Source organism: Mesoplodon mirus (genome assembly GCF_964341445.2).
Source record: "Mesoplodon mirus genome assembly, chromosome: 5".
Lineage (NCBI taxonomy): Eukaryota > Metazoa > Chordata > Mammalia > Artiodactyla > Ziphiidae > Mesoplodon > Mesoplodon mirus.
In genome coordinates, this window is record NC_138980.1 from 33835578 (window position 1) to 33947894 (window position 112317).

The following is a 112317-nucleotide window of genomic DNA, read 5'->3' on the forward strand; positions in this document are numbered from 1 at the left end:
GCACAGGCTCTGGACGCGCAGGCTCAGCGGCCATGGCTCACGGGCCCAGCTGCTCCGCGGCATGTGGGATCTTCCCGGACCGGGGTATGAATCCCTGTTCCCTGCATTGGCAGGCGGACTCTCAACCACTGCGCCACCAGGGAAGCCCTAATTTTAGCCACTTTTATGTGGGGTACAGAAATATCTCAGTGTGGTTTAAATTTACTTTTCCCTCATAACTGAGATACAGCAGCCTATTGGCCATTTGGATATCTTCTTTTTTTTTTTTTTTTTGGCAGTATGCGGGCCTCTCACTGCTGTGGCCTCCCCCATTGCAGAGCACAGGCTCCGGACGCGCAGGCCCAGCGGCCATGGCTCACGGGCCCAGCCGCTCCGCGGCACGTGGGATCTTCCCAGACTGGGGCACGAACCCGCGTCCCCTGCATCGGCAGGCGGACTCTCAACCACTGCGCCACCAGGGAAGCCCTGGATATCTTCTTTTGTGAAATGCATATTCACAGTCTTTTGCCATGTTTTAACTGGTTTGTCTTTTTCTTTGCGAATTGTAGGAATTTTTGTTTGGTTCTGCTTTATTTTCTGTTTAACTGTATTGTGGATATAAGTCCTTTGTTAGATATATGTATTGCTAATATCTTACTCCAGTTTGTGGCTTGCTTTTTTATTCTCTTTATGGTGGATCCCGGTGGGCAGGAACCAAGTGTATCTCATTCACTGGTAAGGCCTGGCACATAGTAGGCTGTCAATAAAGTTCGTTGAATGAAAGACTGTGTTGAAGTCCTAGTTCTGGGCCTCAGTTTTTCCACGTGGCCATGTTAATCGCTGTCCTGCCCATATCACAGGATTTTGCGAGATATGCAGGAGACTCAGGATCTGTTCGCCGCAGAGTCGGTTTTGGAGGTTCTCTGACACCGTCAGCTTTTAGAATCAGAAAGGGCGGAGCTGGATTCTTCTCCAGGAACCACCCTGGGAAGCTCCACGTGGGCGCCCCGCCCATAGCAGGCCCCGCCCACAGATGGGCCCGCCCACACATGTCACTTAACTGAGGGGCGGGCCAGGGAGGGAGAGCGTAGAGGGCGTGGTTACAACCGGAACGAGGAAGTAGGTGGAGTTCCGGAGGTCACTGACCTATGAGAGGGAAGAGCCCTGAGCTGGAGGGGGCGTGGCCGAGCGTCCCGGAGGCCGTTGTCTGCGTTTCCATTGGGCTGTCTGGCGTCGTCAGGGAAACGCGGCGTCTCGGGGTGAAGGGGCGGGGTTTATAGGGAGGCGGGGCCTCTGGGGGCGGGCCGCCCGGTCCGGGTTACCGCCGTCAGCTGACCGGCCACCATTTTGTCCGCCATTTGCAAGCGGCGCGGAGCCGGAGGGGAGGGGAGCGCGGCCTGCTGAGCGGGTCCGCTGCAGCCGCCGCCCCGCCAACCGCCGCCGACCTGGCCTGGGAGACCGCCCCGCCGCGGCGGCTGGCAGCGCAGCGCTCCGCGGGCGGCAGACGCGGCCCCCCGGGCCCCCTCAGGGCGCCTGGCCGCGGGCCTCCCGGGGTTCGGGCCCGGCGGCAGCCGCCGCGATGGCCCTCAAGATGGTCAAGGGCAGCATCGACCGCATGTTCGACAAGAATCTGCAGGACCTGGTGCGCGGCATCCGCAACCACAAGGAGGACGAGGTGAGCCCGGCGCGCCGGCCCGGGCCCGGTTCCGGACCCGGACCCTCGCGCCGACGCAGTCCGACCCCGGCCCTGACCCCGACCCCGGCTCTGCCCCTGATTCCGGCCCCCAGGCCGCCCCCGAGGCTCCGCTCCCGGCTCGAGCCCCGGCTGCCCGCGGCCTGGGCCTCCGCACGCCCGCTCTGTCTCCGAGCCTCAGTTTACTGCCTGGCGTTGGGGGCCCGCCTCCTCCTCCCCGAGGGTGGCCCGGAAGAGACTTCACAGCCCACCCCCGCCCCCCCAGCGGTGGATCTCCAATCTTGAGTGTGGTTCTCGGTCTCCTGTTCAAAAGAGAGGGCCCCCGGCCCCGCCCCAGGCCTCGGACTCCTGGTTGGGGAACCCGCCTCTCCGCGGGGGAACCCCTGGTGGGATAAACGCACGTCCAGGCCTTGCCTCGTGGGCCCGTGTCTCCCGGAAGGTGGGGCCGCGCCTCTTATGGGGTGGGGCAGCGGATGTCCTAGACCGAAATGAGGAAGCCGCTCAGGGGTCCTGGAATAGGGAAGCCGACATAAACTAGACATCCGAAAGTCGGGGAGAAAAGGTTTTCCAGAAGTAATGTTGTAATCGTGGGCACCATTTTCTTCCCTCCCGCCACCCCCCAACCTGTGACCTAGATTTAGGAGGATCGGGGACAGTTAGTGACCACCAGACCGCTGACTTCCATGGATGGACGCCCAAGCCTGCACTTACACAATGGGGTGTTGGAGAAGGTCCCCTTTTCCTGGCTGGAGAGTGAGGTTGCCCGATGGAGAGCAGCTGTTAGACATCGTGCAGGTCCCACTACCAGATTACACCCCGCCGGCCCTCACAGTGGCTCCCGGGAAAGCCCAGCAGTACCCGGAGTAAGGTGCAGAGAAGTTAAGGAATTTGCTGGGAGGCACCAAGGGCCCTGGGCTCTGTCCTTCAGCTGAGCCTGAGTTCCTTGCCTCTTTGTTGCACTTTCTCAGAATGGGTGTGACCTCGCTGAAATGTAATTAGGTTGTTTTGGTTCATTTCTGTCACCCCTTCTCTTTTCTGGCTACACTTGGGTTTTGCATCACGTTGGAAGTTATGGCCAGCTGCGTTGGTTGCAAGTGTAGGGAACTCTTGGTCTGATTTTCAGTTTCTCTTTGAGTTGAAAGAGTAGCTGGTTGGCCTGCATTTTATTTTATTTTATTTCAATTTTTAAAATATTTATTTTATTTATTTTTGGCTGCGTTGGGTCTTCGTTGCTGCGCACGGGCTTTCTCTAGTTGCGGCGAGCAGGGGCTACTCTTCGTTGTGGTGCACGGGCTTCTCATTGCGGTGGCTTCTCGTTTTGCGGAGCACGGGCTCTAGGCGTGCGGGCTTCAGTAGTTGTGGCACGCGGGCTCAGTAGTTGTGGCTCGTGGGCTTAGTTGCTCCGCGGCATGTGGGATCTTCCCGGACCAGGGATGGAACCCGTGTCCCCTGCATTGGCAGGCGGATTCTTAACCACTGACCCACCAGGGAAGCCCTGGCCTGCATTTTAGATACTAAGCATGGCTAAGAGAATTTGGAAGGTGTCTGCACCCTTAGATTTCTTTTTCTGTGCCGGTTGGCCTCCTGATTTTCCCGCCTTGGTTAGTGGATGTTACTGAGCAGTCTGTTCCAGGATTCTGAGGAGGGGCCGAGGGGTCTTACCAGTAGAGAGACGCACAATGCTGTTAGGGGGGTCTGCTTTTTACGGCGTGTGCCTGTCATTAGTACCCTGGACCGTGCTCTATTCATTTGGAATTGGTGGGGATTATGGCACTGTCCCCACAGGCTCGGAGCCCACTAAACGGGGTTTTGGTGGTGGAGGCGCTGGTGCTGGGAGTCCTCAAGGCAAGGTTCCATGCAAATACTGCCCTTAGCCTGTTGGCGATTCCCACAGACGCGGCATCGGGATTTGGAGGTTTCCTCATCAGAAGAGTTGTGATCTGGAGGGTCATTACTGGTGCCAGATGTTCTGGAGCACAGCAGGTGGCTGTGGGGTGACTCTTCTAGCTCCAAGATGAGTTCTTCCCTTCTACCCCGCCCCGCCCCACACATTCCAGGGAAGACTTCTGGCAGCAGTATAGTTTCCCATCAAGGTAACAGATTTTTTTTTTAAGGATTTACTTATTTACTTTTTATCTATTTATTTAATTTATTTTTGGCTGCATCGGGTCTTAGTTGAGGTGCGTGGGATTTTCGTTGTGGTGCATGGGCTTCTCTCTAGTTGTGGCGCATGGGCTCTGTAGTTGTGGCGTGCAGGTTCCAGAGTGCGTGGGCTCTGTGGTTTGTGGCACGTGGGCTCTAGTTGAGGCTCGTGGGCTTAGTTGCCCTGCGGCATGTGAGATCTTAGTTCCCCGGCCAGGGATCGAACCCGCGTTCCCTGCATTGTAAGGCAGATTTTTTACCACTGGACCACCAGGGAAGTCCCCAAAGTAATAGATTTTAGCTTAAAACTTCTGTGCGGCACCACAGAAGTGAGGCTTAGCAGTGACTTTAAAAGCCATGTGGAAAGGCAGCGTGGTTTAGTGTGTGACGTTTGGGAGACCCGCATCCTGGTTCTTGGGTCTCTTTGGGTGACCTGGGGAGAGCCCCCTGATGTTTTGAAGTGGGGGTGACAGCCACGTCTCCACCTTGCTGAGTGCCTATGAAGGTGCAGCAAGTAACAGAATGCAGGCTTCTGTGAGCCCCCAAAAGAAGAAACTAGAAAATCCGGATCACTGGTAGAGTAACTTGTTTTTTGAAACTTTTGTTTCAGCTTATGATAGTAAGTGTATGCAGGCCTGGGAGTTGGGTTACCATGGAAAATATATGTTTTCCAATGAGTCAAAGAAGTTTGAGAAACAGTGGGCTAATTCACCTGTTTCTTGGATGCTTGAGTTTGTTTCAGTCCCTAAGATACAGTACAGGTAATGTTGGCAGGTAGGTGGAAATTCACTTGCCAATGTCCTTGCTTCCAAAACTTGGGTATGACTAGGAAAAAACAAATGACTTTTTAACATTTCATTCTTATGAGTACTTTCCATGTTTTGGGGAAAGGTTTTTCTTTCAGTCTTTTAAATTATACCCGTAACTTTTTGTAATGAGCTTAGCGTTTATTAAGTCAAAAGGTAACATTCTTCTCCCCAGAAATCAATTTGAGAATTTTTTCTGTGCGTAGAAATTGAGGGAGGTTCTGTTTGTTAAGATTCTGTCCTGGTCTTGCCTGTTATCCTTCCTGAGTGCTGTCCACACACGCCAAGTGCTCCTGAGGGCTGAGCCCTCAGGAGTGTGGGTTCCACGTGGGGGCACTGCAGTTTATGTATCCTGCCCCCCAGTGGCGTTGAGGTGGGTTCCATGTTTTCTGTTCGGTGCCACAGCTTATTCCATCGGGTGACACTCAGCAGTATCAGCCAGGGTTTGGGTGGTGTCTGAGCGTTTTCTCTTGGGTCTAAAAACTTCCGACCCACTTAACCTGAAGTTTCTGAATTATTTTAAATTTATTTATTTACTTTTTTTTTTTTCCCGCTGTACGCGGGCCTCCCACCGCTGCGGCCTCTCCCGTTGCGGAGCACAGGCTCCGGATGCGCAGGCCCAGCGGCCATGGCCCACGGGCCCAGCCGCTCCGCGGCATGTGGGGTCTTCCCGGACCGGGGCACGAACCCGCGTCCCCTGCATCGGCAGGCGGACTCTCAACCACTGCACCACCAGGGAAGCCCTATTTATTTACTTTTTAAATATTTATTTATTTGGTTGCACTGGGTCTTAGTTGCAGCACACAGGCTCCTTACTTGTGGCATGCGAACTCTTAGTTGCAGCATGCATGTGGGATCTGACCAGGGATTGAACCCAGACGCCCTGCGTTGGGAGCACAGAGTCCTGTCTACCGCACCACCAGGGAAGTCCCCTGAACTTTGTTTTTATTTATTTGTTTTAAAATTTTTTAAATTTTGTTTATTTTTTTGGCTGTGTCGGGTGTTCGTCGTGGTGCATGGGCTCAGTGGTTACGGCGCGTGGGCTTAGTTGCCCCGTGGCATGTGGGATTTTAGTTCCCCGACCAGGGATCGAACCCGCATCCCCTGTGTTGGAAGGCGAATTCTCAACCACTGGACCACCAGGGAATTCCCGAAGTTTCTGAACTTTAAAAAATTCAGTTTTAATTGTGTATGGTCGGCTGTGTGTATCTGCAGGTTCTGTATTTGCCAATTGTGTATTGAAAGTATTTTTTAAAAAATTCCAGAAAGTTTCGGGACTTCCCCGGTGGTCCAGTGGTTAGGACTCCACGCTCCCAACGCAGGGGGCCTGGGTTCGATCCCTAGTCAGGGAACTAGGATTCCGCACGAAGCAACGAAGATCCCGCGTGTTGCAACGAACACCTGGCACAGCCAAATAAATAAGTAAGTAAATATTTTTTAAAGCATATATCATATATATGCTTTTACATACATTAAACACATTTTTTAAAAATTTCCAAAAAAAAAAATTCCAGGAAGTTTCAGAAAGCAAGACTTGAATTTGCTGAACACAGGCAACCAGTTACACAGCACTTGCATTGTATCAGGTACTGTAAGTCATCTAGAGATGAATTAAAGTGTACCGGAGGCTGTGTGCACGTTGTATGCAAGTCTGCACCATTTTATACAAGGGACTTGAGCGTCTGAGGATTTCGGTGTCTTCGGGGGCCCTGGAACCAATCCCCCACAGATAACAAGGGGTGACTGTAGAGAGATATTTTGAAATTGGGTATAATCTGGGATTAAGAGGGAACTGTGTGAAGTGCTGATATTCTAGTGCTTCTGACCTCAAGAAGGGCAATTTCCTGGGGTTCATCCTGGTGCCGAGGTGTGTGGGGCTCCTTGGGCTGTGCGGTGTGTGCGGGGCTGGCCCTTGCTCTGGGGACAGTGACTGAAGCACGTGTTATGTCTGGCATGGCTAAGCACTTGGTGCTTTTAAGCTATTTTTGTAAGATTCCTTTTATTTTAACAGCTTCTGAGAAGAGTGAAGATAGGATGTTTAGTAAATGGGTTGTTACCCTAAGTCAGGGTCTCTCCCCCTCGGCACTGCCCACATCAGGGCTGGGTCATTCCTCTGAGGGGGGCTGGCCTGGGCGCTCTGGGGTGTGGAGCAGCATCTCTGGTCCCGCCCATCTGATACCAGGCCATGCCCAGTCTTGACAACCACAATGTCCCCAGACGTGGCCCAGTGTCCCGTGGGGGTTGGGATTGCCCAGATGAGAACCCCTGACCCAAATTGATAAAGGAAAATTTCTCAGAATTCCATAATGCTGGGCCCTTCATCCAGGCGTCCCTTGTCCCCTGTGCTGTCATTGTGTTGTTGGACCCTGTGCTATTGTGAGATGAGATGGCCTTTGTCCCTGCTCCTGTCACAGAGCTCCTGGAACTTTTGTCGTTTCCTAAGCAACAGAGGTACTAGGGGCATCCTTGTTGGGATATTCGGTCGCTGCCCCTGGTTCCTGACACTGAGCTGCTGAATCCCTTGGGGTTTCCTGGGTGATCGGAGTGTCTTTTGTTCTAATGAGATGATCCGGGGTGGGCTCCTGGGTGGGACTGGTCACCAGAAAGACCAGGCCGTGGCTTGAAGCTTCACACCCGCTCGTCTGCCAATCCTTCGGAGAGGGGAGAGGGGCTGCAGGTGGAGTTAATGATGGATCATGCCTACGTGATGAAGCCTCCATAAAAATCTAAAGTGTGAGGCTCAGGGAGGTTCTCTGTTGGTGACAGCATCCATGTGCCACGAGGACAGAAGCTCTGCCTCCTGACCCTCTGGACCCCACCCTCGCTGCCTCTTCGTCCAGCTGTTTATCTGTATCCTTTGTCGTGCCTCTCACTGTGTGATAAACTGGAAAACACGAGTAAGTGCTTGAGTAAGTGCTTCCCTGCGGAGAAGCGGGTCACAGGAACTCTGGTTTACAGCTGGCGGGTGTGTGAGGTGGGGACAGACCTGTGGCTGAGCCCTCAGCCTGTGGGGTCTGCACTGACGCCAGGCAGAGAGGGTCAGATCCGAACTGAGTTTTGGGACACCCAGCTGGTGTCAGGGAGTCGGTCATTGTGCGGGAGGCCCACACTGGATGTCAGAGTGAAGGGAAACGGGGAGGTTTCCTAAACAGCCCACAGGGTGAGTCTCCTAGATTTGTGTGTTTTTTTCGAACTCTTGTTAGTTGTGAAGTGTATAATGCACATTTGTACAGCTTAAGTATCATGATAATTATGCTAAGTTCTCCGAGGGTAACTTCCTTGCCTTGCTTATAGTTTTGTCCCTTAAATGTCCCTGAACGTCTCGCTTACTTCTGCTTGCAGGCTGGTGTCAGTGGCCGCCTCTCTCTCTTGCTGCTGCGGGGAAGGGCCACGGTGGCTTGTTCGCTTTGGTCGCCGGCAGGGGTCTGCTGTGGTTGATTTATCCTTCGGACTGTTGCCGGACCTCTGGGTTGTTTCCCGCCTGGGACATTTGGTGAAGCGCCCTGCGTGGGAGGGCGGTCACCGCAGCAGCATGGGCAGGAGCAGCCTTGGCCTCCAGGGCATCGTCGCGCCCACTAGAAGCGCTCCTGTGGCTCCCGTTCCCAGCAGCAGCCACCGGGGCCTCGCCTGCCTTTACTCTTTCCTCGGCGTAGTGCCATCTGCAGCCTTCGTGACGCTGTCTGCCTGAGCCTCCGTGCCCGAGTCTGGGCGCTGGTGCCCGACAAGACCAGAACGGAGGATTCGTGGCGGCACCTTGGTCAGGCCGAGCCTCGGGACACAGCGAGGGGGGCGCGCCCGTCCTGCCTGTGCCCACTGCGGACCCAGGCACAGCCGGGGGGCCTGGGACTCGGCCACGGATCGGCTGTGGGGCTGCAGTCAAGCCTCAAGCTTCCCGACCTTCGACCCCCAGCCCGTCCCCCCAGCAGAGCTCCCAGCATAAGGCTCTCAGCTCTCCCTGACTTGGAGGAGTTATTCACAGGGCACAGTCCGGGCAGGGCGCAGTGGGTGGCCAGGCTGTGGGCGGTGGCAGTTGTGAGGACCAAGTCTGTAGTGGGCTGTGTCTGTGCGGGTCACCGGCCCCTGAGAATGGCCATTTGCATAACAATTCTAGGAGGTTGAAAGGCAGGAGGGGGGAATTCCCGGTGGTGCCGTGGTTAGGACTCCTCGTTTTCACTGCTGAGGGCATGGATTCAATCCCTGGTCGGGGAACTAAGATCCCACAAGCCGTGCGGTGTGGCCAAAAGTATTAAACAACAACAAAAAAAAACAAGGAAGGAATGGTGACCTAGGTAGGCTCGATGCTGGGGTGCCCCCTTGGCACCGTGGACTCGGGGGCCTGCTCATCCCCTGGGGAGCGGCTCTCCTGGGCGCTGGGGTGTGGAGCAGCCTCCCCGGCCCCACCCACTACCTGCCAGACCCTCCAGTCTGAGAACCAGGGACGTCCCAGGTGTGGCCCAGCGTCCCCTGGGGGCACGGCCGCAGAGCTGAGAGCCTTTGCACTGGGAGCTCTGCTGGGGGTGGGGGGTGGGATTCGAAGGTCGGGAAGCCTGAGACTTGACTGTGGCCCCATGGCCAAGTCCCGGGCCCCCTGGCTGTGCCCGGGTCCGCAGTGGGCACAGGCAGGACGGGCGCACCCCCCTCGCTGTCTCCCGAGGCTCGGCCCCCCCAGCGTGCCACCATGAATCCTCCGATCTGCTCTTGTTGGCACCAGCGCTTACTTGGGCGCGGAGGCTCAGGGTGAGTCCTGGCGTCACCATCGCCGTCCACTGCCGGGGGACCCCGGCGCTGAGGGTCTCCTCCTCCTCCACTGGAGTGACTCGGGCCCTGGAGGCCACTGCTGGGCCGGGTCTCCGGGCCGCTGTCGCCCTGCAGGGAGGAGGGTTGCCACTCCGGTGTAGACTAGTGCTGTGAGCATTTGCAGAACCAGAGGCGCAGGCCCGTCGGGTCACGTGTCGTCAAATAACGTCTTTCCATTCTGGTGGCACTGAAGTGGTTTTTCTCTGTGCGGCTTTATTGAGACAGTATGGTTTATATAGCTTAGCATCCACCTGCTTGAAGTGTGAAATTCAGTGAAGGTTTTAGTGTATTTACAAAAGCGCGCAGCCGTCAGCATGATCTACCTTTACATTTTCGTCACCCCACCAGAGATGCTGTGCCCACTCTACAGTCCCCATTTCCCCTCCTGCAGCCCCCGGCCCCCACCCATCTGCTTCTGTCTCTGCCGAGGTGCGGCTCCAGTCCGAGCCGAGGGCGACTGGGTGACGAGAAGGGCCATGATTGGCCGTCAGGAGCTGCTTGACGTGCCTGCGTGGGGTCCCGGGGGCTGAGCGCGGGGACGAGGGGCTTGTAGGGTGGACTGGGTGGCAGTGGTCTGGATGGGCTGTCTGGTCTCTGTCCGTTGCACTGCTCAGCACCGTGCCCTGGCTGTGTTCGTTGCTGGGATGGTGAAGGGTCCTGACCCCAGGGTGGGCCTCAGCTTGGGCTTCTGCAGGAGGCCTGGCTCTTCAGGCTGCAGAGGTGCCGGTGCCCATGCCCGGCCAGGTGAGCACAGGACAGTGCCCTCCTTGCGGGTCCTGCTTGCATCTCGTCAGGAGACGTTCTCTCGTCTCGACACTGACTCGCCTACGTCTCTGGGTTAAAATGTTAATATTTTCTTGTGGAAGCAGTGGTCGTAGGTGGCAGCTGGGTGGTTCTTGGCAAGGTGGATGGAATAACGGGGAGAGCCCTCCCTGGTCGTGTATCATAACGACTTCTGAAATGTTTCTGGTCTGACACTGGCATGCCCTGGAAATGCTGCTGTCGTTACACCCATCTCTGGCGGCGGCGGCGGCGGCGGCGGTCTCAACCCGTCCAAGCCCCCAAAGGTCTGAGCACTGCTGGCGCTGGTGCTCATGAGAGCAGGGTGCTGGGGCTCTGGGTCCTGAGCCAGGGCGTCTGCGAGCAGCTCTGGGTGGTGGCAGGACCGGCATGTCGGGACGATCCGGAGAGCACCTCTGGAAGACGGCAGGGGACGAGGCAGCAGAGATGATGTCGCCCACGTTGTGGACGGAGAATCCAGATGATGCAGTGTCCCTCAGCACTAAGAAGAAAGCCATCAAGCCACGGAAGACACGCAGGAACCCTAAACGCACATGACCGAGAGGAAGAAGCCAGTCTGTAAAGGCTACACACTGTGATTCCAACTCTGGGACATTCTAGAAAAGGCAGGACTCTGGAGCCAGGGGAAGGATCAATGGTGCGAGGATTGGGGGGAGGAGGGATGAATGGGCTGGGCACAGAGGGGTTTTAGGGCAGTGAAACTACGCTGTGTGACGCCGTAACGGTGGGTGCGGGTCAGTGTGTGTGTGTGCAAGCCCACAAACTAGTGAACCTCTGTCAGCTGTGGCTGCTGGGTGATAACGACGTGTCCGTGTAGGTTCATCGGTTGTAACACACGTCACACTGGTGGGGGATACTGCTAGTGGGGATGCTGTGCACACGTGGGGCGGGGGGTGGGAAACCTCTGCCTCCCAGTCAGCTTTGCTGTGAACCCGAATCTCTTAAAAAGATGTCTAAAAGAAAAGTCCAGGGCTTCCCTGGTGGTGCAGTGGTTGAGAGTCCGCCTGCCGATGCAGGGGACGTGGGTTCGCGCCCCGGTCCGGGGAGATCCCACATGCTGCGGAGCGGCTGGGCCCGTGAGCCATGGCCGCTGAGCCTGCGCGTCCGGAGCCTGTGCTCCGCAGGGGGAGAGGCCACAACAGTGAGAGGCCCGCGTACCGCCAAAAAAAAAAGAAAAGTCCAGGGTCCAGCTGTGTGGAGTTGCAGCCTGCCAGCACCTCAGGGTCAACGGCAGCTTCTCTGGGCCTCAGTCCTCGAAGTCTGACTCCACTCCTCTGGGAGGGCCTGGGGATCCTGGGGATTTTTAAGTGTCCCAGGGAACTCTGCTGAGCAGGCAGTATTGAAATGGCTGTTTTATTATGGCTGCCGGGTTCATATATGAGGGAAGGTTGTATCCTTTGTTCTCAGGTAAATTCTGAATCACACATCCGTTTCAGTACTGTTTGCTCTGTGGTGAAGTGTGACCCTGCTCAGAACAGGCCAAGGTGTTTGAAAATGTCGTCATGCTTGCATCTCCACCTTCTTTTTTTTGAAAACAGTGTCAGTGATACGTGTTAGCTATTTATACTTTAGATCTTAAAATATTTCTATTTCATGTTTTTGGTACAGACAGGCCTTATTTTTTTGCACTTCGCTTTGTTGTGCTTCGCAGATACTGCGTTTTTCACAAATGGAAGGTCTGTGGCGACCCTGCAGGGAGCACGCGTGTTGCTGCCATTTTTCCAACAGCATTTGCTCACTTCCTGTCTCTGTGTCACATTTTGGTAATTCTCACAAGTTTTCAGACTATCTCATTATTACGTGATGGTGATCTGTAGTCTGTGAAATCTGATGTTACTCTTGTGGTTGTTTTGGGATTCCATGAACCTCGCCCATGTAAGACGTGACATAATCGATTGTTGAAATGACAACAAAGCATTTAGAATATTATATAACTTAGTTGATAAAGGGTTTAAGGGCATTGACTCCAACTGTGAAGGAAGTTCTCCTGCGGGTAAAATGCCATCAAACAGTATCGGACGCCACGGAGAAATGTTCGTGAGAGGAAGAGGCCACCAATACGGCAGACTTCATTGTCTTATTTTAAGAAATGGCCACGGCCGCCCTGTCCACAGCATCGGGGCAGGACCCGCCACCAACAAAAAGATGATGACTCGCTAGGAATTCCCTGGCGGTCCAGTGGTTAGGACTACTTGGCGCCTTCACTGCTGAGGGTGCAGGTTCAATCCCTGGTCGGGGAACTCAGATCCTGCCCCCCGCGCCCCCCCCCAAAAAAAGATGGCTTGCTGAAGGCTCAGATGATGGTTAGCATTTTTTAGCAATAAAGTAATTTTAATTAAGGTGTGTATGTTGTTTTTTTTAGACATAACGCTACTGCACACCTGGCCGACTACAGAACAGTGTAAACGTAACTTTTATGTGTGACTGTGATATTCACTGTACTGAGGTGGTCTGGAACCCTCCCTACAGTGTCTCTGAGGTCTGCTTGTATAATTTCCTGGATCTAGATCATGACTGTATACCTTGGCCATTTTTTTTTTCTTTTTTTGTGAAAAGGAGAGTAAATAGTTCTTTGTTAACAATGCTGTGTGTAAATAGACTGCAAAGACTAATCATTCTCTCCCACGTTCCTTACTTTAACTTCATGTGTGTAACTGTGTTTTAGATAACTATTTAAATACTCCCAAGGGAATATGAAGCATTATTTTATTTATTTATTTATTTAAACATCTTTGTTGAAGTATAATTGCTTTACAGTGGTGTGTTAGTTTCTGCCGTACAGCAAAGTGAATCAGCTATATGTGCACGTATATCCCCATATCCCCTCGCTCTTGCGTCTCCCTCCCACCCTCCCTATCCCACCCCTCTAGGTGGTCACAAAGCACCGAGCTGATCTCCCTGTGCTATGCGGCTGCTTCCCACTAGCTAGCTATTTTACATTTGGTAGTGTATATATGTCCATGCCACTCTCTCACTTCATCCCAGCTTACCCTTCCCCCTCCCCATGTCCTCCAGTCCATTCTCTACGTCTGCGTCTTTATTCCTGTCCTGGCCCTAGGTTCATGAGAACCATTTTTATTTTTAGAGTCCAAATATATGTGTTAGCATACGGTATTTGTTTTTCTCTTTCTGACTTACTTCACTCTGTATGACAGACTCTAGGTCCATCCACCTCACTACAAATAACTCAATTTCGTTTCTTTTTATGGCTGAGTAATATTCCATTGTATATATGTGCCACATCTTCTTTATCCATTCATCTGTCGATGGACACTTAGGTTGTTTCCATCTCCTGGCTATTGTAAATAGAGCTGCAATGAACATTGTGTGGTACATGACTCTTTGAATTATGGTTTTTTCAGGGTATATGCCCAGTAGTGGGATTGCTGGGTCATGTGGTAGTTCTGTTTTTAGTTTTTTAAGGAACCTCCACACTGTTCTCTGTAGTGGCTGTATCAATTTACATTCCCACCAACAGTGTAAGAGGATTCCCTTTTCTCCACACCCTGTCCAGCATTTACTGTTTGTAGATTTTTTGATGATGGCCGTTTTGACTGGTGTGAGGTGGTACCTAATTGTAGTTTTGATTTGCATTTCTCTAATGATTAGTGGTGTTGAGCATCTTTTCATGTGTTTGTTGGCAATCTGTATATCTTCTTTGGAGAAATGTCTGTTTAGGTATTCTGCCCATTTTTTGGACTGGGTTTTTTTTTTTTTATATTGAGCTGCATTAGCTGCATGTATATTTTGGAGATTAATCCTTTGTCAGATGCTTCATTTGCAAATATTTTCTCCCATTCTGAGGGTTGTCTTTTTGTCTTGTTTATGGTTTCCTTTGCTGCGCAAAAGATTTTAAGTTTCATTAGGTCCCATTTGTTTATTTTTGGTTTTATTTCCATTTTTCTAGGAGGTGGGTCTAAAAGGATCTTGCTGTGATTTATGTCATAGAGTGTTCTGCCTGTGTTTTCCTCTAAGAGTTTTAGAGTGTCTGGCCTTACATTTAGGTCCTTAATCCATTTTGAGTTTATTTTTCTGTATGGTGTTAGGAAGTGTTCTAATTTCATTTTTTTACATGTAGCTGTCCAGTTTTCCCAGCACCACTTATTGAAGAGGCTGTCTTTTCTCCATTGTATACTCTTGCCTCCTTTATCAAAGATAAGGTGACCATATGTGTGTGGGTTTATCTCTGGGCTTTCTATCCTGTTCCATTGATCTATATTTCTGTTTTTGTGCCATTACCATACTGTCTTGATTACTGTAGCTTTGGAGTATAGTCTGAAGTCAGGGAGCCTTATTCCTCCAGCTCCATTTTTCTTTCTCAAGATTGTTTTGGCTATTTGTGGTCTTCTCTGTTTCCATACAAATTGTGCAGTTTTTTGTTCTAGTTCTGTGAAAAGTGCCATTGGTAGTTTGATAAGGATTGGACTGAATCTGTAGATTGCTTTGGGTGGTACAGTCATTTTCGCAGTGTTGATTCTTCCAATCCAAGAACATGGTATATCTCTCCATCTGTTTGTATCATCTTTAATTTCTTTCATCAGTGTTTCATAGTTTTCTGCATACAGGTCTTTTGTCTCCTTAGGTAGGTTTATTCCTAGGTATTTTATTCTTTTTGTTGCATTGGTAAATGGGAGTATTTCCTTAATTTCTCTTTCAGATTTTTCATTATTAGTATATAGGAATGCAAGAGATTTCTGTGCATTAATTTTGTATCCTGCTACTCTACCAAATTCATTGATTAGCTCTAGTAGTTTTCTGGTAGCATCTTTAGGATTCTCTATGTATAGTATCATGTCATCTGTAAACAGTGACAGTTTTACTTCGTCTTTTCCAATTTGGATTCCTTTTATTTCTTTTTCTTCTCTGCTGTGGCTAAAACTTCCAAAACTATGTTGAATAATAGTGGTGAGAGTGGGCAACCTTGTCTTGTTCCTGATCTTAGGGGAAATGGTTTCAGTTTTCCACCATTGGGAATGATGTTGGTTGTGGGTTTGTCATATATGGCCTTTATTATGTTGAGGTAGTTTCCCTCTGTGCCTACTTTCTGGAGAATTTTTATCATAAATAGGTGTTGAATTTTGTCAAAAGCTTTTTCTGCATCTATTGAGATTATCATATGGTTTTTATCCTTCAATTTGTTCATATGGTGTCTCACAGTGATTGATTTGGGTATATTGAAGAATCCTTGCATTCCTGGCATAAACCCCACTTGATCATGGTGTATGGTCCTTTTAATGTGCTGTTGGATTCTGTTTGGTAGTATTTTGTTGAGGATTTTTGCATCTGTGCTCATCAGTGATATTGGCCTGTGGTATTCTTTTTTTTTTTTTAATTTTTTTTTTAAACCCACATTTATTTATTTATTTTTGGCTGTGTTGGTTCTTCATTTCTGTGCGAGGGCTTTCTCTAGTTGTGGCAAGCGGGGGGTCACTCTTCATCGCGGTGCGTGGGCCTCTCACTATTGAGGCCTCTTTTGTTGCTGGAGCACAGGCTCCAGACGCGCAGGCTCAGTAGCTGTGGCTCACGGGCCCAGTTGCTCCGCGGCATGTGGGATCTTCCCAGACCAGGGCTCGAACCCGTATCCCCTGCATTAGCAGGCAGATTCTCAACCACTGCGCCACCAGGGAAGCCCCGGCCTGTAGTATTCTTTTGTGACATCTTTGTCTGGTTTTGGTATCAGGGTGATGGTGGCCTCGTAGAATGAGTTTGGGAGTGTTCCTCCCTCTGCTATATTTTGGAAGAGTTTGAGAAGAATAGGTATTAGCTCTTCTCTAAATGTTTGATAGAATTCTCCTGTGGAGCCATCTGGTCCTGGGCTTTTGTTTGTTGGAAGATTTTTAATCACAGTTTCAATTTCACTGCTTGTGATTGGTCTGTTTGTATTTTCTGTTTCTTCCTGGTTCAGTCTCAGAAGGCTGTGCTTTTCTAAGAATTTGTCCATTTCTTCCAGGTTGTCCATTTTATTGGCATATAGTTGCTTGTAGTAATCTCTAAGATCCTTTGTATTTCTGCAGTGTCAGTTGTTACTTCTTTTTCATTTCTAATTCTGTTGATTTGAGTCTTCTCCCTTTTTTTTTTGATGAGTGTGGCTAATGGTTTATCAATTTTGTTTATCTTCTCAGAGCCAGCTTTTAATTTTGTTGACCTTTGCTATTGTTTCATTTATTTCTTTTTCATTGATTTCTGATCTGATCTTTATTATTTCTTTCCTTCTGCTAACTTTCGGTTTTGTTTGTTCTTCTTTCTCTAATTGCTTTAGGTGTAAGGTTAGGTTGTTTATTTGAGATTTTTCTTGTTTCTTGAGGTAGGATTGTATTGGTATAAACTTCCCTCTTAGAACTGCTTTGGCTGCGTCCCATAGGTTTTGGGTCATCATGTTTTCATTGTCATTTGTTCTGAGATATTTTTTGATTTCTTCAGTGATCTCTTGGTTATTTAGCAGTGTATTGTTTAGCCTCCATGTGTTTGTGTTTTTTACAGTTTTTTTCCTGTAATTGATATCTAGTCTCATAACATTGTGGTTGGAGAAGATACTTGATATGATTTCAATTTTCTTAAATTTACCAAGGCTTGATTTGTGACCCAAGATATGGTCTATCCTGGAGAATGTTCCATGAGCACTTGAGAAGAAAGTGTATTCTGTTGTTATTGGATGGAATGTCCTATAAATATCAATTGAGTCCATCTTGTTTAATGTGTCATCTAAAGCTTGTGTTACCTTATTTATTTTCATTTTGGATTATCTGTCCATTGGTGAAAGTGAGGTGTTAAAATCCCCTACTATGGGGCTTCCCTGGTGGCGCAGTGGTTGGGAGTCCGCCTGCCGATGCAGGGGATGCGGGTTCGTGCCCCGGTCCGGGAGGATCCCACATGCTGCGGAGCGGCTGGGCCCGTGGGCCATGGCCGCTGAGCCTGTGCGTCCGGAGCCTATGCTCCGCAACGGGAGAGGCCACGGCGGGGCGAGGCCCGTGTACCACAAAAAAAAAAAAAAAAAAATCCCCTACTATTATTGTGTTACTGTCGATTTCCCCTTTTATGGCTGTTAGCATTTGCCTTATGTATTGAAGTGCTCCTATGTTGAGTGCATAAATATTTACAGTTGTATTTTCTTGGATTAATCCCTTGATCATTACGTAGTATCCTTCCTTGTTTCTTGTAATAGTCTTTGTTTTAAAGTCTATTTTGTCTGATATGAGAATTGCTACTCCAGCTTTCTTTTGATTTCCGTTTGCATAGAATATCTTTTTCCATCCCCTCACTTTCAGTCTGTATGTGTCCCTAGGTCTGAAGTGGGTCTCTTGTAGACAGCATATATATGGGTCTTGTGTTTGTATCCATTCAGCCAGTCTGTGTCTTTTGGTTGGAGCATTTAATCCATTTACATTTAAGATAATTTTTTAAAATTAATTAATTAATTAATTAATTTTTGGCTGCATTGGGTCTTTGTTGCTGAGTGCAGGCTTTCTCTAGTTGCAGCAAGCAGAGACTATTCTTCGTTGCGGTGTGCGGGCTTCTCATTGCGGTGGGTTCTCTTGTGGAGCACGGGCTGTAGGTGTGCGGACTTCAGTAGTTGTGACACGTGGGCTCAGTAGTTGTGGCTCGTGGTTTCTAGAGCGCAGACTCAGTAGTTGTAGCACACAGGCTTAGTCCCTCTGGGGCATGTGGCATCTTCCCGGATCAGGGCTCGAACCCCTGTCCCCTGCATTGGCAAGCAGATTCTTAACCACTGCGCCACCAGGGAAGCCCTAAGGTAATTATTGATATGTATGTTCGTATTACCATTTTCTGAATTGTTTTGGGTTTGTTATTGTAGATCTTTTCCTTTTCTTGTGTTTCCTGCCTAGAGAAGTTCCTTTAGCATTTGTTGTAAAGCTGGTTTGGTGGTGCTGAATTCTCTTAACTTTTGCTTATCTGTAAGGGTTTTAATTTCTCCATCAAATCTGAATGAGATCCTTGATGGGTAGAATAACCTAGGTTGTAGGTTTTTCCCTTTCATCACTTTAAATATGTCCTGCCATTCCCTTCTGGCTTGCAGAGTTTCCGCTGAAAAATCAGTTGTTAACCTTATGGGCATTCCCTTGCATGTTGTTTGTTGCTTTTCCCTTGCTGCTTTCAATATTTTTTCTTTGTATTTAATCTTTGATACTTTGATTAACGTGTCTCTCAGCATGTTTCTCTTTGGGGTTATCCTGTATGGTACTACTCTCTGTGCTTCCTGGACTTGATTGACTATTTCCTTTCCCATGTTAGGGAAGTTTTTGACTATAATCTCTTCAAATATTTTCTCAGATCCTTTCTTTTTCTCTTTTCTTCTGGGACCCCTGTAATTTGAATGTTGGTGCTTTAATGTTGTCCCAGAGTTCTCTGAGACTGTCTTCAATTCTTTTCATTCTTTTTTCTTTGTTCTGCTCCCTGGCAGTTATTTCCACCATTTTATCTTCTGGCTCACTTATCTGTTTTTCTGCCTCAGTTATTCTGTTATTGACTCATTCTAGAGTATTTTTAATTTCAGTAATTGTGTTGTTCATCACTGTTTGTTTGCTCTTTAGTTCTTCTAGATCCTTGTTAAATGTTTCTCGTATTTTCTCCATTCTGTTTCTGAGATTTTGGATCATCTTTACTATCATTACTCTGAATTCTTTTTCAGGTAGGTTGCCTGTTTTGTCTTTATTTATTTGGCCTTGTAGGTTTTTACCTTGCTACTTCGTCTGAAACAAATTTTTTTGTCTTTTCTTTTTTTTTTTTTTTTTTTTGATGGTTGGTGCTGTATTCCTGTCTTACTAATTGTCCTGAGATGTCCAGCACTGGAGTTTGCAGGTAGTTGTATAAAGCTGGGTCTTGGTGCTGAGATGAGGACCTCCGGGAGGCCTCGCTCTGATTGATATTGAATATCTGATTGATATTCCTCAGAGGTCTGAGGTTTTCTGTTAGTCCAGCAGTTTGGACTTGGAGCTCCCACCAAAGGAGCTCCGGCCCGACCTCCCACCTGGGAACCAAGATCCCGCAAGCTTTGTGGCACAGTAAGAAGAATTTAAAAGAAGAAGAAGAAAAAAAAAAAGCAGTACAATATCAAAGAATAAAAAACAAAATAAAATTAGAGAGATAAAATATATATTAGGAAAAATAAAGCTATAATGGAAACAGCCGGTCGCTGGGGGTTCCTCCCGTCCCGTTAGGTGTCTGTGATCCCCCACCGGTGCCTGGTAGGTGCTCTAGTTGTGAGGAGGTGTGAATTCCACATCCTCCTAGTATGCCTTCTTGACTCCACCCTCCTGAAACATTATTTTAATATTTTACAACCCGTTCCTCCCTTTTCCTGCCTGTAGGAACCATGAGCCTGTGCACCTGTCTTATAGCTAAAAACTAGTGTTGAGGCTGGGTCTTCCTGCAGGTCAGCCACTTCCTGTGGACTCATTTGTTGCCCCCGTGGGTGCTCTGAGGTACAGGGATGTTACTCTGCCTTCATTCCTGAGGGGTGTTCTTGGATGGAGAGCCCTGGGTCTGGGGTCCTCCCACCTCTCTCAGCCTCCTGCTCCCCTGTAGCAGCACACCCTTTTCCTCTGGCTCCTCTGAAGAATTTCCCCTTATATTCAGTTTTCAGCAGTTTGCCTGTGATATGTCTGGGTGTGATTTTCTTTTATATTTCCTGTTTTGGGGGGGCGATGCTGGGCTTCTTGAAACTGTAAATTTATGTCTTTCACCAAATTTGGGGAAGTTTGAGCTGTTAGGTTTTCACATATTTTCTCTGTCCTTCCTCTCCTGGGACCCCAGTTGTACACACGCTACACCTTTGGTGTACCACAGCCTTGCCTGACTTTCCTCCCTTCAGACTGGGTGGGCCCTGTTGTTCCCCTTTCTTCTCAGCTCCAGCTCCCCGCCCAGTCCACGCAGTGCCTGTTCTACCTCAGAAATTGTTTTTCATTTCTAGGGTTTCCATCTGGTTGTTTTGTGTCACTTTCCTTTCTCTGCTGAGATTTCCTCCCTTTCAATTCATTAGGAGCATATTTTCTTTTTGGTCATGAGAGGATGGTTACAGTTGCTGTGTTGAAATCTCAGCAAATGAATGCGTTCATCATCACCATGGTCACCTCAGGGCCGGTCTTCATTGGCTGTCTTTTTTTCCTTGGGTATAGGTTATGTTTTCCTGTTTCTTTTTTTATTATTATTTTAATTAACTAATTAATTTTTGGCTGTGTTGGGTCTTTGTTGCTGCACGCAGGCTTTTCTCTGGTTGTGGCGAGCGGGGGCTACTCTTCATTGTGGTACATGACCTTTTCATTGCAGTGGCTTCTCTCGTTGCGGAGCACGGGCTCTAGGTGTGCGGGCTTCAGTCGTTATGGCTCGTGGGCTCTAGAGCGCAGGCTCAGTAGTTGTGGTGCACAGGCTTAGTCGCTCTGCGGCATGTGGGATCTTCCTGGACCAGGGCTCGAATCCGTGTCCCGTGCATTGGCAGGCGGACTCTTAACCACTGCACCACCAGGGAAGTCCTTCCTGTTTCTAATTTGAATAATTTTGGCTTGTGACCCGGACATTGTGGCTGGTATGTTGTAGACACTGGATTCTGTTGTATTCTCAGTGGAGTGTTGGTTTTGCAGAGAGGGGATGTGTTTTAGGGGGCAGTGAGCTTGTCTGGGCTGGAAGTTCGGCTCAGCCTGTCCTGCAGTGGGCAAGAGGCCACTGGAGTGCTGGGCTGTGTGCAGCGTGCGGTGGGTGTAGAGTTCACATGAGGATGTGCCACCCCCACCCCATTCCCCCCTCACTTCCCAGCAGCTGCGTTTGCCCAGGCTGTTCCCTGCTCTGCGTGGCTCTCAGGATCAAAGCCGGGGCAGGACCAGTGGTCTCGCCTGTCCTGCGCTTCCTGGACATTTGTCTCCAAACAGTGCTGGTGGGAGGCATGGTCTGACGGTAGCTGTGCAGACATTACCGGAAGTGGACTCTGCCTGGCTTCCTGAAAGCTGAGGGGTCATTGGGCCACCTAGAAAATAGATTTGTGCAGAGAGTGCACTGTGTTGGCCGTTCACCAGCGGACGGACATCTGGGCGTTGAGGGGCCAGCGTGTGTGTATGCGTGTGCGTGCACCAGTTTGCACCTGGGACCTGCAGACCATTTCCCGCAGCGCTGGGCCTGTTCTCCCACGCTTGGGATCATCTCTCTGTTCTTTCCCTTTTGAATCATTAACAGCACATTCAGGGTGCACAAAGGGGTTATCGTGCACTGGGATGGGAACTGAGGCGCCTGGGGGATTAGTAACTGGAAGCCCGTTGGAAGGATCTGGTGACCCATGTTCCAATGTCCAACTCTTGGTCATGGAATATTCATCAGACGCTCGCTGAGAACGCTCTCAGGGTGGTGCCTTCCCTGGGAGCGTGTGCTGGGCCTACGAGTGGTCTGGGGTGATGTGGGAGGAGGGTGCAGCCACTTGGGCGAGGTCGCTGAGCTTGCCAGCCTGGCAGGTTTAGGCGATGCCACTGTTGGTGGGTGATGGGAGCATGGGGCACCACACTCCTCCCAGCCCTGAGTGACGACCGCCTCTGAGCAGGGCTGGGCTCTCCTGGGACTGCCAATGGGACTTCTGTGCGGCTCTGGGGGTGCAGCCTTGCGCCCCATGGAGCACATTCCTCGCTCTGGACCGCGTGTGTCGGTACTGATCTTCTGATCAGTGTTTTAGTACAAGTGCTGGGGTAGTGAGGAAACTGAAGAGAATCGAAAAGGTGTCCACACAGGTGCCTGTGTACACACGTCCATGGCAGTGTGCGTCACGGGAGCCAGAAAGTGGGAAGGATCCAAGCCAAGCCCTTGCGCTGCTTGGTGGGTGGACACGCATGATGGCAGTGCAGCCGAGCACTGACACGCTGCAGCATCTGTCACAGGGAGGCCGGGGGGGCGTGCACACAGACCCCTTCAGACAGGCCCTGAGAAGCCTGCAGGAGAGACTGCCCAGAGAAGGGCCTCAGCGAAGGGGGATCCCGAGGGGAGCCTGCGGTGCCCCTGCCAGTGTGGCTGATCCTGGGAGGAGCCGGGGGTCCCGGGGGCTGGAGGTGTTCACCCTCCCACCCCTGGCGGCTCTCACCTGCGCCCACGCCATCTGGCCTGCCTAGGCCTTAGGCGCCTCGACGCTCTTCTTTGGCGGCCAGCCCCAGAGCAAACGAGAGGCCTGCGAGGGGCCCTCCCAGGGGACCCATGGGTGCTCCTGCCCACAGTGGGCAGCGCTGCACATGGGTAGTGAGCACCGGCCCTGCAGGAGCTGGAAGGCACCAGCGCGCTCACCTGGATGGGGGCACAGAGGGGGGTCAAACCAATGGAGTTATGTGAAGCTCTGTGACAGGTGGCTGGGGGGAGGCCCCGGCGTGGCCTGTCACCTGCTGGGCCCCAGCTCCGTGATGTGCAGTATGGGGAAGGAGGATGGCTGCCCGGGCCAGTAATGAACCCGGGCCGTATGGAGGTGGACGAGAGGGGCCCAACAGGCACGGTTCCTGGGGCGGCCAGGCCCTTCTTGCTGTGGGTGCCAGTGGGGCCCCCCGCATGGGTGGCCACGCTGGGCAGGGCTTCCGGGCTCCCCGGTCACAGCAGTGTGGGACCGAGGTGGACCTGCCGCCCCCGGCCACGTGGGCTGAGGGACGGGCCTTTGGCACTGGGACGTGGGATCTCTTCTGGGCTTGCACTTTCTCTCGTTCACAGCTGGTTAAAGGGCTAAACTGGAGGACTAAGAACTTTGCCGTGTCTTAATGCTCTGTGTTGGAATGGTTATTCTTTTTTTTCTAAGTTTTAAAACTTTTCATCGTAGAAAATGTCAGATATACACACGAGTAGGAGAAGCAGAATTCCCACAGCTCAGTGTGCCTGCTTCAGGCTAGATCAGCCCAGGCCACTCCTGTTCCCTCGCGGCCCCCTGCCCCTTGGGAGGAGAGTTTTGGGGGATCCCAGGCAGCTTATCGCACTGACAGGGCTTTTCAGGATAACAGCCTTGTTATCATTCACATACTATTCAGCTCACCCCTTTAATATGTGTAATTCAGTGGTTTTTAGTATACTCACAGAGTTCTGTTGAATTCCAGAGCATTCCATCACCCTCCCTCTCCCCCTCCCCCAGCCCCTGACAACCAGGACTCCTCTGCCTCTCTGGAGTTGCCTGTTCTGGACGTTTCATCTAAATGGGATTGCACACTGTGTGACCTCTTGTGTCTGGCTTCTTTAGGTTTTAGCCAGACACTTGCAACTTTGCAGTTTTTTTTTCCTTTTAGGCAAAATATATCTCTCAGTGCATTGATGAAATCAAGCAAGAGCTGAAGCAAGACAACATTGCGGTGAAAGCAAATGCGGTCTGCAAGCTGACCTACGTGAGTGCCGGGCCGCTCGCTCTGTCAGGCCGGGTCTGGCTCCACCATCCCCCTGCTGTCTGTCCATCCATCCCACCACCACAGATGGACACCATCCGCTCCAGGCGCCAGCCTGGGGGCACACGGCGGGCTGACTTGGGGTGGAGGGCGAGGCATGCGTGATGATCACGTGGCACAGGGCAAGCTGGGGCCCCATCCAGTGGGCCTTTCCCACGTGGAGGGGCGGGAGCGCCCCTGCTTTCACGACTCCCCTGTGGGCTGGACCCCGAAGCCTGGTGGGTGGAGCCCTGCAGTCCCTGGTCGGGGTGTGAGCCTGGGCCAGGCACCCCATGCTGGCCTCCCCTGGTCAGAGAAGGGAGATGAACGGCCTGCCTGGTTACCGGTCCTTGTGGGGAATTTTAACCCATGTAACACTGGTATTTCAACTGCAGGTGTTTATTTATCAGGGGCATTATTTTAGTGTGTTATTAACCTGTGGCTTTGGTTTTAAACCTGAAGACTCACCTGTCAGGAGAAGAATGAATCTCCCCAGAGTGTGGGGCTGGGGAGCTGGGGCAGGTTCGTGAGAATCGGCCTCTTTCTTCCGCAGCTGCAGATGCTAGGATATGACATCAGCTGGGCCGCCTTCAACATCATAGAAGTGATGAGCGCCTCCAAGTTCACATTCAAGGTGAAGGGAACCAGCTCGCTCTGGGGCCTGAGCCCTGTCGTGGGGTCCTGGGGGAGGAGGGCGTCCATCCTGTGACGCAGGCCATGCTGGGAGGGGACACAGTGACAGACACCAGCGACCCATTCCCATCACCACTCCTGTCCAGTTAGGTCTTAGCACTATTTGCATCGCGTTTTTCTTCCCACTTTACGTTGTGTCAGTGAAATTTGGGTTTGTAGGGTTGGTTATCTGTTTCGTAACACAAATTAAAGTAAATTTGTGACCTCAAAAAAATAAGCAGACACTGATCGTCTCCCCCAGAGGCCACCACTTGTCACTTGTCCCGGTGTTTCTTAGGACCCTCAGCGTTTTTTCTTGGCGTCTCAGCGATCCTACTCGTGCGCAGTTTGAGACATTGCTTTCTTCTTACTTGATATCATAACAAATAAGCATGTCTCCTGCTTTAGTAAATGTTCTGAAAAGCGGTTTTCAGTGCCCACAGCCCATTTGGGGGTGTCCCGTGGTTTTCCTGGCTTGGCTCAGTTTTCCTTGGGAACACACACCATGCGGCGGCTGAGGCTGTGTCCTGCCGACGGGTCACTGCCGAGGGCAGGTTCCCGTCCTCCTGAAGGACACAGTTGTCCTGCCTGCCGGTTACTCTTGGTGAAGAAACGAGATGCCGTATTTGCCAAAATTGGGCCAGTGCTCTGCACATGTGCTGAAGTATCACATGCACGTGCAGGTACGACTTTAGGTTACACTCAGCCCGAGTTTAGGCGCTTGTGATGACTTACTCCATCAGGCCGTAACAGCAGCTCCCGCTGCCAAGAAGCCAGTGAGGATGCACACGTTAGTGACAGGACGTGCTTGGCAACCCCTGAAAGACACTGTGCTCCAGAGACCATACGCCTGGGACAGGGCGAGGGGTGCCCTCCTCCTGGTTTGTGACGGGCCGGCCAGGGCTGCTTAGCGTGAAGCTCAGGAGGGCTGGGTGCTTCCCTGAGGGCACCCGGTCCCCTTGTCACCCCTGACGCTTCCATTTGTTCCACTCACAGCGAATCGGCTACCTCGCTGCTTCCCAGTGCTTTCACGAAGGGACCGACGTCATCATGCTGACCACCAACCAGATCCGCAAGGTAGGCCCCTCCTGCGGGAGCAGGTTAGCGGGCAGATGGACAGCCTTCTGCGATCCTCGGAAATGGGAAAAGGGACAGCGGGGCACGCGGGGCTTTCCTCTCTTGTATTCCCCCCTTGGCGACAGGGGCTGCCCCCTCGGTCACTCCTTTTTTCAGCCCCTTTCCCCTCTTTTGGGGGCACCTGCTGAGGGCTCGCCCCTCCCAGCGTGGGGGCCTTTGTGCCCACTGGGTCTTGTGAGTCGGACCGGGTGCGTCTCTCGGCCCCGTGTGGTATTCTGTGCTCTGCAGGGAGCACTGAGTAGTCAGCTCCTCCTTGGCCTCAGGACTTTGAGTATCTCTTGTCTCCCGCCTCACTGCAAGCGGTCAGAGGGGGTGTCCCACCCCAGATCCCGCATCGGACCCTGTGGCCCAGGGCTCTCAGACGGCCAGTGCCAGGGCCGGGGCGGAGCTGTTGTGGTCGCCCCGCAGGTGGCTGGTGTCGGGGCTCCAAGCGGGCGCTGCAGGGCAGGCAGGCTGTTGGCAGTCATCTGAGGGCCCCTCCGCTAACCTGCTGGCTGACGCCCCGGGGCAGCTCCAGAGGCGCCTGCTGCTCTTGTCGGGCTCTTTGTGAATCACGCTGAGTTGGAGAGACTGTGCCATGAGGCCCTGTCTGCTCAGCCTGGGCTGGAGTGATCTTTTTTTCTTTCCCTGCATGGGGGAATCTTAGTTCCCCGACCAGGGATTGAACCTGCGCCCCCTGCAGTGGAAGTGTGGAGTCCTAACCACTGGACCACCAGGGAAGTCCCTGGAGTGAATTTTAAAAGCCTGTGTTTTCGTATTGTTATCACAGTCTGGAAGGTTAACTCTTCTTTTTTTTCAGTGACTTTTTTTTCATTTATTTGGCTGCGTTGGGTCTTCGTTGCTTCAGGCTTTCTCTAGTTGTGGCGAGCGGGGGCTACTCTTTGTTGAAGTGCGCATGCTTCTCATTGCAGTGGCTTCTCTTGTTGCAGAGCATAGGCTCTAGGCGGGCGAGCTCAGTAGTTGTGGCACATGGGCTTAGTTGTTCCGCAGCACGTGGGATCTTCACGGACCAGGGCTCAAACCCGTGTCCCCTGCATTGGAAGGCGGATTCGTTTTTTTTTAATTAATTAATTTATTTATTTTTGGCTGCGTTGGGTCTTCGTTGCTGCGTGCAGGCTTTCTCTAGTTGCGGCGAGCAGGGGCTACTCTTCGTTGCAGTACGTGGGCTTCTCATGGCGGTGGTTTCTCTTGTTGCGGAGCACGGGCTCTACGTGTGCGGGCTTCAGTAGTTGTGGCACATGGGCTCAGTAGTTGTGCCTCGCAGGCCCTAGAGTGCAGGCTCAGTTGTGGCACACGGGCTTAGTTGCTCCGCGGCATGTGGGATCTTCCCGGACCGGGGCTCGAACCCGTGTCCCCTGCATCGGCAGGCGGATTCTTAACCACTGCACCACCTGGAAAGTCCCTGGAAGGTTAACTCTTAAAACGTCTCTCTTGGGGCTTGCATGGTGGCGCAGTGGTTGAGAGTCCGCCTGCCGATGCAGGGGACACGGGTTCGTGCCCCGGTCTGGGAGGATCCCACATGCCGCGGAGCGGCTGGGCCCGTGAGCCATGGCCGCTGAGCCTGCGCGTCGGAGCCTGTGCTCCGCAACAGGAGAGGCCACAGCAGTGAGAGGCCCAGGTGCCGCAAAAAAAAAAAAGTCTCTCAGTGTATCTTCTACCACATGTGTGAAGTTTGGGGAGGTTCCTCTATGTAAACAGAGTCCTCTCTTTGTGCCGACATGGGGCTTCCGCGTCGGTTTTAGTGGGGGCACAGGCGAGTGACGTCAGAGGCTAGGGCTGATGTGCGCTTCCTGTGGCTGCTTTTCCTGCTCCCCTGAGGGGTGGAGCTCTGGTGGAAGCTTCTCTCTGCTTTGGGGAGGGGCCCAGAGGAGTCACCCCTGGCTGTAGTAGGGGAGACACCCCAATGGAAGCAGAGGTTCTCGGGTTCCACCCTGGGGGGCCCCAGCTCTGTGCCTTTGGGCGGTTGGAGCCATCTGGCTGCACCATTTCCTCGGCCCTTGGGTTCTCCCATAGGGAAGCCGTGGGTGGCAGTGGCTCTGCCCCACTGCACCCCTGGAGCGAGGGGCGGACCTGAGACAGCCCTCCCCTTAGAGCCGTCCTGGCTCTTGCTCGGTGACAGAGCTTGGAGCTGGCTGCTTCTTGTGAGTCCTCGTCCAAGCCCGTCTCCAGACCCAGAGCAGGGCTGGCGGGCACAGCTGGGACCCAGCGAGGCGCAGTGGGCGCCTGCCTCTAACCCTCTCCCTCCCTTTCCAGGACCTGAGCAGCCCCAGCCAGTACGACACTGGCGTTGCGCTGACTGGCCTGTCCTGTTTTGTTACCCCAGATCTTGCCAGAGACTTGGCCAACGACATCATGACACTGGTGAGTCTGGGAGCGTGCCCGCCCCCCTCGGCTTTTGCTCCCTGACATGCCTGGAAAACCGAGGTTGTAATGTCATGTTGAGGGCACTTGGGTGGGCAGAAACGGCCTGGGTCCCCAGGATGAGCTGGGACACCGAGTCACCATCTCCCCTTCCATCACCTGGTGGGGCCCGGCATTCACACCTCACCTCCTCTGAAATGGTCCTGCTGGGGAGGGGCGGGGGGGTCTGGCTGGGGACGATGGCCTGTCGTGAGCGCATGACCCATCACCTGTGTTCTGAGGCATGGGTGGTGATGGCAGTGGTCTTGGCAGGCAGCGTGGTCAGGTGGTTCTCCGGCCAGGAAACTTTTTATTTTCATCTGAGCAAATCTGTTGTCTGGGGCCCAGTCCATCCAAAAGGCAGAAACCCCAGCCAGCCTTGATCTCCAAGGTGGGCAAGAACTTTGTTCTGAAATGTGGACGCGCTCTTAGAAATCACAATCCTCGACTCCAATAAAAATTAATTTAAAAAATAAAAACAAAACTGGAATTGACCCTAAAAAAAAAAAAAGGAAAGAAATCACGGCCCTCAGAGGGTTGCCTGCTGCACACCAGATTCTCCATGATTGGGAGGCTTTCCCCCTCCGACCACGATAAAGCAGCATGGAAGGGTGGCATGTTCCTCCCAGGAGGGTTCTGTCCGTACGTGGCCCGTTCTCTGTGCAGACGGTCAGGCCTTGGCTCGCGGTCTGGAAGGCTTTGGGTACACGCAGCTTCTAGATCCTGGGCCAGCACAGCACGGCCCAGGCTGCATCCAGTCACCGCCTGTTATAAATGGTTTGTCCACACACGGCCCCGCCCCTTCGTCCACACGGTGTCCCTGGGCTTCCCAGCAGCAAGGGCAGAGTCAGACGGAGACTCTGGCCTGCAAAGCCGAGTATTGATCTTCAGGGCCTCTTCAGGAAGTGTGAGGAGCTCTCTAGGTGAAAGTGGTCACGAGCCCACAGCGGGGCGGTAGTGAGCTGTCACAATGAGTTTCGGTGCCGGGTCACGGGGGTGGGGGTGACTTCCTCAGGGCCAGGCTGCCTCGGGCCCTGACAGGTGAGGAGTGTGCCCACTTACAGACGAGAGGCCCTCCTAGCCGGAGCACAGTCCCGAAGAAGGACAGGAGCTCCAGGGGTGCAGTGCAGAGGTGTGGAGGGGGCTGAGGCCCGGGCAAGGGGCCCTGCTCTGGGGACAGGTCTTGGTGGCCCGAAGAGTCCGAGGCCAGTGTTGACACGTGGAGGCTCTCTCCAGCGTGACCTTCCATTTGGGGCCCCCCTCCCTCATTCTGTCAGTGCGCCCCAGTAAATCCAGGAGGCCGGTCTCAGCCTCCAGAGGGCAAGCTGGGATCATGGACTCAGGGAGGCAGGTTTCAATTCAGTCCAAGACACTGTTGTGTAATCCCTGGGCTGGGGGGGCAGTGGAGTAAACGTGCAGGCCGGGCTCAAAGGCCAGAGGCCAGATGAGCTGGAGAGAGGGTTATCCTCCAGGTGATGGAGGCGAGACGCGGGCAGGTGTGGGAGGGGAGGCGGGGTGGGGGGAGCAGGGGGTGCAGGAAGGACCGGGGAGGGGTTGGCGCAGTGGTGTCAGCAGGGAGACTGACACCCTCTGCCCCTGCAGATGTCGCACACCAAGCCGTACATCCGGAAGAAGGCTGTGCTGATCATGTACAAGGTGTTCCTGAAGTACCCCGAGTCTCTGCGCCCCGCCTTTCCTCGCCTGAAGGAGAAGCTGGAGGACCCTGATCCCGGTTTGTTGACTTGAGTTAAGAAGGGCCCCATGTGGGGCCGTGATGCTCCACCAGCATCTGTGAAGGCTTGGTGGAGGGGGGTACTAGGTCCCGGGACCCCGTCCTAGCCCTCCCCCATAGGGCACCTTCTTACTTCCTGGCACCACGAGATGCCAGGTTCACTTTCTACTTTCCCGCCAGTCCTGGAATCTGCCGTTTCTTCAAACAGCTCTAGTTTTGTTAGCTGGTGTGGGATTTAGAAACCAAGACCACTGGGTGTGCTTATTTCTGCCAGCTGTCATTGCCTCCAGGCCGCAGCAGACACCACACTCGCTCACTGGGGAGGCCTCTCTGTCTGCATGTTCGCTGTCTCGTGTTTATTCTGCTGCCTTGATTGGCAGTCCCACACCACAGGGTTCACTCCTGCCTCTGCCTGTCCTTTTCTGTAACTCCATCCGGGGAGACCCTGGGCCATGCAGATGTAAAACAGCTTCTCCAAATCTTTGCTTGTCTCGGGAGAATCTGCTGTGCATTGCAGAGGATCACGGGGTGTGGAGTGTCGTGGTTAGGGTCAGGGGCCGAGGGGCAGGGGAGGCGGGCTGGGGGCATGAGCGGGGGCAGCCCTGGGGGGAGGCGGACAGAGCACCTGGAGTGACTTTGATCCTGCTGGGGACACGCCCCGAGGGTCCGGCCTGCTCTGGAGGACGCCCCCTTGCTGATGGCGTCCCTCACTTCACAGGGGTCCAGTCGGCGGCAGTCAACGTCATCTGTGAGCTGGCCAGACGTAACCCCAAGAACTACCTTTCCCTCGCTCCGCTCTTCTTCAAGCTCATGACCTCCTCCACCAACAACTGGGTCCTCATTAAGATTATCAAACTGGCAAGTGTCGCCCCTGGGGTGTCCTGGGCATGCCAGCCAGCAGAGCCCCGGGCTGCCGTCCCATCCCTGCTTCGGGTGACCACTGGCCTCTCTTGTCCCCTAGTTTGGTGCTCTGACCCCCTTGGAGCCAAGGTTGGGTAAGAAGCTGATTGAGCCTCTCACCAACCTGATCCACAGGTAGGGCTTGGGGCGGGCGTGGGAGGGGTGCCCCAAGGAGGGGCGGGCGGAGGGGCACCCAGGCCTGAGGGCCTGCCGCCGCCAGGAGCTGCGTCTCTGTGCTCTCCCTTCCTCGGTCTGCAGACAGCACAGTCAGGACAGGGTGGAGAGGGAATTCCCTGGTGGGTCAGTGGTTAGGACTCCGAGTTCTCACTGCCGAGGTCCCGGGTTCAATCCCTGCTTGGGGAACTAAAGTCTCACAAGCGTGCAGCGCCGCCAGAAGTAGACAGACAGATAGATAGGCAATGGGGATATATTTTAAAAACAAAAAAAGGATGGAGAAAGCTGTCCCAGCCAGGCTCTGGTTCACAAGTAGACCTCAGCAGTCTAGTTGAAGAGCCCTGGGTGAGTGTGTCACCGCCCAGTTCTGGAATGTTCTAGGAGCTTCTACGTGACTTCAGGTGCCTGTGGTTGAATCGTGGGGGCCAAGCTTCAGGTGCCAGGAGATTCTGCTCCTGGGGTCCCGTGGGAAGTGGCCAAGGGCTTGGGATGTTGCTGATTTTAAACAAATCACCAGTCACCGGGTTTATAGTAGCTTGTGGTTTTCAGAGCATTGATAAGAAGCCATCAGTCCTATGACCGTTCATGTGGACTGCCTCTGGTGGCCCGTGCTCTCGGGTTTGGGGGATTTGGGCTTGAGAACATAACTGTGAGAATATCAGAGTGGAGTGGACGTGCCTGGTGCCCACCCTGGTCGTCCTGGGCTGTGCTCACTGTGGCCCTGGACGCCCCCGAGGGATGACATGGGGCACGACTCCGTGTTCTTCCTGCCTGCGCGTGGCCAGGCCTACTCCCTGTCCCAGTGGAGCCGGCCGGCAGGGTCTGGGCTGGAGGAGAGAGGCTTTTGGGGAACTTGGCTTCTCTTCATGGGGGTTGCAGAATAAGAAGGTTATCCGTGCGTGGGCTGCAGTGGCGGGAGCATTTCAGGCCGCTTTTGAGGGCTACAAGGGGTGCTTCTGTCCCTTGGAGGAACCTGATGGCCTCACTGCCCAGGGTGGGGTGTCACTGGCATGGCCTTCAGACCCGAGGCTTCCTGGGCTCCGCGTTTCCTTGGAGGTGGTGCCCCCAGGGGTCTTGGTGGGGTGAGCGGGAGGCAGGCGGCCCTGTCTTCCCAGCTCCTATGTTTCTTTCTCTAGCACGTCTGCCATGTCCCTTCTGTACGAGTGTGTCAACACCGTCATTGCAGGTGAGCACCGGGGTGACCCGTTCTGGAGCAGGGAGCTGTCGCCAGCGGGGGAGCTGGTCCCCGGGCCTCACCAGAACCTTGAGGTTCCCGGCTGGGAAGCTGTTTAGCCTGGCCTGTCTGCAGCTCCTTTGGAAGTGTCAGCTTGGACACGGTTGCAGCCAGAGTCATTGCCAACCTCGGGCTCCAGTGTTAAACACTGCACCCTGGCATCTGCCACACCTACCAGCAAGACCGCTTTTCATGAGCATTTTAAAGCAAATCTCAGGCCGCTTCCCCTGTGGCGTCTTTAGCATAGGACCTACAACCAGGAGAATTCTCGAGAGGGAATCGGCACTTGCTCCCCAAAGGGTCTCGTGGAGTCCGTTAGTTGCAATCAGACCACCTGGTGACTTGTCCCTGCCACCCAGTTTCCTGTAGATAGGCAGAGGGAGTTGGTGGCCCAAGGGTTCAGCTTCTTGCTGTCTGCCTGTGCCTGCCTTAAACTGTCGGATGCTCCTCACAGCCCGTGGGCAGCCTTAAGTTCAGTGAAGCCCAGGAAACTGGCCTGGGGTCTATGCTCGTGACTGCTGTGTGGGCTGTGAGTGTCACTGAGGGTCAGCGACAGTGAAAGGGAGAGAAAGGGCAAGTGTGGGACTTGGGAGCAGGGCAGGCTGGCCAGAGAGTGGTCCCTGAGTCTGGAAAGGTCTATGAGGAGGACCGAGGTATGGCAGGATTGCAGATGGCCCTGGTGATGGGCAGAGGGAATGGGGATGCAGACGGGAGGTAGGCCTGGTCCATCGTGCGTCGCGGGGCCAGCGGGTCTCAGCTGAGGGCTGACCCATGGACCTGCCCTGGACAAGGACCCCTGGTGCCCGGGGTCTGTGGTCTGCTCTCTTGGTCGCAGAGACCCAGCCTGGGGTTCTCACTGGGGCCGGTCACGCGGGGCCCTCACCCCAGTCATCTGTTTCAGTGCTCATCTCGCTGTCGTCTGGCATGCCCAACCATAGTGCCAGCATCCAGGTATGCCATGGGACCAGGGGCTCCCCTCCTAGGCCCCAGGGACACCGACTCTGCCATTGGTTTAGAAGATGTGACCAGTGGCATCTCCCCTCTTTACAGCTCTGTGTTCAGAAACTGAGGATATTAATAGAAGACTCCGATCAGAACTGTGAGTTGCTCCCTCTGCAGGCCCTGCGCCCTAGACTTCCGCTAGTGAGGGCTCGTCCCTGCCCGAGAGGAGAGCGGGCCTGGCATGGCTGGCAGATTCCTCCCTGGGTACGGCCCCCTCGTCTGCATGGCGGGTTCCTTCCAGCCGGCATCTCGGTGTCGCTTGGCCGTGTCCACTGGAAAGGTCTTTAAGCTCTGGGCCCTGTGCCCACATCCACGGGGACCTGGGACCCGGTTGCAGGGGGGAGCCGGGGAGGCCGGCAGAAGTGCAGTTGAGACATAAAGGGCGAGCTCAGCCCCGGGGGGAGCAGGCTGGGCATGGAGGAGAGTCCCCGCGGGCATGCTGCAGGCCCCCCTGGTGGTTAATCAGATGGGGTGGTGCGTGGGGCTCCTGACGAGCGAGGGGGAGCCACTGTCCGTCTTGCTCGTGTGCCAACTCGTGCACTTCCTTCAGCCAACGTGTGCTGTCGAGGGTTCCAGCCAGTCACACACTCCTGCTGCCAGGACCACGGTGGAGAGGGCTTCTGAGGGCCTGGTCATGTGGGCTGCTCATTTTTTGTTTTTCTTTTTTGTTTTTCTTTTTTCTTTTTTTTTTTTGTCTGTGCCTTGTGGCTGCTGGGATCCTAGTTCCCCAACCAGACCAGGGATTGATCCTGGGCCCTTACAGTGGAAGTGCGGAATCCCAACCACTGGACAGCCAGGGAATTAATTCCCTGGCTGCTCATTTTGAATCCAGGTCTGTTTGTTTTGAGCAGGAGTCATCGAACTTTTCCTGGAAAGGGCTAGATAGTAATTCTCGTCAGCTTTGCAGGCTGTGTGGTCTCTGCCACTGTAGTGTAGAAGCCTGCTGGTGGGTGTAGACCACAGGCCTGTCGTGTGCCAGTAACGCTGCCCTAGAGATGGGCCGTGGCCCAGTCTAGATGACGGTGCGTTGGGCTGCTTGAGGTGGGCAACGAGGTGGGCCTGGTGCCTGTGAGACGTGGGCCGATGGGGCCCAGGTGGTTTGGGGTGGGGCTGCAGGCCTGGCCTCACTCTCAGAACCTCGTCCACGTCTGAGAGCACTGCGCTGTGTCTGCAGTGAAGTACCTGGGGCTCCTGGCCATGTCCAAGATCCTGAGGACGCACCCCAAGTCCGTGCAGGCGCACAAGGATCTTGTCCTGCAGTGCCTGGACGACAAGGACGAGTCCATCCGACTGCGGGCCCTCGACCTCCTGTATGGCATGGTGCGTGCCCACCCTGCCACCTGGCCTCCCTGCCTGCCCACCCGGCCCCTCCCTCACCAGCCGCCGCCCCCCCAGGTGTCCAAGAAGAACCTGATGGAGATCGTCAAGAAGCTGATGACCCACGTGGACAAGGCTGAGGGCACGACCTACCGCGACGAGCTGCTCACCAAGATCATTGACATCTGCAGCCAGTCCAACTACCAGCACATCACCAACTTCGAGTGGTGCGGCCCGCAGCCCAGCGTGTGGGCGGGTGGGCGGGCAGGCAGGGGCGCTGCCCTCACGGGCTCTGTCCCGCAGGTACATCAGCATACTGGTGGAGCTGACCCGGCTGGAGGGCACCCGCCATGGCCACCTCATCGCCGCCCAGATGCTGGATGTGGCCATCCGCGTGAAGGCCATCCGCCGTTTTGCCGTGTCACAGATGTCCGCGCTGCTTGACAGCGCCCACCTGGTGGCCAGCAGCACCCAGCGCAGCGGCATCTGCGAGGTGCTCTACGCGGCCGCCTGGATCTGCGGGGAGTTCTCCGAGTGAGTGGGGGCCAGGGGCCTCCTGCTCCCCAGGGGAAGCGGGTGTGCCCGCCAGACCCCAGCCCTGGCAGCCGCTCCGCCCACCCGCCTACCTCCTCTCTCCCGCCCTCATTGGGCAACAGCTGCTCTCGCGGTGAATGTCTCCCGTCACGGGGAGCGGTGAGAGGTCTGCCAGCCGCTGGCCCAGCCTTCCTCCCCTCCTCACCGCTGCAGCCACAGGTCATCCATTGCCAAATTCAGGCCGTTGATAGTTTTTTCCTTTCCTTTTTCTCGACTGCTTTGTGCGGCTGCTCTGACTGTTAGGCCATTGCTGTGGTTTCTCCCTTCACATCCCCTCCCTCAGCACCTGGCATCGGGCGGGGACTTGCAGGGCTGGCACCAGCCCTGGCACACAGACCCACTGGGGCGGCTGCTCACCGGCCCTCCCTATCCTCAGGCACCTACAGGAGCCCCAGCAGACCCTGGAGGCCATGCTGCGGCCCAAAGTCACCACCCTGCCGGGCCACATCCAGGCCGTGTACGTGCAGAACGTGGTCAAGCTGTACGCAGCCATCCTGCAGCAGAAGGAGCAGGCCGCGGACGCGCAGGCGGCCCAGGAGGTCACGCAGCTCCTGGTGGAGCGGCTACCCCAGTTTGTGCAGAGCGCGGACCTGGAAGCCCAGGAGCGGGTGAGCGCCACACGTCAGCACGTCCTCGGGGTCGGGTCAGCTACGGGAGAGCAGCTTGGGCAGGGTGGGTGGGCAGATCTGGAGCCACCATGCTGGGGAGGCCCTGGGTTGGGGGGGTGGGAGACTGAGCGAACGGGAGACCGTGTGAGGGTATGTGGTCAGCCCGAGAGGGAAGCATCAGAGGTGACTGTGGTCCTGGAGGATGCTGGCCAGGAAGGTGGAGGAGAGCTGGTCGGAGGAGAGCTTGGCATGGCGTCTGGGCATCGGTGGCCTAGGAGCCCACCTCTTGGCTCTGGTGATGTGGGGCTCTCAGCTACCCAGACCCCACACTGGCGCTCAGTGGGCCCTGGCGGCCTCTGCGGTCATGGGCGGGTGTGTGCCGTGCGCCCATCTGCTGGCTGAGGGTCAGCGGCGCTCTTGGGGGCCGTGTGAAGGTGCCCTGGTGGCCGGCGCTGCTGCTCACGGGGGCGGTTGCCTTGTGGGGTGGTGCTCAATCCACCCCCAACCCCTTGTCTCGCCCAGGAGCCCGTTTGTGTCCTCGTGAAGGAGACAGCAGCTGGGCTGGCCTCCTGGCTGGCCTGGTCAGCGGCTCCTCGCAGCGTGTTCTGCAAGTCCTCAGCAGGGATCTGGCTGGGCGTCTGCACTGTTTGAGCGATGCCCTGCGGGGGCTGAGTGGCCTTCAGGGCCAGGCCTCCGTAACTCCTTCCTGACTCATCCATGGTCCCCCCCAGGCATCCTGCATCTTGCAGCTGGTCAAGCACGTCCAGAAGCTTCAGGCCAGGGATGTGCCGGTGGCAGAAGAAGTGAGTGCCCTCTTTGCTGGGGAGCTGAACCCGGTGGCTCCCAAGGCACAGAAGAAGGTTCCGGTACCCGAAGGGTGAGCCTTGTGGTCCGTCAGAGGACACAGACACAGGGTGGCATGAGGGCCTACGGAAGCAGAACCACAGCCTGGACCTGCTGTCCAGACGGGCGAGGTGGAGGGGGCTGGGAGGAAGGCCCCCTGAGACCCCAGCCCCCTGTGGGCGGGACAGACCCTTCTCACACAGACTGTAGGCACGGCACTCACTAGTCCTCCTGGGGCCCTGCTGTCCCCACCCCTGGTGCCACCCTTGGGAAGCAGGTTGGCTGGTAGTTGTCACCCACAAACCTTGCGGGCAGCGTGAGAATGTTGGGGGGGGCTGCCCAGGCTCCAGGGTCCCTGGTCTGCCTTGCCCGCTGTGACCTCGGGCCACTGCCCAGCCTTCATATCCTTGTCTCCAAGGGGATGGCAGCGTCCAGGGCCAGGCATGCAGGCCGGAGCCACCGTGTGATCTCACTGTGTCCTGCAGCCTGGACCTGGACGCCTGGATCAATGAGCCGCTCTCGGACAGTGAGTCTGAGGATGAGAAGCCCAAGGCCATCTTCCATGACGAGGAGCCACGGCACGCCAAGCAGCGGCCGCCCGAGGCGGACGAACAGGAACTGGCCCGGGTGAGGCGGGGCGGGCCGGGGCCACGCATGGTCAGGTCTGGGCTTGGGTCCACTGTCTGGTGGGCAGCACTGAGCCCACCTTCGACTTTGGGTGGGGTTCTTGTTGAGACCAGGAGTGGCCTCTTGAGCTGGGAGCTCCCTAGGGAGACCGTGGGGCCTGAGCACGCTCAGGCCCTGGGGTGCCCGGCATGCCGTGCCCACCTGCTGCCTGCACTCCTGGATGCGGGGCCTCAGGGTGTCCTGCAGACTGGAGAAGCAAGGCGTGCTGCGTCCCCCGCTCCCCCGCCTGCCTTCCTCGCCCAGCCTGCCCCCAACCCCAGGCCCTACCCTGGAGCACGCGGCCTCTCCGACCCCCACCCGTGCAGCTCCTGGGTTGTCCCTCCTGCCGCCTGCCTGTCTCCCACTTGCTCTTTCCCACCGCTAGCCTCCGTCTCCTGGTGGTCAAAGGCCAACAGTGAAAGTGGCGAGGGGTCCCGCCCCACCCCGGGTCTGGCGCGTGAAGGTGGCCCCCACCTGGGAGGATGCGAGGGTGAGGGCTCCGCGTACCCGCTGACGTGCACGCTGCATCCTGTCCCCTCAGCGCCGCGAGGCCCGGAAGCAGGAGCAGGCCAACAACCCATTCTACATCAAGAGTTCCCCGTCTCCCCAAAAGGTGAGGCCTGCCTGCTCGTCCTTGAGACACGCTCCCACGGGGCCCGTCCGCTCTCTGTCCACGGCCTGTGCGGGGCTGTCAGCAGGTCCACGGGCAGGACCGTGAGGGGCTCCCGACACCAACACTTGGGGAGTGAGTCCTGCATGGGCGAGGTCAGGCTCCTTTGCCTTGGTGGGAGGGGAGGGGGCGTGAGGGGACCTGGGGTCCTGCCTGGAGCCACCTCCTTCATCTATACCCTCCCCCCTGCAGACCAGTTGTCTGTGTTGGGCTCCCCTGGGGACATGTGGCTCCACGGGGTGGGTGCTGCGCGGTTTCCCTGCTCCTGAGATTTCTGCGTCACCCCTCTGAGGGGTTGCAGGGTGTCCCCCGCCAGCACCTGTGTGTCGGGCTTGCTGATTCCAGCCGTCCTGGGGGCGGGAAGCGCTATGTCACCATGGTTCCAAGCCTGCACTGTTTTTCCGACTTGGAAAGAGAAAGGATTCAGGTGCAAAAAATGGAGGTCTTGCACCCCATCCTGTACTCATCCCCACTGGCAGCCCACCCCCGTCTTTGTGACCCCTTGCTCTGGGGCGTCGGCGCATCACGCTGGGCCCGCCGCCCTGCCCAGTGATGGGGCCTCGGTGTCTCCTCTCTAGCGGTACCAGGACGCGCCAGGTGTGGACCACATTCCCGTGGTGCAGATTGACCTCTCGGTGCCCTTGAAGGTGCCAGGCAAGTGTGTGCCCGGTGGCACGGGTGACGGGGACCTCAGGCCAGGTGCAGGCGCTGCCTCGGGCCTGCGCTCCAGCCTTGCACCCCGTGCTGCATCCTCGTCCCAGCAGGCACGGGTGCACGCCACGGCTCCCAGGTTCAGCCCCATACCCCTCACCGCCCTGGGGCCCCCCTCTGCGTCTCGGTACCCAGAGGGCATTGCCCAGCATCCCCTTCCCCCAGGCATGGGTCTCGGGGCTGTGGGTGAATCAGGTGGCAGCAGGGTGCTGGCTGGGTGGGATGTGTCCACGGCTCTGGGCTGAGTGCCGCATGTGCACCTGTCAGCAGGGATGCCCATGTCAGACCAGTACGTGAAGCTGGAGGAAGAACGGCGCCACCGGCAGAGGCTGGAGAAGGACAAGAGAAAGAGGAAGAAGAGGGAGCGGGAGAGGCGGGGTGCCCGGCGCCACGCCTCACTGCACACCGAGAGCGACGAGGACATCACCCCCGCCCAGCGTGTGGACATCGTCACCGAGGAGATGCCCGAGGTCAGCTGCGGGCCTGCGTGTCGGGCGGGCGCCCTTCCCCGAGGTGGGCTCCACCCTCGCGTGGGCCTGCCCATCGCTGCTGCCTCTATGGCACGGGGCAGCCTCGGCCAGCTGTGCCCTGTGCACCGTGAGCAGGTGGCCCCTGCACTCCTGCCCTATTACCTGTGCTGAGTTCGCTGCCCGCACCGAGAGCCAGGCTCCAGATCAGACTCCCTCGTGGGTGTGGACCTGGTGGCCTGTTTCTGAGAAGGGAGGTGGGGGCCCTGTGGACCTGTAAGGCTTGGTGGGGTTGGGGGCCGGACGGGTTGATGTGGATGGATGCAGGGCTCCTCTCCCCCCTCAGAACGCCCTGCCCAGCGACGAGGACGACAAAGACCCCAACGACCCCTACAGGGCCCTGGACATCGACTTGGACAAGTGAGTGCTGGGACTGAGACCTGGGCAGCTGCCCCGCGGGGCTGGACGCGGCCTGGGCTCTCCATGGCCTGGTCCCTCCCTCTGTTCTCTGGTTACTGCACAGAGGGGGAGCGGCCTTGTCACGGGCCCCGCCTCCTGTGACCACCCCCAGGCCCCTAGCCGACAGTGAGAAGCTGCCCGTCCAGAAACACAGAGACGCTGAGACCTCCAAGTCCCCGGAGAGACAGGATGTCACTGTCGTGGAAAAGAAAAGCAAGAAGCCCAAGAGGAAGGAGAAGAAGCACAAGGAGAAAGAGCGAGAGAAGAAGAAGAAGGAGGCGGAGAAGGTGAGAGCCAGGCAGCGTGTGTCACGTTGGGCGGGGTGGGCCTGGGCTGCCAGCCACCCCTCTTCCATTGCGCGCGTGACACGCGTGTGGAGGGGGCTCCTACACAACCGTCATGCATGGCTCGTGGGCCTTGCCGCGGAGCAGCGTGATTCCGCCTGGCCACGTGGTCCTGGTGGGCGCTCGTTTCCGTGGCGGTAGCGCTGGACGTGCCCCCAGCTCCCTGCACACTCGGGCCCTGCGGGGCCGCAGTGGCCTGTGCCTGGCGGAGCCACTGTGCTCTCTCAGGGCTGCTGGCTCTGGCCAAAGGCGTGTGTTCCTGTGGTTTCAGGGTGCGGACTTAGACTTCTGGTTGTCCACCACGCCACCTACTGCCACCCCAGCCCCGGTAAGAGCCTGCTAGTGACCTGTGCCGGCCCCGAGTGCCCCTCGGCAGACACCTATGCTTTTCAGCCTTGGAGACATCAGGCCGCCACCTTGGTGCCCTGCCCTGGCGGTGGAGGAGGTGGGGGACCCTCAGGCAGAAGCTTGGTCTGGGCTGGCTCGGTTCTGTGCCTGAGGTCTCGCCCAGGCAGTGGTTGTGTGGCCGGCCCTCAGCGCAGAGTCCAGGCCCCCAGAGCCAGGCAGTGCTCCTGAGTGACCGCTTTGTGTTAGTGGCTGGGGCCTGGTGGCTCTGGGGTCTCCAGCCGTGACCCCGGTCAGTGCCAGCCGGCCACAGGCCGGGCCTCCTTTCCCCTCTGCTGGCCACTGGCGCTTACTGGGGGCCACACGTCTGTCTGCGTGCTGGCGACACGCCTGGCATGCGGAGGGAGGTTCGTCACTGCGGGGTGTCCCGGACCAGGGCAGGGCAGGGCTGAGGGCACCGGCCACGCCATCCTGGGCGCCAGCTGCCTTTAGAGCCTGCCACCCGGCTCCCTGCAGGAGGAACCCGGCGTGAATGCCGCTGTCACTGCCCCTAAGGAGGAGCCCAGGGGAGAGGAGCAGGACGCCGGCGAGGATGTGGAGCAGGACCTCGAGAAGGTGTGGGACGCGCTATGCAGGATCCGGGCTGGGGGAGGTGCTAGCCCGCCACCAGGTCCCACCGAAGGGGCTGCTGGGGCCTCCTCACAGCGGCCTCCTGTCGCTGTGCATATGGGTTTCTGCTTCCACATGGCTCTGTGGGGCTGTGACTCGCACAGGAGCATGGGCTTGACCTGAGCCCTGTTCTGTCTCAGAAGCCTTCCGAGCAGAAGAAGAAGAAACACAAGAAGGACAAGGGGGAGCGCTCCAAAGACAAGAAGAAACCCAAGAAGAGGGCGCCTCCGAGGGAAGGGGAGGCCGAGCCCGTGCAGAACGGCGCGCTCTGTGAGGAGCCGCTCCCGGTGAGGGTGCTTCCCTAGCACGTTGGGAGCGGGCCGTGGGCGTTGCACCCTCCCTGCGGTCCTCGCAGCCCTGCCAGTGTCAGGAGCCCCGGGGTGTAGATTCGTGTTGTCCAGGACCCGCGGTTGCTCCTAGTGTTTCCCGCCGGCGCACCTGGCAGCTCCCGACGTCAGCCCCAGGTCCTCACCGCCCAAAGCTGAAACGTTTCTCTTTTGTTCCAGCCCATGTCTAGCTACTCTCTCCTGGCTGAAAATTCTTACATCAAGATGGTGAGCCATGTGGGGGTTACGGGCGGTGGGGCTGGGCGGGCTCAGGGCTCTTGTCTCTGGATGTGCAGGGTGTGCAGCGGAGCCGGGCGGCCGGCGAGGCCTGCTCACGGTGGGTCGGGAACAGCTGACGGTCATGGACAGAGCTGGAACTCCGGTGCTCGTGCGAGGGCTCAGGACGTTCCCTTCTTCACACGTTCATGCAATGGGACAGCGGGTGGTGCCCACACTCTCCCAGGCCCTCGTCTAGACCCACGGGGGTCCCTGGTGGGCTCCCCTGCCCCGCCGACCCTGGGCCTTACTGTGCAGACATACGACGTGCAGGGCAGCCTGCAGAAGGACAGCCGGGTCACGGTGTCCGTGGTCCTGGAGAACCAGAGCAGCAGCTTCCTCAGGAACATGGAGCTCAACGTGCTGGACTCACTCAACGCCCGGCTGGCCCGGCCAGACGGCTCCTCGGTCCATGACGCTGTCCCCGTGCCTTTCCAGCTGCCCCCTGGTGAGTGGCCCCCGGGGCGCCCAGGAGCCCCCGGATCCTGTCATCTGGTGCCCCCTCAGGGCTGAGCCTGGCTTCCCTGACCAGGGCAGGCAGCACTGAGGACAGACCCAGGCCAGGCTTGCGTCCCTGCCACCTGCCCAGGTGGCTGCACCCCCATCCGCCACCCCAGGCTGTGCCCCGTGCTGCTTCTCAGGTCCGTTTCTCGCCCTCTCCAGGCATCTCCAACGAAGCCCAGTTTGTGTTCACCATTCAGAGCATCGTCACCGCGCAGAAGCTCAAAGGGACCCTGTCTTTCATTGCCAAGGTACCTGATGGGGGAGGGGGGGCACCCTGAGGGTCAGGCGCGTGCCCTGCCCCCGCCCACCCTGCGCCCCTGCTCCTGCAGAATGATGAAGGTTCCACCCATGAGAAGCTGGACTTTAAGCTGCACTTCACCTGCACCTCGTACTTGGTCACCACGCCATGCTACAGGTGCGCCACCCTCCCGCCCACCCCTGGCTCCCCACTTCTGTGCCATGGGAAGCTCTCCATGCGGTCACCTTGGCAACGTCCTCTGACCTGAGACGAGGATGTGCACGGAGTGTTGGGTGACCAGCTCGTGGTTGGTGCAGAACGCCCAGCGCGTCTGCCGGGCCGGCCAGCTCGGGCGCCTGACTCTCAGCACAGGCCTGGCGGCCCTAACGCTGGACGTCCAAGCCCAGAGTGCAGGCAGGGCTGGCCCTCCTGAGGCCCCTCTTCGTGGCCCTCTCCCCGTGTCCTCACGTGCTCATCCATCCCAGCACATCTGCATCCTCATTTCATGTTCCCACAGGAACCCTGGTCACGTTAGATTAGGGCCCTGTTTCCAAGTGAAGTCGTGTCCTGGGGACACAGTTCAGCTCTTGACTTCCTACCAGCCCTTGGGGCACCCTGAGCTATAGGCCCACAAAGGACGTGCCCCACCCCCTGGGCTGGGGTCTCTGCCTGCCCTGCTGCAGGGGAGCCCCCTGTTGTCCCCCACCCTGTTCTGTGTCCTTCCCACAGTGATGCATTTGCCAAGTTGTTGGAGTCCGGGGACCTGAGCATGAGTTCAGTCAAGGTCGATGGCATTAGTATGTCCTTCCAGAACCTTCTGGCAAAGATCTGTTTTCACCATCATTTTTCTGGTAAGACTGGACGTGCTGACAGATGGCTTGGCCCTCTTCCCATACCTGTGACTGTCCCCTGCTGCCAGGGGCTGGCCCGGCCTCACCCCCAGGCCCTCTGTTGCAGTTGTGGAACGGGTGGACTCCTGCGCCTCCATGTACAGCCGTTCCATCCAGGGCCACCACGTCTGCCTCCTGGTGAAGAAGGTGAGTCCCATGGGAGGGCCCCAGCCAGGCCTGTCCACCCCTCACCGCTGTGCCTCCTTGAGCTGTGTTTGTGAGGGGTGTCGGCCTTTCCTTTTCTCCGTCTGACCTTGGCATCAGGGCACTAGTGCATTCCCTCCTCTCGCATTTCCCGGAAGAGATTGCGTGTAGTCAGTATTCCTTCTTGCATGTTATGTATAATTCGCCAGGGAAATCGTTTGGGTCTGGGGGTTTCTTTTTTGAAGGGTTTTTTATCTACGAGTTCAGTTTCTTTCTTTGATAGTTGCAAGACTTCTTGCTTTCTCTGTTTTTTATTGGGTGATTTTTGGTAGTTCGTAGTTTTCAAAGAATTGGTCTGTTTCATCCAAGTTATGGAACAGATAGTGTGTCAAGTTGTCCAGTTCTCTTTGTGTGCTTTTAGTGTCTGAGGGATCAGTGGGGATTATTTTTCATTCTTGATGTTGGTAATTGGTGTCTTCTCTCATTTTTCTTGGTTATCCTGGCCAGAAGTCTTACTTATCCATTTTGTTGATCTTTTGAAAGATCAATTTGATAACCAATCTTTTTAAAAAGTTAGGGACTTTCCTGGCAGTGCAGTGGTTAGGACTCCGTGCTTCCACTGCCGGGGGTCCGAGTTTGATCCCTGGCATGGTGCGGCCAAAAAAAAAAGTTAATGTTTCTTTAAAACAATAAATTTTATTGAGTTCTGCTGCATATCTCCTTACTTCTGCCTGCCTTGGGTTTACTTTGCTCGTTTGTGGTTTCTTAAGGTGAAAACTTAGACCAAGACCTGTCTCCTCTTCTTCTTTTTTTTTTTTTTTTAATATTTGTTTGTTCGTTTATTTACCTACTTATTTTTGACTCGAGCCAGGTCTTTAGTTGCCGCATGCGGACTTATTAGTTGTGGCATGTGGACTCTTAGTTGCAGCATGTAACTCTTTAGTTGTGGCATGTGGGATCTAGTTCCCCGACCAGGGATCGAACCCGGGCCCCCTGCATTGGGAGCGCAGAGTCTTACCCACTGCACCACCAGGGAAGTCTGAGACCTGTCTCTTCTAATAAAGTTTTTAGTGTTATAAATTTTCCTCTAAGTACTGTTTTGGATGAACTGCACACATTTTTATGATTCATTTTCATTTCTATACAGTTGAAAATACTTTCTATCACTGCTTCCTCTCTGACCCATGGATTACATAGAAGTATGTTAACTTCCAAGCGTTTAGAAAGTTTCCTGTTGCTTTTTGGTTACTGATTTCTAGTTTGACTTTTCAGGCCTTTGAAATGTGCTGAGGCTTGTGCTCTGGCCCAGGATGTGGTTATTCTGGGTGGATACTCCATAGGTGCCTGGAAGCATGTTATACCTGTCACCTAGATCTTGCTGGTTGATGGCGTTTTCCTTTTCTTCTGGATCCTTGCAGATTTTCTTCTGGCCCTTGATGAGTGAGCAAGGAGTATGAGGCCAGTGGTGGTCAGTTGGTCTGCTCCCCCAGTTCGTCAGGCTTTACTCCATGTGTGGGAGCCCTGTTGTTGGCTGTGTGGACTGTTAGAATTGTGGGATCTTGGGGCTTCCCTGGTGGCGCAGTGGTTGAGAGTCCGCCTGCCGATGCAGGGGATACAGGTTCGTGCCCCAGTCCGGGAAGATCCCACATGCTGCGGAGCAGCTGGGCCCGTGAGCCATGGCCGCTGAGCCTGCGCGTCCAGAGCCTGTGCTCTGCAACGGGAGAGGCCACAGCAGTGAGAGGCCCGCGTACCGCAAAAAAAAAAATTGTGGGATCTTGGCAAGGGACCCTCATCAGTGGGTGTGCTCCTCTCTGTCCTGGGCTGTGTTCTTTTCTCTGAAGGCTACCTTGTCTGGTATCAGTACAGGCACTCCTGCTCTCATTTGATGGGTGCTTACGTGGTATGTCTTTTGCTATGAACCTGCCTTTATCCTGTTTGGATAAGAATTCCTTGTGAATGCTGTAGCGTTTGGGTCACGTGTCCTTATTCATCCTGTCAATCTGTGTCTTTCAGTTGTTGTGTTCAGACCGTTTGTGCTTAAAGTATTACTGATATATTTGGGTTTGTCCCACATTTTGTTTTTTCCCTGTGTTTATTGTTCCTCTTCTTCCCACTCCCACTTTCTGTGGCATATGTGAGCATTACAGTATCCCGTGTTTATATGTTGGCTGTGTTATTATTGACGGTTTCCGTGTATCTGCTTGGGGGGCTTGAGGGATTACATTACACACTTGGTGTGCACAGTCTACTTGGAACTCAGGCGGAACATAAAAAGTTCACACCGTCTCGGTCCCTTGACCCTCCCTTCGCACGGGCAGTTGTCTTAGGTTTTGCCTTTGCAGACGTTGAAGACACCTTACGCCACGTTACAGCTTTACAGATTTCAGAGAACTCGGGGTGCAGGTGGGGGCGGGAGGGGGTGAGATTGCCTCTTGTGCTCGCCCATGTGTCTACCATTTCTGTCGCTTTCATTCCTCACGTTCCACCCTCTGGCTCATTTCCCTCTGTCTGAAGAACTTCTTTTTAGATCACGTCTATTGGATGTGTATTCTCTTAGTTTTCCTTCATCTGATTATTCTTTATTTCAGTATTCCTCAAGGCTGTTTTTGCTGGGTATGAAATACTGGCTTTGTCAGTCTTTTCACTCAGTACCTCAAAAATAGGCCATTTCCCCCTTTTTTTTTTCATTTTTTAAAATTAATTTTTATTGGAGTATAGTTGCTTTACAATGTTGTGTCAGTTTCTATTGTACAGAAAAGAGAATCAGCTATACGTATACATATATCCCCTCCCTTTTGGACTTCCTTCCCATTCAAGTCACCACAGTGCATTCCACCTGTTTTTTGTTTTTTTTTTAAAGAAACTAAATTGTTTTATTATTTTTTTTATTAGTTTCTGCTTTATAACAAAGTGAATCAGTCATACATATACATCTGTTCCCACATCCCTTCCCTCATGCATCTCCCCATTTCCCCCTTTTTAAAAAGAAAAAAAATGAAAATATATACTTATTTGGCTGTGCCAGGTCTTAGTTGCGGCATGCAGGATCTTTTTAGTTGCAGCATGAGGGATCTTTGGTTGCGGCATGCAGGATCTAGTTCCCTGACCGGGGATCGAACCCGGGCCCCCTGCATTGGGAGCACAGAGTCTTAGCCACTGGACCACTAGGGAAGGCCCTAGGCCATTTCCTTTTGGTGTCTGTGGTTTCTGACAAGGAACATTTTCCTTTTACTAGGGGATGCATCGTTTTCCTCTGGCTATTGTAGGTTTTTCTTTGTCTTCAGTTTTCAGCAGTTTGTGATGTGTCTGGGTATTGACTTCCTTGGGTTTATGTTAACTGTGTGGAGTCTGCCGAACTTGCTGAATCTGTGCGTTTATGTCTTTTGCACAACTTGGAAGTTTTCAGCTATGATTTAAATACCTCTTCAGCACTGCATTCTTTGTCCCCTCCTTCCGGGACCCCTGTGATGTGAATCTCAGACCTTTTGTTACTCTGCGCACCCCACTCCACCTCCGACTCCTTTCCACTCTCTGTTCAGCTTGGATTATTTCCATTAATCTCTTGTCGGGGTCATTGACTCTTCTGTCATGTCCATTCTGCTGTTGAGCCCATCCAGTGAGCTTTTCATCTTGGCTGTTGTATTCAGGTCTAGAAGTTCCACTGGGTTGATCTTGACTCTTCCATTCCTTTGCTGAGATGTTGTGTTTTCTTGTGTGCTTCAGGAGTGTACGTGGTTGGTGATGGGAGGTTCTCGTAGTAGCTACTTCAAAGCCTGTTAGGTGATTCCAACATCCACCTCTTGTCGATGAGTGTTGGTTGATTGTCTTTTCCATGTGAGCTGAGATTTCCCCGGTCTTGCGGTGCCGAGTGATTTTGGACTGTATCCTGGACACTTTGAATAGGAGGAGACCCTGGGCCTTCCTTACACCCTGTGGAGAGCGTTGACACACGTTCCAGCTGCAGGACGTCTAGTCCCATGCCCTCCGGTTTTCACGGCCTTCCTCTCTGCAGGGCTGGCATTGCTGCCTCTGCCGCGCTCTGCCAGAGCGTCCATCCTGGGCCCCTGGGAGACAGAAGGGCACGGTGCACCTGCTCCGTCTTGCCTGGAGCCCCTCCTTTTGATTATGAAAGCACTCGGGCATACGAGAGCATTTGCAAAAGTTGGAGGTGCATGGGAGTCGCAGGGAGGCGTCTCAAGGCGCTGGCCGTTGTTCCCCCGTTGCAGGGTGAGAAGTCGGTGTCGGTGGACGGGAAGTGCAGCGATTCAACGCTGCTGAGCAACGTGCTGGAGGAGATGAAGGAAACGCTGGCCAAATGCTGAGCGCGCCGCCCGCCATGGGGAGGGCTCGCAGGGAGGGTGGCCAAGTGCCGGGTTTCTCCTCTGTCGCAAGGACTGGGTGCAGCCGGGAGATAACCCAGTCCACCGTCATCCACTGTGTAGACACTGAGGTTTATGTTGCGTTGATTTATCCTGTCATCTTTTTTACTTTGCCCTCACTGCTCTCTCTGGCGAGAAGCCCCCTTCCACTCCCCAGGCCAGCAGGGGCTTCTGTAGCCGGAGCGGACTGTGCACGTGGCCACAGGAGCTGCCCGAGGGTGAGGGTGACCGCCATCCAGGCCGGTTCCTGGTGGGGACCAGACGCGATGGCGCGTTCCGCTTCTGTCAAGCCATCCAAGTCCCATGAGTCCCCAGATGCCCTGCCCACTGGCACCTGGGGGGTGAAGAACAGGCCAGCTACTCAGGCGACATTCCTGTTCATCCCTGACGCCAAGGGTCACGTCCTCCCTGCAGGACACATGGTGGGAGAGGGTCGTGCAGGCTCTCGTCCATCACATCCCGTTCATCCCACCACCGTGTTCGTGTGTCCGCCGAGCGGGGGGTGCCCAGCGGGGATCCCGGACCTCACTGGCTTCCGTGCCCAGTCGGGTGTTGGGGTGAGTGGTGGAGAGCTGCGATTCTGGCCCCTCCGCTCATCACTGGACGCTCTGCAGGTCTGTGCCTGCACGTGCTCAAGGGCCTAGTCCTGGGCTCCGCAGCCCTGATGGCGAAGCATGTGTGTCCAGGGGCGGCTGGGCCCCTGAAATGCACCTCAGGGGCAGGGAGGGGGGACCCCAGCCCACCCCCGTGAGACTGAACTTTCCTCAGAAATGATAGTCCTCGATGACGTTTTAACTTTTCCTTTTGATGAAAACTGTCACTTTAGCATGTAGAGTAACCTATTACAGAATCCTGTGCAGTGATTCTAGAATCTCGAAATGTATGATGTGTTATATAAGAATTTATTTGCTATCGACATTCCCATATAAAGGAGAGACATATCACGCTGCTGTAATGATTCTGTGTCAAGATGATCCAATAAACTTGCAAAACAGACATTCACCTGTTGGGTCTCTGGCCCATGACAGTGTATGCCCCCCAGCCACGGAATTCTGACCCACTGTGGGGGTCAGTACACAGCCCCTGAAATGCTCGTGGTCCGAGGGGGCCTACAGGGCACCCTCATGGAGGTTGCAGTGTGCAGGGGAGCCCTTGCCCTCCTGCTATGCACCCCTCGGCCCCTCGGGAGGGGACGTGGTCCTCACGTCATCCAGGCCCCTGGGCTCCGGTGGTAACGAGGAGCCACCTGACCCCCCCACACGGGATTCTGAGGCGTCCACCAATCTCCCTCCCTTTACTAGGGAACCCCATTCGTAAGGGGTGTGCGGGGTGAGCAGAAACATTACTAAAGTTAGGTAAACGCTTGTACACACACGCACACACACCCCCTCATTTCTAATCTTTGAAGCGCCCAGTGAGAAAGGGGCAGAGTTAGGAGTCCAGACACATGTGTACAGACCCCAGAGTCCCAGGAATCAGCAGGAGCAGATGCTGGAAGGAAGGCCCTGTTGCTGTTTTGCGGTGTTTTTGTTTCGTTTTTTCTTTTTTTTAATTTTATATTTTATTTTTGGCTGTGTTGGGTCTTTGTTGCTGGGTTCAGGTTTTCTTTAGTTGTGGTGCGCAGGCTTCTCATTGCAGTGGCTTCTCTTGTTGCGGAGCACAGGCTCTAGGAACGTGGGCTTCAGTAGTTGTGGCACGCAGGCTCAGTAGTTGTGGCTTGCGGGGTCTAGAGCGCAGGCTCGGTAGTAGTTGTGGTACACGGGCTTAGTTGCTCCATGGCATGTGGGATCTTCCCGGACCAGTGCTCAAACCCATGTCCCCTGCATTGGCAGGCGGATTCTTAACCACTGTGCCACCAGGGAAATCCCCTGCTGCTGTTTTAATTCTCAGCGTTGCAGATGGCTTCACTGACGCCATGTGTACAGAGGACTGTGTCAGCAGAGCCCAATCAACTCCAACCTGAATCCAAAACGTGGGCAGGTGCGGAGCCCCGCACAGAAGCCCCCTCCGGCAGCGGGTGGGGAGAGAGGCCTCGGGTGGCCCCCGGGTGGTCATTGGCCTGGCCCGCCCTGCTCCAGCTCGTGGACCCGCACAGGTCCCGGGGCGTTGGAGCATCCCTCTGGAGTTTCCCTCTCGCCGTTCCCCTGATCTCAACATCGCTGGGCAGGCAGAGGCCAGTGTTCTGTCAGTGAACCCTTGGAAGGAAGGTGCCACGCCAGGCAGGGGACCCCTTAGCTGGGGGAAGGGATTGGCGGCTGACCAGGCTGGGAAGGGCCAGCCCAGGAGCCAGACAACTGCCGGGCTCACCAGGGCATCCGTAGGCACAGAGGCACCTCCTGTCTGCTGGATGGATGTTGAGCCCTGGGTCACAGTTTGGGTCTGTCCCCTCATGACCCATGTTGGGTGTTTTCTCAAAACCAAGAAGCCAAGCGGTGGGCACAACAGCAGTTCCCGTGCCTCAGCTGAGATGCAGCCGATGTGGTAGGAGCCCCAAGATGCACCGATGCTGGCCCTGGCTTTCACCAAACAGCCTCCTTTCGTGTCATCGGAAGAACCACTTGCCCTGAAGGCTGGTTGCCATGCGCGCCTGGGAAGCCCCACAGCCCCGCCCTGTAGGCCAAGGTCGCACCTCGCCTGGGGCTCCAGACACCTGAAGCTTGGTGACATCAAGCTGCGATGAGACGTGGGTGCCCCAGTCCTCCTTCCCCTCCCTCCCGCACCTTGCTCTCCTTGGTGGGGTTTGCTGGGGGCCTGGGCCCCTCGTCTCAGCTGGGCATGTGACAGGGCTGCAGACAGACCCTCAAGCTGAACTCAGAGGCCTTGCCTGTTCTCACAGCAGTGGGGTCATGCCCTACACTCCCATGACTAGGGCTGCAAAGGCAGCAGTGGGAGGGGGCATGGGGTTCTGATCTCTGGCTTAGGCACAACTCCTGCCCCTGGAGTCCACCCATGTCCCTGCAGCCTCCCCCAACTGGGTCACTCGAAAGGCTGGAATGGTTCTGTGTGTCCAGGCGAGGGGCAGGAGGAGCTCATGTTTATTCATGGAGTGATGGCATGGGCGGGGTTGCAGAGGTGATGTCCACATGTCCCAGGTGCAGAGAGGGAGCCCTGCCCGGCTGTGCCCACCCCATCCAACACCCCTGCCCTCCCCCACTGACCGGGACAACCCCACGCCACACATCCCCGCTCCAGGAGGACGGGCCTGCGGGGCGGGGGGGCTTACCTTGTGTTGGTGTTCTCTCTGAAAGACACAACGGGGCCCCAGTTAGCTCTGAGCTTTGGGGCTGAGGCTGTGCCTGTGGCCCTGAGGCGCCTCCACTGGGGCACGCCTCCACCAGGCGGCGCCCTCCCCAGCTCCGACCACAGCCTGCCACCAGCCTGGGGCAGGGGTAGGACCAGACTCTGGGGACCCCTTAACCGGGATGTGCCCCTCGTGCCAGCCGAGCTCAGAGACCCTGGGAGGTAGAGGCTGGGCCCGCCACACTGGGGGCAGGTGCTGCCTTCTGTGGCTGCCCCCGCGCATACTCACCCATGAGGACGTACACGCACACTGCCTTTGGGGAGGGGGAACTACTTACTTGCTCCAGTTATTTCTACAACGACAGAAGGACTGGAGTCGGGGCCAAGCGGCCTTGGTCAGGGTCTCCTCCCCGAGCCCAGCTGCCCTGACTCACATGTGCTGGAGGAGGCCCTGCACCGCTGTCTCCCACTCTGCCGATGACCTGCGGGGACACGGGGTGTGAGGGGGCGCGGCCCACATTCAGGGGCCAGGTGGGGGGCTTCCATCCCCTGCCCGGGTGATGAGAGGACCCTCCAGGGAGAGCCTCGGACCCCAGGGGCAGGGGGCCACCCGCGTCTGAGCCCTACTCGCAGTTGTAGCCAAAGCAGGCGACGTGTGAGTTCGCGCAGTTGGTGCAGGAGATGGTCTCGTACTGGAAGATGCCTGTAACACACCAGAGGCGGCCGCACCCTCCCCTCACCCTCAGTCTCTGGGGCCCCAAGCTGCCGCCACTGCCACCACACCCCATAACCCGGACAGACAGAGGCTCACTCACCGCAGTGTCGCTGACAGTCGATGCAGCCTGTGGGGGGACGAGAGCACAGCCGGCGCCTTCTTAGCAGGCCTGGCCTGTCGCCCGCTCTCTCCCCCTCCCAGGCTGCCCAAGGCTCAGGGCCTGTCCGTTGGCCACTTAGGTGGGCCCCAGCCTGGGATGGGGCAAAGCATAGGGGAGGGCGGCCGCAAGACTCTGAGGCCTCCAGGGACCCGTTGGGGGGAGGTAGCAGGGACGGGTGGGATTTATCCTTCAAGGCCTCCTGTTGGTGCCCACTGGATGAAAAGGGCCCCCCTCAGGGTGTGGCCCTTCTCCCCCCGTTTCTGCCCTTTCTGAGTTCTGACACTTGGCTGCACCAGGCCAGACGCCCTATTCACATTACTCCAGCCTCACCACGACCTGGCCGGGACCCCAGGCCTGGAAGGAGACTGAAATACTCGCGTGGCCCTGGGTTCTCAGACCCTGGACAGCAGCACCCTCCCTCCCCACCAGCCCTCGCTTGCTCACTTTCGATGATGTCATTCTGGATGAGGTGCACCTGCTCCCGGAAGATAGCTCGCAGCTCGTTGGGAAAATACCCTGATGGCGGGAAGGCAAGAGGGGGGAGGTCACGCACAGTTGGCGGGCGGACCTGAGGTGTCCTGGGGCGGGTGGGCTCTGCCTTAGTTCCCCATGCGCGGCGGTCGCCCCCTTACCAGGGAAATACAGCTTTCCCTGGTACAGATGATCCATCCTCTGGTACACGACGTTCGCCACTTGGTTCAGCTTCTCCAGGGCTGGGGACGGCAGGAGGAGGCGAGTGAGCGGGCCGGGGCCTGGCTGGGCCGGGGGTGCTCCCGGGCGGGGCTCCGCACTCACTGATCTCCGCGGGGATGGTCAGGTGCAGCTCCTTCATTGTGTCCTGGCTCCAGTCAGTGAGCAGCGAGCCCGACACGGGGATGTCGCCCACCCATCAGGACTTGAGGTTCACGTGATGGCGGTAGAAGAACTTCTCCGAGAAGTTGTCGTGGCAGTGCAAGCAGCCGCGGGCCAGCGCCGCTGTCAAGGCCAGGCACAGCAGCAGAGCCATGGCCCGCCGCCCGCCGCCCGCCAACCGACGGCGCATCCCGCGCCACGCCCCTCCGCCGCGCACCAACCAACGGTGTCTCCTGCCACGCCCCCAGCCGGGCACCAGCCAACGACGCCCTCTCGGGCCCGGGCCGCGCCCCCACCCCGCCCCGGCGTAGGCCCCGCCCCCGCAACGGACAACTGAGGGCGCCGGCTCATTTTTCAGGCCCCTCCCACGAGCCTCCACTCCTGGGGAGATTCCACCTCTCTGTTGGCCCCGCCCGCGACCTCGCTCCACGCATGCGCCATCGGCCGGCGCAAGCTCCTCCTTCCAGGCTGGCCTCTGTTCGAGGCCCCGCCCCGCTCTACGAGCAAGCTCCGCCCGCAGGCCTCCCCGGAAACTGGGGGAGGCCCCGGCCCGGAGCGGAAGTATATCCGGCCGGGGGGCGGGGTGGTCGTGCGCGGAGTTTTTCTGGCCTGGCGGCGAGGCTACGCTGGCTAGCGGCCCGGTTCAGGGGCGAGCTTGGCCCGACTCTTCTGGCGGCAGGCGGCAGGTGGGTACTCAGAGAGGCGACCGCGGGCGTTGGGGAGACCGAGCCCCTCAGGAGAGGAGACCGCGGGCGGCGGGGAGACCGGGCCCCTCAAAGGGGGTGAACGGTAGTGGAGGGGAGGGGAGCCGGTGGCGGCCCTTGGTGGAATTAGGGGTTACATGTGTCACTTTGGGGTCACCCCCTGGCCGTGTCAGTAACCAGGACCCCACCTCCTGGTGTGAATGGAAAGTCCACAGGATTTTACGGCTCCCAGCATACGGGGACCCCGCCCTCTGAAAGCAGGCTTCTTGGTCCGCAGAACCCCTGAGCAGTGGGAGGTGTTTGCGTGTCAGCACTGCCCACTGGCTGACTCCACCGCTCCGTCTGTGCACTGGCTGTAGGGCTTGCGTTTGCTTTAAAGGCCCATGTATTTTACAAAATGTCACTGAGGAGGGAAGGGGGTGTGTGATCGGGGTGATTCTCTTTGTGACAGAGAGTCACAAAGCAGAAAATAAATTGCCAGTGATGCTCCCACCCAGAGAGCCACTCACTGCTCATTTTGGGGTAAGAGTCTTCCAATCTTTATTCATATGTGCCTTCTGCTCCTTGCATCTTTTTTTTTTTTTTTTACCTTTTATAGAGGCTCAACTGACATGCAATGAACTGCACACATTCACAGCATACACTTGGATAAATTTTGGTATGTGATGCGCGAGCACTTTGCATATTTCACCCCCACTGCCTGTCCGCACTTTCGTGATTTTGGACTTGCTTCTGTTACACGTGGCCCCCGCCGGCGGCTTCTTTGTTCTTCCCTCCCCGCACATAAAGTTCAGGGGCTTTTATTAGCCCATTTTACAGACTCAGCGCGGAGTGATGCCAAGAATCCTGGCCCTGGCCAGTGTCAGGACAGGGCGCTGCAGCCTCCCAAAGCCCTGAGCACCCGTCCACCCACCTCCCCCCACGCCAAGTTCATGGTAGCCTGTCAGTGTCTGTTGTACTGATTATGGAGTGGAGCAAGTGGAAGTCCTGGCTGCCCCGCCCCTGCCTGCACCCTGGGGTGCCCTGTTTCTCCCCTCCCTTCCGGAGGCGCCCTTTGTTTGTTCACCTCAAACCTCAACCTTTACTGATCCAGAGCCTCTCCCCTCCCCGGGGTCCGAATCCAGCGCTCACCTCAGACAGCACCCATCCCATTGCTCTTGTCCTCTGATAGGTGAGTTTTCCCCTTTTAAACCGCCCCGGGGCTGGGCTGTCCAGTGCAGCAGCCAGGCTAGTGAGCACCTGAAACGTGGCTGGTCCAAAATGGGATGCGCCATTCGTGTAAGATATGCACCAGTTTACGGAGACTCTGTGTGTTAAGGCGGGGGTGGGGCGGGGAGTGTGTGCAAATTATTTCCTTAATATTTTCTATGTTTGTTAGGTGTTGAAGTGATGTTTTGGTGCTCTTGGGTTAAATAGTATATATTATCAATATTGAAGTCACTTTTTTCATTTTTTACTTTTCAGTGTGGCTACCAAAAGGTTAAAAATTACATACGTGGTGTACATTATATTTTAATGTGTTCCATGGCATTTATTCTTTTTTTTTTTTTTAACTTTTGTCTGCGTTGGCGCGGGCTTTCTCTAGTTGTGGCGAGTGGGGGCTACTCTTTGTTGCGGTGCACGGGCTTCTCATTGTGGTGACTTCTCGTTGTGGAGCACGGGCTCTAGGCGCGCAGGCTTCGATAGTTGTGGCGCACGGGCTCAGTAGTTGTGGCTCGCGGACTCTAGAGTGCAGGCTCAGTAGTTGTGGCGCACAGGCTTAGTTGCTCCGCGGCATGTGGGATCTTCCCAGACCAGGGCTCGAACCCGTGTGCCCCTCATTGGCAGGCGGATTCTTAACCACTGCGCCACCAGGGAAGTCCCCTGGGTTCACTCTTGGTGTTGTATGCTCTCTGGGTTTGGACAATGTGTACTGACATGTACCCATCATCTTATCACACGGAGTAGTTTTGCTTCCCTAAAACCCCCCTGTGCCCCCCGTTCATGTGTCCCTTAGCCCCCACCCCCACTGCCTTCCACAACCACTGGTCCTTTTCTGCTCTGCCCTTTCCACAGCGTCACAGAGTTGGAATCGCAGTGTCGCCTTCTCAGACAGGCTTCGTTCACTTGGTGGTGGGTGTTTATGGTTCCTCATGTCTCTTCGTGGCTTGAAAGTTTGCTTTTTATTTGGACCTCCCTAAAGGAGAAGAGTAACTCTATCATCTTGAAAATCTGGACCGTGGCGTTCGCACACCAGGTGCCCCGAATAGCTGTGACAAGCTGAGTTCTAAGATCACCTCTGTCTCTCAGCAAAAGCATAAGTGGTTATTTTAGTCCCTGAGGGGGTTCTTGGAAGTGCTGTTTCAGTTCCAGAACTCTAGATGATTCGTATTCCTAAGAAGGTTAAGCTAGTCTGTTTCATGTGTGATGACACTCCCAAGCCAGCCAGAGTTCATGGAAAAGTCAGCCATTAACCATCATTCCGGGAGCTGCTCTCTCATCTCCAGGGCTTCTCGAAATGGAGGTTGAACAAAAATTCCCCAGGCAGCCGGCTTGGAACTCGGGTTTTTACTCTGGGAACTTTTGGACATGCCCCAGCTGGTGAGCCCTGCTCTTGACTTCCTGGAACTGCGAGGTTCAGATTGCTGCAGCAGAAGAGGCGAATCTGACTTCAGAAACCGAGTTCTGGGAAGGAGATGGTCATTCCTGCGCTCCTGAGTCCCAAATAAGACATCCAGGGCCGGGTCACTCTCTGGGGGGGCCGTGCCGGGCGCCGTGGGGTGTGGAGCAGCCTCCCTGACCTCCACCCACTCGGTGCCAGGAGCATCCCCAGTCGTGACAACCACAGACGTCCCCCGTGGCCCCTGGGGGCAGGGTTGCCTCATTCGAGACCCACGGCTGCGGCTGAGCGTGGCAGGAGCTCTTGCCGGCGCCTGGAGAGAGTGCGGTCCTTGGTGGACGCCCTCCCCACAGACAGGGTCAGCGCACAGGCAAGTCCAGATCCCGAGGACCCTGATGCCGAGAGGAAGTTTGGGCAGCCAGCGAAGGGGAGCTCGCGGTGGACGGGAGATCGGGCTGCGGTTTCTTGTCCGTTACCCTTTCTGACACACAGGACTCGGGTCAGTTAAACACGCGGTGACGGCTCTTGCAGCCTCGGACCGGGTCCTCAGAAGGAAGAGGTGTGGCTCCTACACAGACACACTGCCCACGACCTCCCCCCGCGTTTCTCTCCTTTCTGTCCCCACCCCCACCCCCCGTGACACCGTTCTATTGAACAGAAAATCACATTTGCCCCCATGGGGAACTGAGACTGAGGAAGGAGGTTCGGAGGAGAATCGTGGCGCTGGGCTGTGTGCACCCGGTAGCCCCTCTCCGTCTGGGTGGAGTGAAGGCCGTGGACGTGGGGACAGCTGGGTTTAGATCCCAGGCCAGCTCTTATCTGCTGTGGGCTCAGGGCTCTCAGAGGCCCCAGGGAGGGTCCTTCCTGCTTCTATCCCGGCTTCTGGTGCGGCCGGCCATCCTGGTCATTCCTTGGCTTGTAGGGCTTGTAGATGCATCACCCGATCTCTGCTTCCATCACATGGCTGTCTCCCGGTGTCTGTGTCCAGATCTCCCTCTTTTTATAAGGACAACAGTCATTGGCCAAGGGCCCACCGTCCTCCAGTGTGACCTCATCTTAAGTTAATTACGTATGCAACGACCCCACTTCCAAACAGGGTCCCTTCACAGGTTTGGGGGCTTAAGACTTCAACATGTCTTTTGGGGCCGGGGAATGTGATTTAGCCCATAAAGGGGGATAGGAAGCGACTGCTGTGGGCACGGGGCTTCTTTGTGGGGTGATGAGAATGTTCTGGAATTAGATAGTGGTGATGGTTGCATGCTCCATGATTTTTCTAAAAGCCATTGAATTGTATACTTTTAAAGGGTGGAGTTTATAGCTGTGTGAATTATATCTCAATTGGCTTTTGTAAAAAAAAAAAAAAAGGGGGGGGGATTATCAGGAGGGCTGGAATATACAGAACCTGCTAAAGCACCTGGCTTTCATGTGTGTCCTGCAGGATGGCGGGCAGCCTCCCCACCCAGGCTGCAGTCGCAGCATTTAAATACAAACATTTAGTTGATGGAAGACAGCTCTGGAGCGCAGCCATCTTTTAACAGGACAGATCCTGGGCCGTGAGCATCTTCCAGCCAGACACTTAGCCTTCCAGGCCAGGGACCAGGGCTTACACGCCAACCGAAAACGTGCGGGACCTCCGAGCTTGGGGCCTGTCCCCATGGCAGCGGTGGCCGGGCAGGATGTGGAAGCACCGGAAGGAAGTGGCCGCCGGGCCAAGGTGCGGCAGTTGCTTACAGGAACTGTTTCATTTTGTTCTTAGAAGAAAACAGGGGTGCGTGTGTGCTGGGGAGGGGAGCTTTGTCATCTTAACTTTTGTCACTCTCAGAGTTTGAGTGCCACACGCATCTCGTCTGCAGGAAGAACCAGGGGAGCCCTTAGCGCTGAATTCCGAGAAGCCTGTCCTGGCTCCCCCCAGCCCTGCCGTCCTTGGAGGTGTTCTGAGAAGGACCAAGACAAAGCAGCCCCAGAGACGGTACCTGGGACGGCGGGGCGGTGGTGGGCAGCAACTCCCGGGCGCCCTGGCCTGCGGCAACGCTTCTCGAGGAAAAGGCACCTTCTGGTGACCGGCCACCCCGCGGCCGCGGGAGCATGTGTTTCTGATAGAAAGCTCTTTGCTTTTGATGGGACCTTTGCCCATCCAGGAAGTTTTTCAGAAAATCATTGCTTCCACTTAGAAAAAAACCCTCCCATTTTCTGAGGAGACAGAAGGGCAGGCAGGAACCTTACAAGCCCCTTCCGCTGCCCCGCCCTGTCTTCCAGAACTGTCCTGGCATGGGTCAGCCCACGCCGGCATGATGGGCTGTGGATAGAGCCGCAGGGTCACCCCCGCCCACTCCCCGAGGCCCTCCTCTCCACCCCGCAGCCGCACCTGTCTGAGAGGTCACGCGTCGCCAGGTGACATAGTGGGGAGTTAGACTCCCAAACCCGTCCGCAGAGAGGCCCCAGAATCAATAGAAGGCAGCAACGGGACACTAGGGGGCTGCGTTTTTCTTGACGCTGTGGTTTCCATGAGGGTTAGAAGGCTGGCTGCAGGGTGGATGAGGAACCTGGGCAGGTAGGTGCACAGAAGCAGCTGCCAGGGCTCGGCGGCTGGTCTGGCCCAGCTCTCCGCCCCCCACCCCACCCCAGCTGGATGACAGGTAGCACCCCGCCTCGTCTTCTCATGACCAAAGTGGGGCTGCGCTCAGCCTGGGCCGAAGGGTGTTTGGAGGCTGAAATCAGTCTGTGCCGCTGGCAGGTGGTGGGCATGGGGCAGGACGGCTTGAGTCACTGGTGGGTCCGCACAGGGTCACTGTCCCTTGACCTGCAGCCGAGTGGCCTGAGAGTGGCTGGTTTGCAGATTAATCACCTGGGCAGGTTCATGGCCCCCTGGGAAGTTTGCAGCCACAGGTGGGGCCGCAAGGTCCCCACGCGACGCGTCCAGCGCCCATGCCCTCGTGTAGAGGGGTCCCGGCTGCCCGGCGCAGGGGACACGGTCAGTCTCTGCAACAGAGGGTTGGGGCAGGTGGCCTCTTTTAATCAGTGCCTCCTGCGGGGTCTGAGGTCCTCCACTTCGGGAGAGAGGTGGGCAGGTGGGGCGTTTGTGGCTGCACCCTGTACTCAGCTGCATTCCCTTCTCAGAGGCACCACCTTCCTGCAGCATCCCTGCCCGCACCCCCAAAACCAGGGAGAGTCGGAGCCGGAAGCACCCAGCCGGCCTGCAGGCGTTGTGGAGGCGCCTGGTGCGGGAGCAGCCCCAGCGCAGAGGGCACTTGGCCCTGGGTTTGGGATGAGACGGGCAGAAGCTCGAATAGCGGAGGAGTGGGGCTGTGGAGGCAGGTGGCGGGCAGAGGAGCCACGCCTTCACCCCCACGGTCCAGGGTGCGGAGTCGACTCCTCCGGCTGCCAGCTGCGTGGCTTAGCACTGATTTACTAATCATTAACTAGTGGTACTGAGTCACCATCTTCTAACCCAGTGGTTCTCACCTAGGGTGGTCCTGCCCCCAGGGGACACTAGGCCATGTCTGGGGACATCTGTGGTCTTCAGGACTGGGGGGAGCTCCTGGCATCGAGGGGGTGGGGGCAGGGAGGCTGCTCCACCCCCCACAGCGCTCGGGACGGCCCTGATGTCAGCAGTGCTAGGTCTGGGCCTCAGTCTTCCCATCTGTAAAGTGGGGGTTCTGTTTTGTTCTGAGGGTTACTGTGATTGCCTCACTGGGTGTAAACCAAGGTGACAGGAAGTGATGATGGCTTTGGGGAAGGAAGCGAAGGCACTTCTGGTCTGTGGACGAGGCACGGGGCCTTCTTGCTCCAGAGCACAGGCGGTCTCCAGCTGCGTTACACAGCGAGTGTTCACTCTGTGACACATCAGTGACTGCACCTTTTATCCCATGTAGTTTTCCGTGCTTGTGTTGTTACCTTTCACAGTAAACAGATTTTACAGGTAGTGCTGACCTCGGTTTGAGCTGAGAGGGAAACTGCTTTAGTTCTTTATGGTGCCTGGGGTAGCGGCTCAGCCCACACTTGCTCTGCTTGTCCCCCGTGCCCTGCTTTAAAAATGGCAGTTGGGCTTCCCTGGTGGCGCAGTGGTTGAGAGTCCGCCTGCCGATGCAGGGGACACAGGTTCGTGCCCCGGTCCGGGAAGATCCCGCATGCCGCGGAGCGGCTGGGCGCGTGAGCCATGGCCGCTGAGCCTGCGCATCCGGAGCCTGTGCTCCGCAGCGGGAGAGGCCACAACAGTGAGAGGCCCGTGTACCGCAAAAAAAAAAAAAAAAAAAAAAAAAAATGGCAGCTTTTACTGACTGTCATTCACATACTGGACTTTCTGCCTGTTTCCCGTGTACATTCCAGCGTTTTCAGTACATTCACAACGTTTGCAGCCACCATCTCCAGATGTTCCAGAACATTCCATCACCTCAGAAGAAGGCCCATCGTCAACAGCAGTCACTCCCCATCCCCTGCCCCAGCCCCTGACAACGAGGAACCCACTCTCTGTGTCTGTGGATCTGCCTGTTCCGGATGTTTCCCATCAATGGAATCACACACTGTGTGTCCTTCTGTGTCTGGCTTCTCTCACTGAGCATCGTGTCCTCAGGGTCCATCCACATGGTAGCGAGTGTCAGGGCTTCACCCCTTTTCACGACTGAGTGATGTTCCCGTGTGTGGATCAGTGCACCCGTTGCTGGGCATTTGGGTGTCTCTACCTTTTGGCTGTTGTGAATCATGCTGCTGGGCACATGCACAGGTTTTTGTGTGGACATGTGTTGTCACTTCTCTTGGCTGGGCACCTAGGAGAGAATCATTGGGTGAGATTTAACCGTGTTTTGGTAACTGCCAGGCTGTTTTCAACAGCGGTGGCCCCATTTTACGTTCCCACCAGCAGTGCAGGAGGGTTCCGACTGGTCCACGTCCTCACCAGCCCTGTTGATTGTCCTTTTTGATTATGGCCGTCCTCGTGGGGGGAGGTGGGTCCCTCCGCTCTTCATTGGAGCTCCTCCTGTCCATGTGGCTCCATCCCCGGATGCTCAGCTCCTGTGTTTTGCACAGTTCATGCTGCCTTGAGTTGACCGTCCCACACCCGTAGTGTCTAGCGGGGCCCAGAAGTGTGAGCAGGCTTTGCCTGCCAGCGGGGAGAACAGAAGATCCCAGGCCCACATGTAACCAGATCCAGTTACATCAACTGCAAGTTATTTTGCCCAGCGCTCATTAGGATTATCTGCGCAGTCTCTGTCTGAGTTTCCTAAGACTGCTGTAATAAGTCACCACAGACTTTGTAGCCCAAAACCACACAGATTTATTATCTCACGGTTCTGGAGGTCAGGAGTCTGACTCGGGCCTCACGGGGCTAAATCCAGGCCTGGGCAGGGCTGGTCCTTCCAGAGGCTCCAGGGGAGCATCAGTTCCTGCCTTTTCCAGCTTCTAGAGGCGCCACATCTCTGGCTCACAGCCCCTTCTGCATCCAGCAGCGCAGCATCTCCCGTCTCTCTCTGCCTCTGACCCTCCCGCCTCCCTCTTATAAGGACCCTGTGATGACACTGGACCCCCCAGGGAATCCAGGGTCATAGCCGTCTCAGGGGCCTCAACTTAATTCTGTCTGCAAAGTTCCCTCTGCCGTTTGAGGTGACACGTCCTCGGGGCCCAGGACCAGGATGGGGGTGTCTCTGGGGCCCTTATCCTGCTGACCACGCCCTCTCCCCTAACCAGGGCAGGGAGGCCTCCTCCATGCTTTCACATTGGATTCTTTTTGAGCCCTCTGTGAGCAGGCCTGTGGACACGCTGAGGACACAGGAGGAGGTAGGGTCAGGGTCACTCCTGCCCTGAGGGGAGAGACACTGGGGTCTCCTCTGCCCCCTTCCATCGGGCCCCACCCTCCCCACCCCTGGGCTCCAGAAGGATCTGCTCTCAAGGCTCAGCTCGAGCACCATCTCCCTTTAGGCCAGAGCAATGTTTTTCTTTGTAAATTCTCATAACTTAGAGTCTGCATCCTCCTGGCTCTGCTGCCCTGAGGGCAGGACCGCCCTGGCTAGAACGCTGGTTTGAGCCCTAGACATCATCTATCCAGCCTCTGGAATTAACCCAGAGGCTCACGTTCTAGAGGCAGCTGCTGAAGGCCAGGCCAGGAGCCCTGGGCTTGCAGGGGTTTCCAGACCTCCGAGCTGTGGAAGGGCTGAGCCTACCGGAGACGCTGGCCTACAAGACGTGGTGGGTCGTGCCTCAGCTCTTACTAACCATCTGCTGAGGTCCTACCAGTCCCAGTCGCTCCACCTGGACCCGTGGACACGGGTCCTCCAAGGCTGGGGTGACCAGACCTGCCGGCCTCAGGCCTGCCCACCTGGAACGGCTTCTCTGTCACTGAGGCTGTCCTGGTGGTGTTGACGTTCTCTCTGCAGGGCCGCCCTGGGTCTGGGGGGTGACAGGGTCCCTGCTCAAGGACACATGAGGCCCAGCTCAGATGTGGGACATCCAGAACTTTCTGATAATGAAGGAGGGCTGTTCGAAGCCCCTCAGTTTCTGGCAGTTTGCCACATAGTGTGGTAGTCTGGAGGGCAGGCCACCAGACAAGGCTGCTGGTCCCAGGGCCTAGAAACCAACTGCCAAGGGATTTATTAAAACGTTACAGAGAAGTGGTCATTCATCACACAGGGGTGCACGGGTGCGTGCGGTGCAGCCTGGCCTGGGCAGTGCAGAGGCTCTGCTTCCGCTTCCCCTCCACGCCGACTTCCCCTTCTGCGGCTGCTCCTGGGTGAGCGCCCGGGACACCCCTGTGCCGGCCAGGTCCACACTCCTGGGAGAGCGCATCTCCCGGGCCGGAGATGGAGAGCCAGGGGCAGCGGGCCAGCGCTGTCATCGTAGCAGCAATGGGGACGGGGATGGCGCCGTGCCCAGTCCGGAGCGTGATCCCGACCTGGGCTCCCTGGGCTCGATTTCATCCTTTGCTGCCCTCCGAGGTGAGGTGTGTAACAGAGGAGACGGCGCAGAGCAAAGACACGGGAGGAGCTGGAGGGGGACCGGGCATCGCGGCAGGGTCATGGCAGCTGCAGCCCCTTTGTCGGGGCCTCGTCCCCCAAAACGGGCGGCGTCAGTCATGAGACCAGACAGCTCATAGAGGCATCTTTACTTAGTGCACTGGGGTGCATAGTGTCCCCCCAAATTCATATCTACCCCTTGGAAATGGAGTCTGTGCAGATGTCACAATGGAGAGATGAGGTCGCGATGGGTCTCGGCGGCCCCTAATCCAGTGACCAGGTTGGGACTCGGGACACAGGGAAGATCAGAGAGGCAGCAGGGATGTACCCCCTCCCAGTCCCGGAGGCCAGAAGCCCCAGCTCGGTGTGGGCAGGGCCGGTTCGCCCTGGGGCTCTGAGGGGGCACCTGTCCCAGGCCTCTCTCCCGACTCTAATGGTGCTGGCAGTCCTTGGTGTCCCCTAGCCTGTAGACACATAACACCATCTCTGCGTCCGTTACCACATGGTCTTTCCCTGGGTGTCTGTCTTCTCTTATAGGGATACTCATCATTGGATTTGGGGCCCACGGGGATAATCCGGGAAGAGGGCATCCCAAGATCCTTAACCCAATCACATCTGCGAAGACTGCAAAGTCTCTTCTTCCAAATAAGGTCCATTCGCCAGTCCCAGGGCTGTGGACATCTCTTCGTGGAGATGAAGAGACCACCTCACCTGCGGGGGCCGCCCTCAGCCAGCGTGTGGGAGTTAGCAGCTCTCTCCGGTTTACTGAAAGCCTCCGGGCGCGGAGAGGGTGATGCAGGGCCGGCTCAGTGTCTTCTGCTTGGAGGCAGGGGGATGGATGTGCCTGGGGCCGTGCTGTGCGCCCTTTTGGTGAAACTCAAAACCAGAAGTCCCGGGAGTGTCCCCAGTCTGCCCGCCGGTGCTTCCAGAACAGGGTTCTGAGAAGGGTGACAGTGCTTCCTCTTTGTGTGTTCCAGGTCTGGGGGAGCCCCGGGGGCCCGGTGACCTTCCCATCTTGAGCATCCCGCCCGGCCCTCCCTGTGGAGGCCTCGCGGGGGGCGTCCTGAGCGCGCGGCGGAGATGTCCAACCCCTTCCTGAAGCAGGTCTTCAACAAGGACAAGACCTTCCGGCCCAAGCGCAAGTTCGAGCCGGGCACCCAGCGCTTCGAGCTGCACAAGAAGGCACAGGCGTCGCTGAACGCGGGGCTAGACCTGAAGCTGGCCGTGCAGCTGCCCGCTGGCGAGGAGCTCAACGACTGGGTGGCCGTGCACGTGGTCGACTTCTTCAACCGCGTCAACCTCATCTACGGCACCATCAGTGATGGCTGCACCGAGCGCTCCTGCCCCGTCATGTCAGGCGGCCCCAAGTATGAGTACCGCTGGCAGGACGAGCACAGGTTCCGGCGGCCCACGGCGCTGTCGGCCCCCCGGTACATGGACCTGCTCATGGACTGGATCGAGGTGCAGATCAACAACGAGGACGTCTTCCCCACCAACGTCGGTGAGTCTCTGCGCTTTCATGTTCTGTTCTGTTCTTTCTTTTTTTCTTTTAATTTTATTTTTCTTTATTTATTTTTGGCTGCGTTGGGTCTTCGTTGCTGCGCGCGGGCTCCCTCTAGTAGTGGCGAGCGGGGGCTACTCTTCGTTGTGGTGCACAGGCTTCTCATTGCGGTGGCTTCTCTTGCGGAGCACAGGCTCTAGGCATGTGGGCTCAGTAGTTGTGGCTCTTGGGCTCTAGAGCGTAGGCTCAGCAGTTGCGGCGCACGGGCTTAGCTGCTCCGCAGCATGTGGGATCTTCCCAGACCAGCGCTCGAACCCATGTCCCCTGCACTGGCAGGCGGATTCTTTTTTTTTTTTTTTTTTTTTTTTTGCGTTACGCGGGCCTCTCACTGTTGTGGCCTCTCCCCCTGCGGAGCGCAGGCTCCGGACACACAGGCTCAGCGGCCATGGCTCATGGGCCCAGCCGCTCCGCGGCATGTGGGATCTTCCCGGACCAGGGCACGAACCCGTGTCCCCTGCATCGGCAGGCGGACTCTCAACCACTGCGCCACCAGGGAAGCCCTGGCAGGCGGATTCTTAACCACTGCGCCACCAGGGAAGTCCTTATGTTCCTTTCATAACAGCTTTATCAGGATGGAATCCACACCCCATAAAACCCACCCACTTAAAGTGCACAGTGTGGTGTCATTTTAGGATAGTTACAGCTTCGTGAAGCTATCAGTTCTATCTAAACCCATCACCCTGGGACTTCCCTGGTGGTCCAGTGGTTAAGACTCCGCCTCGCAATGCAGGGGGTGCAGGTTCCATCCCTGGTCGGGGAACTAAGCTCCCACATGCTGCATAGTGTGGCCAAAAATTTTAAAAATAATAATAATAAAAGAAATAAATAAACCCATCACCCTAAAAGAAGCCCGTCCCCGTCAGCAGTCACTCCCCACCCCCTCCCCAGCCCCTGACAACCAGGAATCCACTCTGTCTCTGGATTTGCCTGTTTTGGACGTTTCCCATCAGTGGAATCACCCCACTGTGGGTCCTTCTGTGTCTGGCTTCTCTCACTGAGCATCGTGTTCTCAGGGTCCATCCACGTGGTACCGAGTATCAGGGCTTCCCTCCTTTGCATGGCTGAGTGATGCTCCCGTGTGTGGGGGGACTACATTTTGCTTCAAGTTAAGGATCTTGAGATGGAGAGATTATTCTGGATTATCTGGGTGAGCCCTAAATGTCATCACAAGCGTCCTAACAAGAGGGAGACGGAGGGAGACTAGACACCCAGGAGGGCAGAAGACAGTGGAGCGACGGGAGGAGGAAGGGATTGTGAGCCCAGAAAAGGCAGGAACGGGTTCTCCCTGGAGCCCCCGGAGGGCCCATCCCCACCCCATCCCCGCCCACACCTGCACTTCGGCCCGGGGCACCATGTGGACTCTGGCCTCAGGAGCTGTGAGAGAACCCATGTAAGTTGTTCTGAGCCACCGAGCAGGTGGTAACTTGTCCTGGCAGCCCCAGGCGATGGTAGATGTCGTTCTCACGTTCACCGGGGCGACACGGTTTCCTGGCAAACTACTGGCCAGTACGCAGGCCTCGGGCCCAGCTCTTGGCCGCTGGCGTGCTCTGTGCCTCGTTAAGTTTCTCGCCTGCCGTCGGTACACTGAACCAGGCTGACCCTGGTGGGGTTTTCAGGGACTCATCTGGGAAAAGGCTATCCCAGAATCATCACTTTCCCAAAATAGAGATTCCTGGGCAGCCCTCTATCAGGTTGCCAGGTCCACATCTACTCCCTGTCATCCTGAGTCCATGCCTTGCTGGGACCCCCTGAGGCCTCCCCAGCTACTGAGCCGTCCACATCCTAGAACTCAGACCCTGAGTGTCTCTAGTCAGTGCCTCGCCCACAGAAGCAAATTCTAGTAATCCTACCAAAGAGGAAAGCACGAGAAGGGCGAGAGAAATGACCTTGGCAGATGGCACTCAGCTGCCCAGCAGGGGTCAGAGACCTCTGCCACACGGCCACAGTGAGTTCTGCGGCTGCTGGCGCCTTCCTCGGGCCACCTGGCCCAGGCCACACCTTCCAGCCCTGTCCACGGACCCCGGGGCCAGCTTCACCCCTCGCCTTGGTTCGACCCCCCAGCCAGGCATGCAGACTGGAATGCTTCTCTTTGCTCATCTGTGGTGCTGCTCAGAGCCTGCCGTACTCCTCAGGGTGAAATTTGTGGGCGGGCAAAGAAAGGGTGGGTCCAAAGTTCATCCTACCTCCCGTGCTGGCTTCCCTGGTAGCGCAGTGGTTGAGAGTCCACCTGCCAATGCAGGGGACATGGGTTCATGCCCCGGTCCGGGAAGATCCCACTGAGCATCCACTTAGGCCCCAAAGCCACCCTGTCCATGCTCTTGAGTTTAGACCTAGGTTCTTTCCCATAAAAGAAAAGTTCTTTCACAGGCTTTTCCCGTAAAGGGTCAGACAGTAAATCTTTCCGGTCTCCCTCTAGATGGTGTGTCTCAGCTACACGGATCTGCTGTGTAGTCTGAAAGCTGTCATGGACGATATATAAACAGACAAGGGTGCATAAGGAGTGGGCCTGCATTCCAATAAAACTTTATTTACAGAAGTGGGTGGTGGGCCGGATTTGTGACCCCCGTGTGAGGGCATCGTGGCAGGTGTGGGCAATGCAGTCCCAGGATCTTCTGTTTCTAGGCCCTTCTCCTACGGGGGTGCCACTCCCCCTCCACCCAGGATGGCCCAGGGTGACCTCGGTGACTCCTGGCATCCCTCTCCCAGGAGAGAGGGCAGGGCAGGGCCTTAGCCTCGTTGGGCGCAGGACCCCGTGTGGCTGGTGCCAGCCACACCCTGTGCCCGCCTTCCTCTGCCTGCCACGGGCTCTGCACTCCCTCTGACTTCCTGACACTGTTAGGGGGACTTCCCTTGTGGGGATCCCCAGGCCCTGGAGACCACTGTCCCACCAAGTGGCTTTCACAGGTCTTCAAGACGGCGTGTGCTCCTGAGATGCCCTGTGAACGTGGGCGTCTCTCGAGAGTGGAGCATTCCTTTTGTTTAGCCTTTTTTTCTCTGGTCGGATGGAGGGAGAAAACCCAGAGGCCTCATTGATGCTGAACGAACCTTCCGCAGAGGTAGATCCCTGGAGCCGCTGGGCCCTGTCTACCTGTAACAGATGTTCACAGGCGCTTCCGGCCGATGGAATACCAGTCCCATCAGCTGTCACACCCACCAGGACACGCAGGAGGGAGCAGGACGGGAGCTGGGAAGGCGCACGTTCGCGGGAGCGTCTTTCCCGTTTGCCTCGTGCCTCCACAGGCCTGGGAGCTTTCCCTGGTGTGAGCCACCGCATGGGCTCGTCTTCCACCTCCCACTTGGGCTGGGCTGTTCCCCGTCTCACCGCAGACGCCATCCCGTGATGCCGCCCTGCGCACGGATCTCCGGCACTTGCCTGCACGTCTTTGGGGCCTTTGCTTTCCAACCACAGGGCTGTGAAGCACAGCACCGTCCAGCAGCTGACCACTCCATCTTCCGGAAGCGCGTGCCTCGTGCGCCGTGGCTTTCCTCGCGCTTGGTGGCACTTGGTGCTCCTCCCCCTGGGCTGCCAGCTCGGGAGCCCCTCTCTGGAAGGACTGGGGCCGGTCCACCCTGGTCCTGGGCAGCCCCCTGGTAGTGCTGGTCAGGTGGAGCGAATGCGTGGCATCTGCCCTGTGGGGCAAAGAGGACACAAGGTGGCAGCGGGCGAGCATGTGGGGGGCGCAGACTAGCGCCGGGGAGAGCTGAGTCTGCCAGCCCCACAGTACGCGTGTGTCACCGCGATTTAGAAAACAAAGGGGCCTCCTGGTGGCAGAGTGGCTGAGACACCACACTCCCAGTGCAGGGGGCCCGGGTTCGATCCCTGGCCAGGGAACTAAGATTCCACTTGCCGCAGCTAAGCCCACATGCTGCGACTACTGAGCCCAGCGCTCTACAGCCAGTGCGCCACAGCAAAGACCCAGCGTGGCCAAAATAAATAAATAATAAATACACTTAAAAAAACAGAAATAAAACGTATTAAATTCAGTAATTGGACAAGAAAGTGCAATATAGTGTATGCATGCAATTAAGTTAGGATATGTACATTCAAGTTTAAGTGATGTCATGAAACATACACTGGAGAGAGAGAAGTGTATTAAGTGAAAAATGTCAAAGGCCAAAACACAGGTTTTTATGGGTTGCCAGCCAGACCGGGGTGGGGTGGGGTGGGACACACCCAGCGGGTGCTGGGCCTCGGGGGCTGCAGTCCTGGCGCTCTTATCTGCCGGTGCCCCACCCCGCCCTGCCCCCAGGCACTGTTAGGGAGCCAAGAAGTGGGCTTCCCAGGCCCGGTGTCCCGCAGAGAGGGGTTCGCGCCTACAGCTGGGGACACGTCCTAGCTGAGCTGCCCCTGCCGCCTCTGCAGGCACGCCGTTCCCCAAGAACTTCCTGCAGGTGGTGAAGAAGATCCTGTCGCGGCTCTTCCGCGTGTTCGTGCACGTCTACATCCACCACTTCGACCGCATAGCTCAGCTGGGCTCAGAGGCGCACGTCAACACCTGCTATAAGCACTTCTACTACTTCGTCACGGAGTTTGGCCTCATCGACACCAAGGAGCTGGAGCCGCTGGTGAGCGGGTCGGGGCGTCGTGGGGAGGCGAGTGCCCCCTGTCCTGGGGCTGCATGCCCATCTGGACGCGGGCGGGCGGGTCACTGCCTGCAGCTGCCCCCGCTTCCCTGTGGAAGAAACAGATGGGCCTCTGGGTGCCTGTCCCCACCTACACCTCCTCCACCCACCCCGTCCCCTGCCTGCGGAGAACAAGGATTTTTTTGGTTTTAATTGAGGTAAAATTTGCATAACGTAAAATTAGCCATCGTGAAGTCAATGATTCAGTGGTGTTTAGCACATTCACAGGGTTGGGCAACCACCACCTTTATCCAGTTCCAGAACCTTCCTTCCATCACCCCAAAAGAAGCCCCGTCCCCATTGGCAGTCACCCCCATCATCTTCCCCAGCCCCTGCAACCACTAACCCACTCTATTTATTTCTTTTTTTAAAAAATTTATTTTATTTATTTATTTATTTTTGGCTGTGTTGGGTCTTCGTTGCTGCACGCGGGCTCTTTCTAGTTGCAGCGAGCGGGGGCTACTCTTCTTGTGGTGCACAGGCTTCTCACTGTGGTGGCTTCTCTTGTTGTGGAGCACAGGCTCTAGGCACACGGGCTTCAGTAGTTACAACATGCGGGCTGAGTAGTTGTGGCGCACGGGCTTAGTTGCTCCGCGGCATGTGGGATCTTCCCAGCCCAGGGCTCGAACCCGTGTCCCCTGCATTGTCAGGTGGGTTATTAACCACTGTGCCACCAGGGAAGCCCCAGCCCCTATTCTTTTACAACTTTTAAAAATCTCTGAAAACACCTTCACAGAACTTTCTCATTTTTGTATATTCCCTTGCAGGCTCTGCCTATCAGTAAACATTTTTCCAGAGTTAAAGTTACAGTACGCATGCTTAGTGGGGTTGGGGTTTTCCTCTGGGGTAGTGGAATATTCTGGAACTAGAGGTGGGGTTGTGCACCCTTGTGGAAGTGAATGCCTCTTTACCACAGTTCCTTTTATGTGAATCTCACCAAATACTAAAAATCATCGTGTGCAGTTTTGTGATCAGCTCACTTTTATTTGGTTAACTCAGTGCCCTAATTGCATGGTCATTTGTCCCACACTGGTGCTTAGAGTTAGCTCTTTCTGGACACAGGGACTGTGGGGCCCTTCACAGAAAGAGTCTGCGCCCCAGCCTGAGGCGCGCTGCCGTCTGCTCTGTATTTCGTAAGATTGGCTTTAAGTGAGGCCTGAGGGCCCCCATGAGACTGCGTCCCCCGATTTCCTGTGTGATTTCCTGATGTCCTGCTTGTTCTTAACAGAAAGAAATGACCGCACGGATGTGCCACTGAGAGCCCCTCGGCCCCGTTGTCACTGAGTCCGCGCCCGGGGGACAGTCCTCCTTGAGGGCCACGTCTCCAGAACAGGGACCGGTATTTTCTAGCCCAGGAAATTCTGTGCTGTCTGGACTGCGTCCTCTCTCCGACCCCAAGGTGGCAGCACCCGTGGGTCTGAGCCTCCCTGAGCCCCAGTTTCCTCGGCCAGCGCGGGGGAGATAGATAGAACTTGAACTCCGTGATTCCATGTGTTGTGAGCAACCGGGAAGACCCACTTCGTTTGCAAACCGCTTGCACCTGCCCGGAGGCTGACCCCACTCGGGTCCGTCTCCTGCACCAGCCCGCCTGCTCGGCCATGGGTGGCCAGGCCCCCATCAGCGAGGCTGAGACCCCGCAGTGCCCCCAGCTGCGTCCCAGGCCTGGTTCCGAGTGGTACGAGTGCTCGGCTTGCGTCCTCCCCGCGTCCTCCCCCCCAGCCACTTCCATCCCGCGGTTCCTCCAGGACCCTTAGGCTCCTGTGCTGGCTTCCCGAGCCCACCCCCACATCCCAGGTGTCCTGGGGCCCCTTTGTGTCGCATAAAAGATTGAATTCGTCTAGTTGCATTTACGACCACCATGAGATGTTACCAGAAGAAAAAAGTTTTTTACCTACAAGGAGTGATCCCCCTCCCCTCTAGAAAAATGTCCCCTTTCCGTCGTGAATAGCAGTACGATTCTGCCAGGGAACGCCTCTCCCCTGGTTTGGGACCTTTGAGTTTCGCCGAATGTTTAGCCAGACTTAGCCTTGCTTCACACGCCTGCCAACTTCATATCGAAACCCTTTGTCAGCGTGGCCCTCCGTGGCTCTGGGACCAAATCCCAGCACCGTCTCCCCGAAGAAGCTTGGGGGCCCCGCCCGCTCGCGCCCCACCCGCACACAGCATCCTCACGTGGCCTTTCGCTGTGGCGGTCCTGCCCGCCTGGACCATACCGGCTCTGAGTACCCCTGGGTGTCTGGGACGCTCGCAGGGAGACGGGGCCGCCACCCGACACCAACACCCAACAAGTGCAATTAACACGACCTGGGCCTCGGTCCTTCCAGAAGTTGCCGGGGTCCGGGTCCCGGAGTCCTGGAAAGACTGCAGGAAACTGCCTGGTCACGTGTAGCTCCTCTTAAATGCAGAACCACAACCAAATGCCATAACCACTGTGCCACTCAGGTCACCAGCCAGGCTGGAAAGGTGGCAGGGCTGGAGGGGGGGGCTCCCCTGCCCACCCTCTCGTGCCCGTGGGTGTTCCCACAGGACCATCAGAATAAATCATGTGTCTCCTTACCTGCACCTGCTGGTTGTCATTTCTGTCTTCCTGGTGGGAGGGCCTGGCACTGGGACACGTCCCCAAGTAGCAAAGAAGTCTTAGATGTCACAGCAGTTTGTGGCCACCCCCAGAGTGTCCCAAGTAGATAAACAGATGCACAGAATATCAGTGGGATTAGAATTTCACAGGGTGCGGGGCGGGGCTGATGAGGACCAGTGTCTGGAAAACAGGTTGAGAAGGCGCCCACACCCTCCCCCGTTTCTGCTTTGTCTCACGTTGCTTTCGGCACTCAGCAAACATGATTTTAACTGTTGCCTCTTTGCTATGTAAAGAAGGTTCCAGAAAACTTTGAACCAAGTGGGAACAGAGGGGTGTTTTCTGTCTCAGCCCCATCCTAACTATCCTGTGACCTTGACACATGAGTTTACCCCAAAAATCTCTCATATGTGAGGAATGGGAACAGGTTACTTACTCTCAGGGGTCATGGGGCTGACAGGATGGTCTTTTGTCAGGCGGGTTGGGGCCTGTGCTCCAGACCTTCCTGCCCCTAGAGGGCGTGCCGTCTCCATCGGACAGACAGAGTGACTTGTGGGAACTCCCCATCACTTGTAAATACCTTCTAAAGAAGCTGCTGTTTCCTTACCTCTTGATTTTGCAAATGCACCACAGAGGTTTCCAGGACCATTTTAAAGTTTGGGGAGCTGTGATTTGGAACAACAGACCCCGAAGCCATCCACATCCCGGTCCCAGGACCTGTGGATGTGTCACCTCACGGGGCAGAGGGGACTTTGCAGGTGGGATTAAGTTGAGGCCCCTGAGATGGGGGTGACCCTAGATTCCCGGGGGGGCCCAGCGTCATCTCAGGGTCCTTATAAGAGGGAGGCGGGAGGGTCAGAGGCAGAGAGAGACGGGAGATGCTGCGCTGCTGGCCGTGAGGATGCAGGAGGGGCGCAAGCCAGGGATGCGGCGCCTCTAGAAGCTGGAAAGGGCGGTAACCGATGCTGCCCTGGAGCCTCCGGAAGGACCGGCCCTGCCCTCACCTGGATTTAGCCCCGTGAGACCCGTTTTGGACTTGTGACCTCCAGTACTTTAAGGGAATAAATTCATATTATTTAAGCCACTGAGTTTGTGGTGACTTGTTAGAGCCAGGAAACTCACACACCCTTTAGAAGGAAAAATTTCGCACACAGAATGCCTGGGACCCGCTGACTTGGGCTGCCTGGAATGCGAAAATTAGCCAGGCCAGCTTCTGAGCAACGCCTCCCTCCACGGGCCTGAGAATCACTTGTCTTAACAGGACAGTTCACCCCAAAACTTGTCCAACCAGGAGAGGTAGTGGGGGGCAGGAACTGGTGTCTGGAAGTCTGGTCAGCCGGGGCAGTGGTAGAAGAAACCAGCTGTGTCGCTTGTACAAGACCGGCTGGCCTGGTTCCTTCCCGGTCAGCATGGGAGAGGCTGCCACTTAGACTTGGCTGTGGATTCGTATCATCCCAATGGAGGTGACAAAGAAGGCAACCTCTGGTGTACCCGGAAGGGATGGTCTTCCAGGAAGTGGAGAACTGCTTAGTAGGGCCATCTTGGAAAGTCAGGAGCCCCGTGCTACTGGAAACTTCCACACTAGGGCAGGCACTGTCCTAGTGTCCCATGCTGTCCAGTGTGGCAGCCACTAGCCACAGGTGGCTGTTTCACTTCTAATTCAAGATCAACTAAAAGGAAAATGGGGACCTCCCTGCTGGTCCAGTGGCTAAAACTCCACGCTCCCAATGCAGGGGGCCCGGGTTCGATCCCTGGTCAGGGAACTAGATCCCACATGCATGTTGCAACTAAGACCCAGCGCAGCCAAATAAATAAAAATTTTAAATTAAAAAATAAAAGGAAAATGTCTCAGCTCCTCCGTCGCACTAAGCCCTTGTCGGTGGTGTCTCCGTAGCCACCCATTTCTGCCACGTCAGTTGGCACTGCTTCTAGAAGCAGTTCCTGAGTCAGAACGAAGGTCAGGTAGAGATGATTTGAATCCTTTCCAGTTCATAAAACTCGATAGTGAAATCCGGAATTTGATCATTGGTTCTCACCTGGACCACCAAACGGAGAGGCCATGTGGGGTCATGGAGGACAGATGGAGGATTTGAAAAAGCCCAGATAGACTTGTCCTTCTGTTGAGAACCAAATGAAGCCCCTCTGGGTTGTTGCCATTATTTTATAGCTATGATAAATATTCCTCTAGCTGAATCTTTATAAACATCCTTAATTTTTTTTTTTCTCAATTTTTTGGCCACCCCGAGCAGCATGCGGTATCTTAGTTCCCTGACCAGGGATCGAACCCATGCCCCTTGCAATGGTAACACAGAGCCTTAACCCCTGGACCACCAGGGAAGTCCTTAAACATCCTTAACTATTGACATAGTCAATATTGCTGTTGGTGTCAGAGGGAATTACATTGTAGGGTATTTTTGTATGTGTTGTGCAGTACCCTGCAGATAGGGGAAACCAATTTACACCCCCATCGAGGTGTCTGGTGGTTCCCATTTCCTGCATCCTTCTCCCAACACTGGGACTTAGGCCTTGAGTCATTTATCAATTCGAGGTGGAATATCCTCATTGTAGTAATTCATTATTTTGTTTGTTTAATTTTTTTATTTTATATTGGAGCATGGTTGATTAACAATGTTGTGTTAGTTTCAAGTGTACGGCAAAGTGATTCAGTTATACATATACATGTATCTATTCTTTTTCAAATTCTTTTCCCATTTAGGTTGTTACATAATATTTAGCAGAGTTCCCTGTGCTATACACTATGTCCTGATAGGTTATTCATTTTAAATATAGCAGTGTGTACATGTCAATCCCAAACTGCCTAGTAGTAATTCGTTGTTGACCAGAGATATTGCCAATTCATATCCCTTGTCCATTTTTCCATTGGGAAGTGGTCTTTTATTGGTTTCTGAAAACATTTTACATATGGACTTATTGTTTTTTACATACTTGTTTATAAAAGCTTTCCTATATATAATTTGTCATATATGTTACACAAATTTATCCTGGTTTCTTATTTGTCCTTAACGTTATTTATGATACTTTTGACATACTTTTCCCTTATTCTTTTTTTTTAATTTTTATTGGAGTATAGTCGATTTACAATGTTGTGCTATTTTCTGCTGTACAGCAAAGTGAATCAGTTATACATACACATATATCCACTTTTCCTTTATTCTTTTTTTTTCTTTTTTTTCCTTTTTTTCTTTTTTCCTTTTTTTCTCTTTTTTTTTCTTTTTTCTTTTTTTTTTTTCTTTTTCTCTTTTTTCCTTTTTTTTTTTCCTTTTTTTTTTTTTTCCCTTTATTCTTGAACTTTCATACTTTTGGTCAGCCTTTTCCCTGATGGTTTCTACCCCTGGTGATGAGCTTATAAACTTGAGCTGGGGAAGGCCTTTATATGAATATTCACCTCTGTTTTCTTCTCGTTCTCCATGTTTCTTTTTTTTTAATATTAAATACCAGGTAAACTAAAGAGTTTAATTTCCATGTATGGTGAAAGGAAAGGCTCTAGAGAAATTTTTACTTTTATTTTTTAAAATTTTATTTATTTAATATTTAGGTGCTCCAGTGTTCGACGCATTTTTATTTATTTATTTATTTATTTATTGGCCGCACCCCGCAGCATGCAGGATCCTAGTTCCCCAACCAGGGATTGAACCCGTGCCTCCTGCAATGGAAGTACGGATTCCTAACCATTAGACCACCAGGGAAGCCCAAATTTTTTATTTTTTAAATAATAAGTGAATCCCCTGTTCCAACACCATATGACTTTCCCACCTCAGAAAAGTTACTTATCTACACAGGGGTCCATTTCTGGCTCTTCCAGGAATTTGCCTATTCCACCTCCAGTTTTAATGTACCTTATGAAGTTAGAGTAATTTTAATATCTGGCAATATGAGTTTCTCATTTTCTAAAATATATTTTCTTTGGACTTCCCTGGTGGTCCAGTGGTTAGGACTCCGCACTTCCACTGCAGGGGGTGCGGGTTCTATCTCTGGTCAGGGAACAAAGATCCTGCAAGCCGCGTGGTGTGGCCAAAGAAAATAATAATAGTAAAAATAAACAAATAGGGACTTCCCTGGTGACACAGTGGTTGAGACTCCGTGCTCCCAATGCAGGGGGCCCGGGTTTGATTCCTGGTCAGGGAACTAGATCCCACATGCGGCGGAGCAACTAAGAGTTTGCATGCCGCAACTAAGGAGCCCACGAACTGCAACTAAGGAGCCCACCTGGTGCAATCAAATGAATAAATATTTTTTAATAAAAAAAATAAAAATAAACAAATAGGGCTTCCCTGGTGGCCCAGTGGTTAAAAATCCACCTGCCAATGCAGGGGACATGGGTTTGAGCCCTGGTCTGGGAAGATCCCACATGCCGCGGAGCAACTAAGCCCGTACGCCACAACTACTGAAGCCCGCCCACCTAGAGCCCATGCTCCGCAACAAGAGAAGCCACCGCAATGAGAGGCCCGTGGACCACAACAAAGACCCAACACAGCCAAAAATAAATAAAATAAATAAATAAATAAACAAACGAAAGTATATTTTCCTGACTCTTCCGAAGATAAATTCCAGATGAACTTTAGAATTACTTTAAGTTCCAAAAAGAAATTGCCTCTGGGACTTTGGTGAAAATAGGAATCATGCCAAATACTGTGGGCCCAGGTGCTCACTGCAGCACACAGATTGGTGTCAGTAGCCTCATGCATCTCTCCAAGGGTCCCTTTGCCATTCCCAGCATGTAACAGTACAGCACTTGCGTTCCCCTTTCATATGATTTTAAAAATTGATATATGTCACACTCTATAAAATTCACCATTTTAAAGTGCACAATTCAGTGGATATTACTATATCCAGAGAGCTGTGCAACCATCACCATCTAATTCCAGAACATTCCATCCCCCCAAAAAAGGATACCCCGTCCCCATCAACAGTCACTCCTTCTCCCCCTCGCTAGCCCCTGACAACCACTAACCACTATCTCTCTGTCTCTGTGGATTTGCCTGTTCTGGACGTTTCCTATCTGCCCATATCTTTTAAAGTTAATTCTTAGTTATCTTTGGTCGTTACTGTGAATGAGATGTTTTCCCACCATACTTTCTTAATGTTTATATCTGGAATATGTAGGAAATCTCTTGATTTTGGAATTGATTTCATAACTGGTTAGTTTTCTGAATTTGAAGTTGACTTTCCTTCTTTTACTAGGCAGGGAGTCACATTGCAGGTGATGTTAATTGAATATGTTCATCTTTTTTGGCCAGAATCAGTAGATACTTTTTCATAAGTGATGACAATCGGCAAAATTAAGTTGTCTATGTGTATGTACATATGGCTCATATATATACATATGGCTAACCACTAGTAAGATATAAAACAACATGCATCCTTTGAGATTACCTGAAGGGACAAACAGGAACAACAGCAAAAAGATAGAAAATACAGAAAACAGCAAGGTTGAATATTTTAAAGCATCACTCGAGATTAGCTCATGAAAAACCAAGGCAGCAGTCATGGACAGAGCTTGGCTAAATAAATGGAGTCCATGCCTGGTTTTGTAAATAAAGTTTTATTAACACCCGGCCCTACCCATTCACCTGCACATCACCTACAGCACAAGGGGAGCAGCTGCGACCCAGAAGCTGAAAACAGCCACTCTCAGGCCTTCATGGAAAAAGTTTGCAAACCCCTGTCATCGAGGTTGCTTCTCCTGGTAAAATATGAGAACTACATATAAGAGTAAAACCACAGGGCTTCCCTGGTGGCGCAGTGGTTGAGAATCTGCCTGCCAATGCAGGGGACACAGGTTTGAGCCCTGACCCGGGAGTATCCCACATGCTGCGGAGCAACTAAGCCCATGAGCGACAACTACTGAGCCTGTGTTCTACAGCCTGCGAGCCAGAACTACTGAGCCTATGTAGCCATAGCTACTGAAGCCTGTGCACCTAGAGTCTGTGCTCTGCAACAGGAGAGGCCACCGCAATGAGAAGCCTGCGCACCGCAACAAAGAGTGGCCCCTGCTCACCACAACTAGAGAAAGCCCGCGTGCAGTAACGAAGACCCAACCCAGCCAAAAAATAATAAATAAATAAATAAACAAATAAATTTATTAAAAAAAAAAGAGTAAAACCACAATCTTAACACTTTCTTCTTTTCACACAGACCTAGACAGTGGTGATGGTTGCACAACTCCGCATATGCTAACCCAGGAGCTGTGCACTTACCATGGGAGAATCTCAGGACATGTGACTTCTATCCCAATAAAGCTGTTATATAAAAGGCACAGCGTGGGGCTTCCCTGGTGGCACAGTGGTTGAGAGTCCGCCTGCCGATGCAGGGGACACGGGTTTGTGCCCCGGTCCGGGAAGATCCCACATGCCACGGAGCAGCTGGGCCTGTGAGCCATGGTCTCTGGGCCTGCGTGTCTGGAGCCTGTGCTCCGCAACGGGAGAGGCCACAACAGTGAGAGGCCCATGTACCGCAAAAAAAAAAAAAAGGCACAGCACGGTTCAGAGTAGATCAGGCCGAGTTATATCCAGGCAAAGACAACCATGAGAAAGCAGGGGTTGCAGTATTAATGCATACAAGAAAGAGTATACTTATTTTGATCAAGTTTCCTGATTAATAGCTCTATAGGGAAAATACATTAGTCAGAAAACTATATGTACTGAAATATGTTAAATGAAATAGAAATTCAAGGAAAACTTTTTAAAAATTATACAAATGAAGTTATTTACAAAAGAGAAATAGACCCACAGACATAGAAAACAAAGTTATGGTTACCAAAGGGGAAAGGGGGGGGAGGGATAAATTAGGAGTATGGGATTAACATATACACACCACTATACATAAAATAGGTAAACAACAAGGACCTACTGTATAGTACAGGGAACTAGGGATTCCCTGCTGGTCCAGTGGTTAGGACTCGGTGCTTTCACTGCCGGGCCCGGGGTTCAATCCCTGGTCGGGGAACTAAGATCACACAAGTCATGCGGCGCAGCCAAAATAAAAAAATAAAAAGGGAACTATACTCAATATTTTGTAATAACCTATAAGGGAAAAGAATCAAAAAGAACATATATGTATATGTAACTGAATCACTTTGCAGTACAACTGAAATTAACACAACATTGTAAATCAACTATATAGTTCAATTTTAAAAAAAAGAAATTCAAGGAAAACATGGCAAAATGATTTAAAGTTACTTCTCTTGCCAGCTAAGAAAATGTATTAATATACTGATATATCAATATATAAATTTATTGATAGATTGATTATAAAATGATATATAAATTTATAACATTACTTATATCATATAACTGATTTACAAGTTAATATATTTAACTGAATATTTAATATATTCAATATAATTAAAAGTAAAATAATATTTTCTATACATGCTATTTATTAAAGTTTTTTTGCTGGCTATTTTTAAAATTTCTCAACCAACAACTAGAGAGCCTCTGTTTTTCCAGACTATCATCAAAGCATTTGTGAAAACTGATTTTCTTTTTCAATTGATGATCTACTCGACTATATGAAAAATATCAAATTCCAAAAAACATGAAATAATACCCAAAACTGTACAGGCTATTGCCTCTAATTAGAACGCAGTTGTTGTGTGCAGGTCTCAGCCTCTTGATAACCAGTGTTGTGGCTGGACCGGCCCCTGTGGCTCTTATTATGATTGCAGGACAACCTGCAATAAGCATCAGGAAACTTTGGAAAAAAAAAAAAAGTTTATTACCTACAGGACCTGGGAATTACAGGGCACACCTGGGTAAGAGAAACATTATGTAGCAACCTAAATGGGAAAAGAATTTGAGAAAGAATAGATACATGCGTATGTATAACTGAATCACTTTGCTGGACACCTGAAACTATCACAACATTGTTAACCAAGTATACTCCAATATAAAATAAAAAGTTTAAAAAAAGAGAGAGAGAGAGAGCTTAGGGGTCTGCTTGTGGTTTTATTGGGGTTGAGGGTGAGGGCCTAGGTTTCATGGGCTCACTCTTTATTGGTGCCTTTAAAACATACGAGCAGGAATTCAGAGCATGGGAAGAGAAAAAACAAGCAGCCCAAATGGTCAGTTATGGAAATCAACCAAGATCTCTAACTCAGTGAGGGGTGGTCGCCTGGGTCTTGACTTCATCCCGTGGCTGGCAAGGTGTTTATTCGAGATGCCATCTTTTTTGTTTGTTTGTTTTTGTTTATTTATTTGTGTACGGCAGCGTTGGGTCTTTGTTTTTGCTGCGCATGGGCTTTCACCAGTTGCAGCGAGCGGGGGCCACTCTTCGTTGCGGCACGCTGGCTTAGTTGCTCTGCGGCATGTAGAATCCTCCCGGACCAGGACTCAAACCCGTGTCCCCTGCATTGGCAGGTGGACTCCCAACCACTGCGCCACCAGGGAAGTCCGAGATGCCATCTTTGAAGTAGGCGTGTCAGCAATCTAAGTCAGGCGCCTGCATTATGAAAAAGAAAACAAAAAATCAACTGTCAGGGCTTACACTACACCACTAAAACTAGAAATTAATAGCCAAAGATTAAGTAACTCTCAGCCACCGGAAACATACTAAGCCTTCTCCAGAATGGATACCTCTGCATGGGGGGAACAGCCCAGATTTTTTTTTTTTAAACAATGTTTTGGGGTTTTTCATAATTTATTTATTTATTTTCGGTTGCGTTGGGTCTTCGTTGCTGCACGCGGGCTTTCTCTAGTTGCGGCGAGAGGGGGCTACTCTTCGTTGTGGTATGTGGGCTTCTCATTGTGGTGTCTTCCTTGTTGCGGAGCACCAGCTCTAGGCATGCGGGCTTCAGTAGTTGCGGCTCGTGGGCTCAGTAGTTGTGGCACACGGGCTCAGTTACGCCGCGGCATGTGGGATCTTCCCGGACCAGGGATGGAACCCGTGTCCCCTGTGCTGGCAGGTGGATTCTTTTTTTTTTTTTTTTAATTTATTAATTTGTTTTTATTTTTGACTGTATTGGGTCTTTGTTGCTGCTCATGGGCTTTCTCTAGTTGAGGCAAGCGGGGGCTACTCTTCGTTGCGGTATGCGGGCTTCTCACTGTCTTGGCTTCTCTTGTTACAGAGCACAGTCTCTAGAGCGCAGGCTCAGTTGCTCTGCGGCACGTGGGATCTTCTCGGGCCAGGGCTCGAACCCATGTCCCCTGCATTGGCAAGCGGATTCTTTTTTTTTTTTTTAATTGTTTTTTTTTAATGACTGTATAGTATATATGTGCATATGGCTGCATATGAAAGCACAAACTTTATTTTTAAATTCCCTGATTGTGTCTCCATATGTGTGTGTGTTTGCTTTGACCAGTGGATCTTGAAGCCTCTTCTGTTAGACTTCTAAGGTAGTTCCTATAGCCACGCCCATTTTCTGGCATATTCTTCTCTCTGAAGTTTCCTGAGGCTCCAGAGAAGAATGAAACAGAACTCTTCTCCCTGCTTTACAAAGGGAGAGTTTACATCCAACTTTCTTCCCTGTCTCTGAGTGCTCTCAAGGCTCCCGAGAAACCTGTATTTCCTATTTTTTTTTTTTTTTTTTTGCGGTACGCGGGCCTCTCACTGCTGTGGCCTCTCCCGTTGCGGAGCACAGGCTCCGGACGCGCAGGCTCAGAGGCCATGGCTCACGGGCCCAGCCGCTCCGCGGCATGTGGGATCTTCCCGGACCGGGGCACGAACCTGTGTCCCCTGCATCGGCAGGCGGACTCTCAACCACTGCGCCACCAGGGAAGCCCTGGCAGGCGGATTCTTAACCACTGCACCACAAGGGAAGCCCAAGAGCTCACATTTTAAGGGGAGAGTCCTGACTGTAGGGTCAGACAAACCTAACAAGAAATGTAAGCTCTAGGGCTTCCCTGGTGGCGCAGTGGTTGAGAGTCCGCCTGCCGATTCAGGGGACACGGGTTTGTGCCCCGGTCCGGGAAGATCTCACATGCCGCGGAGCAGCTGGGCCTGTGAGCCATGGCTGCTGAGCCTGCGCGTCCGGAGCCTGTGCTCCGCAACGGGAGAGGCCGCAACGGTGTGAGGCCCACGTACCGCAAAAAAAAAAAAAGAAAAGAAAGAAATGTAAGCTCTGTAAACATCAGCTTCCATGAGTAAAGTGGAGATTGCATATATGTGTCTTTAAGAGAAGCTGTTAGTTATATAGTAATGGAGTAGCTGTATTAGTCAGCTAGTGCTGTATAACAAAACACCACAAACAAAACTTTAGACAACACACATTTGCAGTCCACAGTTCCCATGGGCCAGGAGTCCAGGCCCTGCCCTGCCCTGCTTGGGCTGCAGTTATGGTGTCAGCAAGGCTGGGGTCTCACCCAGAGACCCAACTGGGGACCGATCCTATTCGAAGCTCTCGTGGTTGTTGGCAGAGTTCAGCTCCCTGCAGTTGCAGGACAGAGGGCCTTAGGTTCTCGCAGGCTGTCAACCAGAGGCCTCCCTCAGCCCCCTGCCACGTGGGTCACCCCAACATGGCCACGTGCTTCATCAGAGCCAGCAAGAGGAGTGGGCCAGACGGGCATTAGGACCTGATGTGACCACTGCCTCACTCATTGGTGCCGTCCACACTCAGGGGAGGGGATGGCACCAGGGCGTGACCACCAGGAGGCGGGTCGCAGCGGCCACGTGAGAGCCTCCAGCTCTTTCTCATTAAGTGGACGTGAACCCCACCACTGAACTACTGGGGTCACTCCATCACGTGACAGGAACACAGATCGGTGGCTCTTTGATGGCATGAAGGCAGTTGCAGTTGTTCTCTCCTCTAGAGACATTTCTGACGTCTCCTCCTCCTCCCACCTGGGGAGTCTCTCTGGACCAGGGTCTATCCCCTTCGGTGCTGCTGGCATCGGGGCTGGTTATTCTCGGGGGTGGGGGGTGTCCTAGGCACTGGGGGGTGTGGAGCAGCTTCCCTGGCCCCACCCACTGGATGCCAGGAGCCCCCCAGTGTGATAGCCACAGCCATCCCCAGACATGACCCAGTGTCGCCTGGGGGCAGGACCCCGCAGGTGCAAAGGCTCCAGGGCACACACCTGGCTACCCACTGGGTAGCGTCTGGGGGTCCTGTCTACCTCACACCCTCACCCGCACCGCCTCTGAGCTATGTCCTCTCTTGCGTACACTGAAAGGTCTTGTGAGTGACAGCAGGTGTTTTCTCAAATGCCTGTTTCCCGTCGTGGATGTTTTCTGAAAGTGCGGGCTTCAGTGCCCAGCTCCTGACCTGTGGCGGATGCACGCTGTCTTCCTTCTCTTTGTCCACTGAGACCCTTTCCTTCCTTCCATCACGGCCAGGAAACGTGGAGTGTGCGGATGTTTGCTCTGCATCCAACCTCAGTTAACAGGCCGGCAGGGTCCTCTCGATGCCCACCTGGCGCTGTCACTGCACAGTTGCCAGCCGCCACTGGGCTGTGCAGGGTCTCTGTTGTTGATAAGCATCTTTGTGAGCCGTCACTGACGTGCTCCGCAGTCCATCTGTTTACAGTGGACAATTCAGGGCTTACAGTCCATTCACAGGTCGTCCAGCCGTCACCCCTATGCAGTTCCAGAACATCCTCACCACTGTAAAAGAAGCCCATTAGCCCCAGCCCCCCAATTCCCTGCTTTCTGTCTGTGTAGATTTGCCTGTTCTGGACGTTTCATATACCAGCAGCTGCCCTCCAGCCACCGTGCTGAGGGCCTCGCATCCCTGGACAAGAATTCTGCCCCAGGAAGGCCAGCTGGGAAATGGATGAGGGGAGAGGCTGGTCCCCACACCCGCCAGGCCATCAGGGTCCCCTTCACTGCCCGCCCTGGGGGCCCGTCTGAGCGTCTAGCCGATGTGGAGGGTCGACCTGCATTTCCCGCTGGGGACACTTGACCCCTTCAGCACTTTGCTGGAGAGTAGAGATGGAATCAGGTGGTCCCTGCTAAGCCCCGCAGCCCAGGAACCCCAGCCAAGTTGCTGGAAACTTCTCCCTCTGGCCAGGCACTGGGCTCTGGTCCTGACCTCTGGTCCCCCAAGGTCCCTGGTTGGTCATGGCACAGGGAGACAGCCTTGAGACGCCTGGCATCTGCTGGCCCTGCTGTCCTTCCACTGCCATCTGGCCCATTTCCTGCTTTCTGTGAGCCCATCTCCCTGCCTGTTTCTCCAGCTCAGCTCGGGGGCCACCATGAGTTCCTCCGGGAACTCTGTCAAGTGAACGTACTCGTCCGTCAGTCCAGGCCCCCAAAACCACCCGGGAGCCATGCCAGTCTGTCACGGCAGTACGCTCAGTCCTTAGGGTTAGCCCAGGGTGAGGGCATGTTGGTTTCTTGTGGCTGCTAGGATGAATCACCAAAACTCAGTGACTTAAAACCACATGTGTTTGGGATTTCCCTGGCGGTCCCGTGGTTAAGACTCCGCGCTTCCACTGCAGGGGACGCAGGTTCGATCCCTGGTCCGGGAACTAAATTCCTAGAAGCTTCCAGGCGCGGCCAAGAAAAAAAAACAATACCACACACCTTTATCATCTCACAGTCCTGGAGGTCAAAATCCAGGCGTGGGCAGGGCTGGCTCCTCCAGAGGCTCCAGTGGAGCATCGGTTCCCGCCTTTTCCAGCTTCTAGAGGTGCCTCATCCCTGGCTCGTGGCCCCTTCTTTCATCCTCACAGCCAGCAGCGCAGCATGCTGGCCCCCTGGATACAGACAGCCCACCCCAGTGGTACCTCCGTAAACCCCAAAGAATCCTGGACACGTGGGTGAGCTTCCCCCTGGCTGGGGGTCCCAGGAGAGTGTGGAGAACATGGACAGCTGACCGGGAGGGCCTCGGGGGGCTGGGTGCCTATGACCTCCCCTCTGCAGACCAAAGCCAGCCTTCGGAGGACATAGCATGCCTGGAAGCAGTAAAGGCTGCTTCCAGAACAGCTGGAGGCCGTGGCACTTCTGGGACATGTCCAGCTTCTCACCTTGGAGGGCCATGCTGCACCTGCTGGTCATCTTTTATGGGTCAATGGGCAGGGGCGACAAAAACGTTTAGAAATTACTTAACACTAGCGGTGTGCTTTCTTTATTATTTTACTTTATTTTGAACAAGTTTTAGACTTACAGAAAAGTTGCGAAAATTGTACTCTGAGGTCCTGGATGCCCTCCACCCAGTTTCCCCTAAAGCTAACAACTTACATCACCAGGGAACAAGGATCAAAGCAGGACACCCCAGGTTAGCGGTGTCCAGGGTGCTAGGGTCAGGGGTGAGGGAGGGACAGGAAAGAGGGCCACCAGGGGGGAGCTGAGTCCACATCCCAAAGCCTGACATGGACCAGGGATCCTGCCCAGCTAAATGTACCCCTCCTCCCCAGATCTCTGGGCCCACTCACCCCTCCAGATTCCAGCCCTGTTCTTTGAGACCAGCCTTGGCAGAAACCCAGGCTGCAGGCATCTCCAGGCCCCATAGGCCACCCCTGGGGGCACTCCAGTCTTGGGACACAGAGGGTGCAGGTGAATGGTTTTTTGGAGGGGTCACTTCTGCTGATCTGCACCCTGGATCAGCCAATGTCACTTCTTACTCCTGATTTGTCTTTCATTGGCATGGGCCACCTAACAGCAGAGAGTAGGGTCCGTCCAGAGTGGAGGGACATCGTGGCTGTGGCCATTGCCCCCCAGGGTCCACAGGAAACAGACCCTCACTACCAACCTCCTTTGCTTTCCCCTGTTGGAACTGAGGGCGGGTGGGTATAGTGCCGGGGCATTGAGACCTGAGGACAGGGGAACCAACCTCCCAGACCTACAGGTAGAGAAGGGGTCCTTGTAAGGGATGTTTCCTAGCCCTTGAGGAGGAGGGCTGGGCGCAGGGGCCCAGGCCTGAGGACAAACCTGGCCCCCCAGCTGCAGTATGGTCTTCTTGGGGACGCGATCTCCCTAAAGCCGTACGGCCAGGGTCATCCTGCGGTGGCGGAGGCGGGGCAATGGCGCTGCATGGTGTCCAGGTGCAAACTGGCACTGCATAAATGCAGGGGGCCCCTTGGGGGAGCTGCGGGCTCTGGATGCACTGTGTACTGTCCCCGTGCCCTTGCTATGCGCACCTGAGGAAACTGAGGCTCAGGGAGACCCGCGGACCCCTAACCCCGCGCCGTGTTCTTTTCTCAGAACCCGTAGGCAAGCCCAACGCGGTGAGATGAGCGCGATCCCTTTAAAGGGGCGCGGCACTCCTAGCGCGACCTCGACAACAACAATCCCATTGGCCGGTGGGCAGGCCGCGGCCACGCCCCTCTCGTTCAGTCCCTAGAATTCTATTGGCCCAGCGCCAGGGCCCGGCCTCCCGCTCCAGGGGAGCCCGGGCCCAGTGCCGGGTTCAGTGACGCAAACGCGTTGCCCGGCAACCGGTCCCGTAGCGGGCAGAGGGGCCCCGCGCCAGAGCCAGAGCGCAGGCGCTGCCGCCCGGGTCCCCAGGGCATCCAGTCCTGCAGTCCACGGCGCCCCCCCGCCGCCGCCCCAGGCCGACGGCCATCCCAGGGCAGCCGGCGATGGGCCCCCCGGGAGTCCCCGCGACTGGAATGAGGAGGAGGCGCCCCGGGGAGGGCATGCCTGGCGGGGGTCACGGCGTGGGAACGGGCCGGGCGCCGCTGGCGTCTCGCTGCAGAGGGCGGGGAGGGTTCAAAGGCGCCGGTCACACGCCAGGCAGCAGATCGGCTCGAGCATTTAGCAGCACAAGCAAATCCGACCCCGGGGGAGGACATTCCTGGAGCCTGGTCCCTGCGCCAGCTCCGTGGTCAGGCAGAACCCCCCTCCTCCGGCCACAGCGGCCTCTGGGGCCTTTGGCAGGTCAGCAGACACCGGGCCCAGGAGTCCAGGCTGCAAGGCCCACTGAACACATCGCCCCTGTCCTCAGCCCCATCAGGGGCCCTGGCCGGGAAGCCGGGGTCGGTTGGCCTCCTCCGGACCTGGCTGGACTTGCCTCATTTTGCTCATCTGCTAAACGGGGACTCTGGGATGCCGCGGATGTTGGTGCCTGTATGAACCTCCTAGGGCCGCTGTAACAAGTTGCCACAGATATAGGGGCTCAAAATGAAATTTAATCTCTGACAGTCCTGGAGGTCAGGAGTCTGACTCGGGTCTCACAGGGCTGAATCCAGGTGTGGGCAGGGCTGGTCCTTCCAGAGGCTCCAGGGGAGCATCGGTTCCCGCCTTTTCCAGCTTTTAGAGGCGCCGCATCCCTGGCTCGAGGCCCCTCCTGCATCCTCACAGCCAGCAGCGCAGCCTCTCCCGTCTCTCTCTGCCTCTGACCCTCCCGCCTCCCTCTTATAAGGACCTTGTGATGACACTGCCCGACCCCTAATCCAGGATCACCCCCATCTCACGGCCCTTAATCTCATCTGCAAAGTCCCTTCTGCCACATTAAGGTTTCATATCCACAGGTTCCGGGGAAAGCCCCCCACCCTCCTCAAAACTAAGGGCTCTTGTACGTGACGCCCAGATCACTGTTGGGGATCAGGTCAGCTGGGAGTGGGAGACCTGGCTCCCCTGAGAGCCACCTGGGTGTCCACTGCCTTGGACACGGAGGGAAAGTGGGATGACAAGCCAAGCTCCTCGTCCCCAGTAGCAGAGTGGCAGCCTTTGGCCGTCTGTTGGGCCAGCACTGCTCAGCCCCCGACCCCACCCCCACCCCTCCCTTGGGGACTTTCAGTGACTGACCCCTGGGAGGCTACGCAGCCGCCACCATCACAGCAGAGTGGGCCGCACGGCTGCAGACACCCACAGCCAGGCAGGCGGGCCAGCTGCGAGCTCCTGGCCACACCTGCCCCTGCTTTCCCTTCTCCCTGCCCTCTCCCCACCCCCACAGAGGACAGCGGGCCTGGCTCCATCCCCAGGACTGCTGAGCCACTGGAATGGAGCGGGCTGTGAGTCAGCCAGTAGGAAGGGACACTTACAGCCACTTGCATCAGATGTTCCTGCTGCTGGGCCCCACGGCCGGAGGCCCCAGCCCAGCAAGAGCCCAGTGATGACCCTGCCCATGACCCTCACTTATCTGGGGACCTGATAAGACCGGGAGCTGGTGGTTCCTATTTCTGGGGGTCCAGACAGGTGGGAACATGCAGAGGGGGCACAGGCCAGGCTGGCTCCAGCCCAGGATTCCAACTCTACCTTCCCCTTATGCTCACAGTCACCCAAGCACCAAGTGCCGACCCGACCCTGATTCTGACACCCTGATCCTAGCTCGGAAGCTGCGTTGGGACCTGGCTCCTTCCCTAATCTCTCAGTGCTTTAGGGCCAGCCCTGTGCCCACTCTGAGCCTAAGGTGCCTGAGCAGAGGAGGGAGGGGCCCAACTCTCCCCACAAAAGGCATGGGCTCATGAGGATACTGCAGAGGTCCCAGCACTGGCCCCAAGCACGGGCTTTACCTCCATGCCCACCTGTGCACAGTCTGCCCTACACAGACACAGGCTCAGTGCCTCTCTAAATGTGCACACACACACACACACACACACACACCCCGATCTGCTCACACTCACACACAATCACACCAAATAGGTGCCTCTTTTTAATGTTGGGAGACAGGGACTTCCCTGGTGGCGCAGTGGTTAAGAATCCACCTGCCAATTCAGGGAACACAGGTTCGAGCCCTGGTCCGGGAGGATCACACATGCCACGGAGAGACTAAGCCCATGCGCCTGCAGCCTGCACTCTAGAGCCTGTGAGCCACAACTGCTGAAGCCCGTGCGCCTGGAGCCCGTGCTCCACAACAAGAGAAGCCACTGCAATGAGAAGTCTGTGCACCGCAAAAAGAGTAGCCCCCGCTCGCCGCAACTAGAGAAAGCCCACGCGCGGCAACAAAGACCCAACACAGCCAAAAATATAAATAAATAAATAAATAATGTCGGGGGACAAAGGTCTCACCATTACCCCTTGGTAAGTTTGCCAGATAAACTAGAGGACACCCATTTAAATCTGAATTTCAAATAAACAAAGAATAATTGTTTTGGATATACTTACGCATGGAATATACTTATGCCTGGGAATTATACTGGAAAGTTACTCATTATCTGAAATTCAACTCTTTTTTTAATAATCTTTTTAAATTTTATTTATTTATTTATTTATGGCTGCTTTGGGTCTTCGTTGCTGCGTGCAGGCTTTCTCTAGTTGCGGTGAGCAGGGGTTATTCTTCATTGCCGTGCGCGGGCTTCTCATTGCGGTGGCTTCTCATGTTGTGCAGCACGGGCTCTAGGCGCGCGGGCTTCAGTAGTTGTGACACGTGGGCTCAGTAGTTGTGGCTCGTGGGCTCTAGAGCGCAGGCTCAGTAGTTGTGGTGCACGGTCTCAGTTGCTCCGCAGCATGTGGGATCTTCCCAGACCAGGGCTCGAACCCGTGTCCCCTTCATTGGCAGGCGGATTCTTAAGCACTGCGCCACCAGGGAAGCCTTGAAATTCAGCTTTAACTTGGCATCCTATATTTTTATTTGCTAAATCTGGGGGCTCCACCTGCTGGGTTTGGAGGCCCTGAGCTGTCCTGGGGTCCCTTGGATGCTGTCCAGGAGGTGGACTCTGCACGACTGAGGCCCCAGGATGCCAGGGCTCTGGCTGCCCAACCAAGCCCAGGGGAAGGTGGTCAGAATGGATCCCACCCAGCCAGCCAGCCTGCCTTCTGGCTCATAGGAGGTAAGGGGAAGCAGAGGCCCTGGGGCTCAGCATTATGTCCTGCCTGGTGTCTCCTCCGGGGTTTGGGGGAGACCCCATATACAACATGGGAAGAGAGTCACCTTGCAGAAGGGAGGGGCTTCTCAGAGAGCTGATTCTCTGCTCTTTTGGCCTAAGGCTTGCCAAGCCCCTTCCATGACTGGGGTGGAAGATGGGGGCCAGCACTCCTGTCCTCCTGGTCCCCTAGGGTATCACAAGGGAAGCTGGGGTAGGGGAGGGGAAGGCCCTGGAGCCAGGGAATTGCTCCAACTTCTGCAGAAGCCTTGTCCTTCTTTATCAGGCCAGCGCCTGCCAACTCCAGGTCCCCCAGAGAAATCCTGAGCCCCCTTCTGCAGCTGGCCGTCTCCCATGCCATCCTTTGGGTGGGGGGAGTATCCTTGCCCTGGACTCTGCCTGTCTTGCCCATTGCTCTGTGTCGTCCTTCGCCCTGCTGGACCTGCCCCGTACTGTGTCACTTCCCCAACCCCGAATGCACTCCAAAGGGATGGAAGAAACTGGCTGGCAAGAGGAGGAGGGGCCAGGGCCCAGGTTTTCTGGCTCACTCGCCCGGAGTCAGGCAAGACTCCTGGGGCCCAAGGTAAGGTGGGCAGGATGGCCAGGCCCCCAGCTACCTCCCAGCCCCTGGGCGCCCAGCACCTCTGGGAGCTCAGCCTGTACATGGGGTCAAGGAAGATGACAGAATTGGCTGGGTCTGGCAGCTGTCCTGTGGCAGGACAGGGCTGAGGTCTCAGAGCTAGCAGGCCAGGCACAGAGGTCCCTCCCCTCCCCCATTCCCACTAGCAGTACCCTACCCCCACCCAGTGCAGGCCCGGCTGGGGCTGGGCCTGGCTGCCTCGCCCTGGCTACCACAGCCCAGGCACCCACAGGGGTCCACACCAAGGCCAATCCCACTTCTCAGCCCTGGGGGCTTAGGTGCCTCCTGAGGGCTTGGGTGAGTCTCCAACCTGTCCTGTTCCGGGGGACACGTGGCGACTGTATGCATATGCCTGTATGCACCCATGGATACACACACACGTGCAAGCACTCGTGTTTCCAACACAGAAGCCCATGTGTCTGCAAACACACGTATGGCCCCTACCCTGGTTGAAGAGCCCATGTGTGCACCAGGACCCCTCCCAGCACTCACACAAGTGCTCCCTTGGTGGCCACCCTCCTCACGCACGGGGTGGGGGGATGGCGGGACTCAGTGCACCCAGTGGGCAGAAGCAGTGGTTCTTACCTAGGGGGTGATCCTCCCCCCAGGAGATGCCAGGCGGTGTCTGGAGGCATTTGTGGTCGTCATGACTGGGGGGGGGCTCCTGGCATTGAGTGAGTGGGGATGCCACTCAACAGCCCACAGTGCCCAGGACGGCCCCGCACAGAGAATGATCCAGGCCCCAGATGTCAGCAGGGCTGAGGAGGCAGAGACCTGGGTGGAAGGACCCCAAAGGCCCGGGGGTCATCTTCCCATCTCTGAGCTTCCTGTTTCCCAACCTGTGGTACTGGGCCCAGCAAGGGACCATCTGTCCAGGCTGCGTGAGGGTAAGGCAGTTCCTCTGAGCAGCACCCAGGGCTGGATGGTGCTTCCGGCTTTGGGAAAAAAATCTACCCCCACCAGCCGGACTCCCAAATCAAGCTGCCCAGGAAGTGAGCTTGGCTGGACCGAGGAAGATGGCCCTGCAGCAAGACCTCAGTTCATTTCTATTCCCTGAGGTCAGCGTGACCGGCAACCCCCACGGATACACACATGAGGATGGACACAGCTAAACACCCACACCAGGAGATAGATGTATCACAGCCACACACCAGAAATTGTGTCCCCTTCCTGTCTGATCTGAATTGCGTGCCTCAGAAAGATACGTCCACGTCCCAACGCCCAGAACCTATGAATGTGACATTTGGAAACAGGGTCTTTGCAGGTGTGATCAAATTAAGATGAGGTTGTACTAGATTAGGGTGGCCTTTTTTTTGTTGTTGTTGCATCAGGTGGGATCTTAGTTCCCTGACCAGGGGTCGAACCTGCGTCCCCTGCACTGGAAGCACGGAGTCTTAACCACTGGACCGCCAGGGAAGTCCCTAGGGTGGCCTTAATGCAATGACTGATGTCCTTAGGAGAAAGGAGAGACACAGACAGAGAAGATGGTCCCGTGACAATGAGGCAGAGTTGAGGTGATGAGGCCATGAGCCAAGGAGTACCAGGGATTGCCAGCAACCACCAGAAGCTGGAACAAGTAGGAAGGATCCTCCCCTAGAGCCTTCAGAGAGGGTGTGGCTTTGCCGATGACACCTTGATTTCAGACTTCTGGGCTCCAGAAGCAGCCTCAGGAAGCTCATACCTTACCCAACCCCTATATGCGTGCACACAGACATGCACGCACGCACTCACACATGCTTAAATACATCCTTTCTCTTCAGCATTATTCAGTGAGCACTTCCTGTGTGTGTGTGCTAGGCCCTGTGCTGGGTGCTGGACCAGCAGTGCGGGGATCTGGGCTTTCTCAGAGCTGGCCTTCTGGCGAGGGGCATCTGTACACACCCATGCCATCCAGAAGCACATGAAGACCTGCAGGTGACGGTGTACACACAGAGAGGGACAGCCGGGTAAGGAGAGGGGTGGGGATGATGAGGAAGGAGCCTGAGGCTTCCCCTGGGCAGGCAAGTCCAGCAGCCCCACCCCAGCACCTGGAGCCAATGTGTGTCTACAGACACACACACACACACACACACACAAACACACACACGCACGGGGCAGGGGAGGGCTGGGGGCTGGCCAGGGAGCTCCCTGAAGGTCCCTCCAAACACCCCAGAGCTGGCTGAGGTCAGGTCTTACAGCTCCCGTGGCCTGAGCTGTGGCCTTGGGGGGGCAGCACAGAAATAGAGGTAGCCTAACAGGCAAGGGGACGGTCCAGCTCAGGCCTCGTTGGGGGACAGTTGGGGGTGGGTGGTGGGAAGCCTCTGAAGCCAGGCTGGGGCCTGGAGGAGAGGGAGGACAGTTCACTCCGCAGGCCTGTAACACTAAGAGTCCAGACATGGGGTCTGAGGACCATGCACCACTGGGCTGTGGGGACAGAGAGCTGACTGATTCTCTCAGAGCCTGGGTCAGGGGCCCCAGCCAAAATGGGGTCGTGTTTTGCCTCCTGTCCTGGTCGCCCCCACCCCTTGGGCTTTCTCTCCATCAAGCAGGGGAAACACTCCTTTGCAGGACTGAAGGACGGTCCTTCACAGGTCTGTCCCCACCCCCTAATGTGGTCCCCTTTCCCAGCCAACAATCGTGTGAACTCTTGGGAAGCAACCTGGGGAGGCAGCTGGGCCTATAAGCTTGTTGGGGTGCGCGTGCACGACAGTTGGGGCCAGGATCGGGAAGCCCAAAAAGAAAGCCATGGCAGATCCTAGAACAGAGATGCAAGAGGGAGCCATGGCGGCTTCCCTGGTGGCGCAGTGGTTGAGAGTCCGCCTGCCGATGCAGGGGACACAGGTTCGTGCCCCGATCCAGGAAGATCCCACATGCCGCGGAGCGGCTGGGCCCGTGAGCCATGGCCACTGAGCCTGCGCATCCGGAGCCTGTGCTCCGCAACGGGAGAGGCCACAGTAGTGAGAGGCCCGTGTGCCGCAAAAAAAAAAAAAAAAAAAAAAGAGGGAGCCATGGCAGGTTCTAGAGCAGGGGTGTCGCCCAAAGGAGTCAGTGTATTCTAGGCCCCGGCCGACAGACTGCGGTTGTTGCCAGAGGGCAGGGGCCGGGCTTCGGCTCAGTGTCAGGTTCCTGCGGGCCTCCCGGAGTCTCGGGCAACCCTGCCCGCGGCCGCCAGGATCCTTCACGGGTCCCGCCCCCCGAACCCCGCGCACCACACGACGCAGGCGCGCAGACACGCCCCGCCGCCAGAGCGACCTTCCAGTCCCGCCCCCGCCGTGCGTGCGTGGGCGGAGCCATAAGGGGCGGGGTCTGCGTCGGGGCGGGGGCCGAGCCTGGCCTATAAAACTGTCGGCGACGCGGCCCGCCCGGCTCCTCTCGGCGGTGGCGGCCCTGGTGGAGGAGTCCGCGGTGGCGGCAGCGGCGGCGGCGGCGCTGTTCCCCGCGCGGTCCGCGCAGCGGGCTCCGGGCTGCGCGTCTCGGGCGGCGGCACTGCGGTCCGGGCCCGAGCCCGACCCCGGTGAGTGTGGCCCTGCGACCCCGGCCCGACCCCGACCCGGACCCGGGGAGCGGGCCCCACGGAGCCTCGCCGCCCTGGCCCGGGCTCCCGGCGCGCCGGCCGCGGCCACTCAACGCCCTCCTTTGTCTGCTCCCGCCCACAGGGTCCCCTCACCGGCCGCCCCCCCGCCCACGGGCCGTCCCCCGGGCCCCGCGTCCCCTCCCCCGCTGGCGGGGCCCGGACAGAAGATGGTGCAGAAGAAAACAGCAGAACTTCAGGGCTTCCACCGTTCCTTCAAGGTGAGGGCCGGGTCGTCTTGGGGCCGCCCCGGGCTGGACCACCCGAGTGGCCGGTGGCGGGACGCGGAGCCCGCCCCCCAGGATACCCCCCGGGGCTCGTGCCAGCTCCCTACCCTTCGCCTGGAGCTGCCCCAGCCTGGTGTGCATTGTCGGGGGTGGGGGGCGGTGTCAGCAGGCCACAGTCCAATCTCAGGCACCCTGGGACCTGTCGGGTCTTTCTTCCAGAAGCCCCATACCGGGCTGGGGACCCCTACATATGTGTCCCCTGCCGACCCGAGCCAGGCATGTGCTGGTGTGGTGAGGAGGGGGGAGTTCGGTAGGCCACAGTCAGTCCCTAGCGCCCTGGGGCCTCTGGGGTCTTTCCTCCAGGAACCCCGGGCAGGACTGAGGGGTGGCCTGCCCGTGGGGGCCCCTGACTGTGTGTCCCCTGCAGAGCTCAGTCGAGTGTGCACTGCTGGGGACTGTCAGCAGGCCACAGTCCGGTCCCCAGCGTCATGGGGCCTGCGGGGGTCTGCGGAGTCCTTCCTTCTGGAACCCCAGGCAGGGCTGCAGGCCTCCCCTACACCCTCCTGGGTGGTCTGCAGAATGGGGCAGTGGACTGGATGCCCTCCCAGCCCAGCACCTCCCAGACACCCCAGGCCCAAGGCTATTTCCTGTCGGAGCAGGAAGTTTCTGCAGCGGCCCCATGGCTGTGGCATGGGGCCGCCGCAGTTCTAGTCTCAGATGAGCGAGTCTGGGGCGGGCAGGCAGGTGCTAGGCAGGGATCCCACAGGGCCTGGCCCAGGGGACACAGTGATGTCAGTGGCCACCCCACCCCGCTGGCCGCGTTATGTAATGGCTTCCCTGGGCCTTCTTGGGCAAGAACCTGTTGCCCTCTAGAGAAGGCAAGACCTGGGTGTATGTGCGTGTGTGAGTGTGTGAGTACGCTGCGCGCGCCTACAGGCGAACTGCACACCAGGGTGGGAGGAGCGAGCTGAGACTGTTTGGGTTAAAATTCCCAGGCCATCCAGCCAGCGTTCTGGGCCAGTGCCCCACCCCTGCCCACACGCCTGTCATCCTGGCTTCTCCCCCTAGGGCAGCCACAGCCTTGGCACGTTCAAGTGTTCAGGGCTGGGCGGGAGCAGGGTGGACTTGAGACGTCACTGGTGGTGGTCTGTCCCCTTCGGGGGCTGGGTGGGAGCCGAGATGGGGTCAGCGCGTGGGGCCAGCACAGTGGCCAAAGCAAAGTCGAACTTTCTGGATGGTTCCAGCCACCTCCTGCCAAGGCCTGCTGACTGGAGGCCCGCAGCCAGCCCTGGGCCTGGCCTGGCAACACTGCCTGGTACTATGGGTTGGCCTCTGCAGGCCGTGCGAGAGCCCAGCGCTGAGGTGGGACTGTGGGAGTCCTGAGGGAGTTGGAGGGACACTGGGCCGGGAGTGCTGGCTCTGAGGTGGCCCTCCCGGTGGCCAGAGGCCGGCCTCGCTACGTGTCTCCTCCTGCTGCACCCCAAGCTCCCTCGGGCCGCGGCCACCTCCCTCCCCTCAGCCTGGCAGCAGCGTCTGCCAGGTGTCTCTGATGTATTTTTCCCCATTTCCACATGGGAGAGTGGAGCCTTGGACAGCGTGGGCATTTGTCTTAGCACCCCCCGCACGTGGTGACAGGGACACAGGAGCTGGCATGGCTAGTGTCCCTTCACCTTGGTGGCTTGGCCGCCCCTTCTCTCCAGGGTCCAGCTCTTTGCATTGGAGGCTGGCACAGGGTTGTGGGGTCGGTGAAAGGCCCCCTGAGGTCCTCGTGCCCTTACGTGATCCTTTTGAGTCACCCCTGGGTGCTGGTCAGGCCCGGAGCTGAGGTCACTAGGCCGAGGTGAAGAAGCTGGTGAGGGCCACCGCTGGCCCCGAGCCTCACATCCACCCTCCCTCTTGATCACCCCCATGTTGCCACCCTGGGGCCCCTCCTCCTGGGAGGAAGGAGTCACCTGGCGCCTCCAGACGCCCCTGGACTGAGCCTTCTCAGAGCGCTGACTGCCGGTGCTGGCACAGCCGTGTGCCTGGCTCCCTGTGGGTGCCGGACCCCTGGGCGGGCAGGGGCAGGTGCTGGTAGACTATCCTGCGCTGACTGGCTGGAGCTCCGCCTTCCTCCCCTCCCCCGCCCGCTGGCCTCCTAGCAACTATCTGCAGGGCGGGTGGGTGGCGAGGCCGGGAGGGCCCACGCCTGTTTTTCAGCCGCTCCCTGTGACCTCTGCCTGCCCCTGTGCTGCTGGACTGGCTTCCGGGCCTCCCGTCTGCAGGAATCTGGCCAGGCCCCTTCTGCTGTTAGGCCCCTGGGTATCTCCCTGGGGCTCTCCCGGAGTTCCTTCTCTGCCAGATGGCCTCCTGCTGGAGCCCTGCTTCCCCTTGTCCCAAGGCCCAGAGGGGGGCAGTGACTTGACCCAGGTCCTCCAGCATCAGAGCTGGTGCCACTGCCGCGTGTACAGGGCCCCCATGGCCACCTGAAGCCCTGGCCATTTGGACCGCCAGGATTCGGGGAGCTAAGTGATTGCAAACTCCTAGAGAAACACGGTGGGGCCTCAGAGCCCCAGCCTTAAAGCCTCAGCCTCGTGCGTTGCCGGGGGCTGCCAGTCCTCACGCAGGATCCGCAGAAACTGAAGGAACCCCAGCTGCCTTCGTTCCCTTGTTAGGATCCCACGCACCGCCCCCCAGTCCCGGGGGCCGTCAGGTGACGTTGAGCATGTCCCTCCCTGCTCAAGGGCTGTTTCCTTAGCTGGACACCGCGGCCTGTGAGGGGCTCCATCCTGGGGTGTCTGAGGGTACACGGGACAGTGCGGCTGTGGCCGGGCCAGGGAGCGGCCCAGTGCTCACGCGGGAGACCGCGGGTGCCTTTCGCGTGAGCCCCCGGAGCCGGGTCCCAGCGGTGCGGAGCTGGAAGCAGACGAGCGAGGGGGGTCGGACCAGGAGAGGAGGCGCAGAGCTGGGGGACGGGGCGCATTGTGGGCGCATCAGGAGCAGAGGTGTGGTGGTGGGAATCGTCTCGGGCCGGGAGGTGCAGCGGGGACGAGCGGACAGTGAGAGGCAAGGAGGGCAGTGGTGCCCCATTCCACAGAGGGGAGACTGAGGCCAGGAAGCCATGGGAAAGCAGGCAGGGCCGCCTGGCTGGGAGCCCCGCCCTGGGAAGCCGCTGACTCACTCCCTCCCACTGGCTGCCCTGCGCCTTTGATCTCTGCTCCGGCAGGGGCGCGGGCGGTCAGCCCGGGCTGTGGTGCTGGCCCCGGCCCCATCCTGCAGGTGAGCAAACCAAGGATCAAGACGTGGCCTGGTGCCCCACAGCGACTCAGGCCTGGCCTGGGAGGCGGCACCCCCTCCCATGCCTGCGTCTGGCCTTTTCCCATACCACACCCCCTCCCCAGAGGCCCCGAGGGCCCTGGGCTGGGGGTGAAAGGTCCATTTCCTTGTGGTCTGGCAGAGCCAGGCTTTCTGCTCCGCAGCGTGTGGACATGGAGGCCGGGGCACTCTGGGTGCAGCTGCCTCGCAGGGCTGGGGCCTGAGCTCTGTCCTCTCCTCTCCTGCAGGGACAGAATCCTTTCGAGCTGGCCTTCTCCCTAGACCAGGCCCACCACGGGGAGCCTGACTTCGGCCTGGAGTGCCCGGCCCGCCCTGGTGAGGGGCTGGGGGGGAGGGCGAGCCTCTGGCGGTGGCGGAGGGCTGGGCCACCTCCTGAGCCAGGCGGGCCTCACCTCCGGCTCCCCCTGCACAGATATGCCCGCGAGCCAGCCCATTGACATCCCCGATGCCAAGAAAAGGGGCAAGAAAAAGAAGAGGTGCCGGGCCACCGACAGCTTTTCGGGCAGGTTCGAAGGTGAGTGGGGCCGGCAGGGGCGGCGGTGTCGGGGAAATGGGCCGGCCCAGGGTGGCTCTCACCGGCCCCCTGCTCCGCAGACGTCTACCAGCTGCAGGAGGACGTGCTTGGGGAGGGTGCCCACGCCCGCGTGCAGACCTGCGTGAACCTCATCACCAACCAGGAGTATGCCGTCAAGGTGAGACAGGCCCCAGCGCCTGGGCGGCCCCCTCGCCCCTCCCCAGCCATTCCTGGGATCTGGCACCCTCCAGGGGTGGCAAAAGGAGGGGAGCTGGCATTTGAGCTGCTGGACTGGCAGGCGGGGAAAACCAGTGTCTAAAAATGGCCTCAAGGCCGGTGATTCAGGCCACACCTGGGAATCCAGGTCAGCCTGGGCTGAGCCCCCAAGTCCGGGTGGGAAGTGACAGGGGGGTGGCCCTGCTGCACAGGTGGCCAAGGACCTGGTGCCAGAGGGACCGCTGAGAACTGGGGGCTTCAGTTAGAGCTGATGCTCACCTGTTGGGTCACTCGGGCCAGGCCCCTGTCCCCAGGGATGACGAATGCTTCCCTGTACTGGTTACAAACATTGAAAGGCAATGCCCTATTCGGGGCCCCGGGGGAGCTGGGCATCAGGGGAGACCAGGGCAGGTCCGCGAGAGCCTCCTGCAAGCCCTGGGCCGCCTCTGACCCAGGGTGCGCCTGCGCAGCCTGTGTTGCCTGGCCAGGCGTCAGACCCTGCGTTCCAAGAAGCCTTCCAGGCTTCCCTCATGACCCTGCATCTGGGCTGGGTGGGGTAACGGGAGGCTGGCTGCCCAGGAAGGAGGGCCAGGTGCACAGTGGCAAGCGGGCTGGCCGGAAGCCTCAGGCCCTAGTGGAAGCGTGGTGACCAGGGTGGCTGTGGTCCCCGCCCCCTGGGAGCGCCCGGGTTGGGTGGGTGATGGTGCCATAGGACTGCACACCTGGCATCAACCACATTCTGCACGGTCAGTGTCCTCCTTCCTAAGGCCCCTTGCTGGGCAGCCTGGCTTCTGTCACTCTGACGGACAGGGAAACCAAGGCTCAGAGGGTTGGGTTAGTTGTACCGTGTGTGACCCCTCAGAAGGCCGTCCCCTCTCGGGACTGCTGTCTGCTCCGTGGAGTGGGGGGGCCCTAGCTACATTCCCAAGGGACGGAATGAGGTTCAGGTAACTCCAGGAGGGCATGGCTGCTGGCATTATCTCAAGGAGCCCTGGAATCTGGTGGTTCTGCCCCTCTGTGGGGCAGGTGTATTTGTCACTAGATAGGTGGGACAGTGCTTAGGGTGGTGGCCGAGCCCCGGTGACCAGTGGATGTGTGTGCCCACCTGCTGCTGGAGCCTGGCCAGTGGAGCACACCACGTCCCCTCCCCCAGGCTGCTGGTGGGCCGGGAGCCCTGGGCACAGTGGTGACCCAGGCTGCCCGCCCACCCAGTGAGAGGGGGCCCTAGGTCCAACACGTGAAGAGGTTCCCAGGAGGTGTGTGTGGCCTGGCTTTGCTGGGAGAGGGCTGGCACGCACTTTTTTTTTTTTTGGCACATGCTTTTTGACCTCCCCTCTCTGGGAACGAAGCGGCTCACCCCAGGGGGTGGGCCCAGAACCCTCCTGTCCTTAGAGCTCCTGGGTGCCAGAGGGGGATGGGCACAGAGGCGTGGGCTGGTTTCCTGAGGCTCTGGGGTCCTGGGCAGCTGTGCCCGCTCACCTGGCCTGAAACAGACTTGGGCTTACGGGGCTGGGGCATCTGTCCAGACTGGTGCCCAGGCAAGTGGGATGTCTTGGCTGGCAGCCAGGCGCCCCCAGGCCCCTCCAGTCCCCTGGGTGGTGTGTGAGCCAGCACAGTGGCCCTCAGTCTCCTGGTCAGGGAGAGGAGGCCGCTAGGCTAAGGAACCTGCTGCCCTGAAGGAGTATCTTGCAGGGGCTCCAGGCCCCAAATACACCCCAAGGCTTGTGGCAGTCAGGGGCGGAGACCTACTGGCTCCTGTCCTGCTCACCCCTCCTGTGATGCCTCTGGGGAAACACATTGCCCCCAGTTTGTTCTGACACCACAGTTTCGACTTCCAGTAAATTCTGGGCCCCAATAGGATAGCTCTGCTTTCCAGAACTTCAAAATCTAAGCTCTGACGAGCTTCAGGCGTGACACAGGGGAAGTTTCTGGCAGGGGAAGGGGGGGCGGGTCCCAGGCTGTAGGGGGTCAGGCTGACCCAGTTGGTGTCTGTGTGTGTCCTCCCCCCTCTGACGTTTCAGATCATTGAGAAGCAGCCGGGCCACATTCGGAGTAGGGTTTTCCGGGAGGTGGAGATGTTGTATCAGTGCCAGGGACACAGGTAATATGACCTACCCTCACCACAACACTGGGCCCCAAGCCATCTTTCAGTGGCTGAATGGGCCCGAGTGCCTCATCACCCCCAGCAAGCACTTAGTGAGCACCCACAGTGTGCCAGGCCCTGTGCTGGGCATTGTGGGTGGGCCCAGCGGCAGGCAGGCTGACAGTCCGAGGTGGGCAAGGCAGAAGCAGGCCCGTGGCCCCAGGCGCAGCCTTCCTGTGGGTAGGTGGGGTGGAGAAGGCGGGCCCCTGCTGGGCCTGGCTGTGGCTGCCCACAGGCCTGAGGAAGCCTCACTCCTTCCTCACCTCCCTGCCCCCACCCCAGGAACGTTCTAGAGCTGATTGAGTTCTTTGAGGAAGACGACCGTTTCTACCTGGTGTTTGAGAAGATGCGGGGCGGTACGTGGGGCCCGGCAGGCTTTTCCATCTGATCCTAACGGGCCGGGGGCTTAGGGCCACCAGGGAGAACCTTTCAGGGGGGCCCTGCACATCAGAGGGGCCTTGTGGGGTCCACACGCCAGCTCAGGTTGGAGGACTCTGGACCCAAGGAGGCAGGAGTGGGGGCTTCCCTGCCAGGGTGGGGTGGGTGCTGGCCGTTGGGCAGTGGAGGTGACCCCTGTGTGTTCTGCTCCATGGCCTGGCCCAGGCTCCATCCTGAGCCACATACACAAGCGGCGGCACTTTAACGAACTGGAGGCCAGCGTGGTGGTGCAGGATGTGGCCAGCGCCCTGGACTTTCTGCACAACAAAGGTGGGTGGCCACTCTGCCTGCCCCAGGGGTCCCTGGGTGTCTAGCCTTGCGCCCAGGACCCTGGAAAACGTGTCCACCCACCCACGGACCCCTGACCCACCCTCGTGGTTCTTGGTTCTCCCTGCAGGCATTGCCCACAGGGACCTGAAGCCGGAAAACATCCTCTGTGAGCACCCCAACCAGGTGAGGTGCACCGGGGGGTGGCCTTCCCTGTGGGCCAGGGCCCCCAGGGTCGGGACCCCCACCCTCACAGCCCCCTCTGACCCCGCCCAGGTGTCCCCCGTGAAGATCTGTGACTTTGATCTGGGCAGTGGCATCAAACTCAACGGGGACTGCTCCCCCATCTCCACCCCGGAGCTGCTCACCCCGGTGAGGGCCTGCGGGGTCAGGGCTCCCCGAGTGGGGTGCTGGGGGGAGGGGTAGCTGGCAGGGGCGGAAAGGGCGGGAATGGCTCCGAATCCGGTCCCAGGCTACAGTTGCATAACCTCGAGGTGCGGAGCCTGCTTGGCGGCTCGGGCCTCGGAACTCGGGCTTCCGCTTAGCAACAGCCGCTGATTGGCCGGGCAGAGCGGCTGGGCGGGGCCGCGTCGGGCGCGGTGAGGCTGGGCGGGATCCCGGCACCTGTTGATTGGGAGGAGGTTGGGGCGGGGCCGAATTCCTCAGCAGCCTCTGATTGGCCGGCAGGGCGAAGGCGGGGCTGGCTCAGCAACCTGTGATTGGTTGGGCAGGGCTGTCTGGCCTTGGGCTCCGGGAAGTCCGTGTCGGGGCGCCCCCCTTCCCCCTCCGCGGGCCCTGACGCCCCCGCTCCTGCCCCTGCCCGCAGTGCGGGTCCGCCGAGTACATGGCCCCGGAGGTGGTGGAGGCCTTCAGCGAGGAGGCAAGCATCTATGACAAGCGCTGCGACCTCTGGAGCCTGGGCGTCATCCTCTACATCCTGCTCAGCGGCTACCCGCCCTTCGTGGGCCACTGCGGCAGCGACTGCGGCTGGGACCGCGGCGAGGCCTGCCCGGCCTGCCAGGTGCGAGTGGGGTCCTGCCGTGCACCCCTCCCCCGAGCACCTCGTCTGGCCTGCCTCGGCGCGCGCAGACACACACACGCACACGCACCCTCACCCCTGCCTGCCCAGTGCACCCTCTGGTCCATGCACACACCTACCCCCCACCCTGGGGCACCTGGCCTGTGAACCCCCCTGAGCACCCCTTAGGGCTTGGCCTCCAACCACTGACCACATCCACAGGCCACTGCCGGCCTGACCTTCCTGGGTTTCCAGAGGCTCGTTGGGTTCCCCAGCCCAACGGGAGAAGGCAGTCAAGGGTCAGGAAGTTGAGGTGGGGCGAGGCCTGTGGTTTGAGGTGGCCAGGTTCCAGCCTTCTACCCACCATGTGAGGCTCAGGCTTCATGGCCTGATCCCCCCAGAGGCTGGTCGCCCAGAGCCACCCTTCAGTAAATCGGGCCCCACTTGAGCAGAGCCCACCAAGTGCCTCCCCGAGGCCACTCTCTGGCCCAGCCTCCCAGCCACCCACAGATGGGTGGGTCCCTGCCCTCCTTGGCCTGCCAGAGCCCCTGGCCTTGCCAGCTGAGCTCAGGGCACTTTCCCCGACCCTAACCCTGGGCCCAGGTCACATGCAGCTGGTAGAGGCTGGGGGCCCTGACAGAACTTGTCACTCATTGGTGCTCCTCCGGGTCCAGGCCTGCCCCTTCAGGCGTCTGCGACGTGGCCTCAGCTCTTGCTGGCTGCAGCTCACCCCACCTTCCATGTCCCCTCCAGAACATGCTGTTTGAGAGCATCCAGGAGGGCAAGTACGAGTTTCCAGAGAAGGACTGGGCCCACATCTCCTTTGCTGCCAAAGACCTCATCTCCAAGCTCCTCGTCCGTGACGCCAAGCAGAGGCTGAGTGCTGCCCAAGTCCTGCAGCACCCCTGGGTGCAGGGGGTGAGTGGGAGCCCCAGGGAGGCCTGGGGGGCCGCTGGCCTCCATCCAGCCTCTGCCAGTGGGCTGGGGTGACTCAGAGCAAGGGTACGACAGCCCTAGGCGGCTCAGCATCGAGACCCCCCAGAGCGGGCAAGTGCACAGCAGGGAGACCCCCACTGCCTGCTGGCCAGGTTGGGTTGGGACTGCAGGAGCTGCTTCTCAGTGAGTCACCAGGCCCTGTGTCCTGGAGGTGCAGGGGCCTCTTCTCACCTGGAACAGAGTGTCAAGCTGAGGTCAGCCAGGTGGCAGGTGGGGGCCTGCCACCCCCCGTCCAAGGCTCTGTCCCCACCAAGCTGAGAAGAGCTTGCTGTTTCTTCTGCCCAATTGTTGTCCTGGCGGGGCAGATGCCTAGGCCACCAGGGCAAGGGGGCTTAACAAAAGTACAAGTTGGCACTGTGGGGAGCAAAGACTGGGGCCCCGCTGTCGAGGCAGATGGGCTGGTGGAGGGGGTTCCCAAGCCCGCTGGGAACTGGGGCAGCTTTGGTGAGAGGCAGGCCCCGCCCGTCACGTGGTCTGGCAACGTCCACCGCGCCCCTCCCCCCAGCCTGGCTCGGTTCCCGGGCAGGTGCACCGCCTTAACCCCCGCTGCTGTCGAAGCCAGCTGGGCGCCCCGAGGCGGGCGGGCTCTGCTCTCCAGCCTCACCTCTTCTGTCTCCTTGCAGTGCGCCCCGGAGAACACCCTGCCCACGCCCATGGTCCTGCAGAGGTGAGGCCCGTGTGGGATCTCGGGCTCCGAGCGGGGAGCCCCGGGTCCAGGAGGGGGCGCTAAATGTTAAGATGTTTAAAGAAGACTACACGATCCTCTTTCAGTCTTGGCGGGGGAAGCCGTCCAAGCGCTTGGGTGTCCTTGTACCGGGTGATGAGTTTGTGACCCCACCGCGAATTCCAGTCCGCCGGCCGTTCCCGCCCCCTGCGGAGTCTGGGGGCCTCCTGGGGCCTGCAGCCCCTCCCCCAGGGCACTGCACAGACCCCGAGGGTCCTGAGGGAAGCAGGGGGGACGGGCCGGCGGCTACCTCCCCCTCCTTGGTGACCCCCGCCCTGTCCCCAGGAACAGCTGCGCCAAAGACCTCACGTCGTTCGCGGCCGAGGCCATTGCCATGAACCGGCAGCTGGCCCAGCGCGAGGAGGACGCGGCCGAGGAGGCGGGGCAGGACCAGCCCGTGGTCATCCGAGCTACCTCACGCTGCTTGCAGCTGTCCCCGCCCTCCCAGTCCAAGTTGGCCCAGCGGCGGCAGCGAGCCAGCCTGTCCGCGGCCCCCGTGGTCCTGGTGGGAGACCACGCGTGACCCCCTCCTTCCCTCTGTACATAGGCCGCCCCTCCCCCCCGTCAAGTCTAAAGATTTTTTTAAGCTATTGCCCGCGGGTGACCAGCGGGCTGCCCTCCCCCGGCTGGATTCCGAGGCGCTAAGCTCAGCTCGGGGGTCTTTTTATATAAGGTTTTTGCTGTTGGGTTTTTTTCCTGTTACCCTCCTTTTTTTTTTTTTTCTTTCAATGGTGTTAAACGCAGATCAGGCGCCCGGGGAGGAGAGCGGAGGGCCTGTGGCTGGGTGGGGCCCTCCCGCCGCCCCGGCCCGGGATGCGCCGGGTACTGTGAAGGCCGCTCCCCGCCGCCCGCGTGACTCAGGAGAGGAGGGCGTGGCGTCTCCCCGAGCCGGCGGGACCTCGCCGCCCCCCTCCCCGGCCCTCACAGTGTTTTCAGGGACGGGTCGACCCCCACCCACCTCCTCTCGACGAGACGGTAGCTCCTTCCCTCCCCTCAGACACCCTGGCGGCCGGGCGGGCCGGGGGCTTCTTGCGTCTCGCCTGTCGCAGGGCGGGGCCTGGGGGCGGGCGGGGTGGCGCCGCCCGCTGGAGCCCCCGCCGACTGACAATCGGGGCTCCCTCGAACCTTGACCTTAAGCTGCGGCTGCCCGGGGCCCCTCCCCTGGCCTCTCCACTGGGGACTGCCCACCCGCGAAGGGGGGCGCCAGAGGAAGCGCGAGGAGCCGGACAGGCCCCCGTCAGCCGACGCGGGGGTCCCGCGGACCCCCGACCCGGGCACCCGAGTGCCCCTTCTCAGGGCTCAGTCTGACCACGGCCACGTCCTGCCCGGCCGCCCCTCGGGTCTGGCGTGGAAGCTCTCTCAGCCCAGTCCCCGGGGTCTCACGGGACCCCACCACCACCACCACCAAGGGCGGCGTCTCTGTTCCGCCCACCTTCAGGAAAAGGCCGCAGCTGCCGCGCCCCTTCCGCCCGCGCCTGAGTCAGATGTCGCGTGACCCGCCGGGCTGGGGAGACTCTGACGCCCTTCGTCCTCGGGTGGGAGACTATGCAATTCACAGGCTTCCTTTTCCACGTGCACACGGGCTTCTGCCGGGGTTGGGGGCGCGGGCAGCGGCCCAGACCGCCCTCCGGCTCCTAGCTGTTCGTCCTGTCTCGTTAGTTTTCCAGAACATCAGCTGACTTCCCTTCCCTGTTCTTGACGAATACTTGAATGTGGGGGGGGGGCGGGGCGGGCCTCGAGGCGTGGGGGGCTCGAGCGCCGTCTCTGCGGCCCCCCGAGTCTCGGAGATTGTCGCCGTCCTTGGTGGCTGGTGGGGGGCCGCCGCCCCGCCCGCCCTCCGATCTGTGGACTGGCCTTTCCAAAGACTCCGGGGATGGGGAGGCCATCCCCCATCATTTCTCGCCCATCAGTGATTCCACGTTTTGCAACCGAGGATTCTGCCTTTTTGTAAAAAAAGAAACAAATGGACTCTCGCCCGCTGCAGGCGCCATGGCCATTTTACTCCGGAAAGCTGAGCTGTGAGCAGCTTTTTTTTTTTTTTTTTTCCTCAAAGGTGGGACAGCCACTTCCTCCCCCACCCCTGTCACAACGACAGTGCGGCCCGGAGGACTGGTCAGAACCGTTACTGTGAACGAGCCTGGCGCTGGGGGGAAGGGGGCACAGCAGTGTTTCAACGTTAAGATGTGTAAAAAAGAAAAAAAAACTCAATTTTTTAAAGTGGGGGAAAAACATCCAAGCACTTTAACTCCACTGTACCAGGTGAACTGATACAGCTCAGAAGTTTTCCTTTACACCAACTGTCAACGCCGGTATTTTGTATTCTGTTTTGTAAGGATTTAATAAAAGTCATAAAAACTAGTTTGCGTGCCCGCACCCCGGTTTCTGTTGCCTTGCAACAAGCTGCCTCAAACCTAGTGGCCCGAAGGCATTTTGATATTCCCGGTGATGCTGAGTCACCGATTCAGATGGGGCATGGGTGGGCCCGGCTTCTCTCTGCTCCAGGACACCTGGGTCTTTGGCTGGGAAAGACTCATCATCGGCAGGTGTGGGCTGGGCTGGCACCAAGGCTGGCTCGGCTGGGAACGAGGGCCAGGTGCCCACACGTGGCCTTCTGCGTGGCTTGGGCTCCCTCGCAGCATGGCCGGTGGATCTGAGTGGCCTGGCCTCAGAAGCCTTCCTGCATCACCTCCCCATGTCGGAGCTTAGGTTGGGGTCAAGCGCACAGCTGTCCCAGATCCAGACGGAGATGGGAAAACAGCTTTGTGGGGGGGAGGGGCGCCTTTGGACAGCGCAACCTAGTTCGATAAAACCCGGTGATTCAAACCTCCCCCTCGTGGCTGGCCCACCTCCCTCTCTAGACTCTATCCCCTCAGCCATGATTAAGTTCTTGCTGTAGGCAGGTTTCTGCAGGACAGTCCAGGGCTGACTTCAGATCCTGGGGGGCATGTGGGTGGGGAGGGAGGCGGTGGATCAGGGAGGGCTCCCTGCAGGCAGGAGCCAAAAGGGGGTGGCAGTGGAGTCCAGTGGTTAAGGACTGCCGTGCTTGTCAGTTTCCTCAACTGACAACAGGGATCTGAGAGGAGCCAGGTGAGGAGGCCAGCAGGTAGTACAGTGAGAGGGGCAAGAAAGAAGTAGATGTGGTCGCCTCTGCAGGGCCTGGGGTGGGGAGCAGGCAGTCCCAGGGTGGGCCGGTCCAGGTCAGCCCCCGGAGCCTTCTGTGTCTGTCTGCTCTCACTGAGCATCATGTCCTCGAGGTCCATCCGTGTTGTGGCATGTGTCAGTGTCTCCCTCCTTTTCATGGCTGAGTGATTGGTCCATCATCCGGACCACACTGTGTTTATCCATCACCCATCGATGGACACTGAGTTGTGAGTTGTGAGTCATGCTCTGAACAGCAGTGTGCGTTTGTCTGGTGGTGGTTTCATTGTCCCTGGTGGACACCCGTAGGAAGAATGTGAGCAGGGCACAGACCCCATCAGATGCCATTTTTGGGAGGACTGTTCTTGTCACCAGGTGGAGTGTGGGCTTGGGGCCCAAAGGACCCCGAGAGCCATTGTCACCCTTGCAACCAGTCCAGTGAGGGCTGACGGGCCTGGTGAGGGTGGAGGCCACAGAGCACACAGATGCTGGGTGTCTGACAGCGCCCGGGGAAAGCCTGCATGTTGGCGGGGGGGGGGCAAGAGGGGGGCTCTCCGGGCTGTCCAAAAGGCCTCCTGGCAAGGTGTACGCGCTAGGATCCCCTCTCCTGCCCAGGATCCCAGGCTTGCCAGGTGGCATCCTCCCCCACCTGGCCCTTCCAGAGGAACCTTCAGGCACACCTTGGAGCCTGGCCCTACCGCTGCATTTGCTCAGCCGCCTGCTAGAGCCCTCCTCTCAAACCCCGCAGTCCCCCTCCCAATGCCTCCAGGCCCCGCCCTGTCCCTTGCCTGGCCCGGTATATGTGGGGGGAATGGGGTGGGTGCCGCATGCCAAGCCACCGCCCTCCTAGGTGGCACCGAGCCCCGCCCATCCCCTCCAGGCCCCGCCGCTGACCTCTGCCTGCCCCCTGCCGCCTGCCAAGTTGCAGCTGCCAGGCACAGCTTGTTCTCGAAGCTGCCGCTGTACATTTGATGTTTGTGGTTTCTTCTTGGCCGATCCCACCCCTTCCACGTCCCCTGGAGGAGTGGCAGGAAAATCCCGGAGCCGGAGGAGCTGAAGCCTTTCCCAAGTTGGCGACCGTGGCCACCTGTCTGCACCTCAGTAAACGGGGCTCACGGGCTCACGGCAGGTGCTTCAGCTGGTCCGGGGCATCTGCAAACTGGATCTGTCACCCCGAGATCACGGCGAATCACATATGTGATTCGGGAGCTGCCCTCCACCCTGCCCCCCCCACACAAGAGGGCCACACATGCTGATGTACGGTGTTAAGAGTAGGGGAAACAGGGCGAGTATCTGGAAACTTTGTACTGTCTTCGCAGTTTTTCTGTAAACCTAATACTGTCTTTTAAAAAAGAAATTTTATTTAAAAAAATAAAGTGAACTAAAAAAGACACAGACACAAAAGGCCATATAGTATGTGATCCCATTTTTGTGAAATGTCCGGAACAGGCAAATCCACAAAGACAGAGAGTGGATTGCTGGTTGTCAGGCCTGTGGAGGGGGTGGGGGTGACTGCTGATGGGCACTGGTTTTCCTTTGGGGGGATGGAATGTTCTGGAACTAGAGGTGATGGTTATAGCTCTGTGAATGTACTAAACGCCCCTGAAGTGTTCATTTTATTTATTTTTTCGCCACGCTGTGCGGCAGGCAGGATCCTAGTTCCCCGACCAGGGATGGAACCCATGCCCCCTGCATTGGGAGAGCAGAGTCTTAACCACTGGACCACCAGGGAAGTCCCTGAAGTGTTCATTTTAAATGGGTGAATTTCATGTTCTGTGAATTTCTCCTAAATAAGAATGAAAAAGATGACGGGACCGAGTCTGTGTTGAGTCTGGTACAGAGTGAGTGCTCAATTAATACATGGAGGAATGTTTTATCACCAGCACAGTTGTCTCCGCCCCAGAGTGTAGGGATTTGTGCAGGTTTTGTTCCCGTCATTGTCACCAGTCACCAACCCAAGTCCTCCCCGTGGATCATCCCATCTCACAACCTCTTTCACTGTTCCGTCTCAGGAAACTGCGGCCTGTCCTGGTCTTAGACTCACCCAGAAGGAGGAGAAACTGGTTTAAAGCGAAGCCTGATGAAATCAAGTCGGACGTGAGGAAGGACTTACCCCGTTGGTGGAAGCCTGCATGGGGTGAGCTGGCGAGGGAGGGAGGGCTGGCTTCTTGGGGGCGGGGCAGCTGGGTGAAGAGTGTCACCTGCCAACCCACCCCGCCTGCCTCTGGCATTTGGATGGGCATCTGGAGCCCGTCGGTCCTGGGCCATCGTGTGCCGTGAACCCTCTCCGGTCCCCACACTGGGCTGTATTCATCCCCTCCATCCAATGGGCGTCACGCTCCCCTGCACATAGGGTTTGGGGTTTGTGGGCAACTTCGGGAAGATGCCGTGGGGTTTCTGTCACGTCCGCCAACTCCAGCTCTCCCCGGCCTCAGTTTCCCTTTTGTGACCTCCTGAGAGGCGGCAGAAACCTGGACACCAACAAGAGGGGGCTTGTCCAGCGCTGCATCCTTGGCTCTGGAACCAAGGAGGCCTCCAGGGTCTGGGTCCCAGGATGCTGGTGCCAAAGGCCGTTGGGGAGAGCGTCTGGTGAGCAAGTCCCCAGCAGAGATTTGCAGACAAACAGGGACAAGAGCCTGTTGCCAGTGGGGGTTTTTTGTTTCGTGTTTTTGGCTGGTCCGTGGAATGCAGGATCTTAGTTCCCCAACCAGGGATTGAACCCATGTCCCCTGCAGTGGAAGCGCAGCGTCTTAACCACCGGACGACCAAGGAAGTCCCCTGTTGCCAGCATTTTATCTGCACATTCAAAGGGACATCCACCCCGCAGGTGCAGGGGCCACATAAAAGTTGTGGGTCGGAGCCCTGATGCCTCCCCAGCTGAGGTCATCAGCCCAGTGAGTCACCCCTGGCCACTTATCCCTTCACTGGGGGCCTGGTGCCAGGCACACGATGGTGAAAAACTGGCTTGCCACCACTCCAGTCCTGGGCCAGGACCCTCCCCTGGGTGTGAAATTTAAGGGGGTGCCAAAAAACCTCCATCATCCAGATAATGTTTTGTGCCATGACAGCTGTAGACTCATAGCAGTTGTAAGAAATAACATTTTCCCCAGTGGCAACATTTTTGCAAAAAGTCTATTACAGTGTCACGAGCAGGATCTTGACATTGTTAAAGTTGACACTGTCTCTTGTATCCTCTTGTGTGTGTGCCTTTTGTGGTACCAACCAACACCGCTCTGGGCTCAAAGCAAAATAGAACGTGCTTTTCAGGTGAAAAAACTCCACTCACCCCCTGTTCTCACTTGGAAATAGAAGGAATCAGACTGGACTGTGGAAGCCGGTGTCTTCTGATAGAACCGCCTGGAATGATGAACGTGTCCTCCATCTGTGCAGCCATCAGCCACATGTGGCTACTGAGCACGTGAAATGTGGCCAGTGCAGAGGAAGGGCAGAATGCTTCACTGATTTCACTTTCATATATTTACATTTTTGTGGCCCAGTGGGGCTGCTGGCTGTCCCATTGGAGAACGTGGGTCAAAAGACCCGGTCTGTGCGTTACCTTGGGTTTCACCCCAGGTCCTTGGTTGATCCTCAGTCTGTTCATCCTGAGCTCTGGGCATATGGTTGGCGCTCAATAAACGTTTGTGGTGGGACAGGTTGAGTGAGAGGTCTCTGGATGGGCAGTCCCTCTTGGTCTTCTAACCTCCTCCATGTGACTCTGGCCACTCCACGTGAGACTGGGTTTGCCCTCACCTGGGCCTCAGTACACCCATCTGCAAAATGGGTCAGGGCACCAAAGTTCCAGGAGAGGGGGCTCCCCCTGTCCTCCGCACCTTCACCCCTTGCCGGTGCAGATCCTCGGGGTTTCACACCCTGTGACAGCCACCCAGGGGGATACACTCCACAGCGGTGGGTGGCACCCTGGGGGAGGGCCACCGGGACCCCCACCCTAGCAAGAGATAGAAGCAGGGCTGCATCTGGGGCCTGGTGTGCTCTGGGCATCCCAACAGCGAGGAGGAGGAGTCTCAGATGGGGAAGCGGAGGTGCAGCCACGTAAGTCACCTGCCTGTGGGTGTAGAGCTTTCATGTCCTCAGTTGGAGCTGGTCCCGCCTCCTTCTTTCCCTCCTGTCTGCCTTCCTTCCTATCATAAAGGAAGGCACATGTTGTACCTTCTCTCTATCCAGAGCCACTTTACGTCCCAGAACGAACATATATAAAATATATTTGTCCCGTGGGTTTAAAAAATTTCCTCAGTGAATAAGTGTTTTCATTTACAGTCTCCACACTGGAGGGCACACTCCTCACACACTAGAGGGTTTTCCTGATGGCCAGTGGGGTGGGGGAGGTCCCTGCCCACAGAGGAATCCTCCAACCTCTGCCCACAAGGCCAGTGGGTGTCCTTGGCCGGGTGTGTCAGGTGATGTCGCCTGCATGCTGCTTGCCTTTTTGGTGTGCTTGTCCTGTCTTGTTTGTTTTGCCTCCTCGGTTGGGTGGGTGCTGGTATCTGGGGCCTCTCCTGGCTCGGGTAGGAGCTGGGGAGGGCGAGGCTTCTCCCTGTGAAGAATTTAGGCACCCAGAACCTTCTGGAAGGGGGAAGGAAGTGAGGAGCTGAAGTCAGGGAAGTAGCGGAGGTTGAAGGAACTCAGGTGGCTGAGCCCCAGACCTCCTGCTGCTCGAGGATCTCTCTCTCTCTCTCTCTTTTTTTTCTTTTGGTCTCACCTCGAGGCACATGGGATCTTAGCTCCCCGACCAGGGATTAAACTGGTGCCCCCTGCAGTGAGAGTGCAGAGTCCTAACCACTGGACCACCAGGGATGTCCCAGGAGGTAGAATATCTATTTAAAAACCCTGCACTGAGGTCATTCGGGTGGAACTGCCAATCTTGGTTGCCTGTCCTGTTCATTCCCTTCCTTTTTATTTATTTATTTAATTAAAAATTTTGTTTGTTATTCAATTCTAGTTGATTTACCATGTTGTGTTAATTTCTGCTGTACAACAAAGTGATTTTTGTACACATATGTACACACCCTTTTTTCATATTCTCTTCCATTATCGTTTATCATAGGATATTGGATATAGTTCCCTGTGCTCTACAGTAGGACCTTGTTGTTTATCCATGCTATATATACTAGCCTGCATCTGCTAATCCCAGACTCCCAATCCTTCCCTCCCCCACCCCCCTCCCCCTTGGCAACCACAGGTCTGTTCTCTATGTCTGTGGGTCTGTTTTTACTTTGTAGATAAGTTCATTTGTGTCATAGTTTAGATTCCACATATAAGTGATATCATATGGTATTTGTCTTTCTCTTTCTGACTTGCTTCACTTAGTATGATAATCTCTAGGTCCATTCATGTTGCTGCAAATGGCGTTATTTCATTCTTAAAAAAGGCTGAGTAGTATTCCACTGTATATGTGTACCAAATCTTCTTTATGCATTCATCTGTCAGTGGACGCTTAGGTTGCTTCCATGTCTTGGATACTGTGAATAGTGCTGCTGTGAACATTGGGGTTCATGTATCTTTTTGGATTAGAGTTTTGTCCAGATATATGCCCAGGAGTGGGATTGCTGGGTCATATGGTAGATCTATCTTTCGTTTTCCATTCCCTTCCTTTTTGATGGTCACCAGGCCTGCAGGTTGGTCCTCCATGATCGTGCTGTTGGACACTCATGCTTTGTGTAGCCCTCACCCGCACGGAATATGATGGATCAGGCAACCAATGGGATACTGGGGCAATGACGGGGTGTGACTTCTCTCACTGTCTCTGGGATCACTCATCTTGGGGAAGCCGGCCACCATGTTGTGAGGATGCTCAAGCAGCGCTATGGAGAGGCCCACGTGGAGAAGGGCTGAGACTCCTGCCAACAGCCCATGTCGCCTTGCCCTTTGCTCCTGATCTGACTTCCTGCAGAGGCTAAGCCCCTTGTCCTGCAGAATTGTCACTTCTGGCAGCTCCAGTGCCTTTAGCTCATTTCCTGAACCCCTGAATTTCTTACAAGTGGGAAGTCAGAGTCAAAGGCTTGATGGAGTCAGGGTAACATTTTTGGCTTGAATACCTCCTAGGTGGCACTTGCATCCCCTCAGGCAGGATCTGCTGACTCCATGTGGTACAGTTTATCCTTGGACTAGAGTGACATGAGGGACTTCCCTGTGGTCCAGTGGGTAAGACTCCTCACTCCCAATGCAGGGGGCCTGGGTTTGATCTCTGGTCCGGGACCTAGATCCCACATGCA

General features: G+C 56.4%; 4 protein-coding genes across 10 annotated transcripts; 3 read left to right on the forward strand and 1 right to left on the reverse strand.

Moving 5' to 3' along the window:
* Positions 1-1323: 1323 nt before the first annotated feature.
* On the forward strand, positions 1324-48290 carry AP3D1 (adaptor related protein complex 3 subunit delta 1). Of its 3 annotated transcripts, none has more exons than XM_082623887.1 (32): positions 1324-1654; positions 23460-23555; positions 24145-24225; positions 25260-25340; positions 27654-27761; positions 29403-29532; positions 30251-30390; positions 30494-30567; positions 31743-31792; positions 32742-32791; positions 32891-32939; positions 34017-34162; positions 34238-34386; positions 34463-34693; positions 35130-35361; positions 36093-36238; positions 36690-36831; positions 37412-37483; positions 38119-38194; positions 38522-38721; positions 39065-39138; positions 39290-39464; positions 39793-39849; positions 40383-40481; positions 40676-40822; positions 41042-41089; positions 41396-41585; positions 41801-41889; positions 41971-42056; positions 42609-42730; positions 42837-42916; positions 47140-48290. In XM_082623887.1, the coding sequence occupies exons 1-32, from the start codon at positions 1559-1561 to the stop codon at positions 47233-47235; spliced, it is 3612 nt and encodes a 1203-aa protein (XP_082480013.1). In that variant the 5' UTR covers positions 1324-1558; the 3' UTR covers positions 47236-48290. The 3 variants fall into 3 exon arrangements, with proteins under 3 accessions (XP_082480013.1, XP_082480014.1, XP_082480015.1); XM_082623888.1 differs by having other exon boundaries at positions 40679-40822; XM_082623889.1 differs by lacking the exon at positions 39793-39849.
* Positions 48291-49834: 1544 nt separating this feature from the next.
* IZUMO4 (IZUMO family member 4) lies at positions 49835-52413 on the reverse strand (the record flags this gene model as incomplete). Its single annotated transcript, XM_082623219.1, is given in 9 exon segments — positions 49835-50078; positions 50516-50533; positions 50967-51014; positions 51160-51235; positions 51348-51374; positions 51852-51923; positions 52040-52120; positions 52203-52296; positions 52300-52413. Coding segments are annotated over 9 exon segments (774 nt in total).
* Positions 52414-52798: 385 nt separating this feature from the next.
* MOB3A (MOB kinase activator 3A) lies at positions 52799-71249 on the forward strand. 4 transcript variants are annotated; one of them, XM_082621542.1, is made up of 5 exons: positions 52799-52945; positions 53562-53621; positions 63481-64004; positions 68428-68630; positions 69916-71249. In XM_082621542.1, exons 3-5 carry the CDS (start codon positions 63584-63586, stop codon positions 69943-69945), a joined length of 654 nt encoding a protein of 217 aa, XP_082477668.1. In that variant the 5' UTR covers positions 52799-52945; positions 53562-53621; positions 63481-63583; the 3' UTR covers positions 69946-71249. The 4 variants fall into 4 exon arrangements, with proteins under 4 accessions (XP_082477668.1, XP_082477665.1, XP_082477666.1 ...); XM_082621539.1 differs by lacking the exon at positions 53562-53621 and adding an exon at positions 57416-57531; XM_082621541.1 differs by lacking the exons at positions 52799-52945; positions 53562-53621 and adding exons at positions 57101-57276; positions 57416-57531.
* A 21656-nt stretch (positions 71250-92905) lies between these two features.
* MKNK2 (MAPK interacting serine/threonine kinase 2) lies at positions 92906-103689 on the forward strand. Of its 2 annotated transcripts, none has more exons than XM_082623890.1 (14): positions 92906-93034; positions 93177-93312; positions 96861-96948; positions 97046-97147; positions 97228-97325; positions 99385-99464; positions 99789-99862; positions 100110-100214; positions 100342-100397; positions 100488-100583; positions 101038-101232; positions 101983-102147; positions 102849-102892; positions 103235-103689. In XM_082623890.1, the coding sequence occupies exons 2-14, from the start codon at positions 93262-93264 to the stop codon at positions 103470-103472; spliced, it is 1392 nt and encodes a 463-aa protein (XP_082480016.1). In that variant the 5' UTR covers positions 92906-93034; positions 93177-93261; the 3' UTR covers positions 103473-103689. The 2 variants fall into 2 exon arrangements, with proteins under 2 accessions (XP_082480016.1, XP_082480017.1); XM_082623891.1 differs by having other exon boundaries at positions 103241-103689.
* Positions 103690-112317: the final 8628 nt, after the last annotated feature.

What these genes read in the sequence shown, in the direction of transcription:
- MKNK2 (XM_082623890.1), top strand. Translation starts at nt 93,262, where the DNA reads ATGGTGCAGAAGAAAACAGCAGAACTTCAGGGCTTCCACCGTTCCTTC. An exon ending in GTTTGAGAAGATGCGGGGCG is followed by an intron (nt 99,863 to 100,109) that starts GTACGTGGGGCC and finishes GGCCTGGCCCAG; the next exon opens with GCTCCATCCTGAGCCACATA. An exon ending in AGGCCTGCCCGGCCTGCCAG is followed by an intron (nt 101,233 to 101,982) that starts GTGCGAGTGGGG and finishes TGTCCCCTCCAG; the next exon opens with AACATGCTGTTTGAGAGCAT.
- AP3D1 (XM_082623887.1), top strand. Translation starts at nt 1,559, where the DNA reads ATGGCCCTCAAGATGGTCAAGGGCAGCATCGACCGCATGTTCGACAAG. An exon ending in ATCTGCGGGGAGTTCTCCGA is followed by an intron (nt 34,694 to 35,129) that starts GTGAGTGGGGGC and finishes CCCTATCCTCAG; the next exon opens with GCACCTACAGGAGCCCCAGC. An exon ending in TGGAGCAGGACCTCGAGAAG is followed by an intron (nt 40,482 to 40,675) that starts GTGTGGGACGCG and finishes GTTCTGTCTCAG; the next exon opens with AAGCCTTCCGAGCAGAAGAA.
- MOB3A (XM_082621542.1), top strand. Translation starts at nt 63,584, where the DNA reads ATGTCCAACCCCTTCCTGAAGCAGGTCTTCAACAAGGACAAGACCTTC. An exon ending in CGTCTTCCCCACCAACGTCG is followed by an intron (nt 64,005 to 68,427) that starts GTGAGTCTCTGC and finishes CCGCCTCTGCAG; the next exon opens with GCACGCCGTTCCCCAAGAAC. An exon ending in CCAAGGAGCTGGAGCCGCTG is followed by an intron (nt 68,631 to 69,915) that starts GTGAGCGGGTCG and finishes TGTTCTTAACAG; the next exon opens with AAAGAAATGACCGCACGGAT.